Genomic DNA, 144,179 nt, shown 5'->3' on the forward strand with positions numbered 1-144,179 from the left:
ATGTCATCGTTCTTATTGCATTACTCCATTTTTCCATGAACTTAATACACTAGATGCATGCTGGATAGCGGTCGATGTGTGGAGTAATAGTAGTAGATGCAGGCAGGAGTCGGTCTACTAATCTTGGACGTGATGCCTATATAATGATCATTGCTTGGGTATCGTCATAGTTATTTGAAGTTCTATCAATTGCCCAACAGTAATTTGTTTACCCACCGTTTGCTATTTTTCTCGAGAGAAGCCACTAGTGAAACCTACGGCCCCCGGGTCTTCTTTCTCATATATTTGCCTTTGTGATCTACTTTTTCCTTGCATTTATTTTTAGATCTATTAAACCAAAAATACATACCTTGCTGCAATTTATTCTTATTTATTTTGTTTGGCGTTCGATCAATCTACTAATTTTCCTCACGTCCGTTTTGCCTATCTTGAGGCGCCGTACCTCAGAAGGGATTGACAACCCCTTTAACACGTCGGGTTGCGAGGATATGTTATCTGTGTGCAGGGGCTGTTTACGTTGTGTTGCTTGGTTCTCCTACTGATTCGATAACCTTGGTTTCATATCTGAGGGAAATACCTGCCGCCGCTGTGCTGCATCATCCCTTCCTCTTTGGGAAAATACCGACGTAGCTTCAAGCGACATCGCCCCCTCAAAAAAAACCTGGGTGCTTTGCGCGATTCATCGATACTACTAATAGTAATCCGGTAATCCCGACTAAAACGGTGCGGCAGGGCCTTTTCCCGCACGATATGCTGGGAGGTTAGCTTAGTTTGTTTTTTTAGGACGAGTAATGCTACACCTACGTAATCCCTGTTACGTAATTAACGTAATGTGAAACGTGTGAGCTGTTGGTTGTAGATTGGGGGGAGGGAGGGGCCCACCACCATGAAAATCAGGGAGGAGAGAGAGAGCCAATTTACGTTAACCCTTTCATAGGTTCCCGTAGAAGTAGAAAGATGTGAAATGCGTGAATGTGTAGTGGACGTACTATTGGAGTGCCTAAGATAAATTGTGTATGTAGACACTATGTGTTTATTTACTTCACATGTTGGCTTTGTCTCGGTTCAAACCTTCTAAGTTTATACAGACAAAAACGAATCATCATTCCATATCTATCTACTCTTATACTCTTATAAAAAGCAGAGTTGGTGATGATGGTGTGCCTGTAGTCCTGCAATATAGGCCATCCGATCTATATCTAACAGATAGGAAGGAAACTATGACAATTTACCCGCACTCCTCTCCACATTTGCAGATAAGGTCTTCCCTCGTTCATCCTTTTCTCCCACAAGATCTTGATGTTCCATGCAATGCACGGGCATCTTGCTAGTACTCCTACAATATACTATATTATTGTGAAAGTTCATATACACTGGCCGAGATTAATGCAAACACGGCAGATTTTCATTACATTTCAAACTTTTATAGGACAGAAAAATAAAAGAAACCTGACCCTACACCTATTCTACGGCGGCGACCGACATCCTCCATCTGCGATATCCATGTACGGGGGCAGGGTTCAAGAACCGTGAAGTGAAGGTGCGGTCTTCAGCGAGGAAGAGTAGAACACGGGAGACGGACCGGCCAGTTGGCACACCATGCCCTACCGCCTCCCATGCCCTACTCATTCTCGGAGGAGTCCCCGACCTCGGCGGTGCCGGACGTTGGACGACGGCAAGTAGGACGCGTGGCTAGCGGTGCTCCCATCATCGGCCGCCAGCGTGGCCACCGCTTGTACGGTCGTGTCCGCGTCCAGCTATGCCGCTATTGCGTCGCCAGCGGCGACTTGAGCGAGGGCGGTGACCTCGAGCTTCATCCCCGAAGACAAGCTCTCCGGCAGAGCGTTCACGCTCACGGTCATGGCGGAGGTGGTGCCAGGTAGCAGGACGATGCGCTATGGTGTGGAGGTTAGCTGGGCGTTGCCGCTTTAAGTAGCGCATTCCGGTGAGGCCATGTCAGGGAAACCGATCACCTATGGGGGCACAAGGATCCCTTCTATGTCCGTCAGGGGATTATTTGCACGAAGAGCAGGTCGAGCCATTAGGACACAGAGGATTTTTATCCAGGTTCGGGCCACAAAGATGCGTAATACCCTAATCCTGCTTTATCTGGTTATATGAGTGTTCATGAGTTTTTGAACTAGCTATGATGCGTGCCTTGCCCAAAAGTCCGAATTCCCTCTTTCTGCGCCTCGGGCCTCCTTTTATACACAAAGGGGTTGCCACAATGGCACACAGGAGGTGGCAAGCTACAGTGATATGAGCTTATCGCTCGATCAATGTAGGAGAAGCGCATTTAATGCGATGCCTATGTGTCTTCTCGCTTTATTGGGGACGGCAACAGAGGCCATCCCGTCCTTCGCCGCTCCCCCTTGTTTTGCCACACGTCTGGGCCGACGTGGCATGCAGCGCCATGCTGGCCAACCAGCTGCTGTGTTGGCAAAGTGGTAGGCTTCCACGAAGATCTGCATGCCGCCATGCAGGCGCCTCCTTGCTGGCATGCTTATCGCTGCGTCGGAGTGGTGGTGAAGTGGTGGAACCCTGCCGAGCGCGGGCCCGGCCGTGGCCCAGCGATCATCCCCGTCAAGGCTTGCCGGGGGATCCTGGAGTCGTCCCTGGCAAGGGTCTTGCCAGGGGTCTTCATCATTTGATCCCACGTGGACTCGTGGGTCATCGATTTTTGTGAGGAGCCGCATGCTACTAGGCATGTGCTCCTCAAATCTTGGTCTTTATCATTGTCGATGGTGTCAGAGCTCTCAACGCCAAGGGTGGTGGCCCTGCTGGTCCCTTCGCAAGCTGCCCCGGCAAGGGGCTTGCCGGGGGCCTTGCAGGTCGCCTCGGCATGGCTTGTTGCCGGGCGTGACCTTGCTTGCCTCTTGCTGCTTGCTACTCTAGGCAGCTGTCTTGATATTCTCTGTGCCTGTCTTGCCTTCTGCTATCTTCCTCTGCCTCGCTATGCCCTGCTGTAGGGGTGGCTGCGACCGTCCGTGCACAAGTAAGGGGTACAGAAGTACCCACACTTTTGTACACTGACAGGAGCCCCCGGGCCTGGGCCACACATAAGCGCAAGGCATAGTTGGGCCAGGCCCAAAGCAGTGCGCGACCGGTCATGGCAGAGGCAAACCGCCACGATCTTTCTGGAAGTTGCGCTTCCCCATATCCCGCGTCGAGTGCATGACGTGGGGGTCGCGCGTGGGGTGATCGCAGCGTGCTTGCGTCACTCATGGTGAATAGTAAAGAGGCAGCCCATTTCCGCCTCAAAAAAGTGGGGGAATCGTGGGGTCGCTGCTCATTTACTCTCCTTGCCTTCCTCAATCTTGGAGCCGCCGTTCCACGTTTCCTCCTATGCACGCCTTTTCCACCACGTACGCCGCATGCATGGCGCAGGGTAGGTGATGGACGCATGGGGTATGGGAAAGCGCACTATGGCCGATACCCATGCGCCTTTGATTGGTGCGGGGAGGGCGGTCGACGGCCTTGCTCGTTATCAGTGGCTTTAACGAGCAGGTTTTGAAAGGGTTTTTCTGAGGCACAAAGCCAACCTTCCGTCTCCTTGGTTTGGCTATAAAAAGGGGTCCAGGAGGAGGAGGGGAGGCATCTTCTCGCGTCTTCTCCTTTCCTCGTCCTCCATCCATCACCATGCCGAGAGGGCGCGACCGTGGTCGTCACTCCGCAGAGGCGACCAGATCTTCTTCCCGCCAGAAAGCCGTGGTGGTTAAGGAAGAGCCAGATGCTCAAGGCGAAGGCGTCGGACGAGGCCGCGGTCGGCGAGGTGGTCGAGGCAGAGATGGGCATGGAAGAGGGGCTCCGCGGCGCCACCTTCTCCGCCTCTGTCTCCTCGTGCTTTGTTGAGCGGCCATGTCGTAGACACGGTGCTGGAGTTTATCTTGCAACTACGCAAGCCACCGTGTAGCTGCCTCCGCCTCTCCGAGGCATTTGCAAGGGTGATGGAGATCAACCAGCCGCAAATGCTGAGGCTTCACATGAAGGGGTGCTGCAATGGCGAGATGGGGGCGAACACAAGGTTCCCCGTCCCTTATGTAATGCTCCTTCGCTAGGGTTGGAAAAACTTTGCGCGCGCCCACTGCTTGATGAAGGAGCACTTTCTCCACATCAAACTAGTGGAGAGCGACCTGCTCTCCGTCAAGGTCTTCGGGCGCTCGGGACACAGGTTAGGATGCTGTGCAGAGAGCTCGACTAACAACGAGAGCTCCTCCTCGAGCAACGGTGGCGAGGAGGACAGCGACAACGACGACGGGGGTAGCGGGCGGGAGGATGACGGGTCTGACTAGGTGCCGAGCACACCGTCCCTGGGCGACGCCGGCAGCACCATCATCTGCACTTGGCCTCCTCCCCGGCAGAGCAACTTGCCGGGGGGTAGTTCTTGGCGGTGGCTTCCCAAGCCAGCTCGTTGAACTTCTCGGGGTTGCCGCTTTTGGTGGCTGGCGCTGGAGGGCCGGAGAAGATGAAGAAGGCGGGTGGCGGGCCGTCAAGTCAGAGTATGATGGCATCGATGCCTTCGTCTCGTATTGGCGAACCGCTGCCTCATCTTCCAGCTTCTTCCCCGGCACAGTCATCACCAGCCCTCTTCTAGACGGCTGCCGGGAGGCTCTCTTGGTGCCTTCTACTGCTCCTACCTCACCTAGGCGCTCTTTTTTCCCTCCTGTCGTCCTGGTCTGCTTCATGAGGAGAGGGACAAGAAAGGGATTACGGGCACCTTATCTTTTTTTTTAATCTTAAGCCCGTGGGCACTTGTCGAATTTAGACTTTGCAATTCCTTGCTCATGTTCACGTCCCGTATGAATTGTACTTGTAAGCAACGTATTAATGAAGAAAAGGGTGTTTGTCAGGTTCTTTTGTGCGTGAGCGAGGCTCACACCAAGGGGAGAGTCCTCGTTATCTTAAGATAAACATCGTCACCTGACAACAGACCTTGCCGTCCTCCCGCTCCATAGCTTGCCTACACTCATGCCCTTGGTGGGAGTAGGAGCGGAGCAGGATTAGGCCCTTCGTTTATTTCATTCCCATCGCACTACAACCAAGTTTCGGCCCAAAGAAGGGTTTCTGGGCACGGAAAGAGGGGGCACGGTGGTATAGGAATGAATGAAGTTTCATACGTCCAAGTTTCATACGGAAGTACATAGCATGGGACAAAAAGATTTATCTAAGTCTGTAGCCATCGGCAACTTTGGCTCACTGTGGTTGGATGCTTGAAGTTGGAGCCCCCGGCAACCTTGGCTTGCCGGGGTCGGGATGCCGATCTATCTCCTCTCCTCCAAAGGGTTTGGCAGAAATGCCTGGGCAGCCTGCGAACCAAAAAGGACCGGAAGGGACAGAAAGATGCGCACTCGGCCTCTGTGATAGGGGTTAGTTGCTGTTAAGCACTATCGACCCTAACACAGAGGGAGAAAAACTTAACCTAGCATGCATGCTAAAACTTAGGGCGCCAGCGCTTCATTTATTTATCTGTTGCTCAGGGTCTGCGCCTGGCTTGTACAAAGGGTGACATGCCTTGCTGGCAAGGCTTGTACAAAAGGTGGTCTGCCGGGGGGCCCGGCAACCGCGCCTTATGGGTAAAACTTACGAAGATGTTTGTTGTTCCAGGAGTTGCTCACCGGAACACCATCTTTGGTCACCAGGCGGACAGTGCCGGGCCTGGTGACTCGTATTACCCGACAAGGGCCTTCCCACTTTGGCGTCAACTTTCTAGAATTCTTGGCTGACTGAACGCGCCGAAGAACAAGGTCGCCTTCCTCAAAGCTTCGGGCATGAACCTTGCGGCTGTAGTAGCGGCGCAAAGTTTGCTGGTAGCACGCAGCTCGCACAGCCGCCCGAAGATGATCTTCCTCAAGGAGCGCTGCATCATATTGCCGCAACCGCTCTTACTCAAGCTCGTCATAAGCGAGCACTCGAGGTGACCCGTATGTGTGTTTTGTGGGGAGAACTACCTCTGCCCCAGATAAGAGGGAGAGGGGTGTCTGGCCGGTAGCTCGATTTGGCGTCGTTCTGACCGAACAAAGAACCGCCGGCAACTCATCAATCCAGCGCCTTCCGCACTTGCGTAGCTTGTCCAAAGTTTTTGTCCTTGCCGCCAAGGTCTTGGACGTACTGCACGATGGTGCGACTTGAGAATTTCGTGCCGTTGTCAGTGGCGACCCTGTTTGGCACACCAAAACGGCAGACTAGCCCCTTTAAGAACTCGACGGCTGATAACCTCATAAAAAGGAAGGATTACTCAAGGTTTAGATAACTTAGCTTTTTATTGCTGTGAAGATCGTCGTTGCGGCTGTAGACGCTGCTGCTCGCCTGGTCCTCACCAGGATAGCGCGGACGGCCTCGACCAGGCTGGCCGCTACGGCCATCTTCCTCTTCGGCGTCGTGGCGACAAAGGGACTATGGTCCCAACCAACGGACCAGATTCTCACAACTAACCCCCCTACCTGGCGCACCAAAGATATCAGGGAAACCGATCACCTATGGGGTCACAAGGATCCTTTCTATGTTCGGCGTGGGATTAGTGGCACGAAGAGCAGATCGAGCCGTTAGGACACAGAGGATTTTTATCCAGGTTCGGGCCGCGAAGATGCGTAATACCCTAGTCCTGATTTATCCGGTTATATGAGTGTTCTTGAGCTTTTGAACTAGCTATGATGCGTGCCTTGTCCAAAAGTCCGAATCCCCTCTTTGTGCGCCTCGGGGCTCCTTTTATACACAAAGGGGTTGCCACAGTGGCACATAGGAGGTGGCAAGCTATAGTGATACGAGCTTATCGCTCGATCAACGTAGGACAAGCGCATTTAATGCGATGCCTACATGTCTTCTCCCTTTATTGGGTACGACAACATAGGCCATCCCGTCCTTCGCCGCTCCCCCTCGTCTTGCCACGTGTCTGGGCCAATGAGATATGCAGCGCCACGCTGGCCAACCAGCTGCTGTGTTGGCAAAGTGGTAGGCTTCCACGAAGATCCGCATGCCGCCATGCAGGCGCCTGCTTTGGTGGCATGCTTATCGCCGCATCGGAGTGGTGGTGAAGTGGTGGAACCCTGCCGAGCATGGGCCCGGCCGCAGCCCAACGATCATCCCTGGCAAGGCTTGCCGGGGGGCCTTGGAGTCGTCCTCGGCAAGTGTCTTGCCGGGGGTCTTCATCATTTGATCCCACATGGTCTCGTGGGTCGTCGATCTTTGTGAGGAGCCGCATGCTACCAGGCATGTGCTCGTCAAATCTTGGTCTTTATCATTGTCGATGGTGTCAGAGCTCTCAACCCCAAGGGTGATGGCCCTGCCGGTCCCTTCGCAAGCTGCCCCAGCAAGGGGCTTGCCGGGGGCCTCGCAGGTCTCCTCGGCAAAGCTTGTTGCCGGGCGTGACCCTGCTTGCCTCTTGCTGCTTGCTACTCTGGGCAGCTCTCTTGATATTCTCTGTGCCTGTCTTGCCTTCTGCTGTCTTCCTCTGCCTCGCTATGCCCTGCTGTAGGGGTGGCTGCGACTGTCCGTGCACAAGTAAGGGGTACAGAAGTACCCACACTTTTGTACACCGATAGGCCAAGCGTCCGAGTGCGTCATTAAGTCGCTTGAGTTGATTCCTCGAGCATCGAGCCTGTTAACGACGGCATACGGACAGGCGACATGAATGCGGGCAGCTGGCGCCGACTGGGAACGCACCGCGTGACGGTGCAAGGGACGAGGGTTTTTGGTGTGCCAGGGTAGTCAGCTGCGGTCATGGCAACGTTGGAGATGCCCTTTGCTCACATGCGATCCCCACATGTTACTGAAAAGCAAGACGACCTGGCATGGTCTCAGGTCCTGGGGATGCAGTTGGCCACGCTACACCACTCCACGGACGCGTCACGGCGCACGCGCACTTCAGCGCCCCGTGCATCCTCGATGAGACGGGTATTGATCTGCTGGTTGTGCCACAGCGCTAACGCCACCCTTGGTACACTGAAGCCGACCGTGTCGCTCACAGCAGTCGTCGTGTCTAGAGGCGGTGCTGGAGCTGCGCCACGTTGCTGGCCCCCACGACCCACATGAACGGTTGCCGGTGACGAGGAGGCCGTGGGCCGGCTCCTCCATTGGACTAGTCTGCACCACGTCGTCTCGACATGTGTGCCCCATATGTCGGTTTCCCTGTTTTCCTGTCGTGGGCCAGCTCCTCCATTGGACTAGTCTGCACCACGTCGTCTCGACAGGTGTGCCCCATATGTCGGTTTCCCTGTTTTCCTAGCAAAATTCGAGCGTCAGTGCTCCGCGTTGTGCACTATGCGCAGAACAGGTGGTTTTTGTGCCCTAGTTCAAATGTGGTACAATACCAAGTTGTTACCCTAGCCCCAAGTATGGTGGTTTTGGGTACGGTACCACCCTTTTCCTTTTCAAGTAGTGAAGCGTAACACTTGATTAAGTAGCCGGATGGTGTGCTAAATGTAGGTGTCCGACTGTTTGAAGGAATAATTGAGGTGTGCCCGGTCCGTGCCTGCATTTAGGGGTCCAACTTACCATGTTCCGGCAGTAGTAACTATACTAATCCCTGCATACTCCCTCTGTTTTTATTTACTCCGCATTTTAGCTTTGCTCAAAGTCAAATTTGTGAACTTTGACAAAGTTTATAGACAGAAATAATAACATATACAATAACAAATCAACACCATTAGATTCATTATTGAATATACTTTCACATAATATGGATTTGCTATTGTAAATGTTCATATTTCTAGTCTTACTAGCAAGATGCCCGCACCACTACAGGAATCAGACACTTTACCATCAGCCATGGCTGACAGCAAAGGCATGCCTGGCGGACGGCAAATGCCTTTGCCATCAGCCAGCAGACGGCAATAGGTCCGGCTGAATAAGCTACGGCAAAGGCCTCTTTACCGTCTGCTGGCGGAAGACAAAGATGAAATGGTCTTTGTCGTCCGCCAGCAGATGGCAAAGAGCCTGGACGGCACACGTGGCAGGTTAGGTCCGTTAGGGGGTTAACGACGTGCTTTGCCGTCTGCTGGCAGATGGCAAAGTCCTTTGCATCTTTGCCGTCTGCCAGCCGGCGGCAAAGTGCCCATATAGGCCAGCCCAAGTTGCTGCCACTTGGCATGCTATGCCGTCTGCTGGCTGATGGCAAAGATGCAAAGGTCTTTGCCGTCAGCCAGCACACGACAAATGAAAGCGCAAGTGCTCCCTAGGTGATTTTGGTAATTAATGTCAACATATCTCTTGTTGGACTAATACTTTTATCTAGTAAATTTCAGATGAGTTCAATAGTGGAGTGGCATGGACAAGAGGATGTGGAACCCCTTCAAGATGCTAAGGACGGAAGATTGGCAAATGCTCAAAAGTTCAAGACTCTACATTTTTATTTTAGTGATCCAAGATCACATTGAGTCCATAGGAAAGCCAATACTATTAAAAGGGGATGAGGTGTTGCTTAATGGCTTGCTTGCTCAAAGTGCTTAGTGATATGCTCCAAAGCCCTCAACCACTTTCTAATTCCACATATGTCCCAAAACTAAAGACAAACTTGGCCCACCGATTTGATCTATCCGGCGCCACCGAGTTCATCTGACATAGCCACTGCCAGAAAACCCTAATCAGTTCGGTCTCACCAATGGGATCTTGATCTCACCGAGACGGGCTTGCAAACTCTCTGTTGCCTGTTGCAATTATTTCGGTCCCACCGAGTTTGCCTAACCAACTCTCTGTTTTTCTTATTACCAAAATTGGTCCCACCGAGTTTGTGTAATCGGTCAAACTGAGTTGAGGTTTTACCCTAACCCTAGCACACCGGTCCCACCGAGTTGATCATATCGGTCCCACCGAAAAGCCTAACTTTCACATTTTGAACTAAATTGGTCCGACCGAGTTTCACGATTCGATCCCACCGAGTTTGGTAAATTGTGTGTAACGGTTAGATTTTGTGTGGTTGATATATATAGCCCTCCGCCCACTCTTGATTTGTGGAGAGAGCCATCAGAACGTGCCTACACTTCCAGCATACATTTTCTGAGAGAGAACCACCTACTCATGTGTTGAAACCAAGATATTCCAATCCAACCACACGAATCTTGATCTCTAGCCTTCCCCAAGTTGCTTTCCACCAAATCCAAATCTGTGAGAGAGAGTTGAGTGTTGGGGAGACTATCATTTGAAGCACAAGAGCAAGCAGTTCATCATCAACACACCATCTATTACCGTTTGGAGAGTGGTGTCTCCTAGATTGGTTAGGTGTCACTTGGGAGCCTCTGTCAAGATTGTGGAGTTGAACCAAGGAGTTTGTACGGGCAAGGAGATCGCCTACTTCGTGAAGATCTACCCTAGTGAGGCAAGTCCTTCGTGAAGGATGGCCATGGTGGGATAGACAAGGTTGCTTCTTCATGGACGCTTCGTGGGTGGAGCCCTCCGTGGACTCGCGCAGCTGTTACCCTTCGTGGGTTGAAGTCTCCACCAACGTGGATGTACGATAGCACCACCTATCGGAACCACGCCAAAAATCTCCGGGTCTCCAATTGCGTTTGCACACTCCAATCCCATCCCTTTACTTTCTTGCAATTTGCATGCTTTACTTTCCGCTACTCATATACTCTTGCCATGCTTGCTTGAAATGTATTGTGAATGTTTAAACTTGTGCTAAAACTCCACCTTAACTTGAAGAACTTAAAAAATTGCCACTTTTCCTTGTTGAGGGTCTAATCACCACCCCTCTAGACACCTCTCCTCGATCCTTTCAGCAAAGCAACCATATAGGCCAGCCCAGTGCCCCCAGGTTGCATAGGTAGCTGCGACGTGGCAGCTTTGCCGTCTGCTGGCTGATGGCAAAGCTCTTTGCCGTCTGCCAGCTGACGGCAAAGAGCCTGTATAGCTCCTGTTTTTTGTTTTTTCTTAAATTGAATCAATTTCATAGAATTTTACAGATATATATGTATATACATTTGAAGATATATATACACAAGAATACCAACACATATCCAACAACAATTTTGTAACAACACATATCCAACAACATATCCAACAACAAGTTTGCAACAACACATATCCAACAACAAGTTTCCTCCAACAAAGTTCATCATACAAAATCAAAACAAAAAGAAGCACAAGGAGAAGAGTAGAATGCATGAACGCAAGCTCCTCATCTAAAGAACATCTGTATATTGGGAAAGAAGAAAGTTAGAAGAAGAAGAAGAAGGCTAGCTAGAAGAAGAAGAAAAAAAAAGAAGAAGAAGAAAAAGAAGAAGAAGAATTTATCTTATCTTTCTTTTTCTCCTCCCCTCTTCTTTATCTTCTTCTTCTTCTAACTAAGGAAGAAGACTAGCTAGAAGAAAAAGAAGAAGAAAAAGAAGAAGAAGAATTTATCTTCTCTTTCTTTTTCTCCTCTCCTCTTCTTTATCTTCTTCTAACTAAGGAAGAAGACTATCTAGAAGAAAAAGAAGAAAAAGAGGAAGAAGAAGAATTTATCTTCTCTTCCTTAGTCTCCTCTCATCTTCTTTATCTTCTTCTTCTAACTAAGGTAGGAAAAAACGACATTTTTTAGCTAAGCTAGGTAAAAATGCTAAGTGTGTAGGTCATTTTAGAGCTAAGCTAGGTACATAGGTCATTTTGGAGCTAACCTAGGTAAAATGGATCATATTGGAGCTAACCTAGGTAAACTCGGTCATTTTGGAGCTAACCTAGCTAATTATGCCATTTTTGAGTTAACTAAGCATATTATGCCATTTTTGACATAAGTAAGCTAATTATAGGTCTTTATTGAGCTAACCCAGGTAACTAAGCATATTATAGCCAATTTAGCATTTTGGAGCTAACTTAGGTCATTTTCGAGCTAACTTAGGTAAAATTGATCATTTTGGAGCTAATTAGGCTTATTATGTCATTTTCGAGGAAAATAAGCTAACTATATGAAATATATGATGTTACCAAGATTGTTATGCCATTTCAAACCTAATTAAGCTAATTATGCCATCTTTTACATATGTAAGCTAAGTGTATGTAATTATTGAGAAAACCTAGGTAACTAAGCATATTAGAGATAACTTAGCATATTAGAGCTAAGTTAGGTCATTTCAGAGGAAACAAAGCTAAGTATAGATCATTTAGGAGCTAAGTCTAGGTCTTTATGCATTTGGTATGCAAAACACTAGAGAAAACTTACCCTCATCACGGAGGTGAAGGACCGGTCGGGTTTGCGCCAGTGCCAGATGGAGAAGGATCGGTCAGGGTTGGGGTTGCACCAGTGCGAGATGGAGAAGGATCGGTCGATGCTTGTCGGGAGGCATGCTGCACCAAAGATCATTTGCAATGTCTGATTAGCATGATGCAACTGAAATGTGAATACTAGTAACTAATGACCATTCAAATAAAACTCACCATGTCCGCTATAGCAATCTGGGCATCGGCGGAGGGGTCTGACTGTTTTTCTCGCACACGGACTACACATTTTGTTTTCACAAGTCAGTCATATTAGTTAGTAATGAAACGAATATTACGTGCATGATTTTGCTAATATGCAGGAGAAACTTACCACGAGGAGCTCGTATAGGGCCTGGTGAGATGCTTCGTTTAGGTTCCTCTCCGCCTCCAACAGACTAGCCGTCCTGTCCTCGAACTCCCTCTCCCTCTGCACCGCCTGCCTGTTTGCCTCCGCCAGAAGCTCCTGGGCCCTAGCCTCGATGGCGAGCTCCATTAGCCGTGGTCGAGGCCCTATCTCAGGAATAGACCTCGCCTGGCACTTCTTGATCTCCAAGAGACTTCTAGGACAACGTATCAGTCCATCCCCAATGGCTACCGAGCCATGTTTCCTCCCCTCACCAGATAGCATCACGTGCTCTGGATCAATAGGACTCCGGCTTGGGTTGAAGTCATCCCCTTCATCGCCTTCCAAATTCTCTATACCTCACGAGTTTGTTGTGGGAGGAGATGTTGGTGAAGCTCTCTGGATGATCGAGGTCATCCTCAAAGAATGCCTTGGCCTTCTTGAACGGGGCAGTATGGGCCATGGCATAGAGGTCGTACAGCGGTGACACGTCCTTCTTGTTGTGTTTCGCCTAAAAGAGAGGAACAACATATTAGTTAAGGGCTGAAGCTAGCATGAAGAATGAAATTGCATGAATCGTTAAGGTCTCAAACCACATACCGAGTGATCCCGTGCTCAAACAGGTTGGAGCTCCCTTGATGGTGTGGCACACCTCGCATTTGGGCACGCTTATCCCTGGCCTTGTTGTGTTCAGCTAGCCATTGGGGAGAGCACCACTCATCCACCAACGCCTCCCAACAGTCCATCTGATCCGCACACCATCTTGGGGGCACCTAAGTTTGCAAAGAGAAATTTTAGCGCTACGCCTACGAATGAAATCAAGGAAACTAAGTACAAGGCCTTAAGAATAGGTAATTACCTTCGTGTACTTCTCCTTACTCAGATACTTGCCGCGACACTTCTTCTTGGCCCTCCTAATGTTAGTCAAGGCGTAGTAGTCTTGAACAGCATGCACCCTAGCCTCGTGCCGTAAGTTCTGAAGTAGGCGCTTGTACTCAGCTTGAGAACCCTAGCCGCCTCCGCCTCGTGTTCCTCAGAACACCTGTAGAAGGTCTGCAATCGAACAAGACAACACTGATTAGTACAATCACTAGGTAATGTTGATTTTTAATTCTGTAAAGGAGAAATTACCCAAAACCGCCGCCTCACAATGTCGTCCACCGTCTCGCACAAGACACCATCGACCCTCTCCTCCGGCGGGGCCGGGGCAGCCGCGTACAACTCCCGGCTCAGTGCTAGCTGTGGAACCTGACCCTCACCGGGCAACGTGACCCACCCCGGAAGTGGTGCCGGCAAAGCACACCAAGGACCTGGTTGGGCCTTCGGACACCATCGGCGTGTATCCAACCCCTACAGTATGACAAGGCCAACACATTAGATATTAATTTGAAGAAACATGAAGGACAAGGGTTAAAAATAGTAAATGCACTTACTTCTCCCCGTTAGGCTCAATCAACCACCTCTGATCGCGGGTCGCCGGCATGGCCGGGAGCTTTGTACCGCCATGCTGGTAGACCTTCTTGCCCTGCTCAACCAGCTCGCCCTCGCTAAAACTATTGTTAGACTAGGTCTCCTCGCCATCAGCATGACCACTAGTCTCCGAAGTCACGTGGGACGAAGACTTCGGGACCGGAGTCTCGTGGGACAAAGACTTTGGGCCCGAGTCTCCTAGGATGAAGGCTCGGAGACCTGAGGCTCGTCGGCATGAGGCTCATGGACCAGAGTCCAAGACGGGTCCAAGTCTGACGGGTCCACCTGAGAGGGAGCACTCCGGTGGTCCGGAGAATCAGCTGGGGGTGGCGGCAAGGAAGGCGCAACAACCTTCCTACCTCTCCCGCCGCCACGTCCACCTCTAGCAGCCCTCTTGGGCTTCCCCCGACCTCTCCCGGCCGAAGAAGAAGCGCCCGCCGGTGTCGTCATGCTATCTACCAGCGCTCTCCGAAGGTGCTGGGGTGGAATAATAGCACCCCTCCCAGCACGCCCCAAGGAAGGAGGCTCGGAGTGCTCTCGACCCGCGCCCACCATCTGTCAACACCTGCAATGACAAAGAGTAAACGAAATTAGTACAACATAAACATAATAAAGAATTTGGTGGGTGAAAGCAACACCTAAAAAATTAACTAACTAACTAAGTAATTAACCTAAAAAATAACTAACTAACTAATTAAAGCCTTTTTCTTAAGGCCAGAAATGGCCTCTTTATTATTTTAAAATTTATTATCCTATTTTATTTAAAGGATTTTTCTTAAGGCCAGAAATGGTCTTTAATAGGTTAAAATTATTTTAGTGTTTCAATAATATTTGAGAAAATTTAGGGAAGCTCATTGGACATATATTGTCCATATATAAGAGTTCCAACACACGGTCATGTTCAAAATATTGGTCAAATCCATCAAAAACCCTTTTTTGATATTTCATGCTTTTGGAATATTTACGAAGGAAATATTCTCTATAAATTCCAAGAAAATTCTAGCATGTAAAAAATGCCATATTTCGTTATCTTGCCAAGTATCATCTCTTGGAGAACAAGATGACATCACCAAAACCCCTCAAAACCATTTATGTCTATTGCCAAATATGTCCAAATGGTCTCAAACTTGGCACACATGCTCAAATGGTCTGATTATTCATCTAGACAAAATGGCATTTTTGACCCAAAACCCTCTCTGTCCAGATCCAAGTTTGAACAACTTTACATTGCCAACTGTCTCCTTTTGATCTCATTTTTTCTGGAGATGCGAAAATACCCAAATGATGTCCCTACACCAAGTGGTGCATCAAGGAGAATAGATTTGCAGACTAAATCTTGGAAAACCCATTTTTGTTGATTTCTAGGGTTTGGCAAACTTGCATTGTCAACTTTCTTCAAATGAGCTCAAACTTGGTGGTAAACCTTAGATCTATCTACTATTTGATCCTGTTAAATCTCATGGCAAGGAGTTTTCATTTACTTGCCGGAAACATCATGAAACACCTTCTGTAATTTTACCAAAACCACTGTTTTTACCCTTTCCACTGTTTTCCATGAGCTCAAATTTTTACCACAGCTGACGCTGGTCATCTTCTACCTCCAGTAATTCTTGCAAGGTCATGGACCAATAATTGGTGGGTGAAAACCCCACTTTCTCTCTCTAGACAACACTGTTTTCTCTCTCTCTACCCCTCTCTCACTCCAGAGGTCTCCTAGAGCATCCAATACCATTTATCACTTGTTTATAATCCCCTAGAGCTTCTGGACACAAGTGGCCACGCTCATTGCACCCAGGCCATGCCATGGCATGCCAATGGCGCGCTCTGGAGCACGCTACAGTGCACCCATGCACTGCCTCCCGAGGTTGCCTCGACGTCCTCTACACACCCAGCTGTTGGGCCCTTCCTCCCTCGGCCTCCTCTGCCCCCTTTCGAGCTCACTCGAGCACCGCCCGAGCTCACCAGTTGCTGCACTCGCGCGGGACCTCCTCGAGCCCGCTCTGCTTCATGTCTCCCCTCCCTGAACCCTACTCCATCACCAGCAACGCCACAGAGGGAGCCAGGGCCCCTCCCCCGATCGCCATGGCAATTTTGGCAGCACACCTGAGCTCGGCTCACGGTGAAATCTCCTGTTTTGACTATGTACAGTAGGGTAAAACACCACCTACTAACTAACTAACTAACAAACTAACTAAGTAATTAACCTAAAAATAACTAACTAACTAATTAACCTAAAAAACAACAAGAAAAAAAGGAATAAAAAAGGGAAGAAACCTCACCTGCAGGGGGCGGAGATGCTGGGCGGCGGGGGGCGAAGCAGCGATGGGCGGTGGGGCGGCGGGCGGCCTGAGCGGCGGGGCGCCGGGGGCATCGGGGGCGGTGCTGGTCAGGGTCGATGGGGGGTCGGGGGCGTCGGGGGCGGTGGTGGTCGGGGGCGGCGGGGGCAGCGGGCACGGGGCCGGCGGACACTGGGGTAGCACGGGTGAGGTGAGGGAGAGAGAGAGGGGGGTGGGGCGCGGAGCCGACCGTTTTTAGTTAGGTTTAATTTCTTTGTCGTCTGCTAGCAGACGACAAAGAGCGTACCTAGTGGGGTGGGGCTGGGGGTAAAGGGCCGTTAGGTTGGGTATTCTCTTTGCCGTCAGCTAGCAGACGACAAAGAAGCTTTGCCGTCCGCTAGCTGACGGCAAAGAAAGTGGCCGTTAGGTGGTTCTCACTAGTGGGCCACCGTCCCTCTTTGCCGTTTGCTAGCAAACGACGTAGCTTCTATGTCGTCTGCTAGGAGACGGCAAAGAGCTGGCTGACGGCAAACACCCTCTTTGTCGTCCGCTCTTTCTTTGCCGTCAGCTTTCCGTATGCTGATGGCAAAGACCTCCTTTGCCGTTAGGTAGCAGACGGCGGCAAAGATCCTGATTCCAGTAGTATGCATTGTACGTACATCAAGATGCATTTGTATGACTAGTTTATCTTGTGAGAGAAAAGGATGAACGAGGGAAGGCCTTATTTGCAAATGTGGAGAGGTGTGTGGGTACCTTTTTGCAAAATTGCCATAGTTTCCTTCCCATCCGTCACATATAAATCGGACGACCTATATTGCAGGATGGTAGGCACACCATCATCACCAACTCTGTTTTTTAGGAGAGTGTAGATAAAAAGCGGAGTTGGTGATGATGGTGTGCCTGCCTCATTTGGAATTCATACTATGATAGCTCTGTCCCTCATTCTGCCAGCCTCTGTGGGTCCTTTTGGTGGCGTGATGTGTTTAAATTGGCACATAAATATTGTCAGCTGGCTTCTCCAAGGTTGGGGGATGGCAGGTCTATTCTCTTTTGGACTGATAATTGGGTGACTGAACTTAAGGGCTCCTCCATCAGTGAAACATTTCCCAAACTCTTTTCATTTGTTATTGATGGACAACTTTCTGTGTCTGATGTGCTTTCTCAGGAACTTCTGTCAGATATGCATCTACCTCTGTCTACACAGGATTTTGCTGAGCTGGAATGCCTGCAACAAATGTTAACTTCTTATGATTGCACTACTGATCATGACACATGGATATGGCCTTTTAATAAGGGGTGTTTCAGACCCAAATCCTTTTATGTGCATGAGCATCAACATATTGTGGTTGATCCTATTTTCCAATGGATTTGGAAATCTTCATGCACCCTGAAAATTAAAATGTTTGGATGGTTGCTGCTGAGGGATTGCTTAAACACCAGAGACATGTTGCAGAGGAGGCATTGGCATGTGTAGGATCACTCTTGTGTGCTATGCCCATATATCATTCATGAGGATGTTGCTCACTTGTTTTTCTCATGTAATTTCAGTGTGAGAGTTTGGGATTACTTGCAGATACATTGGGATCCTCAACCTGGGATGACCACCTATAACATGGCTGTAAAGGCTAGGAAGGATTTTGGGTATATTTTCTTCACTGAAGTGGTTTTTGCAGCTGCTTGGAATATTTGGATTCTAAGGAATGGCAAGGTTTTCAGGAATGAGAGGCCTTCTTTCAGAGCCCAGAGACACAACTTTATTCATGACATAACCTTGCTCTCTCATAGGATAAAATGTAAAAACAGGGATAGCTTTCTGACCTGGATCTCTAATCTTCCATAGTTAGTTACCCATTTTGGGTTGTAAGTATTTCTATTTTCCTTCTTTTCCTTTTGTATTTAACTTGTTCAGGACTTTGTTCTCCTCTTTATTTTGAATAAAGAGTTGTGACGCAGTTGCCTTGCAGTATATAGTCAAAAAAAATGGTGTGCCTGCCATCCTGCAATATAGGCCATCCGATCTATATCTAACGGATAGGAAGGAAACTATGACAATTTACCCACACTCCTCTCTACATTTGCAGATAAGGCCTTCGCTTGTTCATCCTTTTCTCCCACATGATCTTGATGTTCCATGCAACGCACGGGCATCTTGCAAGTTTTCTATAAATTTGGTCAAATTTTATGAAGTTTGACTTCAGTCTAACCTAACATGTAGAGTAAATAAAAACAGAGGGAGTAGCTTACTCCGTGACAAAGATGGAAGGGAAAACGAGACAACTTATTGTTTATTTGAGTCGTTATAGTATAATCATGTGGCGTTGCTTATTTCTCATTCCTCTCCAACCCTCTTCTCCATCGATCATGCCGCCCTCCGGTTGAGTCCATCCTCCCGCTTGCCTCATTTGAATATTCCGCCGAGTATCATTCACATGTGGGCCTAGACCATGCTTGTATTTCCAACGTTGTAATTTGTCCGACATGCATACAAACAAACAGTTCGTTTAAAGTTTCACTTTTCCTCCACTACATGTCGCATCCCGTATTAGTTTTGACATCCCATTCGGTTCATGTCCCGACACATCTTGACGATATCGATTGATGTTGAGAGATCAATTGTGTGTCGTGCAAGGCGACAAAGGTTGGTCTGTTTCTATGATAGAAATGACCCGTGCGGGGGGGGGGGGGGTCTGTGGGGATCAGAGGGAGTATATTGTACGTTCATAAGCGAAACGAACGTATTGTACCCACCCTAGTCCTCTTTCAATCGATCTCCAGACCCCGAGATAAAATCGAGAGAGAATGAGTGGGTGCATGTGTGATACCTAAGGCGGATTCAAAATTTTGAACCGGTGATCATAGCATCCACAAATCATATATAAAGGGTATTCAGTGTTCGTTTCACTTTTGAACGTACAATATACTCCCTCCGATCCTTTCTAGTTTACATATAAGTTTTATGTGTAGTCAAAGTATCTCTACTTTGATCAAACTTACAGAAAAAAGTATCAACATTCAACAAGGCCCAATCAATATCGTTAGATTCGTACATACTCCTAGATTTGTATTCAAACAGAGATGGTTTCCAATTTTTTTTCAACCACATGAATGTGCTTGTTCACGCACATGCTCTTCCTACTAGGATTTCGCCATGTATAGCTAGTCCAATAGTAACTTTTTTAAGCTCCCTGTCCAATAGTACTAGTGGAGTACTGACAACATCTGTAGTAGAGTATGCAGTGGTCATAGTACTCCCTCCTTCCATTTATATAGGGCCTAAAAGCAAGTCTAATAAGGCCTAGTCAGTAGGCTATAAGACTTGTCATGTCATTAAAATCCTACTTGGAGGAGTGAGAAGAGAGGAGAGAGAGAGAGTGAAGCGGGCTCTTATTCTACAGACTGGCTATAACACATAGATCAAGAAAAAATAGTATGCATGCAACTCTCTTCCAACCATATACCTTGCTCATTCAAATATTAAATGCTTAGAGCCAACCTAATAGCCATTCTAAGAGCCAACCTATTACTTTATGAGTATTTTTTATGATGGCTCTAAGTGAGGTGGCATCTCTTTATAGCCAACAGTCGGCTACATTATTAACCATGCTCTAATGCGTTTTTCAAAACCGCCTTTGACTATTGACAAGATTAATATTACATGAGATGTATAATGTGAAAATTATATCACTGGAAGCTCCTTTCACATACGAATTTGACCGTATGCTTTGTGTAAGTTGCATGTCATATATTACTACTCTAACATTTGGTCAAAGTTAGCTTCGAAAAACACATTAGGCCCTGTATAGATGGAAGGAGGGAGTAGTAGTGGAAGTGCATCCTCTGACGTAGGTATCCCTGCCTTACCCTCCCTTTTGGTCACTTACTGGCGGGCCCCATGCTTGCTAGGCCCCGCATGTCAGTTACTCAATGGGTCCGACCATGTTAGGGGATCCTCATCCATAGTATACTCCCTCTGTTTTTATTTACTCCGCATAAAACGGAGGAAGTAGTAGTATAAATGATGCGGGGGGGGGGGGGGGGGGGGGGAGGGACGTCGTTTGCTCTCAATTGCGGTCCCACAAGTGAGCGAAAACGCAAGATGAAGTGCGTTCCATTTGGTGAGCGGCGTGGAGGGTCCAGCGTGCCGGGTGCAACGCGAAGGCGACCAGAGCGATGTACAGTCAAAACCGATTGACCGGTCGTCACCAGAACCACTATTCACACCAGAACCTTCACTGCTCAGCCTACGCCAGCCACTGCCCCAAAACCACACCTCCTCTCCAGCCCATTCCCCCACCTTTCGATCCCCTAGACCGCATCAAGCATCCCCTAGTTCGCCAGAAAGCCATGGTGCGCCGCAAGATCATGTACTACAAGATGCTAAATGATACATATCCAACATATCTACCTTTTCTCACGCTTTTCCTCTTGTTTTGGACTCTAATTTGCATGATTTGAATGAAACTAACCCCAGACTGACGCTGTTTTCAGCAGAACTACCATGGTGTTGTTTTTGTGCAGAAATAAAAGTTCTCGGAATGGAACGAAACTTTGCGAGGATTTTTTATATCAATAATAAGAATTTCTGGAGCCAAGGCCTGCACGAGAGGGGCACCTGGGTGGGCATAACTCACCAGGGCGCACCCCCCTCTCCTGGCGCGCCCAGGTGGGTTGTCCCCACCTGGTGGCCTCGCAGACTTCCCCCTGATACTATAAAAAATAACATATTTCCAAAAAAATAGAGAGAAAGAATTATCACGATCCACGAAACGGAGCCGCCGCCATGCCCTGTTCTTCCTCGGGAGGGTAGATCTGGAGTCCGTTTGGGGCTTCGGAGACGGGGATCTTCGTTCTTCGTCAACACCAACCCATCTCCATCGCTAATTCCATGATGCTCCCCACCAGGAGTGAGTAATTCCTTCGTAGGCTCGCTGGTCGGTGAGGGGTTGGATGAGATTGATCATGTAATCGAGTTAGTTTTGTTAGGGCCCGATCCCTAGTATCCACTATGTTCTTAGATTGATGTTGCTATGACTTTGCTATGCTTAATGCTTGTCACTTTGGGCCTGGGTGCCATGAACTCAGATCTGAACCATTTAAGAATTCATCATTATATCCATGTTTTAGATATGATCTTGCAAGTTATAGTCACCTACTACGGTTATTATCCGACAACCCCGGAGTGAAAACAACCGGGCCCACTCTCGATGATGACCGTAGTTTGAGGAGTTCATGTATTCACTATGTGTTAATGCTTTGTTCCGGTTCTCTATTAAAAGGAGGCCTTAATATCACTTAGTTTCCAATATGGACCCCGCTGCCACCGGAGGGTAGGACAAAAGATGTCATGCAAGTTCTTTTAATAAAGCACATATGACTATTTACGGAATACATGCCTACATTATATCGATGAACTGGAGCTAGTGCCGTATCGCCCTAGGTTATAACTGTCACATGATGAATATCATCCAACAAGTCACCGATCCAGTGCCTATGAATTTATCCTATATTGTTCTTGCTAAGTTACTACTGTTGCTACTGCTATCATTACTGCTACAATATCACTGTTATCACTGTTACTGTTACCGTTGCTGCTGTCATTACTATCAAAACTATCAAACTACTTTGCTACTAATCACATTGTTGCAGATAATTAATCTCCAGGTGTGGTTGAATTGACAACTCTGCTGCTAATACCTTCAAATATTCTTCGGCTCCCCTTGTGTCGAATCTATAAATTTGGGTTGAATGCTCTACCGTCGAAAACTATTGCGATCCCCTATACTTGTGGGTTATCAAGACCTTTTTCTGGCGCCGTTGCCGGGGAGCATAGCTATATTTGTTGAGTCACTTGGGATTATTATCAATTTATCACTATGAACAATCTGAAGGATGCTAAGACTAAGATATTTCCCTCAAAGATGAGGGGAGGTAAGGAACTGCCATCCAGTTCTACTTTAGATTCACCTTCTGTTATGAGTAAACTTGCAACACCACCACATGCTATTAATTCTGATATGTCGCAAGTTATTGATGATGCTACTTCTACCATGAATCATTCTTATGATGATGCTAGTACCATGCTCGACAATGATGATGTGCCACTTGGTGAATTTCTTGATGAACAAATTGCTAGAGTAATACAACATGATGATGTTGAATCTGATGATGAGCTTGAAACTGAAACTCCTAAAAAACTTGCTAGAGCTAGCCCTCCTAGATATGAATTGCCTAAGGTACCGGAAGGCTATGTTATGAGTGAAGAGGCAACTAGAGATATTCTTGTTTGTAAGGATGGAGATGATCTCGAGAAATTATTACACAAGTATAAAGAAAAATCTCTGAATGCTAGAATGAAATGTGATCCTAAGTTTCCTACTTCACCTATTGCTATTGCTGATAAGGATTATGAATTCTCTGTTGACCCAGAGTTAATCACTTTGGTTGAATCTGATCCTTTCCATGGTTATGAAACTGAAACTGTTGTGGCACATCTCACAAAGTTGAATGATATAGCCACCCTTTTTACTCATGATGAGAAAACTCGATACTACTTTATTCTCAAATTATTTCCTTTCTCATTAAAGGGTGATGCTAAAGCTTGGTATAATACTCTTGCTCTTGGTTGTGTGCGTAGTCCCCAGGATATGATTTACTACTTCTCTGAAAAATATTTTCCTGCTCATAAGAAACAAGCTGCCTTACAGGAAATATTTAACTTTGTTCAAACTAAAGAAGAGAGTCTCCCACAAGCTTGGGGGAGGATTTGCTAGTTACTTAATGCTTTGCCTGATCATCCTCTTAAGAAAAATGAAATACTTGATATCTTCTATAATGGACTAACCGATGCTTCTAGGGACTTCCTAGATAGTTGTGCTGGTTGTGTTTTCAGGGAACGAAGTATTGCTCAAGCTGAAGAGTTATTGAATAACATATTGAAAAATTATGATGATTGGACTATTCCTGAACCACCGCCTAAACCCACTCCAAAGAAGAGGGATATGTTATATCTCAGTCCTGAAGATATGCAAGAGGCAAAGAAATCTATGAAGGAAAAAGGTGTTAAGGCCGAGGATGTTAAAAATTTACCACCTATCGAAGAAATACATGGGCTTGAAGCACCACCACCACCCAAGGTGGTAGAGGTAAAATCTTTAATGAAATTCAGTGATAGTGATGATCCTCATAATAAACATCCTAGTCAATGCCTTTATGAGTTTGACAATTACATTAGAAAGCAAGATCACTTCAATGCAAATGTTATGAAACAATTGAAATATAATTCTGATATGATTGGTCGCTTGAGTGACTTGTTATTTAGAATCTCAAATGATGTTAGAGGTGTTGAAAAACATGCTTCTATGGTTCAAACCCAGTTAGAACAATTTTCTAAATCACAAAGAGAATTACTTGATGAAATGAATCATAATATACATGACTTTGCTGTTAGAGTTGCAACTAGAGGAGGTAAAATGACTCAGGAACCACTTTATCCTGAGGGACACCCAAAAACAATTGAACAAGATTCGCAAAGAAATAACACTAATGCACCTAGTCCTTCTAAAAAGAAAAAGAAAATGAAAAATGATAGGACTTTGCATGCTTCTAGTGAACCTGAAATAAACAAACCTCATGATAATGAAAGTGAAACTTCTATCTCTGATGCTGAAACTCAATCTAGTAATGAACATCCACCTAGTGATAATGAAAAAGACAATGATGAGGTTCATGAAGACACTCAACCAAATAATGATAAAGAACCAGATAATTATGTTGAGATAGAACCACCTGTTGATCTTGATAACCCACAACCTAAGAATAAAAGATATTATAAAAGATACTTTGTTGCTAGAAAACACGATAAAGAAAGAGAACCGTGGGTTCAAAAACCTATGCCTTTTCCACCCAATTCAACTAAAAAGAAAGATGATGAAGAATTTGAACGCTTTGCTGAAATGCTGAGGCCAGTCTTTTTGCGTACTCGCTTGACTGACATCTTAAAAAAGGCTCCTTATGCAAACTATATGAAAGATATCATCACAAATAAGAGGAAAATACTGGAAGCAGAAATCTCCACTATGCTTACGAATTATACTTTCAAAGATGGAGTACCTAAAAAACTTGGAGATCCGGGTATACCAACTATACCTTGCTCTATCAAAAAGAATTATGTGAAAACTGCTTTGTGTGATTTAGGAGCTGGTGTTAGTGTTATGCATTTATCTTTATATAAAAGACTTGACTTGAATAAACTCACACCTACTGAAATATCTTTGCAAATGGCTGACAAATCAACTGCCATACCTATAGGTATCTGTGAGGATGTGCCCGTTGTTGTTGCTAATGTTACTATTTTGACTCACTTTGTTATACTTGAGATGCCCGATGACGACAACATGTCGATTATCCTTGGTAGACCCTTCTTGAATACTGCAGGGGCTGTTATTGATTGCAATAAAAGCAAGGTCACTTTTCATATTAATGGTAATGAGGATACGGTGCACTTTCCGAAGAAACAATTCCAAGTGAATGGTATTAATGTTATTGAAAAATCTCCGACAATCACTATTGGAAGTTTGCAAATACCTCTACCTACTTTCAAAAAGAAATATGAAATGCTTATTGTTGGGGAAATGCATATCCACATTGAGTTAACTTAGTGATCTACAAAAGTTCTTCGCTTTCATGCTAATCAAAAGTGGTTGTTAGTAAGACCTGATCAACCTTATTAATGAATCATTTTTGAACGGTATGAAGTTGATGAATTTAGTAAGCACTACCTTCTGTCCCTACCTTTTTGTTTTCTGTTTTACTAGTTAAATAAAATAAATTGCCTTGTTTTGTCTGCTTTTTGAATTTCCCGTGCAATAAAAAAATGACCCAAAAATAAAAGTTCTCAGAATGCTCTGAAAACCTGATACGTTTTTTTCTGAATATTTATGAATTTTTGATGCAAATAATACCAGAGGGAGGTGCACCAGGTGGGCACAACCCACCTGGGTGCGCCAGGACCCCCAGGCGCACCCTGGTGGGTTGTGGTCCCCACATGGGCCCCCTCACTTATCTCTTAAGCCCACATCATCACTTACCTTCAGGAAAAAAATCCCCACTGCTCTCTCTCCCGTGTTCTTGAGCTCAAACCCGCGGAATTCGATCTCTTAGCTTGAAGCTCCATTTCCGAAACTGTTTCGGGTGATTGTTGCTTGGTATGTGACTCCACCATTTGTCCATTTAGTTTTGTTAGTGGTTTATACTTTGAATAATTAGCTACTCTTGGTGCTACTGTAGATGAGCTTGCATGTTGAATTCTTCATGTTCTAAGTAGTTTGAATGCTTGCTATGGCCTCTATGTATCCCTAGGAGTAGTTGCTATCAATCTTCTGAAGCTTTGTTGACAATTTTTTGTCACCTCAAAATTTTTATTTTTAGAAAATTGTACGCGGACACGATGAACCTATTTGGTAGGAGCTCTTCGAGGAGACGATCCTCAAGGGCATCTTCTAGTGACAATTCCGCTCGCTGGTCTTATGTGCAACCAAGTGAAAGTTCCACGTGTGATGCCGCCACCAAAACATGCTTATGACCTTGTGATGAATACATGGTGCGTGTGGGCATTAAGGAGGAATTTGAGCAATATGTTCACAATGCTGGCCTCGGTCCCTACCTTTCAGATAAGTGTGAACAACGCCAACTTCTCACTGAGTCATTTGTCAAAATATTTACATTTTTCCCTCATGAGTCTAGGGTGTCTTTTATGCTTTATGATCATCTATTTACCATCTCAATGGAGAAGTTTGCTTACCATTGCAAACTGCCAAATTGGGGTTTGCTTGATGAACCACCGAGGGCTGAGTACGAGTCCTTCTTGACTAGCCTTTGTTAAGGTGAAAATAGGGGAGTGACACAAGGCAGAATAAAGAGCATCCACTTTCCCACAATTTACTATTTTGCATTATTTAACGGGAAATGCATAGTAGGCAAGCAAGACTGTAGCATACTTTGTGCGCCAGACTTGTGCCTCATTCACACCGCTCTCACTGGTGAATGGAACTATAACCTTGGAGCGATTGTTGCCCGTAGACTTCAGAATAATGCTAATGGTGGCTGGTTCTATGGGGGCATTTATGCCACATGTTTTGCACGAGAGCTGGGTGTTTCACCTTTACCCTTTGACCCTATCCTACCCACGCAGTATTTAGACTTCGAGGCTTTAAAAAGCCATAAGATCCACAAAGGAAAAATTCACGACTTCACTTATAATTTGTTGTTTAACCAAACCTCTGTTGTGCACACATATTTTTCTGCGCCTACTCTTTTTGATTATCACAGCAAGGGGAGATATTTTGTTCTTCAGAGCGAGCCCCGAGCTCATAACGGAGCAGTGGTGGTAGCACGGCGTGCCGAGGCATCCGCACCGAGAGCCTCTGTGAGCTCGCATGCAGACTTCTACCCTCCAGGCTACCGACCGATTACCAACTTAGGCCAAGACCCTAAGCTTGGGGGAGTATGTGTTTCTCACCGACATTATATTCATGTCTACTTATCATTCTATTTGTCGGTGTTCACACTTTTTCATTGTATTATCCATGCTTAGATATATTTTCCTGCATTCTTCTTGTGTGTTTGAAAAACTTTAGAAAAACCAAAAAAATTAGTTGTAGTAATTTACTTTCTATGCATGCTTAGTAGTGCTATTAAAAAGAAAATCCAAAAATATTTGCTTGTTCTTCTTTTGCTTGTTGGGAGCTTTCCCGTGTAAATAGTTTTTCTTGTTTTTGTTTTCCCCTTTTATTTGCCCGCTCTAGAAAACCAAAAACTCCAAAAATATTTCAATGTGTTTCTATGAGCTTCTTTTCTTTTTATTCGAGTCTTACCAAGGAAAATACCACGATGAAAATGTTGAGTGGCTCTCATATGAATAATTGTTGAACTAATAAGAGCACATTTTACCTTGGCTTCTCCTGTTGAATAAAATGTCTTGCAGATTCCAGCTTAGCCCATGGCACTCTTGCACTATTATTATTTTCATATCGTTCGGTCGTGCAAGTGAAAGGCAATAATGACGACATCCGATGAACTGGCTGTTGCAGGGAGAAACTGGTATGGACTCAACTTGTTCCGTAAATATGTTTAACCTAGTATCAATGATTCAGCCCATTATGATTAAACATGTTTGCAATGACAATTAGAGATTATAGTTTTTCATGCCATGCATAAGTAGCTGGGAGTTTATAATGATTTATCTTGGATATCAACATAGTGTTAAAATGATTGTGATGTAGTATGATGATATGGTATCCTCCTCTGAATGTTCGAGTGGCTTGACTTGGCACATGTTCATGCATGTAGTTGAATCAAAACCAACATAGCCTTTATGATATTTATGTTCATGGTGTTCATATCCTACTCATGCTAGTGTCCAATGTTACTTATGCATAATGCATGGTTATGATCGTTGTTGCTCTCTAGCTGGCCGCTTCTCAATCTTAATTGATGGCCTTCGCCTGTACTAAGTTGGAACTCTGCTTGTACATCAAAAACCTTGAACCCAAAGTTATTCCAGATGAGTCCACCATACCTACCTGTATGCGGTATTACCCTGCCGTCCTAAGTAAATTTGCATGTGCCACCTCTAAAAACTTCTAAAAATTATCCTTTTTGTGTGCCTGGATCGTTCATGGAACGACAGGAGGTGGTCGGTATCTTCCATGCTAAGTGGGTTATTCTCAGGTCGAGTGTTTATTCACTCGCCATCGCACGAGAAAAGGGCGGTAATAGGGATGCCCAATCCCAAACTTCAAACATGAAAAAGAGTTCATCTCTGAAATAATCAAACAAAAACTCCCAATGGAGTCAAAACCTTTACTTTTATCGCTTGGGAACCGCCACTAGCATGCTTAGCATGGAAGATATTGATAAATGATGGTCGTGAAGTGAATAAGAAGGGTGCATGTCTCAAAATATCATTTATCTCTGTTTTAAAAATTGAGATCTGGCACCTCTGCAAATCACTGCTTCCCTCTGCGAAGGGACTATCTATTTACTTTTATGTTGTGTCACCACCTTCTAAGACAAGCGCCAGAAACTGAGTAGAGCACAACTGTCATGATTTATGCATTATGTGCAGCTAATGTTGGGTGCATCATGACTGGATCTTTTCTACCATGAATTACAATGTTTAGTCGCTGCTTGAACTTTGGAGGTGCTCTGCATTTATGTTTTGTGGTCTCAGAAAGGGCTAGCAAGATACCACAATTCTCATATTATATCATGGTTGTTTTGACAACGTGTTGCTGTTTGAGATATTTTATTATTGCTCGCTAGCTGATTATGTCATTGATATGAGTCATTATAATCTTTAAATGTTATTGTTGACATGGTTAGTTATAATGTTGGCTGAAAACCTGGGTGCTATTTAAGCTTATTTATGCAAACAAGAGCAAAAGAGTTCATAAAAGTTTTTCTTTCTCACTTTCAGTTTATCAACTGAATTGATTGAGGACAAGCAAAGGTTTAAGCTTGGGGGAGTTGATACGTCTCCAACGTATCTACTTTTTCTCATGCTTTTCCTCTTGTTTTGGACTCTAATTTGCATGATTTGAATGAAACTAACCCCGGACTAACGTTGTTTTCAGCAGAACTACCATGGTGTTGTTTTTGTGCAGAAATAAAAGTTCTCAGAATGGAACGAAACTTTGCGGGGATTTTTATATCAATAATAAGAATTTCTGGAGCCAAGACCTGCAGGAGAGGGGCACCTGGGTGGGCACAACCCACTAGGGCGCGCCCCCCTCTCTTGGTGCGCCCAGGTGGGTTGTGCCTACCTGGTGGCCTCGCAGATGACCCGCTGAATACTATAAAATTACATATTTCAAGAAAAAAATCTGAGAGAAAGAATTATCGCGATCCACGAGACGGAGCCGCCGCCAAGCCCTGTTCTTCCCCGGGAGGGCAGATCTGGAGTCCGTTTGGGGCTCCGGAGAGGGGGATCTTCGTTGTTCGTCATCACCAACCCATCTCCATCGCCAATTCCATGATGCTCCCCACCGGGAGTGAGTAATTCCTTCGTAGGCTCGCTGGTCGGTGAGGAGTTGGATGAGATTCATCATGTAATTGAGTTAGTTTTGTTAGGGCCTGATCCCTAGTATCCACTATGTTCTTAGATTGATGTTGCTATGACTTTGCTATGCTTAGTGCTTGTCACTTTGGGCCCAGATGCCATGAAATCAGATCTGAACTGTTTATGAACTCATCATTATATCCATGTTTTAGATCCGATCTTGCAAGTTATAGTCACCTACTATGGTTATGATCCGACAACCCCGGAGTGACAACAACCGGGCCCACTCTCGGTGATGCCCGTTGTTTGAGGAGTTCATGTATTCACTATGTGTTAATGCTTTGTTCCGGTTCTCGATTAATAGGAGGCCTTAATATCCCTTAGTTTTCAATATGGACCCCGCTGCCACGAGAGGGTAGGACAAAAGATGTCATGCAAGTTCATTTAATAAAGCACGTATGGCTATTTATGGAATACATGCCTACAATATATCGATGAACTGGAGCTAGTGCCGTATCGCCCTAGGTTATAACTGTCACATGATGAATATCATCCAACAAGTCACCGATCCAATGCATACAAATTTATCCTATATTGTTCTTGCTAAGTTACTACTGTTTCTACTGCTATCGCTACTGCTACAATATCACTGCTATCACTGTTACTGTGACTGTTGCTGCTGTCACTACTATCAAAACTATCAAACTAGTTTGCTACTAATCACTTTGCTGCAGATAATTAATCTCCATGTGTGGTTGAATTGACAACTCAGCTGCTAATACCTTCAAATATTCTTTCGCTCCCCTTGTGTCGGATCTATAAATTTGGTTGAATACTCTACCCTCGAAAACTGTTGCGATCCCCTATACTTGTGGGTTATCACTAACGCCGGAGCGCCGCGCAAGAAATCGCGGCAGCGGTCGGCGCCACAGACTTCCATTCCCAAGCTCGCTTTGCGGCGGGCCAATCCCCGAGTTCTCTGGAGCCAAGCTACGAGGAGGAGGAAGCCGATCCAATGTTCATGGCGAAGGTCGCAGCGCAGAAGGCCCCCGATGCGTATGAGACGATGGACGTCGACTTCGTGCCGGCGTCCGGGTCCCCGATGGTGCAGGCGAACCAGCGGTTCAACCTAGCGATACTAAAGGAGGACCGGGAGGCAGAGGCTCAACTCGATGCGGAGCGCACGCATGCCGCTGCCATCGAGGCTCTCCTGCAGGCGGAACCGGATGTCGTGGATGTGAACTGGGCAGCGGAGGCTCAACTTGACGCAGAGCACGCGGATGCCGCTGTCATTGAGGCCTTCCTGCAGGCGGAACCGGACGTGCTGGACTTGAACCGGGCAGCGGAGGCTTAACTCGACGCGGAGCGCGCGGATGCCGCTGTCATCGAGGCCCTCCTGCAGGCGGAACCGGACATCCTGGACTTGAATCGGATGGCGTAGGCTCAACTCGACGCGGAGCGCGCAGATGCCGCTGCCATCGAGGCCCTCCTGCAGGCGGAACCGGACGTCCTGGACTTGAACCGGGCGGTGCTCTCGTCCTTGGAGAGCGCCCGCACGCTCCGCATGAACGAGTAGCTGGAGGCCGAGGAAAACCACGGTGCGGAGACACACGTCGGTAGCTACGGCTGTTTCACGCCGGCAGCCAAAGACGACGAGGCCATCTCGTTCCGCGAGTAGTGATAGTTTTTCTTTATGTTGTTGTTTTTAGGGATCTTTTGCTGTGTAAAAACATATATTTATGCAAGTCGCCTGACTTTCATCATTTGGGTCAGTCGACTATTTCAGGCGGTTGGATGAATATCCTACGTCTCCTAACCCTTCTTCCTCACGTCTTCTTCTTCCCCAACAGACCACCGCATGGGCCGTATGGATCTTCCCCAACATGCAGTTGGATAAACATAATGTATGAACGAAAACTATGTGTCAGCGGTAGGATGGCTGAGTTTGGGTTGATCACATGCGGTAGCATGTGTCAGTGAGGGTGCGTTCCCTTGGTTGGGTTTGCGGCGTGCATGAGTGACTATGTGAAGGTGCGATGCGACCGCGGCGTGCAGGAGCGACTGTGTGAGGGTGCGGTGCGCCCGCGACAGCCGTGCGCAAGTGTACCTCCTTTTCATTTTGTAAACTTTAGGCAAGCTTGGCAAAAATGTGTGGCGAAGTATGGCAATGCAAGGCCTAGACCCAAATAGGATACAAGTACGTACGTAGGAGTACTAGTGTTAAAAAAGAAAGGCGGGGTTTTTCTTCGCGGGATTAATCGATACAAATCCTCGTTTGACGTGTCAATTAATGCGTATTTTTTTCTCCAAAGCCCAAAGAGCTAACCATCTCACTCCTCATCGCTTGATTAATGCAGCGCCATGCGAACCAACCTTCTCACTTCCGCATGCATGCAAGGGTATATTAATGTCCTTGGTTGCTAGTACGAGGCAAACCCCATCAATTTTGCTCGATTAGTGTTAGTGGCCTTCTGCAAATTGTAATTTTGATATACTGGCCTTGTGTACAAAAAATGGAGGTAGTAACTATTTGACTTCCTTCCCCATTGCGGTGACGTCAATGATATCTCGAACATTGTGGTTTGGTGAAGTGCGTTCGACGGAGAACACATTGAGGGAGACCACGATAAGTCGTTCGCAAGTGCCACCTGCAAGCCGAGACAACAGCCTTATTTGCATCCAGGAAGTCCGTTGAACCAAAGGATGCGTAAATGTACTACTACTAGTACACAATAGCATCGTCCCATCTAGCTTAGTGCGGTGAGGTGGTTTCTCAAAGAAGACGATGGAGAAGCGGAGTCAGCGAAGAGTGAAATGATGGTTGCTTCGTCCGTGCTTTGTGCTTTGACACCTCACTGCTTTGTGATTTGTGATAGAAGGGACAGGGGAGTAGACTCTGTGCTCTATACTGTACATGCGTCCAAGCACGGGAGAAAGAGGAGAGACATTGCATTTTTCTATTCCTTCAGTCAATCAATCAGGGAGCTTCGGTTCCATCTTTTTGGCTTTGCCAGCACTGTCCACAATGGTTCCCATCCATGCCAAAAGCTATTTTCACATTTGGCTACACATTGTGGATGCCCTTAACCGTACCACTTTGTTTTGTTCTTGTGTGCTATCTATACAAATCTCAATTATATTGATCTAAAAAATTATAGAAAAAAGATTAGTAAAAAGGAGGTGATTTTGCCGCGTGGATGGCGGGGGAGGTTTCTTATTTTTAGCGGACGTTGGCCTGGCGGTATGCTAACATGCGGTCCCACATGTAAGTGCTTTACCAAGCAGATCCGCGTCCCACATGAGGCAGAACAACGGCAGAAGCAACACATGGTTAACTTGAAGAAGATGAGGGAGAAGCGGATTCAGCAACGAGTGAAATGATGGTTGCTTTGTCCCTCCAACTTCTTTTTTTAGCATTATTACTTCATCCCTCCAACTTAACTGCTAGAAAGGTGCAGCTTTGTGATTTGACGCCTCATTGCTCATTACTACGCCGGCGCCATGACCGGGGTGCTTCATCCCTGCTGCTCTACACTGTATTTCGGTATGGCACGTGGACCCGGTAGCTTGATGACTAGAACATTTATGAAAGCGAGCGCTCCACTCTTACGACGGAGGAGTACACGACACGGCGGCCTAGTGAACTGTTACTTGTACTGTAGTACTATAGTACTATAGTTTTGTTGTTTCGCACGATCCATCGATACAAACCCGATTAAACAGGAAAGGGCGGGATTTTCCCCGCACGGTAGATGATACTGGCCATACATTTCAAAGGCAATTTTAATGTACGCAAACTAAATAATTAAGTAACAATATGATATCTAGTAAAACTTAAAACACATATGATTTATTGTGTTAGAGTGTAGTAGTAGTGATGTATTGCATAGTTGTTAGATGTAACATGCGAGAACATGTAGAGATGTAGTTTTGGAGGGCCTACGGAGAGAAAAGCATAATACGGTCATCGGACTTCAGAATACGCTCATTACGGTCACTATATACGTTTTGCGGTGATTATACGCTTACTTGCTCAACGTTCAGCATCGGATTGCACTGTGTTGACCGGCCAAATAGTCTCCGTGGCACCATGTTGACTAGTTAAATTGACCATGTTCCTTGTGGGTCCCACCTGTCAGTTTGCATAGGAAAAAGGTCAGATAAACACATATTTACGCAGGCGCGACAAGACTCCAACCCGTGCGCGGGAACCACCTGGTTGTGTATGTGTCTGTCAGGGCTTGATGTGTGCGCATGCACGTGTAGGTTGAGCACTTGAGCATGGGAGTGTGTGTTGGTCATGTGGTGTGTGCATGCATGCGTGCGTGTGTGCCTGTGAGTGTTGCGTGCGTGCGTGGCTGCGTGTGTACGTTTGAGTGTAGCGTGCGTGCATGGCTGCATGTGTTCGTGTGAGTGTTGCGGGCATGCAGTTTGTGTGCATGCGTGCGTGTGTGTGTATAATCACCACACCAGCTCCTGTGTGTTAAAACAGACGGCTCAGCATACAAATACAAGGCCACCTTGTCAGCTGTGCCCACGGTCATGACTGCGAACCACCGTGCAATATTTTTTGTCGTTTGTTTTCATTCTTACTAGCAAGATGCCTGTGCGTTGCACATAACATCAAGATGCATTTGTATGACTAGTTTATCTTGTGAGAGAAAAAGGATGAACAAGGGAAGGCCTTATTTGCAAATGTGGAGAGGTGTGTGGGTACCTTTTTGCAAAATTGCCATAGTTTCCTTCCTATCCGTCAGATATAAATCGAATGGCCTATATTGCAGGATGGTGGGCACACCATCATCACAAACTCTGTTTTTTATAAGAGTGTAGAGTAGATACACACCGACAGGTGGGCCCAATGGTAGTGAGATAATGTGATGCAACACTAGTGGTGCCACGTGGAGCGTTTAACTGGTCAACTAGTCGTGTCTTGAGCAAATGCAGAGCTGTACGGTGAGCCCGTGACTGTATAATAACCACAAAGCGTAAATGGTGACCGTAATGAGTGGATTCTGAAGTCCAATGTATGTATCGTGCTTTCGCTTCAAATACAATGATCGTCACTGTATATATCACGGGGGAAAGATGAAACATGCGTGCATGTGCTGGGGGCGTACTTTTAGAGGACCTGGAGATAGTTTGTGTGCGTACGTGAAAGGGGCGTAGAGGGGGTGTATGCGATGGAGAGAGATATGCTCTTCGTTTCTCTTTATTATGACTAAGTTTATATATAGTATAAAATATAAAATTTCACAGTGCGGAATAAATATCATTGTGGGCACCATGCAATGCAAATTAACGTTCATACTCCTCCATATAACTTTGTAATGTTGTATACATGTAGAAATTCTAAAATAATTTTTTGGCCACACTTTATTCAAAAGGAATGTTGTATGTGAAATAAACGTGAAGAGAGGGCTTTTTAGATCAATGGGGTATGTGATGTAACATGTGTTAATGTGTAGTTGATGTATTTGGTAGGGCCTAGAGAGGTATGTGTGTGTATTACGTATTCGAGAGAGGCATGGATAGAGGGGCTGGTGTGGGGAGGGGGGACGTGGGATAGACAACACAAGAAATGAGAGAGGTCTAGTGAGAGAGAGACGAATGTGATGTCACGGCGAGAGAGGCCCTTGAGTGTGTATATGCAAGGGGGAGGGGATAGAGGCACGGGGAGAATTTTTTTGTGTGGTGTCTATGTTGGTATGTGTGGGTGTGAGAAGATAATGAGACCTGGGGGAAGAGGGTGTGTCACAGCGTGAGGTCTGGTGGGCCGAAGTGAGGCCCTTGGTTCAGTTCTGTCCCAAATTGGTCGGCCCGTGACGCATTTAGGGAGACCCATTGATGACTAGTCGTACAAGACAAAGATAGCAGAATCATGAAGGACTCTGTGTCCACTGAGAAAGCCAGCTAGGATTTGTAACCCTAGGTCCTCGGACTAAGGTAACCCCTTCTCTCTGAAATTATTGTTCATCCAACCTAACTTTAAGGGGCATCCTACAAAATGCTCAGCTAGAATCATACTCGTCGATTAGGAAGAGTGGCGTGAGACAATGCGTGAGAGACAGGCCTAAAGATAATGTGCATACGGGAGACACGTAGGCAGGTCTATGTATATAGAAAGGGCGATGGGGATTGTGCGTGTGTATGCTTGTGAGAGGAAGAGTGCTTGTGATAAAGGTTAGTGAAAATAGCCGTAAATGGTTACGAGAGGGAGGGGGTTATATCGATAGCATGTCTGCGAGAAAGATACCTCGGGAGAGAGTGTGTGCGCATGTGTGAGAGACCACCGATGGAGAGTGAAACTACACGTAAAAGACTGATGTACACATTGATTAAAAATATAAATTGTATCCAAATATTACGTTGGGATCATGATATTTGCAATTCGCGTAAGGAACGGTCATTGATCCATCAGACATCTAGATTCTATCGAATTTGAGCATGTCTATGTTATTATTCGACATAATTGATCCACATAGTTAGTATTTTGAACTCCAGACAATGCATCGCTTTAGCAATCGAATATAAACGTGAGTATAGTTCATGTTGTGTGCGTAAAGCACATTATACATACGGAAGTTACACAATGAACATTATAAATAGCTAGCTATGAACTAGCATACATTTGAATTCAACTTAAGGTGGTTTAAAAAATTCGAATTCAACACGAAGTCCATTCAATTATTTGAATTCGATATCATGGCATTTGTAAATCATACCTAAATTATGGGGCACCAATCTTTGCTCTGCTTTTGTACATAATAGCATATATAGTCGTGTACAAAATAGATTCAAATTTAGCTCCTCCATTCCAAAATAATTGTAGTTATAGGATTTTCAAGTGTCAAAATTTCAAAAAGAAGCAGATAAGTTAATGATGTTTTCAAACATACAAGGTCAAATTTAACGTTGTCTATTTAGGTCAATCCTCAAAGTTCAAGAGTAATCTAAACGTGAATGCTTCTGTTTCAAAATTTCGAACGAAGCGCCAAAAGAGCCTCTACTCGCCCGAAACCGCGTGAGACCAATGTTTGGTAGTAGAAGGAAATTACTTTTCTAACTCTGACCCGTGAAGCCTACCGGCCCGACGTCCAAAGGTCTAAACCAGGTAGGTTTGTAGCTTCATCTAGACACCACACAACCGCCTCCGAAATACATTCATACACAATGGCCGCCTAAGCACACATGCGCGCGGCCGAAATCGCTCTCGCCCATTATTTGGGACACCTGGGATTACCATCCTACCCCCGACCCGCAGTAGGTCCGAAATTTAAGAGGGGGGCAAAGTTTGTACTTTCCCCAAATTTCAAACAAGCGCGTCTTATCTGTTCAAAAAAGCCAAAACAAGCACGTCCCAGACCAAAACATGGTTCTCCCTTAGCTCCCCCCCCCCCCCCCGCCCCCCGTACGATTCCCCATTCCTACTCCATGGGCGCCAAAACTACCTCTCCACCAGCCGCGAAACCCCAGTGTCCTCCGTCCGCCACCCCATCCCACCCATCAACCGTCGCCCTCCTCCATCATGCCGGAGCCGATACCCTGATGTCGTTGTCCATCGCAACCTCGACCGCAATGCCCTCCACAGCTAGTAGCTGAAGCCGAGGCCGAGCTGTCTGTACCCGAGCCAGTTTAACCACGCTGTCCTGCGCCTCACCACCGCCGCTCCAACTTCGCCACCGTCCACCGCACCGGAGCTGTTCCTGCTACGCCATCCTTCGCCGCCTCGGATCTGCTTCCCCTCCGCCGACATACGACCATGGCAACACACTGAACAATTTGGCCATGGGTTCATACAAGGCTGCACCCTCCTCCAAAACATCGGTTCCCCAAGCAAAAAGAAGAAAATCGCTGCGACATATGGAGGACACAACACTGGCAACTAGAAATGGTACTCCTCTTCCCTTATTAGTGCAAATCTTATGTGTCTGCTTGCACGGTATTCATCCCACAGAAGACACTAGTTGACCGGTTCTTCTTGATACTAGACGTTCCTAGTAACTCGCGATGCACAAGGTTTCTCCTCATATACTATTTCACCTTAGCTAGAGGTCCATCGCCCCCCTAGATTTCAATTCCTTGTCAGTTGATTACCAATTAACGGAAGCATTCCCCGGCGTAACAGGCGCTAGTCCGCCTATTACGCCAGGGAAGCAGCACCTCTTAGGGGCGTGTGGGGCCTAGAGCTGCTGGCGCCCGATCTGGAGGTTGCCCAGGATTAAAGGGATGGCCGGGGGGCGCTGCCAAGCACGGCGGTGGTGTGAGGTCGAGGGGAGGGCGGGGCGGCGGAGGCAGGGGTCTGGGCCGGTGGTCGCTGGCGGTTCAAGAAAGATCATCAACAGTGACTGGCGGGAGGTAGAAGAAGGCCATCTACCCGTTCCTTATAGATCGGACGATTCATAAAAAAATCGACTGACCTATTTATTTTAAGTCGACTGTTATTTTGATAGGACCACATGTGGTGGTGGGTTGGAGGAGTACCTGCATTTCCCAGCCATCCCTGTGCTCATATATTACAAAATCATACGGAGTAGAATCTAATTTTGTTTGCCATGCAATGTTGTAGAGCTATCATATGTCTCCTGTCATTTATTTTTCAGCCACCCGCTATCTGCTACTTTTATAGTGCACTAGTTCTGCACACACTTCACCCATACTCTCACTACTGTGTTTTTATGCAAGGGTATTTCAGACTCTGCCTTGACAGAAGCAGAAAAGAAAAGAGAAAAGTCTCTTCAGCTTCATACGCGGCTAGGCCAGACACGTTTCAGCACTTTAAAGGGTGTAGTTTCAGCAGATGGAGACGGTAAAGTAGCTCTGGAGTTGATGATCTCGCTCGCAATGAACCACCATCCCAGGTGCCTGCTTTAACTTCGCGGTGTCATATGTGGTTGCAAATTGCATATGGTGTCTAGCTTGTATTCGAAAAGCCGATGTTGGTCTTTATTAAGATAAGGAAAGATATTTTTTACATGAACCACCATCCCGGGAGCACCAGAAGACAAATAGCTAGTCAGGGCACTGGTCGAGCCAGTGACAAGCCCAGCACAGACAGGCATCACCTGGAAGCCAACTAAAAATCCACGATGGTGGCGTAGCAGCCCGCCTCCCACCAGGCTGTCAGGTCCTCGATGATCATGCTCACCACTCCAGCCGGATGTCTAGCTTGTATTGCTTCCAATTTGGTTAAATTGCATCTGCTTAGCTTACACATTATACCTTTGAATATGACATGCCTTCTTGTTTTTGGTACATACTAGTACATTTGTCTATTAACCATGTTCTTACATCATACTAATGTTCTTGTGTATCCCTCATCAATCACTTATGATGAGATAGTCACCCCAGTGGGTTACTGTGAGAAAAGATCCTCTTTTAAAGAATGTAGTGTCAGCCTCCCCACATGATTATCAAGAAACAACATGGCCAGATGAAGATAGTAAACGTAGCTCTAGTTGATGACCGCATTTCCCCTACACCAGCATCGCAGGTGCTTTCTCTAACTTGGCAGCGTGATATGTGGTTGCATGTTGCATATGGTTTCTAGACTGTAATTCTTCCAATCTGGTTAAATTGCATGTGCTATTCTGCTTAGTTTATACAATATACCTGTTAATGTGACATGCCTTCTTGTTTTTAGTACATAATACATCTATCTATTAAGCATGTCCTTACGTAAAACTATTGTTTTTTGTATCCCGCATGAATCAATATGACGAGACACCTTTAGTATATGCAGTGTGATATTAGTTGCATCTTTCATATGATTTATAGCATGCGGGGCATCTAATTTGTTGAAACGCCATTTATGATGGGACGCTTTTAACTTGGCAGAGTCATATTGGTTGCATCTTTCATGTGGTGTCTAGCTTGCATTGCTTCTTATCTGTTGAAATGGCTTATGCTTAGTTTACACAAACAGTTGTGAATATGCCATGTTGTCCTTTTTTTGTACATATTACATCCTGGTATCATGTGTTTGCCTTACATCAAAGTAGTGATTGTCAGTACCATGCAGGAATGAGTTCTGAGGAGTGAATGTTATTGCTTTTTCTTATCGGTTTTACTTGACAATTCAAAATCAATAAAGCAGAAGGAAAGTAGCAAGGCAACGGATAAAGGTGCTCCTTCCAAACGGAGGGCCTCTGCAGATTCTACTCCGCCACCCCCCCCCCCCCCAAGAAGATTTGCAAGACAACACATGCATAGACACTCAACATAGCTGTGTTGATGATGAGCACGTCTCCCCTAGTGCACCATCACATGTGCTTCCTCTAACTTGGCACTATTATATGTGGTCGCATGTTATGTATGATGTCTAGCTTGTATTGCTTCTAATTTTGTTGAATTCCATCTGCTTACTTTACACATTATACTTGTGAATAAGACACATGTTCCTGTTTCTAGAACATACAATATCTGTCTATCACACCATGTTCTTACATCAAAGTACTACTGTTGTGTAACCTGCAACAATCACTTATAATAAGACACATTTGACTTGGGAGGTTGATATTGGTTACATCTCGCATTCTTTTCTAGCTTGTACTACTTCTAATTTGTTGAAATGGCACTTATGACGAGACAATTTTAACTTGGTAGAGTGATATTCGTTGCATCTTTCATATGGTGTCTAGCTTTCATTGCTTCTAATTTGTTGAAATGCCTTCTCCTTAGTTTACACATCATAAGCTGTGAATATGCAATGCTGTGAATATGCAATGGCACTAATGACGAGAGACCTTTAACTTGGTAGTGTGATGTTGTTTGCATCTTGCATATGATTTATTTCTTGTACTGCTTCACATTTGTTTAAACACCAGTTATGACGAGACACTGTTAACTTGGCAGAGCGATATTTGTAGCATCTTTCATATGGTGTCTACCTTCCATTGCATTGCTTCTAATTTAGTGAAATGTCTTCTGCTTAGTTCACACATCATAGTTCTGGTTATCTCATGCCGCCCTATTTTTCGTACATATTACATCCTCCTATCATGTGGTTGTCTAACATCAAAGTTCAGTTCATCTGTATCACACATCAATTTGTTCTTAAGAACTAAATTGTTATTTCTTTTTCTTGTCGGCTTGAATTAACATGGCACAAAGAAAGAGGAAGGAACACAGAATGACAGGGAAAGGGAAGCGGAAGAATCCTGCAGATTCTGCTGGTACTGATGGTGCAATAGAAGGTCAAAGTCCAGCGGAAAATTGTACAAACGGGGTATCCTGTGCTACACGAGCTGCAGAACAAGCCAATCAGAAACCAATAGCTGCCACCAAACAAGCAGAGACAACCCTAGTTGTTGCAACACCTTCCACGGTACCACCAGCTGCATGAGTTACTCGTTTGTCAACTCAGCTAGCAGCACATTCCCAAGCTCCCTTGCCACCTGACACTACTTCTGAAGCACTCTTGACACAAGACGAGTTGGCAAGATCAGATGAACTTTGTGAGCTTCAACAGCAAGAAGGTAGTTGCTGGAGTCAAGTTACAGTTGCATGCTTCTTTATATGTAGTCTCACAATTTGATGTACACTAACACTTCCGATGTTCTTTGTTGGACTAGCACCTAGACGCAAGAGGAAACAAACATCAGGGATAATGCTCGATAGATTAACTAAATCTAGAGGAGGAAGAATGGAGATCCATTTTGAGGCAGGTTTAAAAAGGCCACGTGATGCTACAGAGTCAGCCAAGTTAGTATCAGGGGCAGCGGTTGCCATTAGGTGTCATGTACGTATGCTCCCAACATGGATTCAGTACAGGAATGACAAGGACGAAACCCAGTTCAACACCTTCCTTGACCATTTATCTGTAAGTATTGTTATGTATGGAAACTAGTAATATCGTCTTGCTTTGTCCCATACTTTCTATGTTGCTGATATTGAGACTCACATAATTTTCAACAGATGAGGTTCAAGTTGGATAGCCAAGATGATGCAACAAGACAAGCTTGCACCCATGTTTTCAAGTCTGCTCTGCAAAAGTATCGGTATAACTTGAGGAAAACTCACTTTGAAGGCAAGGCTAACAGTGAACTTGCCCAAACATCTCCAGTGGAAAATATATTGGATGAGACTGGAGAGGCCTCATTAAACACTGGTCTGATCCAAAGTATCAGGTACATTATATATATGTGATCAGATCACATGTTGAAGTCCTATTTACGCATGTGCCTCACAAATCTATCTTCTTGTAGGTGAACTGTTCAAAGAACAAGGCCAACTGTACGAAAGTGAAATTCCAACAAACGACAGGATCTCGTAGCTATATTGCACACTGCGAGGCTCTTGTAATTAGCTGCTATTTCACTCTTTTTCGCTGTACCATATTATCAGATCTATATTGACTTGTTCCAAATGCATAGGAAAGCCCACAAGGACCAAAAAGTACATGAACCAAATGCTGTGGAAATCTTCAAGGACTATCACACCATCAAGACGAAGGGCATGACTACACCAGTCAAAGCCGCTGTTGTATGTCCTTAATCCTCATGCCTTTTAACTACTACTTACTCTGACTTGTGCATTGAACTACATGGTTTGCAGCAAATGTCTATTACTCTTTTCAATCTTATACACAATTGTCTTAGCGTATCATTGCACCTTACAAGGTTTAAAAGAGAGGAGTGATGTTCCTTTGATCTTGATCTGTAATCTAGTTCCGTGCTGGACTTGCCCACACAATGTTACAATTGCCTGTTTGTCTATTCTCAGTTGTTTTGTGATATGAATGATGTCATACTATGCTTTCTGTATTATAAACTTTGTCTCTTTATCCTTAACTGTCAATACAATGTGAAGAAATAGACAATACATTAGCCATGGTACATGGTCATATGTTTGGAACCTGGTTTTATTATGAACTTTGCAGTAAAATACAACTAATATTTTACATGGGCTCACCAGAATAAGTTCTGTATATAGACCAAAGCTATTTTGTTTGGTTTTGCTGCCTCCTTAATATCTTCTGTTCTGGTACTACTAATGTAAAAACTCAACTTTTCAGCAAGCTATGGAAAAAATGGTGGAACCGCCACCTTCTGATGGTGACGAGGCAACTATAACCGCAATGTTAGCTCTTGCTGCAGTGGGTCAGTACCTGTCCATTAACAGTGCCAAAAGCACGTTCCTGCGTAATACTGGGTTGGTTATTAAGGCAATCTCATCCAAACTGCCTCATGATCAAGATATGCAAGCTCAAAACAATGTTATATCTGCGCTCCAGACACAAGTCCGTTCCCTAATAGAGACCCTTTGTGAAACAAGGATAGACTTTGTTCGATGTCGTCAAGATATGCATGGTTTTGAAACCAGACTATCAGATATTTGCTATGTTGTTCAGGAGCCTAGGAGAAATGAAGGCGAAGGTTATGGTGCTCCATCGGACAATACAACATGAAAACGTAACAGTTAGGTCAAATGAACTGAGCTTCTGAACTTCTGGTGGTGCATTTATCTGCCAGACTGTTAACTTTTCTACCAACCTTCCTTTTGTTTTATGGTTGTAATTTGTTTTGTTGTGATACAAAATTTGTCCTAAAGAAAACAGCAAGCCATTTTTGTATAGTGTAGAGTGTTCCCTATATTTGCACTGGTGGCGATCTTTGATGCCGAGTGGATGTAATATGTGCAATCGCCTTAATAGCCTAGCATTAGTTTTGGGCTTATTTATTTCCTAGTCTTCTTTTTCCCTGGTTTGCTAGTGGCCGCAACAACCATGGGCCATATACGGACCTTGGTAACCTTGACCCTGCTACAGGCTGTAGGATCCATGGGCCTCCTACGGGCCGTCGGATAAATGGGCCTCCAACGGGCAGTAGAATTGGTGGGCCTCAGGCCGTCGGATAAATGGGTCTACATGGGCCGTAAACGGGCGTAATTGGTATTAGCCCAGCATGGTAACGGGCCGTTACCAGGTCAGAGGACAGTAAAGGCCTAACTCTGTCATAGGCATAACAGGTCGTTAATGGGCCAGAATATAGCACGGACTGGAAATGGCGCAACGGGTTAACAAGCCACAAACGGGCCGACTCTTGCCACGGGCCGAATTTGGCCCATTAGGGGAATAGGCCAGTAATGGGCCGGAAGTAATTGAGGGCCGGAAAAGAGCCCAAGAACGTACGAGCCGTCAGTAGGCCAAAAGCTAACACAGGCTGGAAATGGCCCATGTGAATCATGGGCCCTTAATGGGTACAAAGAAATTTACTGTTCATTATGGGCTAGAGTCACCGTGGGCCACTAAAGGGCCTAAAGATACAAAAGGCCTCATATGGGCAGAAAAACATCGTGGGCCATACATGGGCCGAAAGTGAAATGGGTTGGTATTATATTTGACGGCCCACATGACGTTGTTGGGCCGATTTCGGGTAGGCCCTAACAGGCCATGAGTTACTGGGCCGTAAAATGGGCTATTTGCGAAGAGACCGGCAACAGGCTTTTCATGGGCCAACCCGCTAACTTTTGACAAAGTCAAACGGGCCGGCCTTTGTAAGCTAAATGGGCCAGTGGTGGGCCGTCGCACATGTCGACATATCATAGGCGCCTATCTGACCCACTGACGAGCTGACATGTGTTTCCTCCGGCCAATGAGAATTTTATACGTGGAATATCCCCATTGGTCTAGGCTGTTAACCGGTTTTTGGATCCAAAACCGGACCCGATAGCTTAACGGCGACCCGTTATGGTGGATGCCACATGTCGGTTACCCTTGACGAAAGCACTTCCATGACGCGTCATTTATCGTCATGGAAGTGAACACTTCCATGATGATAATTTTGGTATTGTCATGGAACACTTCTACGACAGCACATGTATGACTATCTTGATTCTGTCATAAAATCGTCATGGATGTACATACATGACAGAAAAGGTGACCTGCTGTGACAAACACGTATCATCACGGAAGTGTATTTTTTTGTAGTGAGTAGTGCTAAATAAATACAATTGTATAGGCGAAATCGTTTCTGGTTGTAAGTACATCCCACACAGTTAGTGTCCGCTAAACATTTCCTTTCGTATATACATCCCACACAGTCGCTCAAGGAAAACGTTTCCATTCGCAGGTACATCACACACAATTTTCCCCATTAAATCGTTTGTGATAGCGTTGCCATTGCACACGATATTAACAATTTTATCGTTTGTGTTATTGAATGCATCACACACGGTGCATAGAAGAAACTGTGTGGCAAAGGCTGTCCATCACACACAGTTTTTATGTGGTAAATGTTTGCGCAAGGTGGCCTAACGCAAACAGTTTTCAAGAGGATGTCGTGTGTGATTGTTCATTGATCCAACACGGTTTATTCTTAGAAACTGTGTGCGTTGCGTGAGGTCATCGCCCACGGTATTTTCTCAATAACCATTGCAATAGAAAAACCCAATTAGCAGGCTAATTGCCCTATTTTTAATAATCCATTTATTAATCTAATTGACATTTCATATTAAGCACACAATATATTTCATTTCCATATTAAGGAAGCAAGATTTCGTAATTGAGATACATCAGAGTACAACATCATATAGCTTTAGCACTCAGCTACTCCATTACACAACTGCACCAGCACCAAGTTTCAATGCAACATCTAGAACCTTTCAAAATTAGCATCATAGACGGTACATAGACAGATGCATCTCATCTGGAAAACTGCTGAAGCGGAAGGCGAATACTGAGCCTTCATTGATGTTGAAGGTCTTTGCAACTTTAGGCCAGTGCGCGTGGATGATTGACCGTCCATCCTTCATCCTCTTCAGGAACACTTCAATACTGAACCGTGGGTGTTGCATGAAAATCTTCCTCGCCTCCTGACCATAGAGGTGGTTTGAGAATTAATCATCAGTGAACTGCTCTGGAAAGGCCTGAAAACAAGGATGTGCATAAATATCCCCTCTATATTGGAAATGGGGCAAAGGAATAAAAAAGGTAAGGTATAATAGTTTTTTTAGGAATGGTAAGGTATAATAGTTAGTACCATCTTGTAGTGAACTGATGTCTTCTTCATTGCGCAGACAAAGATCTTGTTTTTTGTCGCTAATTTCTTTATCCTAAAATTCTTTCTGAGTTTCTTGACTTGATTGATATTCGTGGACAACTCATTTCCCCATATGCAAAAAGGGTCGAACAGTGCGTAAAAACCTCTGACAGAAGGACCTACATGTGCAAGACCAAATTGTTAAAAACCTAAATATTAGAATGGTTCCTGCAATTACACAATAATGTGCTATTAGACAACAGACCATGCATGTGCTAACCTCGATTGTAAACCATAGTGCTTCCCATTGTTTCCCTGCAACACATATAAGGTAGTTAGTCATCAGATTAAGTGAGGGTTCACATCCTATCAGTAAAATATGTTGATGGAAAATAAGCACATTGCGGATTCAGCATACTAATTCAAGCCACATGGAAAGCCCATTTATCCAAACCAAGCATGATTAAGAACTAGGAAATATAGCACTTGTATATGTTTCACATGTATTAACCGCAGCCAAATTCAATTTATTCCTCACATGCACAAGAATACAAAATTCTACCCATGACAATTGGACATCGCATTGCAGAATTGAACCAAACAGTTAACTAAACACCACAACAAATGAACCAAACATTAACTGAGCACCACATTGCACAATATAACATACTCCTAATAGAAGATCAGACAGCTAAGCAAACCAAGCATGCTAAACAACTTGGAAATATAGCAATTGTATTTGTTTCTCATGTATTTAGTACAAAAAATTCAATTTATTCCTCACATGGTATACAATAACAGAATGCACCGACAACAATTGAACATCGCATTGCAGAATTGAACCAAACAGTTAAGTAAACACCACAACAAATTTAACTGAGCACCACATTGCGCACTATAACATACTCCTAATAGAAGATCAGACAGTTAACCAAACCAAGCATGCTTAACAACTTGGAAATATAGAAATTGTATTAGTTTCTCATGTATTTAGTACAAAAAAATTCGATTTACTTCTCACATGGTATACAATAATAGAATGCACCTACTATTGAACATCGCATTGTAGAATTGAACCAAACAGTTAACTAAACACCACAACAAATGAACCAAACGTTAACTGAGCACCACATTGCACAATGTATAACATACCAGAAGATGAGACAGTTAACAAAACCAGGCATGCTTGAAAACTTGGAAATATCGCAATTGTATTCGTTTCTCATGTATTTTGTAAAGATAAATTGGATTTATTTCTCACACATGGAAGACAATACAAAATTGCAGCCTGAAGAATTGAACATGTCATTTGCAGAATTGAACCAAATAGTTAACTAAAGACGACAACTAATTAACCAAACAGTTAATAAGTGAGAACCACATTCCACGACATATATAACATATACACTAGAGCAACATATTGCATGGTAAAATTAGATAGCACAATTTTGTCGGATTCAGGGTTCCGCAGACCCTTGAGAGATTCGAACTCTAGGGTGCGTACGAAGAACTCGTCCTCCCCAGTCTGCCTACTCGCTAATCTCACTGCCTAGCTCGATGAACTGGATGTAGAAGGGACACAACAGTTTATCCTGGTTCGGGCCACCTTGCGGTGTAATACCCTACTCCAGCTTTGTGGTGGATTGGCTCGTGGGGCTGAGGATGAACTAGTACAATGGTCGAACAGCCTTAGGAGGTGAGGTGTACTTGTGCTCGATGAGATGGTGGGTGAGAGGATGATCTCAATGATCCGTCCCCCGCTATGGTGGTGGCTAAGTCCTATTTATAGTGGCCTTGGTCCTCTTCCCAAATGTAAGGAGGGAAGGGATCCCACAATTTGAAGGTGGGCTCGACGATGACCTTCGCACTGCTGTCCTGGCGGTCTTGGTCTTGTTGCACCGGAATGGAAACCGTTGCTTGATTCCCTGGGACTCCGCGCCTGCGCTTGCCCCCTTAGCACCAAAGAGGAAACTGGTACATTGCGCCCGCTGGCGCCCGCCTGGACTTAGTCGTCATGGCTCACGTCATCCGAACCTCTCGAGGTGCACCTTGCATAGATATCTCTGCTCCTCGGGAGCCAGCCTGGGGAGGCTATCCCTCGAGGAGGTCTTTGTGTCGTCTGCCTCACGAGGTTTGGCCCCTCGTGAGGGTCTTGGGTTGTTGATCCTGAAGCTGGGCCATACCAGGCCATCTATGGAGCCACATCATGGGCCGCAGGTAGGCAGGTCTGGGCACCCTCGATCCCAGGACGCCGACAGTAGCCCTCGGGCCCAAGGCGCACTCGAACTTGGCTTCCAGGCGAAGCCAAGGGGCAAGTGCGGAGCGCCGCGGGCCTTAACCGCCTAAGGCCTCGGTTGACGTGTGGCGACTGATGAGACGTGGGCGTCTCCTATTCCCCACGCCGCCTCGGCAACTGTTTGACTTGACGAGACTCTGCTGCATGCAGAGGAAAACCATCATTGCGTGCGGTCGTGGAGGCCGGCGGTTGCTCTCCTTCTTGCTATAACTGGGGAGAGGCCGAAGCCCCCTTTGCTCATTTCCATCTTCTCGCCGCCTGCTCCTTCTTCTTCCTCTTTCGCTTTAGCACCCATGGCGCCGATGAGGAAGTTCTAAGCCGCCGAGAAGGGGAAGGCCCCCAAGGAGGGCCTCGGCTCGCCGCCACGAAAGAGAGGGCGAGGCCTCCCCCGTAAGTACACCGCGACCCCTGCGGTGGCTCCTCGGGGGCACGAGCGCACTCCCTCAGGGGCCGGCGTCGCCCTGGGCGGCCGTGGTGGTGCTTCTTCTCGTGGTGGGAGCCGCCAAGGGCGAGGCAGCCCATGCGATGAGGGAAGGCGCGCCATGGTTTCCCGGCCTCCTCGGCCGCACTTCCACTCGGTGGAGGCGCTCCCGAAGTTCATGGTTTGGACGGAGAGGCCGGCCGGCACCCGGCTCCTGCTCCCTCGCTTCTTCACGGATGAGCTGCCAGTCGCAGAGCTTGATGGCCTCTGGCTGCAGGCTGACGGCTGCTGCAGCAAGGCTTCATGGGTTGGAGTTGAAGTTACCGTCGCCGGGAGCGTGTCCCTGGCCCGCGGCTGGCAGGCGTTCGCCCGCGCACACGGCTTGCGCTGGAGGTGCACCCTACACTTCAAGTACGATGGCCTCGTGACCCTCTACGTGAGGGTGTTTGGGGAAGACGGCCGTCGTGCAGGGTGCTGCCCCGAAGACGGTAGCGGTGATGATGAGCTTGGCCTTGACGACAGCCGCGAAGACGCCGAGGGTGAGCTTGCCCTTGGCGACGGCCGCACTTCCTTCAGCAGTGGCAGCTCCTCCTCCGGCAAGAGCATGAGCAACGGTGGCTACGACCAGCTGCCATGTTGCCGGGCTCGCATCGGGGAAGGTGCCGGGTCGTCTCACCGCCACGCTCCAGTGAAGCGGGAGGAAGGCTCAGGCTGAGCCCAAGGGCCACCGGAGTCAGGCTCCGGGAGCTGCTGCGGTCATGCGGACCGCTTTTGTTTAACCTTTCCTTTCTCTTGCATTTTGAAAAAAGTAGAGGGCCTTGCCGGGGCATGTAATGAACCATGGTACTTATGCTACTATGCTATGTTTATTGTTCTGATGTTATGCTGTGATGTTCATGTTCCAAGTAGGTGCGCTAGGACAACTTAGCTTGATATACTCGCGGTAGCCTCCAACCTCGCGAGGGCGCGTCCTTCGACATCTAGCGAGGCCCCCTTGCTGCTGACTCAGGAGCAGTTGGCCTCAGGAGACATCATAAAGCTGCAGAATTGTTATGAAATTTGTTGGGTGTCCTGTTCTTCCTTGCGCGAGCCCTAGGGCATGGGCTAGTCGTGTCTTAGTGCATCGCGTCGCAGTACCTGGGGGGCACGGACTTTAGAGGGTGTGAGAATCACGAGCTCATTCAAGGGCGCCTCATGATGATTCAGGATGCTAACGCTCTGGGGTGACCGGGCTTTGGCGAGGTGCTTTCGCAGTGTGGGCGAGCTCAAAGCAAGCGCACACCTGCCCAGCCCCCGCGCGAGACGCACGAGGAAGAGCGACAGGCAACTGCCGCTCTCCCTGGTCCAAAACAAAAAGGCGAGCGGAGAAAAAGGAGAAAAACCCAACTTGGCAATCGAGAAACGCTAGGACTCCAAATTCCATTAAAAGGTTGAAACCAGCTATAGAGAGCAAGAAAATGAACAGCCGCGTCCGGCACCTAGTCTAGTCTTCGCACGAGCGCGGAGATAAGTGCTACCACTAGGACGTGGGAGGGAACCCCCGAGGCCCGAGGGCGGCACTCCGGAGACTCCGTGGCGTGTACAGCCCCACTCATTATTACGCGAGAGTGTCACGAGCGGAGACCTTCACATGCACTGGGCCTTGCTTCAGGGGTGGAACTTTCGGAGGTGCTGGATGTTCCAGGCGTTCTGGATGGGGATCCCGTCCTACGTCTCCAGGCGTGCTGTGCTAGGCCTGGAGACGCGGGCAATCCTAAATGGGCCCTCCCAGGGTGAGAGCTTATGCAGCCCCTCCCTGGAGAGCACCCGCCTCAGGACGAGATCACCCACCTCGAGCGTCCTGCAGCGAACGCTGCGGCAGTGGTACCACCGCAGTGCCTGCTGGTACCTTGCCGCCCGGAGCAAGGCTTGACGGAGGTGTTCCTCCCCCAGCACGAGGTCCATCCCCCGCATGGTGTCCTGACGTGCCTCGTCAAACGCCAAGACCCGCGCAGGGCGATGCCTGACCTCGTGAGGGAGAACCGCTTCGGCTCCGTAGAGGAGGAAGAACGGAGTCTCGCCCGTCGGCTTGGTGGCGGTGGTGTGGATGGACCATAGCACGGACTGGAGCTCATCGAGCCAGCCCCTGCCGCAGGCCTCGACCTTCTTCTTGAAGGTTCTTGTCTTGAGGCCTCTCAGGACCTCCGCGTTGGCGCGCTCAGCTTGGCCGTTGTTTCCGGGGTGTGCCACTGAGGTGTAGCATATATGCGTTTCAAAGTTAGCACAATATGTTTTGAAGAGGTTGCTAGTGAACTGTGAGCCGTTGTCTGTGATGATACGATTAGGGACCCCGAAGCGGCTCACAAGGCCCTTGATGAACTTGACTACCGAGCCGGTCGGGATGGTGCGGACAACTTCCACTTCCGCCCACTTGGTGAACTTGTCGATGGCGACGTAGAGGTAGCGGTAACCCCTGAGCGCCCGTGGGAACGGTCCCAAGATGTCCAGCCCCCAGACCGTGAACATCCATGTGAGCGGGATGGTCTGGAGGCCCTGTGCGGGTTGGTGGATCTGCTTGGCGTGGAACTAGTAGGCCTCGCAGGACTTGACCAGCTCGGCAGCATCGTTGAGCACCCTAAGCCAGTAGAACCCATTGTGAAATACCTTTCCCACGAGGGTGTGTGATGAAGAGTGGTGCCCGCAGTCCCCGCCATGTATGTCCGCCAGCAGGTCACGTCCCTGCTCCCTGGAAATGCATCGCAAGGACACGTTGTTTGTGCGCCTCCGATAGAGCTCACCATCCCGGACGCAGTATGCTGTTGCCTAACGTGCCACCCGCTCTGCGTCTTCCTCCTTCTCTGGTAGGGTGCCCCGCAGTAGGTACGCCTTGAACTCCTCAGTCCAACATGCCTCCTGAGGTTCCATCGCAAGAAGGAGGCGAGCTCCTGAGGTCGGGCAACAGGCCGGGGCGCCCGACGGAGGGGCTTGAGGGAGGTCCTCATGAGGTGGTGCTGGTTCTGCTGAGGGCGGAGCTGCAGACGGCTTGAAGAGCCGCTCTTCAAAGACACTGGGCTCTTGAGACAGGCGCCGTGACGCCCTCTTGGCGATGTCGTCTGCTTCCTTGTTTGTGCCGCGCGGCAAATGCTGCAGTTCCAGACCCAAGAATTGTTTTTCAATTTTGCGTACCTCCGCAAGATATGCCTCCATGTGCTCGTACTTCAACTTGTATACTTTGTTGGAGAAGTTGATGAGGAGATGAGAGTCGCCCTTGATGGTGAGGCGCTTCACTCCCAAGGCTGCCGCAGCCTTGAGACCGGCGATCAAGCCTTCGTACTCCACGATGTTGTTGGAGACCTTCTCGCCCTGCTGGAAGCAGAGATGCATGACGTAGTAGAGCTTGTCCTGGGTGGGCGAGACGAGCACAACTCCAGCCCCCGTGCCCTAACGCGCGAAGGCACCATCGAAGTACATGACCCAGCCGTCTGGCGCCTCGCTTCCTGGTGAGAGTGGGCGGTCCTCGCCTGCTTCGGGGCTGGGAACGTCGGTCCATTCTGCCATGAAATCGGCGAGCGCGGCTCCCTTGATGACTCTGGTGGTGCTGAACTCGAGCTGGAACGCCTGCAGCTCGATGTTCCATTCAGCGACTCTCCCCGCGGCATTGGGGCTCCAGAGCACTCTCTCCAGTGTGTAAGCCGAGACGACTTTGATGGGGTGGCCCTGGAAGTAGTGGCGCAGCTTGCGGGAGGCAGCAAGGAGAATGAGTAGGAGCTTTTGCGGCATGGGATAGCGTGCCCGTGTGTCACGCAATACCGTGCTAATGAAGTACACCGGGTGCTCGACGAGGGCAGGAGCGTTGATGGGGTCTTGTACCTCCTGAGTGTCGGAGTAAATGGCCACGAGTAGCCTAACCGACTCCCCCTGGCTCTTCGAAAAATTATCAGGCCATTCGAGCCTTCAAGCATAAAAAGCATAGGGCCGCCTTCCCCCGGCCGGCTATCCCCAGGGCCGACTCCCAGAAGGCGACCCAGTCTCAGCCCCAAGAAAGATACGAGATAGCCGACTCCAGGAAGCCGGCCCCAAGAGGACCGACTCCCAGAAGCCGGCCATGAAGAAAGCCGACTCCCAGAAGCCGGCCAAGACTGCACCCACAAAGACTGTACCCACATAATGGTGATAGGACGGGGCGTGGCCGCAGTACAGCCCACTACCCCCGAATCCCGGAACAGGCATGGCCACAGGGCGCCGGACGGGCCAGCCATCCCCCATCCGGCGCGGCACTGTAGCCATGTTGGCCCCAACGTCACCCACGACAGGTGCCAGAACGGCCCGCGGGCGGCGGGCCCCTTTGCCAGGGAGACATCTGGAGACGGCCCGGCCTCCTCTAGTCGGCCAGGGATGTGGCCGGCTCCCAACAACCGGCTACCTCCCTCCCTCGAAGCATGCGCCCTATTAAGGAGACAAGACAAGGTAAGGCTACAGTGAGATCTCGCAAGGCGGCGACACTGTAGTCATGCTTACCTCGACAAAGCCCTCGTCATCAGAGGCGAGGCAACAGTAACCAGCCGCCGACAAAGCCCCCATGCAGTGGGGCCGGCGTGCCGGCCAAGAAGCCGGCAGCCGGTGGGACCCACCAGTCGGCGGGCCCCAATGACCGGCGGAGAAGCCGGCAAGCATAGACACTGATGGCTGGGGCCCGCGCCCGGCCGGATTACCATTGTACCCCTGGGGGTAGGCCTATATAAACCCCCCGGGGCACCCATGCAAAGGGTTGGTCTCACCGAATTACACACACCACATAGAGAGAAAAGGAGAGCTAGCCTTGCCCTTCTTCTCCCTCTAACCCGACAGCTCAAGGAGCACTTGTAGCTACTTGTCTTGATCTAGTGATCATGCGGAGACCCCGCAGAGCAGGACTAGGGGTGTTATCTCCACGGAGAGCCCCGAACCTGGGTAAGATCCGCCGGCGTGCATGTCTTCGCCTCATCCCGTTTCCAGGCACTGGCGACGTCTTACTGGCTCCCACAATGATAAGCCACCCGTTGGCATATGTCGCACCTACCACCCGACATTTGGCGCCCACCGTGGGGCCAGGTGCACCGTCGTCCGGAGACCTATTCTGGACGGGACCCTTTTCCTCCCCCGCGAGCGCAGCCAGCCCGCTGCACCCGATGGCGCTTGCCCCGACGCGCTGCAAGGCGTTGACGACGTCTGCGTAGCGAGCTGCCTCGCCGATCTTCTTGGCGAGGCTCACATCTCTGACGAGCCCGCGTCCGACGAAGGCACGGACTACCCCGAGAGCCGCCCCGTCAGCCTCCTCGACCAACTTCACGTCTCCAGCGAGCTTGCTGTAGACTTGGAGTCTGTCGGCTCCACCGACCCGATGCTTATCGACTCCGACGCAGCATCGCTCGACGCCTACCCCTCCGACGTGGTAGTCTTCAACGACCCTCTCCCCCGAGCTGATAGCGGCCGCAGCGCTGTCACTGAGGTGCTGGTCATCAGCCATGTCGCCGACTCGGGCGAGAACGCCCACGACGCCCTGCAAGCGGCGATGCATGACTTGTCCGTCCCCATCCCGGCCGACGCCGATGCCGAGACCCTGGAGGCACGCCGCCTCGCCCTCATCGCGGAAGGCCAGAAGATAGCCTCCATGAGACGCCTCGCCGAGGCTCACCAGCGCGAAGTCGACCGCGCCGCCTTTGGCACGCCGCCTCATGGCGGGCCGAGCCGAGCCGGCCTCGTCAAGAAGCGCGGCGCGGCCATCGCCAGCATGCCGGGGGCAGACCGCCCCATCTACGCCACCCCGCTCGAGAATCTGCGAGCCGCTCAGGCGGCCGCTGAAGAGCTAAATGGGCTGGGGGCTGATGAGCTCCCCTACATGACAAGGCGAATCCAGCAGCTGATCGACGCGGCCGCAGAACGGCACGAAGCCGGCGCCCGCGCTGAGAGTCCTCCCCCACGCCGAGAGCATGCCACGACATCCCGGTCGCCGACTGCGAGCGGCGCCCGTGCTAGCAAAGACAAGGAGCCGGCTGCTAGCCGCAGCCGGACTCGGATCACCATCGAGCGCGACGCGGAAGGCCGCCCTCGAGCAGTGGAGCACCAAGGAAATCCACCTCCCCCCACCTCGAGGGGAGAGATATCCCACCCCACTGCCTGTCATGCATCCGACTCTTGTTGGCCGACTAGGCCACCGCGAAGGAGTCGGCGAGAACGACGCCCGCCACCGGATCGACCGCCTAGCTTGATCCTTGGCGCTAGAAGAAGAAGACGATGTCGGCCCGCCATGCTTCGGCCCCAGAATCCGCAACGAGCCCTTCCCCAAAGGGTTCTCATTCCCGAGAGACACGCCCAAGTACAACGGCTCTGTGAAGCCGGAAGATTGGCTCATCGACTACTCTACTGCTGTCAGCATAGCGAACGGCAACAGGCGCGTAGCCGTGAAGTACGTCCCTCTCATGCTGCAAGGCACGGCGCGCACCTGGCTCAACAGCCTCAAGCCCTATAGCGTCAACAGCTGGCTGGACTTCACGGAAGTCTTCGTCCGCAACTTCACCAGCACGTACAAGCGGCCTCCCAAGCCCCGCCAGCTCTCCCTATGCGTCCAAGGGCCCAACGAGTCGACCCGTGACTACCTCACGCGGTGGGCCGAGCTCCGCAACTCCTGCGAGGGGGTGCACGAGGTTCAGGCCATCGAATACTTCACCGAAGGGTGCCGAGAGGGCACCCTCCTCAAGCACCGACTCCTCTGCGACGAGCCGGCTACCCTCGACGAGCTGCTAATCATTGCGGACAAGTACGCCACGGCCGACTCCTCGATGAAGACCAAGCTCCGAGTGGACGCCTCTGGGAAGGTGCTCGCTCCGGCTCCCAAGACGCCGGCTGGCGACTCCAATCGGCACCCCTACCAGAACGACCACAAGCGCAAGGCCCCTATGCCGCCTTCCACCAGTCGGCAGGTGGCCACAGTCGAAAATGAGCAGCCCGAAGAACGGCCCGCTCCCAAGAAGAAGGGCGGCAGGCCGGCTTAGCAGCCGGCCTTCTCCTACGAGCAGACTCTCGATGCCCCCTGCAAGTTCCACAGCGGCGTGAAGCTGTCCAACCACATGACCGGAAAGTGCCACTAGCTCACACGGATCTCCAAGGGCGAGGGGCTGGTGCCGTCTCCGCCTCCCGGCCCGCCGCCTCCAGCCCCCCAGCAGCCGGCTGCTCGACCAGCAGTCGGAGCCATTCAAGATGAGTTCCCTGAAGAGCACGCTGCCTATGTCGTCTCCACGAGCCAGGTTGAAGACAAGCGCAGCCGGCGCCGACAGCACCAAGAGGTCAACGCAGTCGCCTCCAGCAACCCCGAGTTCATGCATTGGTCCGAGAAGCCTATCAACTGGAGCCGGGCCAATCACCCGGAGGTGATGCCATCCCCTGGCTCCTACGCATTAGTGTTGGATGTCACCCTCGCAACAGAGAGGCGAGCTGCCCAATTCTCCCGCGTTCTGATTGATGGTGGAAGCAGTATCAACATACTGTACCGCGATACCATGGAGAAGTTGAACCTCAAGGCAAAGCAACTCATGCCAAGCCGGACCGTGTTCCATGGCATCGTACCTGGCCTGTCCTGTTCCCCGATCGGCAAGATCAAGATGGATGCTCTCTTCGGAGACAAGGATCACTTTCGCCGAGAAGCAATCTGGTTCGAGGTAGTAGATTTGGAGAGCCCTTACCACGCCTTGCTTGGCCGACCTGCTCTGGCCAAGTTCATGGCTGTGCCCCACTACGCCTACCTGAAGATGAAGATGCCGAGCTCGAAGGGGATCATCACTGTAGCCGGCGACTACAAGAAGTCCATCAAGTGCGCTGCAGCCAGCAGTCGGCTGGCCGAGTCCCTCGTAGTGGCAGAAGAGAAGAAGATGCTGGAGCGAGTTATGGCCATGGCCGGCAAGCAGCCGGCCTTGTCTCCCAACCCCAAGGATTATGATGCGCAGGGCTCCTTCCAGCCGGCCAAGGAGACGAAGAAGATACCTCTGGATCCGGAGAATCCGGAAAGGTTTGCAGTCATTGGTGCAAACCTGGACAGTAAATAGGAAGGCGAGCTCGTCGACTTCCTCCGTGAGAATCGAGACATCTTTGCATGGTCCCCAAAGGACATGCCGGGTGTTTCGAAGGATTTCGCCGAGCACAAATTGCACGTCCGAGCCGACGCGGAGCCGGTCAAGCAGCCCCTCCGCAGACTGTCCGAAGAGAAGCGAAGAATTGTAGGAGAAGAGATAGCCTGGCTCCTCGCCGCCGGCTTTATTATGGAAGTGTTTTTCCAGAGTGGCTTGCCAACCCAGTCTTGGTGTTGAAGAAAAACAACAAGTGGCGTATGTGTATAGACTACACTAGCCTCAACAAGGCCTGCCCCAAAGATCCGTTTGCTTTGCCACGGATTGAAAGTGATAGACTCCACGGCCGGATGCGAGCTGTTGAGTTTTTTGGATGCCTACTCAGGATACCACCAGATCAAGTTGGACCCAGCAGACCGCCTGAAGACTGCCTTCATCACACCATTCAGAGCTTTCTCTTACCTGACTATGACATTCGGCTTGAGGAATCCCGGTGCCACTTTTCAGCGTTGCATGCAGAAATGCCTCCTCAAGCAACTCGGCAGAAATGCCCACGTCTACGTAGACGATATTGTGGTGAAGACAGAGAAACGCGGCACCCTGTTGGAGGACCTCAAAGAAACATTTGCCAACTTGCGCCGATTCCAGATCAAGCTCAACCCCGAGAAATGCGTGTTCGGAGTACCAGCCGGCCAGCTTCTAGGCTTCCTGGTCTCCGAACGCGGCATTGAGTGCAACCCTGTGAAGATAAAGGCCATTGAGAGAATGGAGATTCCCACCAAGTTGCGGGACGTGCAGAAGTTCACTGGGTGCCTAGCCTCCTTAAACCGCTTTATCAGCCGGCTAGGAGAGAAGGCTCTCCCCCTGTACCGACTCATGAAGAAATCCACTCATTTCGAGTGGAATGACCAAGCAGACCAAGCCTTCCATGAGTTGAAGAAGATGCTGACTACTCCACCTGTCCTGGCGGCGCCGACTGAGAAGGAGCCCATGCTCCTCTACATTGCCGCGACTAGCCGAGTGGTCAGTACAGTCGTCGTGGTCCAGCGCCCGAAGAAGGCCGAGCCCAGCTAGTCCAGAGGCCGGTATATTATCTAAGCGAAGTACTATCCAGCTCAAAGCAAAACTACCCGCACTACCAGAAGATGTGCTATGGAGTGTACTTCGCCGCCAAGAAGCTGAAGCCCTACTTTCAAGAGCATCCCATCACGGTCGTATGCACCGCCCCGCTTGCCGAGATCATAGGCAGTCGGGATGCATCCGGCCGGGTGGCTAAATGGGCCATTGCGCTGGCGCCTTACACAATCTTCTACTAGCCCCACACCGCCATCAAGTCTCAAGCATTGGCCGACTTCCTCGTCGACTGGGCCGAGACCCAGTACCTACCGCCGGCATCGTCCTCACCTCTCCCAAAGGTGACAAACTCAAATACACACTGCAAATTTACTTCGCCGCCTCCAACAACGTGGCCGAGTACGAGGCACTCATACACGGGCTCCGGCTAGCCAAAGAGCTCGGCATGCGCCGGATCCTGTGTTATGGCGACTCAGACTTGGTGGTCCAGCAGTCATCTGGCGACTGGGACGCCAAGGATGCAAACATGGCGAGCTATCGATTCCTCGTCCAGCAGATCAGTGGGTACTTCGAAGGGTGTGAGTTCCTTCACGTGCCACGGGCCGACAACGACCAAGCAGATGGCCTGGCGCGGATCGGCTCCACCCGACAGGCTATACCGACCGGTGTCTCTCTCCAGCGCCTCCTCAAACCATCCATCAAGCCGTCTCCAGAGTCGGACTCTATCTTCATACCGCCTGCCACCGATGCAGCCGGATCCGACTGGAGGAACCCACCAGGCGGCTCGGGGACTTCGACAACCGGCCCGGGGACTGCCGTAGTCGCACCCGGCTTGGGGACTTCAGAACCCGGCCCGGGGACTGCAGCAGTCGGCCCGGGGACTACAGCGACAAAAGAAGCGGTGGCCGACTCCAACTCCCCACCACCCAACCGCCCACCCGAGTCACAGTGGCCGTACTGACAGTAGAAGAAGTCACAGCTCCATCATGGGCCCAGCTCATCCTCAACTTCCTAGTCAACAGAGAGCTGCCGGCTGATGAGATCTCGGCAAGACTAGTGCAACGTCGAGCCGGAGCATATGCAATAATAAATAGAGAACTTGTCAAGCGCAGTGTCACTAGAGTCTTCTAGCGCTGCGTCAAGCTAGAGAAAGGTGTGGCAATCCTCAAGGATATCCATCAAGGCGAATGCGGCCACCACGCAGCCTCAAGATCACTTGTGGCCAAAGCTTTCCGCCACGGTTTCTTTTGGCCGACTTCTTTGGAAGATGCCAAAGAGATAGTCAAAAGCTGCAAAGGATGCCAAGTCTTTAGTTCCAAGCAACACCTGCCGGCTTCTGCACTCAAGACCATCCCCCTCACCTGGCCCTTTGCCGTCTGGGGGCTGGACATGGTGGGCCCATTCAAGACAGCCCGCGGCGGCTTGACACATCTGCTTGTCGCCGTGGACAAATTTACAAAGTGGATCGAAGCAAAGCCGATCAAGAAGCTGAACGGGCCGACTGCCGTGACGTTCATTGCCGACATCACTACTCGTTACGGCGTGCCGCACAGCATCATCACCGACAATGGCACAAACTTTGCCAAAGGAGCACTGGCATGTTTCTGCGCGACGCAGGGTATCCGACTGGACTTAGCGTCCGTTGCCCACCCGCAGTCAAACGGCCAGGTCGAGCGAGCAAATGGACTCATCCTCTCCGGCATCAAGCCCCGACTGGTCATACCACTGGAGCGATCGACCGGCTGCTGGATCGATGAGTTGCCGGCTGTCCTCTAGAGTCTGCGTACTACCCCTAACAAGTCAACCGGCTTCACTCTGTTCTTCCTTGTATATGGTGCCGAGGCTGTCATCCCAACCGACATCGAGTTCGACTTGCCTCGGGTCACCATGTACACGGAGGCGGAGGCCAAGGAAGCGCGATAAGACGGCATCGACCTGCTGGAAGAAGGCTGGCTGTTAGCACTCAGCCGGTCCGCCATCTACCAGCAGGGTTTGCGCCATTACCACAACCGCAAGGTCAAGCCAAGATCTTTCCAAGAGGGCGATCTTGTGCTTCGGCTGATCCAGCGAACAGCCGGCCAGCACAAGCTCTCGGCCCCTTGGGAAGGCCCTTTCGTCATCAGAAAGGCACTAGGCAACGACTCCTACTACCTGATCGACGCACAAAAACCAAGAGCACGCAAGAGGGATGATTCCGGCAAGGAGTCGGAGCGACCATGGAACGCGAACCTCCTGAGAAGATTTTACAGTTGAAAGCAGTATGTATCATGCTACCTTTTGTATTAAGTACGAAACAACGGGCCCCCCGAGGAGCACTCGGGGACTGCCCTCCTTTATCTATGAATGACGAGTGTCATATTCATGAATGTATTATTACATTTGATTTTCTGTCTGGCACTGGGTTCGACTAGTCGGCCCGGGGACTGGCTGCCTTAAGTTATATTAAAGTTCTACCTGAAGTCAGACAAGTAGCGTGCCGGCACCCGAGCCCTCTCTTGTTGAAAGTCGCAGCTCGAAGAACCGACTGTCCGACTGGCAAGAGCCAAAGGCAGAAAGGATGCCCACATGAAAAACGGCTAAGGACTAACGAACTTGTATAACGCAAAGACGGCCTCCAACCACGCTTGCCGGCTGTCAAAACAGCCGGCTGGCTGGCCTCCCAATCACTTCGCTATAATCCAACAATGCTAGAGTACATGCCCTCCCAACTGGCCAAGCACTTCTCCAGCCACAGATTGCAGAGCAACTGTCCGACTTGGGAGGCGGCAACCAAGGGAGGGCGGCAAAGGAAACAGCAGAAGGATGAAAAGCAAAGAACAAGGGAAAGCCAAACGCATGCATAATTATATTTACACATAAGGCCCCCAACAGGCCGGTAATCAATATAGTTCGAATACACCCCCAGTGGGTGGAATTGTGCAAACTTAACAAAATACTGTTCCAAGAGTGGTAAAACAGGAAAATAGAGGCAACAGACTAGACTAAGGGCGCAGTGTGGGAGCCGGGTTGGTCGGTGGAGACGGCGCCACCGGCTGGAGGAGTGGCCGGCTGGCAGGTCTCGGCTTGATCATCGCCGGCTGCAGGCGGTGCACCCGCGCGTGCCTTGTTGCTCGAGGCACGGTCAAGCTGAGGCTGACCGGCTGCTCCACCATCTGGCCCAGCGTCTTCACCCTCCTCCTCCTCCTCGCCCTCGTCGCTGGAGTCGATCTCCTCCGCCGAGTCCTCGCCGTCTGCCGGGTTCATCCCGAACCACTCCTCCGGCTGGGCAACACCGTTGTCGTCCACCTCAGGAGCGAAGGCGCTGGTGTCGGTGTAGTCGGCGATCGCCGAAGCCCGCTAGATGATAGCCGGCCGCGCTGGCTCCAGCTCTGTGTCGGCCTCCTGCCGCCAGGTGGCCAGCTGGTCTAGACTCAGCTCGGGATACCAGGCCTTGGCGAACTCCAGCGCCCGCCTGGCGCCGGACCGAGCCGCCGAAGCCTTCCAGGCCTCGAAGCGGCCGACCGCCACCTCCAGCCAGTCGGCAGTACGACTGGGGGTGCGGGGAATCACTTCACTAGGCCAGAGAGCGGCCAACACCTGCGCCCCAACACGCTGAAGCCGGCGGAGCAGGCGATGAGCCGGCTGGAGGCGGGCCTGGATCGCCAAGAGCTGCTCCTCCAGTGACCGGCGAGCGTTTGGTGTGATCTCGGCGCCAGCCTGCCTTTGTGCCTTGCGGTGGGCCTCGACGACCTGGTTGGCGGCGGTAGAGTAGCCAGGGAACTACTCTGCGCAAGGAAGAAAGAGAAAGAAGAGAAAAACACCAAGTCAGAAAACGAGCTAAAACGGCAAGCGGCAAGCAAGGACGAAGAGGAAGGCGGCCTACCGTCAACCAAGTCTTCGATCTGGCCATAGCCGTTGATCAGCGTCTGCTTCACTTCGGCCCAGTTGGCCGCCTCTATCTCATACTTGGCTTGGAGGGCGGCCTCGCTGTCCCGCACCGCCTTCAGGGCCGCCTTGTGGCTCTCCTCCTGGTCGGGCAACCTCTTGGCCAGGCGGTCACGCTCCTGTGCCAAGGCGGCAAACTCGGTCTCCTTAGCGTGGAGGGCGGCCTGACTCCCGCCCAGCTGGTCCCTTAGACTGGTGTTGGCCGCTGCAGGGATGGCAGAAAAGAAAGAAGCAATAAGGAAGAAGTCGTCAAGGAAGATCCGACCCGACTGCTCAGCAGTCGGCCCGAATCTCGGGGACTACACCCAGTGGGTGCGCTGACGCGCCCCCACGGAAGAAACCCAGATCAAAAAAGCAAAGACAAGAAGACTAACCCGAATGGCCGCCCGCGTCGCAAGGAACTCGTCATTATATTTCCTCAGCGCCGCAGCCTGGGCTTGAAGCCGGTGCCGGACGTCCTGCGTGGCCACGTTCACCACAGCCGTCCCTCCACCCGGCGTCCACCCTGAGCTGGCGCTGGCCGCCTCCATGTCCTGGGCCGACGAGCTGGAGCCCGCGGCCTTCTGCGGCTCCGATGCAGCCTTCCCCGCGCGCTGGCGCGACGGCGTCTGGACCACCAGATCAGTCCTCGCGGCCGGCTCGCCCCCGGCCGATTGCGCAGGCGGCAAGTTAGGCCGGCCGCCTTGGGTCACCTCACTCGGCGGGGCCGGTGCTGCCTCCCTCTCCAGGACGACGACGTCGTCCTCCCTCTCCAATCCCGGCTGGTCACCGCCGGCTTCTTCTAGCAGGGGCTCTGGGGCCTCAGGCGCCGCGACGCGCAGAGGGGTGACAAGCAAGGCCCCCTCCGCCATCGCCGCGGCCGCAGCCTCCGCTTGGGCCTTGGCCGCTGCATCGGCGCGCGCCTTCGCCGCCTCCTCCTCCTGCGCCGCCTTGGCGGCGGCCGCCCTCAACTCCTCCGCCTCCCGCTCCTCCCGCGCGTTTCGCTCCATCGTGGCCTGAAGCTCGGCACGGGGGTCCACGCGGCGAGTGGTGCTCCCGGATCCTCCGGGCGATCCAACGACGGAGGCGGCAACAACCCGCTCGAGCGACAGTGGAGCCCTGATTTTTTTAGGACAAGGATTCAGGAACTACCAGAGAAAAGAAGAAAGAATACACAAGGAGTATACACTTACGCCGACACTTTCTGCGGCTGCTTCACCGCCTTGCGGAAGCGGGCCGCCTTCGCGGCCGCCTCATCCCGCCTGGTCGCCGCTGCCCCACCCTTGGGCTTCTTTGGCCGACTGCTGAACAAGCCCGACGTGGCATGACGCTTCTGCCCGCCGCCCCGAGCAGGCGGCGCGGTGGAGGAACCTGCGCCGTGGCCAGACGCCGGCTGGCGGTGTGGGACGACATCCGCCTCGTCGTCATCCGGCCAGTCGTCGAAGCTGACTCCAAGCCCGGAGCCGCCTGCCTCGCCGCCGGCTTGGCCGCCACCCGCCTCGGTGTTGTCATCCATGGCGGTCGCCCCCAAGTCGGGGTCCTCCAGGTCGAGCTTCATCCGGTCGGGGGGGGGGGGGGGGGAATCGGCGCTCCGCCTCCGACCCGCCTGCAGGTCGAAGGAGAGGGCTCTGCCGAGACATGCCGACTGGTCAGAGTCGGCCAAAAGGAACTCGGCGACAAAACTAAGAGAAGAAAGGGAAAAAGAGAACATACCGTGGGCGGCGGATGTGCCCGGGAATATGGCTCCTTGCCAAACTGCCATTCTGCGGAGAGCTTGCAGTTCGCAAGGTAATTCACCATATGGGCCACCTCGTCGTGCGGCATGTCCTTGGTGCACATCCGACTCGGATCGAGCTGGCCGCTCATCTGACAGATCAGGTGAGGGCGGCTCTGAAGCGGAAGCACCCGGCGCGCGACGAAGGCGGCCAGCAAGTCGGACCCAGTCAGGCCCTCCGACTGGATCATCACGCGCAGTCAGGCGACGGCCGCGGCTGTAGCCGGCGTCAGCGTCACGGCCCGATAGGACCACTGGGGCCGCCTACCCACCGGTGGGCCGGCTACATAAGCCGGCAAATAGACGTAGTCGCCTTGCGGGGCGACGTTCTTCACGTAGAAGTATGACTTCTGCCAGAGCTTCACCGACTGGATTAGCGTGATGACGGGGAAGGGGTTGTCAGCTGCCACCCTCCGCATCGCGATGAAGGCGCCACTCTGGGCCGACACGCCCTGCATACGCGTGCCCAGCTTGGACTGGAAGAACTCCCCCCAGAGCTCGAGGGTGGGGAGAATGCCAAGATAGACTTCGCACAAGGTGACGAAGGCGGACAGCAGCACCACCGTGTTCGGGGTGAGGTGGTGCGGCTGGAGTTGATAGAATTTGAGGAAGGAATGGAAGAAAGCACTCGCTGGCAAGCCGATGCCGCGCAGGAAATGCGAGTGGAAGACCACCCGCTCGCCTTCCTCCGGCTCCGGCGTGATCTCCTTCTCAGGCGCAAGACGGACCCGCACCTTGTCCGCGCCGGGCAGCCACCGCGTCTTGCGGAGGAACTCGACGTGGTCCATATGGACGTTGGAGCCATCCCAGTCCCCGCCGTACTGCATGGCGGCGTGAGGCCGGCAAGAATGAGCGCGGCGGCGGGGAAAAGAATGATGGGACGGCGCGGCGGCGAGGCGCTGCTGTGAGGGAAAGCAGGAGGAAGAAGATGGCGGAGAGGAGAGGAGCGTGCGAGCGTCTGCCGCTTCCCCTCCTCCCCCTACTTATAGCCTCGTGCGGCAAAGCCGAGGAGGCGAGGCGTGGGGTGGGACGTGGGATTAACTGCACCCACTCCCCCACGTCCCGCGATTACTGCGCCCTAAAGACGTGCGGAAACTGCCGCCGGAAGACGTGCGGACGGCTTTGGGCCGCAAAGAATCCGCACCTGGGCCTAGGCGTAGGAGTGGTGGGCCCTTGGCCTGCAGCGGCGTCTTGTCACGCGCGTGGGTTGGCAGGCTCTCTTCAGCTAGGGGATGCCACGTGGTTCGCAGGCGGCGAGCGGCCGGCCCGCAGCCCGGCGCACGTGCCAACAAACTCCCTCCTTCCGACATTAAAAATTTCGCCAAGACGGCACGCCCAACTGGAGCCGGCTCCCAGCTGCTGGCTCGTCAAGATAAGAAGCTGCCCGAGCTTCTCGACCTCCACTCAACCTCGAAGCCCAATCAGCTTCGGGGACTACTGTCGGAGTAAATGGCCACAGGTAGCCTAACCGACTCCCCCTGGCTCTTCGAAAAATTATCAGGCCATTCGAGCCTTCAAGCATACAAAGCATAGGGCCGCCTTCCCCCGGCCGGCTATCCCCAGGGCCGACTCCCAGAAGGCGACCCAGTCTCAGAAAACCTCCCCCAAGAAAGATACGAGATAGCCGACTCCAGGAAGCCGGCCCCAAGAGGACCGACTCCCAGAAGCCGGCCATGAAGAAAGCCGACTCCCAGAAGCCGGCCAAGACTGCACCCACAAAGACTGTACCCACATAATGGTGATAGGACGGGGCGTGGCCGCAGTACAGCCCACTACCCCCGAATCCCGGAACAGGCATGGCCACAGGGCGCCGGACGGGCCAGCCATCCCCCATCCGGCGCGGCACTGTAGCCATGTTGGCCCCAACGTCACCCACGACAGGTGCCAGAACGGCCCGCGGGCGGCGGGCCCCTTTGCCAGGGAGACATCTGGAGATGGCCCGGCCTCCTCTAGTCGGCCAGGGATGTGGCCGGCTCCCAACAGCCGGCTACCTCCCTCCCTCGAAGCATGCGCCCTATTAAGGAGACAAGACAAGGTAAGGCTACAGTGAGATCTCGCAAGGCGGCGACACTGTAGCCATGCTTACCTCGACAAAGCCCTCGTCATCAGAGGCGAGGCAACAGTAACCAGCCGCCGACAAAGCCCCCATGCGGTGGGGCCGGCGTGCCGGCCAAGAAGCCGGCAGCCGGCGGGACACACCAGTCGGCGGGCCCCAATGACCGGCGGAGAAGCCGGCAAGCATAGACACTGATGGCTGGGACCCGTGCCCGGCCGGATTACCATTGTACCCCTGGGGGGTAGGCCTATATAAACCCCCCGGGGCACCCATGCAAAGGGTTGGTCTCACCGAATTACAGACACCACATAGAGAGAAAAGGAGAGCTAGCCTTGCCCTTCTTCTCCCTCTAACCCGACAGCTCAAGGAGCACTTGTAGCTACTTGTCTTGATCTAGTGATCATGCGGAGACCCCGCAGCGCAGGACTAGGGGCATTATCTCCACGGAGAGCCCCGAACCTGGGTAAGATCCGCCGACGTGCATGTCTTCGCCTCATCCCGTTTCCAGGCACTGGCGACGTCTTACCGGCTCCCACAATGATAAGCCACCCGTTGGCATATGTCGCACCTACCACCCGACACTGAGGTTGGGGGACCTCAAGAGCTTGGCTGCTCGCGGGGGTAGCCAGGGCCTCGGGAGCACCATCCCATGGGCCTGGTCATCCGTTGGTGCCACCGAGGCCTTAGGAGCACCATCCTGAAGCTGCATCGTCTTGTCCTATCAGAGGGCATTGCCCGGTGGGCCCCTGGCCTGGTGCTCCTCTCGGACCGCCACCAGCGCTGCGCTGGAGGGGTGTGGCATGGCGGCCAGGTAAAGCACCAGGGGCTCAAGAGGGTGTGGCGCCACCATCACTGGTGGGCTGGTGAGGTACCTCTTGAGGTCTTGAAATGCTACGTTAGCCTCCGGAGTCCACTCGAATTGCCCCTTCTTTTTCATCAGCTTGAAGAATGGGAGGGCGCGTTCTCCCACCTTGGAGATGAAGCGCCCCAATGAGGTCACACAACCTGCCAGCTTCTGCATCTCCTTGAGAGTCTACGGCGCGCTCATCCTTTCTATGGCCTTGACCTTCTCTGGGTTTGCCTCGATTCCCCTGTGTGAACCAGAAAACCTAGCAGCTTGCCGGAGGGAATGCCAAACACGCATTTCTCTGGGTTGAGCCGCAGATCCATTGCGTGCAGACTGGCAAATGATTCCTCTAGGTCCTCGATAAGGGTCCTTGCCTCCCGAGGCTTAACTACTATGTTGTCGACATATGCCTCAGCGTTCCTCCGGAGCTGCTGGCCCAGGGCGATGTGCATCAGACACTGCAAGGTTGCCCCGGTGTTGTGCAGGCCGAATGGCATGCAGGTGTAGCAGTACACCTCGTAGGGGGTCAGGAAGGCTGTCTTCTCAACATCTTGTACCGCCATCTTGATTTGATGATAGCCCGGGAAGGCTTCCAGGAAGCACAACAGGTCACACTCGGTGGTGGAGTCGACGATTTGATCGATGCATGGGAGCGGAAAGGGGTCTTGAGGGCAGGCTTATTGAGGTTGGTGAAGTCGACGCACATGCGCTCCTTCCCGCCTTTCTTGGGGATGACAACCGGGTTCGCTAACCATTCCGGGTACCGCACCTCCCGAATGACACCAGCGTCATGCATTTTGCGGATGGTGGGGTGCAGAGCATCGGGAGCACGCCTGCGCCCGCGGTGGTTGTTGGGTGGTCCCTTGAGTAGAAGGCGAGGTCAGCATTTGGCGCCGCCCACCCCGGAGGGGCTCCCTGCTGCACGCAGGCGGCGCCCATTTGGCGGAAGAACTGCTTGACGTGGCGGTCCAAGGGTGGCACCTGTGAGCCGCCGAGGAGAGTTGCGACGGCATGGGGCGCTCGTGCCGCGAAGCGCGCGACGAAGAGGCCGTGCATCTGCTCCCAGGAGGCCATGGAAGATCCCGGTAGGCTGATCAGGCAGGCGCGCGGCACGCCAGCGAGGGCCATGGGAAACCAGTTGACCATTACCTTGTCGTCGTCACCGGCCACCCAAACGGCCTCCTCGTACGCCTGAAGAAAGGCTGCCGGGTCCGCCGCATCGTCATAGCGGGGCAGCATCTCTGGCCTTTACTTGGGCGGCCACTTCACTTGTTGTAAGGCAGGGGTGAAGGGCCGGAGGCCCACGACGCATTCGTGCACGCCCGTCGATCCAGCCGGAGCAGCGGCGCCTGCCATGAGAGCCGAACGGAGGGACGATGCGGACGGAGAGGCAGAGCGGGTGGAGACGCAAAGGTTCGATGCACCCCTACCTAGCACGCCAAATGTCGGATTCAGGGTTCCGCAGACCCTTGAGAGGTTCGAACTATGGGGTGCGTGCGAAGAACTCGTCCTCCCCAGTCTGCCTACTCACTAATCTCACTGCCTAGCTCGATGAACTGGATGTAGAAGGGAAACAGCTGTTTATCCTGGTTTGGGCCACCTTGCGATGTAATACCCTACTCTAGCTTTGTGGTGGATTGCCTCGTGGGGCTGAGGATGAACTAGTACAATGGTCGAACAACCTCAGGAGGTGAGGTGTTCTTGTGCTCGATGAGCTGGTGGGTGAGAGGATGATCTGAATGATTCGTCCCCTGCTATGGTGGTGGCTAAGTCCTATTTATAGTGGCTTTGGTCCTCTTCCCAAATGTAAGGCGGGAAGGGATCCCACAAAGGCCAAATTTGAAGGGGGACAACTAGTACATGTTATCCTGACAAAAGTAGTCTTCGCCTGCCAAAAGCTTCTGGTCGTGACGCCGTGGTGGGCTCGACGATGACCTCTGCTCTGCCGTCTTGGAGGTCTTGGTCTTGTTGCACTGGAATGGAAACCTTTGCTTGATTCCTTGGGACTCTACACGTGCGCTTGCCCCATTAGCACCAAAGAGGAAACTGGTACACTGCGCCCGCTGGCGCCTGCCTGGCCTTAGTCATCATGGCTCACGTCATCCGAACCTCGCAAGGTGCACCTTGCATAGATATCTCCGCTCCTCAGGAGCCAGCCTGGGGAGGCCGTCCCTCGAGGAGGTCTTGGTGTCGTCCGCCTCGCGAGGCTTGGCCCCTCGCGAGGGTCTTGGGTTGTTGATCCTGAAGCTGTGCTGTACCAGGCCGTCGATGGAGCCACGTCATGGGCCGCAGGCAGGCAGGTCTGGGCACCCCCGGCCCCAGGACGGCGACAAATTCACTAGAATTTGTTAAGGAAAGGCAGGAGCAGCACACGCAACGGGTAAACCAAGCATGCTTAACCGGAATAGCTAGCAAGTGGCAAATTGCTCCTCGAAGATCTGCGGTCGGCACGAATGGCAGCCATCGCGACCTCATCCGCACGTGCAGCCGCGATTTGCTTCTCCGCTGCCAAATTCTCCTTGAGCTCCTAGCTATACTGCGTGCACCATGGCTTAGGGCAGAGCTTATTTGGTGGAGGGGTCGGTGATTTGGGTGGAAGGTGTTGCGCCGGCGGTCGGGGCATGTGGGATGTACAAGGAGGAGGAGGATGGGGGTCGGGTGTGGATTACCTGCCTAGATAGATGAGGTCGAGCAACGTGAAAAAGGGTCGCCGACGAGGAGGCGGTGCTGCAAGCAAGGAGTGAAGGTTTCAACTTGTAAAGGAAGGTGGAAACAGGAGAAATGTGGCTTTTGGTAAGGGGGAGGGGGCGGGGAGGTAGATATTTCCATGGAAGTCGAAAATTTTGAATCGGTTCAGCGAAAAAACTAGTGCGCAAAGTGTCATCAGAGACGGTCCCTTATTCAGAACTGTGTACAATATGTGAACATCACAAATGATTCAGATAGCTTAACCCCGGTGTGATGAGTTTGAACGTCAAAAATTTTGGTTCGAATTTCCCTGGTTACAGTGATCATCCACGTCATTACATAATTTGGGCACACAAAGGAGACTACAGCACACCCACACTTCTTAATCGAGCAAGTTCAACAATTAAACAGAGCTAGATGACCTAAACATTACTCTAACAAATTAAAGATCAACGGTCTTAATTAAACAAAACAAAGAGTACTACTATGGCTGGTGCTCGTCGATCTCCGCCGCCTCCTCCATGTCCAGCTCATGCCCAACGATCTCCTGGGGAAGGGGCTCCATGGCATCTGTCGGCGTTCTGGGAACGGGGGTCCCCAGACTTGCCTGCCTGCGGCGTGGCTCAGGTGGTGGCCCAGTACGGCCCGTCTTCATCAACCCAAGCCCAAGACCCTCGCGAGGGGCCAAGCCTCGCGGCGCGAACGACGCAAGGCTTCCTCAGGGATGGCCTCACCAGGCAGGCTCGCGAGGAGGCGGAGAGATCAAGGCAGGAGTACCTCGCGAGGTGCTCATGACGCAAGCCGTGACGATCGAGACCAGGCGGGCGCCAGGTGGGCGCCAGCCTGCGCAGTGTCCTCGTTTCCTCTTTGCTGCAAAGGGGGCAAGCGTAGGCGCGGAGTACCGAGGCATCAAGCGAAGGTTACCATTTCGGTGCAACGAGACCAAGACCACCAGAGCGGCAGGATGGAGGTCACCGTGGAGCCCAAGATGGCGTCATCGCCAGTGCCTTTGGCAGCCGAAGACCAACTTTAGTCAGGATAACTTGTACTAGATGTTCCCCTTCAAAATGCCCGCTGTTGGCTCCCTTCCAGCTCAATATTTTGGAAGAGGACCAGGGCCTCTATATATAGAGATAGCCACCACAGTAGGAGAGGGAGTTCTCATCAGATCTAGAGGCAATCGAACTCACCCAAGTAGTACACTGCACTAGCCTAAGAACACCTCTCGCGAGGCTGTTCTTCCTGTGTACTGTTCATCATCAGCCCCTGAGGCAATCCACCACGGTACACACTGGATTAGGGTATTACACCACAATGGTGGCCCGAACCAGTATAAACCTTGTGTCCCTTGTGTTGCTCATCGTGTAGCTTAGATTCATAGCGAGGCGTTGGGACGTGGATCAGTAGGGGGAAGATCTTCGCGCGCACCCCAGAGTTTGAACCTTAAGGGTTTTGCCGGCACCCGATATCCGACATTTGGCGTGCCAGGTAGGGGTGCGTCGGAATCTTTCTTCCGCCGTCCTGCATTCCACCGCTTCGTCGCATCCATGTCCGGCGACCCGACGGTCAACACCGACCGCTAGGCAGCATGGCCTGCACACGCCGCGCCGCCTGCCCAAGGTGACCTCAACCCCGCGCCTCAGGCAGCCCACGCACTGCAGAACGCTGCGTGGCGCGGGCGACGTGGTCAAGCGCCGCCTGCCCTCACCCCGCGGCAGGTACGATCAGTAGCAAGGGCCTCAAACCACGCCGCAGCCACAGCACCGCACACCCGACGGGAGAAGGCGAATATGAAGGCCGCGCTCACGGTGGCTCGAGAACTGCTACGATGCAGGCTACAAGAAAGCGGCCATGACGTGCTACTGGAGCGCGTCGCCGAGCTCCTGGATGCGCTGCTTCAGGGGCGCCCCCTTTCTGCGTCCAGCTTCCACACCAGGCCCCGGGCGGATCACACGGAGGGCCCATCCGCGCCCGCGCGCCCTCAGGAGTACCTCAAGGCTTCATCAACACCAGCTTGGCCATCAGCGTCGGGCGACAAGCTGTACCAGCACCGCCCCTGGTAAGCGAGGGCATGCGCATCGCTGCCTACAGCCCAGGCGGGCCGCTGCCCTACCACCCCCAAGATGGTGCTTCAAGCCAAGCCGCGTGGAGTGTGGGGCGCTACAGCGATGCCTTTCGGGCGGCGACCCCGGAGGCATACGTGCCCCACATGGTGGATCGGGAATATGCACTGGAAGAAGACCACGGCTCGTTCCTCGGGCCAGGCTGGGAGGAAGAGACGCTAGAAGCCGAGCCCTTTCAGGAGCCTCAAGAAAGCCTCGCCAACCGTGCCGGCGGCAGCAGCTATCGGGTACCGCTAATTCCTCACGAGCAAGCTTATGCTAACCATGGGTCGCAGGAAGTCCAGGTCGCCGCAACGGAAGGCTGCCCCAGTGCGGCAGCCTCACTCCCCTCAGGAGGAGGGCACTGGGGGCTGTAGGAGAGGGGCCGGGAGCCAGGCCCCTCCCCACGGCGCACGGAGCAAGGTGTTTCTCGGAGGTAGGCCCTCTGCTGGGAGGTGCCGCAAGGCCTGCCCCCGGCAGAGGACCCGTGGTCGTCGGGGGAACCGCTGGCGTCCCCTTTACCCCATTGGTGTCGTCCTTGGTTTCCGGTCGCCGTCAATGGTGGTCGAGGGTGGCACAAGGCAGGGCCCTCATCTGGCGATATGAAGCAAGGTCGGTACCTGTGAAGAAGGCCCAGTGCATGTGAAGCTCGCCGCCCGTGACACTCTCACGTAATAATGAGTTGGGGCTGTACACGCCCCGGAGTCTCCGGAGAGCCGCCCTCGGGCCTCGGGGGCTCCCTCCCACGCCCAATGGCAGCACTTAGCTCCGCGCTGGTAAGAAGACGTCGAAGACTAGACTAGGTGCCGGACGCGGCCTTTTGTTTTTGCTTCCTTTTGTGTGGTCGACCTTTTTCGCCTCGGATTTAAGTTGAAGTTGAATTTGAGTTTGCGTATGCGGGGAGGGGTGGCTTGTCTTGTTCGCGTGATTTCTCGTGTTCCGGTTTCTGCTCGAGTTGGAATTCTCACCAGCTGCCTCCCCCCTCGCGAGCTTCTCGTGGGCGGGGCAGGACTCTGCGCGCGCACGCATGCCGTCCTGCGGCCGGCACTCGCTCTCGCAAGGCTCTCGCCACATGGTCAGCAGGTCTCCCGAGGGACTCGCGGAAAGTCACCACAAGCCTACCCGAGGCTCACCCAGGATAAAGGTAAAATCAGAGTGACCCACTCATCGCAGGGCCCGTAACATCGTGCGGGCACCCATCCGGCGCCGTCCTTAACAACGCATGGACAATAGTCCTTTTTACATGAGGGGCTTCCCCTCCCAAAATGCTCTTACAACCTTAAGGGCCACGCCCGAGCTTTTTCCGCGCAGGGTAAACAGCAGGGGGGCGCAGGATCAATCAGACATGTTGCTCACCACATCCTCTTGGTCGCCTCCGAAAGCGTCGCTGGCTTCACCATTGCCGTCGTTGGCGCCGTCTTCGCCGTCGTTCACCACGTCACCTTCATCCGCAGCAACTACCACCCCATCATCATCAAAGGTGAAGGCTCGGACAAGTGCATCCACATTGTCCTCCACCCACCATGCCAGGTCGCCTCGGATGGCCTCGGGCACCGGGGCGATGGCAGCGTCGAAGTCAAAGTGGGGGTCGATGTTCTGAAGATGGCTGAAGACACGGGAGAACGCACGCGCGAGCAGGCCGATGCTCCTCTCCTCGACAAGCTGACGAGCCCTCTCAGATCGATTCCCCAGATGCGTCACCACGTCAGTGAAGAATTGGAGCTTACCGGCATAGTTGGTCACGTGAGGTTGCTCAGCGGCCGCGTCGCAAATATCGCCCAAGGCCGCGTTGGCCCTTTCCCTGAGTGTTTGGAGCATGGGGCCATGCATGTGCTCCAGCGTCTGCCGCTGGCGAATCTCATCTTCGTTCCACCGCGCAACGGACTCGGCGTCATCGACCCTCCGTTGGAGAAGGAGCAGCTCGGCGTGGGAGGAGGCCAACTCAGCCTGCGCCGCGCCTAGGGCGGCTGCGGTGGCCTCAGCACGCTGCGTCACTTCAGTCAGCTTGGTCCTAAGAGCGGCAGTCCTGCCCGCAGCCTCGACCTTGATCAGCTCCAACCTCTCGTCATACACGCGCTCAAGATCCGCGCGGGCTTCCGCCACGCGGCGGTCAATCTCTTCTTGGATTCGGACCTCCTGTGAGCAAACATCGTCCTCTGCCTGGGTAACCTGGCGCTCCCTCGTCTCCAACCGTTCAAGATCGAGGTTGCGCTCAGCAGTTTCCAGCGTCAGTGCTTCCTCACGCTTCCGGAGCTCATCCTCTTCGGCGGGCGTCCCCTTCACCGACGCAAGGGCAGCTTTGCGCAGCTCCACCTGCTGCTCCAGGGAACTGCACTAGGCTTGGAGCTCCCACGCTTGCTCCTCCACAATATCGCGTTGTCGGTCTGCCTCTTGAGCCTCCTCAATGGCTCGGGAGCAGGCCTTTCGCGAGGCCACAAGAGATGCTTCGGCCTTTGCGTTGTCAAGATCACGCTGGTGGCGCGCAAGACTGATGGCCACCTTCAGCTTGCGCTGCTCCTCGACCAGCCGCAGACCTTCAGCTTCAAGGACGCGTGTCTGCATCCGCGAGCTCTCCATCGAGCTGGCTCATCGCGTCCGTCGCCTTCCGGAGAAACTCTTGGCGGATGGCGCTACGCTCCCGCACACGCTTGAGCACGTCGTCAACATCGTCCTCCGCCGTCGACGTCGGCGGAAGGCCCTGAAGTGGTTCGCCCCCTCTCGGCAGGGGGCGGGGGGCTGGCGCCCCCATGATCGCCGGACAGGCCCCACGAGGGACCCAGCCCAGCGCTGATCCATCCCTAGAAGAGGAGCCGAAGATCGACTTCAACCACTCGCCGTCCATGATCAGGGGAGGAGCCCGGGGCAAGCTGGTTGTGCCCCAGGCAAGCTCACGAAGGAAGGACGGCGAGCGCACAGGCTCATGGAACCCCACGGGTCGGCCCACCTCTCCAGCCGAACTCACGTCAGGGGTGGCGCACAGGCTCGGGACTCTCCAGGTCAGAGATGGAGATGAAGCCTGAGGAGGTGGCTTCTCGGCCGGCTCCGCAGGCTCGACAGGAGGGATCCTGAAAGGCCACAGTCAGCGAAGGGAACAGCGAACAAGGAGTTACAAGAAGGAGGGACTTACTCGTCCATGGCGAAGTACTTCCTGTGCTTCAACGGGCGGCAGGGGCGATCACTGCCACCCGAAGCCTCCTTCCTCTTGCGGAGGGCGTCGAAGTCTATGCGGAACCGACCCAAGCTCTCGACGTGAGGGCCGGCGCATGGCATGGACGAAGAAGCACCAAGGCGACTTGCATCAGGGGCGTCAGACTGGAAGGAGCGATCAGGTAGCACCTCTTGCTGGCCTGCGGAGGCCTCGGGAGCCGCAAGTTGCATCCCCTCATCAACTACCGCCTTGGGACAGGTTTCGCAAGCTCCGAAGGGTGACACCACGGGAGCCCCGTGCGACATCAGCATCTCGACACCAGATCCCCCAGCCTCCGGCGATGCTTGCCTCCCTACACCATCCCCTGAGGCAAGATCGACGCGGGCAACGGGGGGAGGAGCCACGACAACTGGATTTTCGCGGGGCCCCACGAGGTCAGCTGGGCGCAACCCCCATTCATCGAAGCAGGGCATCTGTCTCGGGAACTCGGCCCTGCCCGAGCAAAGATACAGGAGGCCGCTCCCATGTCGTATGTCGCCCGGAGAGGGGTCACCTGTCAAGACCTTCAGCACCTTCCTCAGCGTTTCAGGCGCAAGATCCCTCTCCTGAAGCCTCATGCGGTCTTGATGCCCAGTCAGGATCCATATTGGTCGAGAGTGGTGCTGAAGAGGGGCGATGCGACACTGGAGGAACTCCTTCACCACCTTGGGCGTAGTCACGCCAAGCTTCCTCAGCCTCTCGAATCGGCGCCAAACGAAGGCAAGCTAGGGGCTCGCGAGCCTCTCGTGACCCCAGCCTGGATTGGGCATAGCAGACAATGTCGGATGCGCGAGCAGGGGGGTGGGCACCCCGACGTCCACGTACAGCCACCGCTCCCGGAACCCGCTCATAGAAGGTGGAAGACCAAAATCAATCCCCGAGGCGGCCGTCTCCGACACGGCCTGGAAGCTCACGCACCCCGAGCACTACGAAGGGTCGGACATGCGCAGAGAGAAGAAGTGGCGCAGGAAGTCAACGGAAGGGGCAATGCCCACCATGGCTTCGCAGACAAAGGCAAAGACAGCAAGAAGAGTAATAGATTGGGCTCAAGATGCATCATATGGATCTGGTAGTCGGAAAGCACCGCATTGAAGAAGGCAAAGAAGGGAGGAATTAGGCCAGCCCACAGGGCATTGGCAAAGAATCGAACCTCCATGACGATCCTGTCAAAGGAGGCATGGGACACAGGCCGAGCCGTCGTCCTTCCGCACTCGTTGAAGCTGGAGGCGAGGTCGGAGTGGACCTCGTCCGAGGCCTCCGGATTGAGTATCAGCGACCGGCCGACGGCGGGTGCGATTGTCGGAGGCGAGCTGACCGAAGGTGCGGGCTTCTTCCCTTTTTCCCTTTTTGTTGGCGCCCTGGCAATAGAAAGGGGCAGAGCTCAAGTCAGATTGGAGGCGGAAGCAAAGGTTCAAGGAACAAAGGGGAACAGGAAGCTCGCGGGCAGCAAGGAGGGAATAACTGTGTACAATCTCGTGGCCGCCTAGCTAGGCGCATATTGGGGCAGCGTGGGGAAGCGGAGACGCCCATGTCCAATCAACCGCCATGCGGCGACCAAGGCCGCAGGCTGTTGGGGCCCGCGGCGCTTCGCACTTGCCCTTTCGCTTCGCTGCTAAGCCAAGTCCAAGCGCGCCTTGGACCCGGGGGCTACTGTCGGCGTTCTGGGAACGGGGGTCCCCAGACTTGCCTGCCTGTGGCCTGCGGCGTGGCTCAGGGGGTGGCCCAGTACGGCCCGTCTTCAATAACCCAAGCCCAAGACCCTCGCGAGGGGCCAAGCCTCGCGGGGAGGACGACGCAAGGCTTCCTCAGGGATGGCCTCACCAGGCAGGCTTGTGAGGAGGCGGGGAGATGAAGGCAGGAGTACCTCGCGAGGTGCTCATGACGCAAGCCATGACGATCGACATCAGGCGGGCGCCAGCCTACGCAGTGTCCTCGTTTCCTCTTTGGTGCAAAGGGGGCAAGCGCAGGCGCGGAGTACCAAGGCATCAAGCGAAGGTTACCATTTCGGTGCAACGAGACCAAGACCAGCAGAGCGGCAGGACGGAGGTCACCGTGGAGCCCAAGACGGTGTCATCGCCATTGCCTTTGGCAGCCGAAGACCAACTTTAGTTAGGATAGCTTGTACTGGATGCTCCCCTTCAAAATGGCCGCTGTTGGCTCCCTTCCCGCTCAATATTTGGGAAGAGGACCAGGGCCTCTATATATAGAGATAGCCACCACAGTAGGAGAGGGAGTTCTCATCAGATCCAGAGGCGATCGAACTCACCCAAGTAGTACACCGCACCAGCCCAAGAACACCTCTCGCGAGGCTGTTCTTCCTCTGTACTGTTCATCATCAGCTCCTGAGGCAATCCACCACAGTACACACTGGATTAGGGTATTACACCACAACAGTGGCCCGAACAAGTATAAACCTTGTGTCCCTTGTGTTGCTCATCATGTAGCTTAGATTCACACTGAGCCGTTGGGACGTGGATCGGTAGGGGAAGATCTTCGCGCGCACCCCAGAGTTCAAACCTTAAGGGTTTTGCCGGAACCCGATATCCGACAGAATCCATCGCACCATACTCGGCAAGCATCTCGCCACATTCGCCATCTCTATGGAAAAGGCCGCCATGAGCTAGGCATGGGCGGCCGCGATCTGGACTTGGACGGGCTCCGTCGTGGCAAGGTATGTGGCGAAGGAATGGACGGCTGCTCAAACACTCTTGGGGATTGCCATCTCTTTGGTCGTGGGTTGCCCACCGTTGTCGGAGAAGCTTCATGCGATTTGTGCGGTGACCACCATGAGCTGGGCGTGGGCGGCCTCGACATGGTCGTGGGCGGCCTCCATCAGGGCTAAGGCTGCCGCTGCCGAACGGATAGCTGATGTGCCGCTCTCACCAGTTGCTATCCCCGAGGCAGATGTTGCTGCCGCCACCTGAGAAGCAACAACGGCCGTTTGGGCTACCTTGGCCACCCGGTCGTAGATTGCGGCCGCGCTCATGCACCTTGTTAGCATGCGCATGGCGGCTGCGGCCGCGCTCTCACCGGAGTGGGCCGCTGAAGTTGCACTCACGACACGGGTCCACGTCCCCATCTTTCACCCACGACAATTGAATAGTGAAATGATATTTGGGGAGGGAGCTAGTGTGCTTGACACGCCGGCTGTGGACTGTACCCAACACACCTTCTCGCGTAAGCCATAGGCGTACTATACACCGACGGTGCTCCAAGATATTTTGTACCGCATCTCACACGGTTGGTGATAATAAACTATGTGGGATCTCCTTGATTTTTCATCTTGATTTGAATTACATAATGGGGTCACAACGACAATGGAGGGTGTCTGAATTGCTAGAACTTTTATCTGCAGTGAACATGCAACTATATGTGTGTCGTAAAAAATTTGAATTATTCAGGGTTCGTTTGGACATTTTATAAATTAAATTGGTTTTCTAGCCATTTTAGGTGCACAATTCAAAATTAAACTACATGCACATGCTCTGGTGCACCAATATGGGTTGTAAAATCATATATGTGTCCATGGGTTTATGCTTATGTCCCTTGCAAGAAATGGGGATGAATTTCAAACACCACGGCACCGTGGCTCTCCGACAAACATTGAGGTACTTGCTTTTGTAATTCTAGTAAATCCAAAACACGTCTGAAATTCATGAACCTTGGCATGATATCATGGAATGGCATCAACATTCTGGGGTAAAAAATATTATCCCAATTGGGTAGGTTATAGGTACATTGTGCTGATGCGTCCACTGTCGCATGTCCTTATACCAACTTTTTGTTGTTGTTAATGTAAGGGCTCATGTAAAATGAAGCGATCACACTGTTACCTTAAGGACATGTCTAACCAGTGTTATTGTTAATCTAATGCCTCTAGTGGTATGATGCAATTAAACTGTGTTACAAATGGTACTCCTGCTATTTTCCCTAGTATGATAAGTAAGTTGCTTCTTTACACTGCTGAGTGTCCTAGTGCCCTCACGGTCCCATGCCCTTAAACCAACTGTTTAGTTGCTGTTGATTTACTGTATCTGGTAAACAAGCAATGCCACCATTAAAGTAATCCCATATTTGACGAATGTCATTGTTGATCATAATGCTTCCGGTAACATGAAGCATTGGTGACGTTTTAAAATTTATACTATCCTTGCATGATCTCCATGAACATAATTAAGATGCTTATTTTCATTTCGTGTATGTTTCGTATCTTCTTATTGACCAACAACTGTTTACTTTCTATCATTTTGTGCAGATAGGGATATCCATTTCACCTTGTTGGTATTGTGACCTTTTGGTGAACTGCACAAAACACTTTTTTTGGAATGAGTGTCTTGTGCAGTTCAACTAAAATGTCACGTGGGCAACATCTCTCAATTGTGGTTGAACTGCACCAAATGGTGATTGGAGTTTCCAAAATCTCCGTCTAATTCTGCTGGTAATCTCGTGCAACATTTTATTAGCCTTTGCAAGATGAGCCGTCACTGTCACCACAATGACACTTTATTTTAGTGGAACTGCACAAAAGGATAAGCAAATTATAGGTGCACCTTACATGAGCAGCACAACCAACCTTAATGTTGCTCAATTTTTGTGCAACTACTAAAGAAGAACCTGCCAGCTCATGAGAGCAAGTACTTCTTGCTAGCTGAATGATACAATCTTTGCTTCATTTCAGGTGAACTGCAGGAAAAGTGGCATGAATTGAATCATGGAGTGAAGCTGCAGGTTGACTTCCACTAGTGTCCAGTATTATAGTAATCATGCTCTTTATTATCTGTGTTGTGCAAACAAGAATACTCAACTGCAGATGTTGTGATGGTCAAGAGCATTCGCCAAGTTCTCGGGTTTTATGACATGGCTAGCCAAGATGGATTTAATCCCGATATTCACTTTATCAAAACGCTCTAATGGGTTGGTTCTGAATCTTGCAAGCTGCGAATCAATGAGATGTGTAGGCATCTTTGTTGTACTTGTTATTTGAATCTTATTTGTTGGTTCTGAATCTGGCAAGCTGGGAATCAAAGAGATGTGTAGGCATCTTTGTTGTACTTGTTATTTGAATCTTATTTGTTGGTTCTGAATCTTGCAAGATGGGAACCAATGAGATGTGTAGGCATCTTTGTTGAATCTTATTTGTTGGTTCTGAATCTTGCAAGCTGGGAAACACGGCATGATGATGCAGAGGACAGCAACCATAACAAACCTTTCAAACTTGGTAGTATTATTGTGTGAAAGTGCGACAAATGTCCTGATCGTGTGTGTCCTGAGAATAATAATTCTAATTGTTGTGCATGTTGATCCCGTGGAACTGACAGAATGAGCCAATGCATTGCTTGTTTTAAGAATAAATTTCTATTAAAGCTAATTAAATTTAAGTAAAATGACCACTAACACTTGTTATTACAGTACCAATACAGACCCGCTCGTGAACCGATGTGTGGCTGTAATAGGTTTCTTAATGGAGGCATTTGAATGCGCCGAGGCTGCATGTTCTTCCGGGCGTGCATCGGGCGTGGGAGGGGTAGTAACTGTTGTCGCTTGTACACACTCAGTTTACTGTTGAATCTAGTTCCCCAACCGCTAAAAAATGAACTGCTGCCGCCGCCTACCCACTCATTCACATGAAGAGACTCCAATGGCGATCTGAGGGGTGAGCCTGCTGGATATGGACTTCAGCAAGAAGTTGAATGTGATGTACACCAACGATCCAGACTCGACGAAGTTTGCCTCGCCGAGTTCAAGCATGACCTACAAGACGAGAAAGCACAAGGTCGCGGGACTAGACCTTGTCCCCATCCATTCGTCTCCTGACAGGGACCAGCGGATCGCCGTCGCCCAGGTATGTGTGCGGGATGAGGTTCTCGTCTACCACTTCTGTAGGGCAATCATAGGTTCTGGAGCATTCGCCCATTTCATCGGCAGTGCCGACTGCACCTTCGCTACGGTGGAGAGAAGGAAGAACATGACGATTCGGCCATCTGGTGCAACAAGCTTGTCGGCATCCAGAAGCAATACAAGATCATCGGCAACTGGCAGGAGAAGGACTCCGTGGTTGACCTCACCGAGACCATCATCGACCCCTGCTACGCAAATTTGAAAGAAGACGATGATACCAAGGACCTGAACACGTGGGAGGTACCTCTGAATCTAGCCTACATAACCTACGCGGCAACGGACGCATACGCATGCTACGACATGTACAGGCGGATCTTGGACATGAAGGCGTATCTGCTTCCCATAACCAACGAGTACACAGACAGCCGCATCATCATGATCAAGCATGCCAGGAAGGTATAGATGTTGTACTTTATCTGTTTAAGCACCTTTATCATCTAAGTGCTTCATGCATTAGCCTATGTGTCGTAATTATCTGTTTTGTCCAAAATATTTCTTCTAAGAACCCATTAACCTGTTTTCTTTTTTTAGTGGCTATTTGCTTATTTATATGTAACTAGTTCACTCGGCTGTCGTGCTTTGAATCTCCTTCCTCCCAACATATCCCCCTTCTCAGGTGGACCCAGCAGGTCTCGTACACAGACATGTGGGACCAATGACCTATCCATTTGTATTTCTTTATTTTGTTCAATCTTTCGTCCTCTTCCTATACAGCGGCTGGCCATCATAGCCTATGGCATTGGCCAGGCCATCCCTCTACTCCCACACATTATCCGGCTATGCCATCTCCACCGCTCCACCCTGCACCCGAACAAGTCAACCCTCGTACTCTCCTCCGCCCGTGTCTTCCCCCACTCCGGTTCGTTCGGTCTGAGGTGTCGATGGTGTCCTCGGCCTTGGTGCTCTCGCCGCGGCATCACCGTCTGTTGTTCCCAACATGGTTAGCAAAACAAGAGGAATCAGGAGACAACTGTTCGTCGAGAGGCTGATAGTCCCGGGCCAACTAGCTCCATGGCCTAGGTTTTGTTGTTTAACATGGGCAGCCCACGACATGTTTCAACTTTTTTTGGACACAGCAGGTATCAAGCGGCCTCTGGGCCTCCCAGCCTAGCTTGTCTATAACATCAGCAGCCCAAGTTATGTTTTTTTTCAAGATGACACACAACTCAGTTCTATTTTTCTACAAGAATGCAAAACTGAACCTATGTTTTCCCTTCTATAATCGTGTGTGTGTGTGTCTATATATATATATATATATATATATATATATATATATATCTTATTTTATTACATGTATATATAATAGAAACAACATAAGGCTCCGTTAAACCTGTCGTTCGTCCAACCATTTTATAGACCTTCCCACTTCCTTTACTTTTCGTTTTTCATTAATCTTATATTTGAATTTTCTCCCACTTTCTTTTTCCATGTAAACTGAGTTTTCTCCCAGTACTTTCCCTAGAACCAACTCAACTGTCCCACGTCTAGCCTAAAAATAATAATACCCCACGTCCTATTAACTCATCAAACTAAAATGATATTTTATTTCGTAAATCGAAAGTTCTTACAAAATAATAATAATAATTGTTTATATATAACTTGGCAAGTTAACTCCTAGTGATTGCGTACATAAGCTTGCAAAGATTTTACTGACCAATACAGTAATAGACGTGCAATCATGTGTTTATGTTTTTATAACATTTCTCCGTCCAGCCCAACATGATATTTTCACCCAGCCCAGCAAGTCTGCGGATTTCGAGAAATTTGCAAATGGGCTTTAAGTTCTACCATAATATATAAACGGGTTGCATTGATGCTACATCATTGTTTCAACCAGCCCACCAAATGGAGTAAAAAAACAAATGGCCTGGCTGACATGTGGGCCAGTAGGTCGAAACCTAAGCACTTTCACAAAAACAAATACAAAGGTCGAAGCATAAGCAAGGCGTTGGATTTACATCCAACGGCCGACATTCTTCTTCAATCTCTCGTCTTCTTCCCCCAGCGCTGCCGGGACCGCCAGCTCTAGCCTCCGGCGTCCATCGGCGTTGTTTTGCGCCCCTCACAGCGAAACGCTACCCCGCCGACGGCCAGGCCATCCCTCCACTCCTCTGCACCTGCTGTTGTTCTCTGCCGAGTGTAGGCCCACCCCGCACCCGAACCAGTCAACTTTCCCACTCCTCTCCGTCTGCGACTCCACTGCCGCATCTTCCCCATATCTGGGGCCTCGCCATTGTCCATCGGCTTGGTGCGGTGTGTGGTCAACGTGGTCAACAAAAGAGAGTCATCGGAAGATTACTATACATGGAGAACTTGACAGTGGGGACGCACCACGGCCATGGACGCATGCATGCAACTGCATCCTTTTTACACTAAAAATAATGTTTTCTCCCCCTGACAGTTGGGACCGACTAGCTACATCTTCGCATGCAAGGAAGTGCGTCCTTATTACGGGCAAAAAATGATTCTTGCCCCTGACAACTGGGACCCACCAGCTATATCTTTGCACGCAAGGAAGTGCCTCCTTATTACTCACAAAAAAATGAATACTCCCTCTGCTAGCTGGGACCCACTATAGTGGGAGGCTGACTTGTGGGCCTACTAAGTTGACGTGGACGGAGGGCTTTGTCAACTTAGTCAATATGAACGATTTTAGCTCATGTGACCGTACGATGTCCATCCAACGGCCGTAGTGCTTCTTCAACCTCTGGTCTTCTTGCTCCAGCTGCCCAAACCAGCGCCGGTCATGCCGCCTGCTCCTGCCTCCCGTGGCCGGCTGTGCTGCCGCGAAGGCCTCACCGCCCCTACTACTCCCACCGCTGGCCAGGCCATCCCTCTACTCACCCACACCCACTATTATTCTGCGGCGACGACAGCCTCACACCGAAGTCGAACCAGTGAACCCTCGTACTCCTCTCCGCGTGGGCATCCACTGCTGCGTCTTCCCCGGCTCCGCGTCGTCCCCTTCCTAGGCCTCGCCGTCGTCCACCGCCTTGGTGCTCTCGACGCGGCATGGTCAATGTGGTCAATGAACGACTTCCATCGAAAGAGTACTATACGTGGAGAGGCTGACAGCTGGGTCCACGGCCGCAGCAAGGAGGTGCCTCCATATTATGCGGAAAATAATGATTCCTCCACCTGACAGCAGGGACCACCGGACGGGCCACTGTATTTTGCGAAAAAAATAGTTTCCCCTCTAACTGGTGGGACCCACCACCTACATCTTCGCACGCAAGGAAGTGCGTCCATATTACGGGCAAAAAAGGATTCACCCCCTAACTGCTGGGACCCATCAGCTACATCTGCGCACGCAAGAAAGTGCCTCCTTATCCTCCCTGACAGTCAGGACCCACCTGGTCGAAGCGTACGTAGCGTTGTCATTCTGGTCGCGAACGTGTACGTACATACTGGTCGATCAGTCTGTCTGCAGGCTGCAGCGATGAACCATGGCCGAGTAAGTAGCGGCACATGTCATAGTAGAGCCCCCCACATAGCAGTTCAAGCTGTCTCGTCTAAACCGTGTACACGTACATACAGCGACACGCCAAAAAATATGGCCACGTACGTACATACGGGCGGGGTCTCAAACGCCTACTCGCGCATACGTACGGCCAGGGCTCGTGTACATGGCTAGGTCGGAGCGAAGAAACTGTGTCATCGTGTTCATCGGGAGCCAACCGGCTTGGACCGAACAGTCGATCGAAACGAGGCTTGGCGTACCGTGGAATGGAGGACACGGCCTTGTGTTCGACCGGCCACGGTCAAAACGGGATCCTGTTCATCGAGAGGGGTCTAGCGTACCGCAAAACGGAGGAAACGGACTTTTCTTGGACCTCCTATGGTCGAAATGGGGTCCTGTTGATCGGGAGGGGTGTGGCGTACCGCAAAACGGAGGAAATGGACTTGTGTTGGAGCGCTACGGTCGAGACGAGGGTCCTGTTCATCAGGAGGGGTGTGGTATACCGCAAAACGGGACTCCACGGGCTCCACGAGCTACTATTCATCCACCATCGACCTCCTCCAGCCTCCACCTGCGACTGTTCATCCAGCCTCCACCACTCCTCCACCGGCTACTGTTCAACCAGCCCTCTCCACGGGGTCATGTTCAACCACCCCTCCATGGGCTACTGTTCATCCAGCTGTCATATCCCTAGCTTCTGGTTCTGCCTGGTATTGCATCATGTTTAACTTTCATGGTTTTTCAATAAGTCCAAAGTGCCTTTAGAAATGTTCATGATTTTTGATAAAGGTGAAAACCTCTGCCATCTAATGGAAATGTTCATGATTTTTGATAAATGTTCATGTTTAACCCTAGCATCTAATGGAATTCAACTAGGACCAGAATTAAAATATTTTCAATAAGTCCAAAGTGCCTTTGGAAATGTTCATGATTTTTGATAAAGGTGAAAACCTCTGCCAAAAATGATCCAAATATTTTTGGGTCATCTCTGGACTGTTGAATTAAATCATAAAGTATTTGCATTTGGGAATTTAAATGCTAAATAATATTTTAAACGTCCAAATAATCATGAACTAAAATGTTTACTGTTGGAAATATTCCAAACAGTGGGATTGAGTAGTTTCATGATTTTTGGGTTAGTTTTAGTATTTTTAATAAAGCCCTAAAGCTATAGAAAAATAGAAAACTAAAAGTATTAGAACAGAAAATAAAAGGAAAAGCAACTTACCTGGCTTACCTGTCGCAGCCCAGCTGGCCAGCCCACCCGGCGGCCAAACCCACTGGCCTCCTCCTGTCGTCTTCCTCCTTGCCAGGAGGACGGGCGCGTGCCCAACGCGCGCGCACCGCCGTGCGGCCACCTCCTCCCTGCCCGGCTACCCCCTCGACCCCTGGAACTCCCTCGCGAAGCCACGCACCCCCCAGGCCCTCTCACTCTCTCCCCGAGCTCCTCTCTTCCTCTGGCTCTCTCGCACGCAACCACCGAGCAGAGCTCGTCGCCGCTGCTCATCGTTGTCGTGGCCAGAGCCACCACCCCGCCTCTCTGTGCTGTCTAGAGGCTCCGCCTCGACGCCACGGAGCTCCAAGACGAAGCATGCGCCCGCGGGACGCCTGAAGTGATGCCATCATCTTCATCTTCGTCGTCGGCCACCAAAGATCCCCCTCACTGCCCCGCTTTCTCAAGCCCCTCCCCGAGATCGATGAGGCCTCCGCCGCAACCGCTGTGAGCTGCTGGGTCGATCCCCCCTCTTCCCTGGCTCTCTTCCCTCCAGCTAATGCCGTTGCCGTCGAGCCTGAGAGCTTGGGTCCGCCGGCCATGTCGCCGCCGTGGCCACCGTCACCTAGAGCTGCAATCGAGCAATTACAACCGTGCTCAGTGCAACCCTAGGAGGTCGTAGCACCCCTCCGTGCCACCTGCCATGCTCCCTAATGCCGAATCCGAGCTCACCCAAACTCTGGCCGCCGCCTTAGAGCTCGCCGCCATCAACTCCGGCCATCCCAGGCCCAACCACTGCTACCAGTCGATGCGGACGAGTGCCTGCATCATGTAGATGCCCTCCGCCGGCCATTTGGTTGCCGGAGGAGGAATCCCGAGCCCTCCGCCGTCTCTGGCCTCGCCGGCGACGAGCCATGGGTCAACTCCGGCGAGTTGACCCGGGTTTGACCCCTGTTTGACCTCCCCAGGATCACTAACGTGTGGACCGCCCCTGTTAATTCTTGGTTAGGTCTAGTTTAGTGCTAATTAACCCTGACAATTAGTCTGGACACTGACATGTGGGCCCAGGCCCTACTTAACCAAGGTTAGTGCTTAATCTAACACTAACTAACTGTGTTAGTTAGTTGTGTCACTGACCAGTTGGCCGCACTGGTCAGGGTTGACCTGGACCGGGCCTGTTGACCTGCTGAGGTTAGCATGACTTAATGCTGACACAGTAAACATTTTCTGGGATTTAAAATAAATCAGAAATGATATATAAATTTCAGAAAATGTCCAAAACTTCTAAAATTCATAGTAATTCAACCATACCTCAGAATGAAATAAGTTATATATGAAAAATGATCAGAAAAATCCAATCTATCCATCTGTACCACTTTCATGCGTGTTAGAACAACTTAAGGATGTTGTTTAGGCCAAATCATATAAAGGGCATTTAAACCATCACATATGAAGTTTGGATTTGAATCTTTGATGCAAACCAACTTCATTTTATCTGGTTGCTAGTTGCATTAGCTCAAATCACATCATATTTTCATGTCATGATCATGCATCATATTGTGCATTGCATTGATTGTGTTCCTTCTCTGTTGCCGGTGGTTGTTCCCTCTCGATAGACGTGTCCTAACGATGAGTTTGATGACACCGATGAAGAACTATACTATCTCCAGAAGTGCCAGGCAAGCATAACCCCCTTGTTCATCCCGATACAAACCCACTCTCTTGCTCCTGCTCTCTTTTACTACATTAGGACAACAACGATTCATCTGTTACATGCTGCGGTAGCTGAACCCCTTTCCTTTGCATGACCTGTCATTGCCACAGTAAATAGATGAAACCCACTAGCATGAGTAGGAGTTATTTGACCCTGATGTGCCTACTCATTCATGCTTGTTTGTCATGCCTGCTACTGCTTAGAATTGACTGAGGTCTGATTCATCGGGGATGAATTGGAATGGTGATGATATGTCCTACTGTGTGTGAGCTAAGAGTGTGAACACGGTTTGGTAAAGGTAGCGGTGAGAGGCCATGTAGGAGTACATGGTGGGTTGTCTCATTGAAGCCGTCCTCAGGAACTGAGTTCTATGTTTCTGATCCATGAACAGCTACTACCACGTGTTGGGCCAGAAACCAATGGACCTCTCGACTTATTAACCGCCCCTGTCCTCTGTCCGAGAGTTGCAAGTAGTTTCTGGTGTTTGTAGTATGCTGGAGGCCGTGCGCGGCGCTGACCTGAGGGGTGGGTTGTGATGCGGTAGGCACGTGGCACGGTGTACCGGGCGCCCGCTTGGTGTCTCGGGTACCCTGCACACATCGTTTGGGGCCGTATGTGGAAACCTCGGCCAGACTCCCTACGGATGGAGCCTGAATAGGCGATAAACCTGGACTAGGGATTTGTGTGGTTAGTTAGGTCGTGGCCGACACCCTCGCTGGGGTTCCACTTGAAGGTTGCCGAGTACATGTCGTGTAAATGGCGATAAGTGGCTAGAGCGTGTGTGAAGAAGTACACCCCTGCAAGGTTAACATCATCTATTCGAATAGCCGCGTCCGCGATATAGGACCTCTAGGTTGCCTATACAGTTCATAGACAAGTGAAAGTGGATACTCTGAAATACGCAAGATAAGCATGAGTGCTATGGATGGCGTTCTCGTAGGGAGACGGGAGTGGATCCATAGTGGTGTATTGATATGGTGAATATGTGGACTCGTGTGCGCCACCTCAACTGAGCCAAAGCTGGCTTGCTGCAGTCAAACTCCACCCACCCCCTTGTTGATACTAATGCATATGTAGCTAGTTCTGATGTAAGTCTTGTTGGGTACATTTGTACTCACGTTTGCTTAATTTATGTTTTTGCAGAGAGACTTCAGTCTCGTTAGTAGTTCTGCCTGGACTTCGACATTTAGCTTGTTACCTCACCTACGATCTTGTGCCCTCGACAGGATCTGGTAGATAGTCAGGCTTCTCAGCCCTTTTCATTTGTAGATGTCTATACTCAGACATTTTAAGCTTCCACATGTGCTTTGACTTGTATGCTCTAAATGTTGGGTCATGATATCCATGTTTGTAATACTTGGCTCCTCGGAGCCTAATGAATAAACACTTGAGTTGTAGAGTCATGTTGTGATGCCATGTTGTGTTTGCACATATCGAGCATATTGTGTGTATGATTATTGAAATTCTTGGTATGTGTGGGATCCGACAACCTAGTTGTTTATTCTTGGTAGCCTCTCTTACCGAGAAATGTCTCCTAGTGCTTCCACTGAGCCATGGTAGCTTGCTACTTCTCCGGAACAGTTAGGCTGGCCGGCATGTGTCCTTCTTCGTTCCTATGTCTGTCCCTTCAGGGAAATGTCACACGTTGTTCCTTTAAGTCCCTGTAGCTTGCTACGACTTGGTTTTCATACGTTGTTGATCGACACGTTTGTTGCTGGGTCATGTATGCCTGTCCCTGTAAGTTAGCGCCACCTTGGGTTTACGACTAGTCATGTCGACCCGGGTTATTTGTCATATCGATGCTAGCGGCACTATCATATACGTGGGCCAAAAGGCTCAAACGGTCTCGGGCCAGGTAAGGTGGCACCCGTGGGGATATCGTGCGTGAGGCCGCAAAGTGATATGATGTGTTACATGCTAGATCGGTGTGCTTTAGGATTGGGGTTGACAGCTTTGGTATCAGAGCCTGATTGCGTGTAGGATTACCAAGCCAAACTGTTCGAAGTTGAGTCTAGAAATTCTTTAGTTATATAAGGGAATTGATTGTGGATGGGAATGTAAGGCTCTTTTTTACTTTTATACCTTATGCCCTTCTGATCTGAGTCATCCTACCTCTCCTACGGGGTTAAGGAACTAGGCTTTCTCTTCTTTCTATCAGGGTCACGTGTTACTAATCTGTAGACTTATAAGTTTGGTGGATTATAGCCTCAGTTCAGTTCCTACTACTTCCGTATGTTGACCGTTGATCTCAGAACCTTGATATTGCTTTCGTGAGTGGTTATGCCACCATTTTGTAGGATGTCTCAAATCTTTTGAGCATTTACAGCCGTTATGCTGTCCGAGTCATCCCATGTTTCTAAATAGTCTGATGCATTTGCAAATACCTTCCTACCGTTCTGAAGTTCCTTTGTGCCAGATCAACGACACTAACTAGTGTGTTGTGGTACTTCATTGCCTCGGTATATATGATGGAGTTATTATGACCCTAGCTGTTTTAGAGGATCACCTAGTAATCTAGCCATGTTTTGTGTTTCCAGTGTGATGATTCTGGCTGTCATTCTCGAAAGCATCCCGTGATGCCACTTAGTGGGCATTCTACTCCTGGGTTTTTGAACCCAAGATTCACCCTACCTACTTCATGTCGATAGTGTTTTCTCGTTCCTTTAGGGTATTAGTAACCTTTTCATTAGTCCTCGAGGTCCGTGGTATTTCCTTCTTCCAAATACTATGAACCGCTTATGGCAGAAGTTCTTTGAGCCAAAAGATCACAACAAGAGTGCTCTCAATGAGTACTCTTTTCTATGTTGTGACTCTACCAGTTCTACCCTTCTGCATGGGTTACCCGGAAGAAATATGTTGAACTCGTTCGACATGCTAATCCATGCATCCACAACTCAGAAAATCATATGTTCTTTTGAGTTGTCCCTCTTTAGTTGTCTTGTGACCTTCGTCAATCAATTGATAGTCAAGAGTATGCATGCATTCGTTCATCGATGACTTTTACTCTTGTGGTCCGTCAAGCCAATCTATTCCAGAATGACTAGGAGAAACGAACTCCAGTACCTTATCCATATCTAGGATTGGGTCAAAGCAGTCATACTCCGCAGACCAAAATACTAATCCAACTTTTGTTCTGTTCCACCTTGGAGTGTTACCCTCTTTACGTCGGGATTGTCATGAGAATTGCACCACCTCTTATGAATTCTTGACGCAGTGATACTCCTCACCATCATTATTCATTCCTCGCTTCCATGTTGTCGCAACCGGAATGCCGACAAGTGAATCATGATGTGTGAAATCTATACTCCTAGCAACGCCGTTTCTTGGTAGTTAAATGGACAATAATCTCATTCTTAGCGTGTTGATCATTGAATTATCATTCTAAGATTGATCGTGCTACCTAGTGCTTATTTCCGATGCACTTTTTGATTAATAAAGTTAGGATAGTGTCAATTCTTGCTTATTTGATCATATCGTCTTGCCGTGAAAAGTAAGATTGTTCCCGAGCTTAATAACATATTGGTGGTTCGTGATTTTCCGAATATCTTCTCGGAAGTATTACCAGGTTGTCACCGGACTGCTATGTCGAGTTCGTGAACATGTTAGTTTTCTTGTAAACCACCCTTTCTCCAAGAATCTGTGTCGGATACCTCGAGCTAGTTGGTTAAGCTAAACAACAACTTGGAGAGTTGGAAGATGAAGGCTTGTCCAATTTAGTTCATTTAAAGGGATATCTTGTATGTGTGCTGAAGAAATATGGTATTATCATCGATTGACCCTCGTGATCAGTTAATGGACCTATCATCTTATCCAACCTTCGATTTGAGTATGGGCCATCGTCAAATCATATCAGAACCAACGATGTTCTTAATGTTGTCTTGCTCGTGGTTGATCCCTCGAGCATACATCATTACATCTTTTGGGTCTAACCAATGCTATCACCTTGTTCACATAATTGAGGAATTCCACTTATATGGAAACCTGGATGAATTGTTATTGAGCCCATCAGCAACATTTTTATCTTCTCCATGATTCGTGTCAAACATTTAGCTACTATTGGAAACTTCTATAAGCATTATCTTCGTGTCCCGTTCATGAAGCATATGCTTGGATGAAAGAAGTGACTTCCTCCAATTCATGTGCATTTGATGCAAGTTGCCGCCGTGAATTCGAGAAAGCATGCTTCTACTTCCTCTGGAATCATCCCAAGTCAGTCATGCACATGCGCAGTATTCTATGGTCTGATAGACTGATCATCTTCATTCTATACGTATCCCTAGCACACCAAGCCACTGATTGATTTTCTCAAGGAGTAGAAGTTCCTTCTTAAGAGCATGCCTTATGCAAGGACTTTGGTATCCTCATTGGTGGTTCCCCACCTGAACTCGGTAGTGTTTTATTATAAGACTACTATGTGGTCATGCTTGTCTGGGACAACGTGTTCACATGTGTGTAGCAGAACCAGCTCATGTTTTGGAGCTTGCTATCGTAGTTCATTCCCTGAGAATCTCGCAACGCCATCTTGTTGATTTGTGTTGCAAACTTTCATTTTTCTTCCTAGACTCGATGAGTCTGGATTATCCTGACACCAACCATATCTGAATCTCAGGCAGATATGAGGGTTGGAACTTTCCCAAGAACTGTAATATTGGTCTATCTGTAACCTGGTAAAATGGATGCCGTGGCCAACACACCCAGCCGGAAGACCCATTATTGTAGTATCTTGATTGAGAAAGTTGGCCACCTCCCCATAAGGATTTTGTAGGATTTACTCCAATAATTGTTCCTTATGGATTCTTGTGTTTCCGAAGTCCGACCTATTACTTGATGTTCTAGATACCAAACCATATCTATAAATGGGTTACGCTAGCACGTCAATGAGAACATTAGAAGCGGAGTGCTAAATGTCTCTCGGTCGATCATCCGGATTTTGATTCCTTGGCCTCGCTAAGGTGAAATCTGAGAAGGTGTTATCTTCCTTTGCATCTACATCGTCCATCACTATTCATCATGGTAGTATGTTGTGTTGTCAGGATCCTTGACACGGATATTGGTAAACCTTGATGAATATGGAAATGCTCAAGTTCTTGAGAGCACGCACAAGCTCTAGGTTTTATCGTCGGCATTAATTGGGATTGCTCCTAGCTTTCTTCGGTTATGCTATAACCATTCCAATAGTGGAATCACTCTCTACTGTTGAGCTTCTCCCCAGTTACTAGAATCATTCACAGCATTTGCATTTTGTTCCCAGCTTGCACCACCAATGTGCCATCCTACTATGGACTACCCATCTTAGTAATTACTGAGCATGATCGTCCTCAAAGTGGTCCTACCACGGGTTCCATCCATTTCCGATGATAAGCAAAAATCATTCCTTGCGTTGTCTTCAACAAGGTAATCCACATGATCCATTCTAGCCTGGGTATGCCATTCCTTCACACCCTGCCAAACGATTGTTGGTAACTGCCTTAGGATGGTTTAGAGAGTTTCGATGATCCATGTATCAAAAGTAATTCTTTTTGCCACTTAAGGTAATAATTCTACGAGTCACCTTCCCTGAGGTGCCCCGTTATGGTATCATGGCAACTCAGCTCCTCGCTACATTGACAACCATTTCACCACCCTCTTAAGTGTGGAATTGTTACCAATCTAGTGAACCATCGTCATCTGTTTCACTCCATCCCTTTAGATGTATGCTTTGTGTCTCAGCTCGAGAGATTTTTCAATGTCTCACTCCGTGAGTTGATCCTGAGTTGTTGGAGCTATGAGAAGATCGATCCTTCTAGAGTTTTCCCTTTCCTCTCGTTGTCATGTCGATTGGAGTTTTCAGAGCAAGACATCGAGACAAAGATGGTGATCGAATCAACATTATTATGTAGTGCAATCTGGATCGTGAAGATTGTGTTAGTTTGCATTCCCCTTTCATCTTACCCTACGCTTGAATCTCGGGACGAGATTCTTGTTTATTGGGGGTGAGTTGTCACATCCCTAGATTCTAGTTCTGCCTGGTGTTGCATAATGCTTGCATCATGTTTAACTTTCATGGAACTTTGAAATGGGGATGTTCAAAACCCTAGCATCTAATGGAATTCAACTAGGACCAGAATTAAAATATTTTCAATAAGTCCAAAGTGCCTTTGGAAATGTTCATGATTTTTTATAAAGGTGAAAACCTCTGCCAAAAATGATGCAAATATTTTTTGGGTCATCTCTGGACTGTTGAATTAAATCATAAAGTATTTGCATCTGGGCATTTAAATGCTAAGTAATATTTTAAATGTCCAAATAATCATGAACTAAAATGTTTACTGTTGGAAATATTCCAAACAGTTGGCTTGAGTAGTTTCATGATTTTTGGGTTAGATTTAGTATTTTTAATAAAGCCCTAAAACTACAGAAAAATAGAAAACTAAAAGTATTAGAACAGAAAAGAAATGGAAAAGCAACTTACCTGGCTTAACTGTCGCAGCCCAGCTAGCCAGCCCACCTGGCGGCCCAGCCCACTGGCCTCCTCCTGTAGTCTTCCTCCTTGCCAGGAGGACGGGCGCGTGCCCGACGCGCGCGCACCACCGTGCGGCCACCGCCTCCCTGTGTGGCTGCCCCCTCGACCCCCTGGAACTCCCTCGCGACGCCACGCACCCCCAGGCCCTCTCACTCTCTCCCCGAGCTCCTCTCCTCCTCAAGTTCTCTTGCACGCAACCACTGAGCGGAGCTCGTCACCGCCGCTCATATTTGTCGTGGCCAGAGCCACCACCCCGCCTCTCCATGCTGTCTAGAGGCTCTGCCTCGACGCCACGGAGCTCCAAGACGAAGCACGTGCCCGCGGGACGCCTGAAGTGACGCCATCATCTTCATCTTCGCCGTCGGCCGCCAGAGATCCCCCTCGCCGCCCTGCTTGCTCCAGCCCCTCCCCGAGCTTGCTGAGGCCTCCGTCACAACCACTGTGAGCTGCTGCGTCGACCCCCCTCTTCCCTGGCTCTCTTCCCTCCCGCTAACGCCGTTGCCGTCGAGCCCGAGAGCTTGGATCCGCGGGCCATGTCGCCGCCGTGGCCTAGAGCTGCAACCGAGCACACAGTCATGCTCAGTGCACCCCTAGGAGGCCTTAGCACCCCTCCGTGCCACCTGCCATGCTCCCTAACGCCGAGCCCGAGCTCACCCGAACTCCGGCCGCCGCCTTAGAGCTCGCCGCCGTCAACTCCGGCCATCCCAGGCCCAACCACTGCTACCACTCGACGCGGACGAGTGCCCGCGTCATGTAGATGCCCTCCGCCGGCCATTTGGTCGCCGGAGGAGGAATCCCGAGCCCTCCGCCGTCTCTGGCCTCGCCGACGACGAGCCGCGGGTCAACTCCGGCGAGTTAACCCGGGTTTGACCCCTGTTTGACCTCCCCAGGGTCACTGACATGTGGGCCCGCCCCTGTTAATTCTTGGTTAGGTTTACTTTAGTGCTATTTAACCCTAACAGTTAGTCTGGACACTGACATGTGGGCCCAGGCTCTACTTAACCTATGTTAGTGCTTAATCTAACACTAATTAACTCTGTTAGTTTGTTGTGTCACCGATCAGTTGGCCCCACTGGTCAGGGTTGACCTGGACCGGGCCTGTTGACCTGCTGAGGTCAGCATGAATTAATGCTGACACAGTAAACATTTTCTGCGATTTAAAATAAATCAAAAATGATTTATAAATTTCAGAAAATGTCCAAAACTTCTAAAATTCATAGTAATTCAACCATACCTCAGAATGAAATAAGTTATATATGAAAAATGATCAGAAAATCCAATCTATCCATCTCTACCACTTTCATGCATGTTAGAACAACTTAAGTCTGATGTTTAGGCCAAATCATATAAAGGGCATTTAAACCTGTAAGTGCATCTAGTGCCACCCCTAGTTGGTTTTGGAGTATTGACGACAAACTTGGTTGAGGGACTAATGTGTTTGTGAGAATTGCAGGATAACACAGGTAGGAGTCCCATATTGATTTGATTTACCTACCAGAGATGACCCCTAAAAATGTGTGAAGACATTGAAGACAATGGTGGTCTGTGAAGACATTCACATTGAAGACTATGACAGGAGAAGACATCTCGTGAAGACTATGGAGTGCGAAGACATTGTTGTTTTGTAGTTTCCTTTTCTTCTTTGTTGAGTCATAGGAACCACCGTACTATTAAGTGGGGTCCATGTGAACAAAGTCAGAGTTACTGATGTGATGCTGAACCAAAATCCTATGTCTTCGAGCGAAGACAATGAGAGCAAATCTTATCTAGAGCTGGATGAGTCAGCTTTACTTGTGTCCCAAGTCAAGCTGTCGCGTGTGTTCGAAATCAGACTGTTGGACACATGTCAGTTCCTTAGTGACCCAGGGTCATTTTGGACAAATCAGGTCGGGTTGCCTCCTGGCTATAAATAGCCCACCCCCTACACCATAAATAGGTGGCTGCTCAGAGTCAGTGCACGGCTTTTGTCGTTTGAGAGCAACCCACCTCCAAACCCTTGGGAGAGAGAATCCTTGCGAGGACAAAGCCCAAAACACCCAGAGCCAAAGAGTGTTAGGCATCACTAAAGTCTTTCTGTCCGCGTGATCTGAAGACTTATTACACTTGAGGACTGTGAATCCTCCAGCCGGTTAGGCGTCGCGTTCTGAGCATCCAAGAGTCATTGTGGATTGCCGGTGAACGAAGTCTGTGAAGGTTTGGAAGTCTCCCTTGAAGACTTACCAGAGTGATTGGGCGAGGACTAAGTGTTCTTAGCTCAAGGGGAATAAGTGAAGACGCGGTCTTCTGAGTTGAATCTCAGCCTCCCTAACCAGACGTACAGTTGTCACAGCAACTGGAACTGGTCGAACAAATCCCTTGTCTTCTCCGAGCAACTGGTTCTATCCTACCTCTCTTGCCTTACTTACAGTTTGTCTTCGTGAAGTCTTTGCTACTTGCCTTATCTGTTTGACTTCACTGTGTGAAAAGTGTTGTCTGTTTGGCTTCATACTATCTTCCATCCTGATCCAATCTACCTAGCTGCTTGTAGTCTTTGTGCTTTCACTTTATTGCTTACATGATTATGACTTGTCTAGTGTAATCTACCTTCCGCTGCATATCAATAGGTTCACTTCTATCATATGTCTTCCAAACATCCATGTTTTGAAGACTTTCATAAAAATCGCCTATTCACCCCCCTCTAGTCGAATACTAGCACTTTCAATTGGTATCAGAGCCAAGGTGCTCCTGTAACACCTCGAATCCAATAAGCCAGGTGACCTCCAGTTATTCGCCGTCGTTGCCATGTCATTTCCTTGCGTGTTGCATTTTGCCATGTCATCATCTGCATTTCATCTACATGTTTTTCAAAACTTGCATCCGTTCGGGTTCCCCCGGTTCTCTTCGTTGTCCGTTCTGAGCCCAACCACACTCGCACGCGCCCGTCGCCCCTCCTAGTCCTTGTTTCCTGAGCCGCTGAAAAACGTTCTCGGAATGGGCTGAGATTTGCCGAGTGGCCTTGGTATATCACCGATAGACCGCCCGTCAAATTTCGTTCCATTTGGAGGTCGTTTGATGCCCCAACGGTTAACCGAGCTAACCGAGACCCCCTTCTTTTGTGCAGCCCAACACCCCTATAAAATAGCCCACTAACCCAGCTAAAACCCCTTCATGCTCTCCGTTGTTTGATCACGATCGTGTGGGCGAAAGCCGCACCTCATTTGGACACTCCTAGCTCCCTCTACCTATATATTTGCCTCCCCCTCCTCATTTTTTCACGGTACAAACCCTAGCCTAGGTCCCTCCACGCCGCCGGACACGTCCGGGCGCCACCGGACAGATCCCGCCGCCGCCCGCTGCCAACCAAGAGCCGCCACGTGGCGCTCCGCCGCCCACCGCCGCCGCGGCCCGCGGAACCCAAGGAGGGCCCGCGCGAGCCCGCGCCGCCGCCGCCGTCTGCCTCCTCGGCCCGCGCCCGTGCGCCCCCCGTGCTCGCCGCCTCCGCCCTTCGCCCGACCCCGCTGCCTCCTGCGGTCGCCGCCAGCGCCCGTAGCCGCCGCGGCCTCGCCTCCACCGGTCGCCGCCAGCGCCCGCAGCCGCCGCGGCCTCGCCTCCCCGTCGCCGCCTTGCCTCGCCCCGGGCCGGGCCGGATCCCGCGCCTCCCCGACGTCCTCAACCCCGCCGGCCGCCGTCGTCAACAACTCCGGCGAGGTCCATGGATCAGGATCAGATCCACCACCTCGCCCATCCAAACGCCCTCGTCCCCGTCCTGTACCTCGCCGTCCCGGATATCCTCGTCCCGTTGACTTTTCGGAGGATAAAATTCCACCGTCCCAGATCTGTTACTTTATGTGTGCTACTTTGCCATGCCATAACTTCATGCTTATAGCTCCGTTTTGCGTGCATAATATATCAAAATGTTCACTGTGAGATGCTCTTCATTTCATTCCATTGTGGAATGGTTGTTTGAGTTTATTTTGATGCCTATATCTTTGTTGCAAAACTGCTAAGTAATATAAACTGCTGGAATCTGCTGATTGTCAACATCATTTGTGCATCTTGTGAGTGCCACAACTTTGTCCCTGTTGATGCTATTATGATGATCTTGATATGCACATGTTCTGCTCTTCATGCTCTACATGTTGGGGTGCCTTGCATTCATGTTAGGGTGCATCTCAATATCTTAATCCCTGTTGCAAAAGTGCATATTACTGTTAACTACTGAAAACTGCTGTAACTTGCTGATTTGTCATTTTTTTTTACATTTTGTGTGTGCATCTTATGAGCATTATATCTACATGTTTTAGGAGCATTTTTATGCCATTTTTATAGGTGTGCAATACATGTATTTTTAAATGCTTTGTAGTGAGTGCATCAAGCTTGTGAAGTGGGCCACTTGCTGTTCACTTTCTGTCAATGCTGAAACTGCTATATCATGTTGCCATATTTGATTGATACTACCAATTAATCCATGCATAATCTGGAGATTCTTAGTTGCGATGTTTTGTTTTCTATGCTATGCTCTAGCATGCCATGACTCTTTATGCCTTATATATGTCTTGTAGCGTATGTTTTCCTTGCCATGAACATGCTTAGATAATGTTCCAGATTTCTGTTAACTTCATGATGCTATATTGTGAGCTTGTTATTGAGTGATCCATGCCTCTTCTGGAGATGCTCCAATTACATGTTTTGTAGTTTGCTATGAGTACTTTGTTCACATACCATGTTTTCTAATTTGGGAGATCATATGCCTCTGTTCCATGCTTGGAAACATGCCATCATAATGTTGCTGTCTTACACTTGCTGAAACTGTTACACCATTCAATCTTGTCATGTTGGTTCCTGCTAATCAATGAGCCATATGTTTAGGATGCCATGAGATTATTTGCTCCTTGTTATGTGTACTTTGATTCCATGCCCTTGGTTGCTATGTTTACTTGCTGTACCTTGTCTCTTTCTTGCTCTCAAGTTGCCCTCATATTAACTCTGCTCATGTATATGCTGCTGTGTTATAAAGTTGCATTTTGCATTGATCATATTGGTTTAATCTTAATGCCTATGAACCTGAACCTTTTATTATATTTGAAGTATGTTATCTGTACATGAAGTGCATGTCAATTTTGTGCTCATAAGATCCTGTAGCATGTTGTTTTGATGTTTGCAAAGTGCCTACTTGCTATTTTGGACAGATTGTGGCTATATCTTGTTTGGAGTGTATGTGTTGCACCGTTGCTCCGTTTTGAGCATGCTCTATATGAAACTTGCTTAGAATTGCATGCAGTTTCATCTTATCATGTTGCATCCATGTTTTGAGGGTGTTTGCTTGATGTTTGAAGTCATTTTGCACCAATGCCATGTTTGACTTGTTTTGCTCATATCTTCGAGGCCGTAGCTCCGAACTAAATGAACTTTATATGTAACTTGACTAGAATTTCGTGTAGATAATCTTGGTGCATTTTAACTTGCTATTTAACAACTTGAACATAAGGTTTATTCAGATCTGGATCAATTACAAAATTTGCATATGAGAACTTACCAGATTTGTTATATGTTGTTTCCGGCCTCATTTAAACTTGCTTTGATGTGTTGTTCTTGTATGCATCATATCTTGCCATGGGTAGCATCATATAGCCTTGTCATGCATCATACCAGGTTGAGCATCATGTCATGTTTATGTGTTGTGTGTTTACCGTGGTGTTTGCTTCTTTCCGGTTGTGCTTCTTCTCGATAGTTCCTGTTTCGTTGCGATCGTGAGGATTCGTTCAACTACGCTTGGTTCGGCTTCATCCGTTCGTCTTCTTCATGGACTCGTTCTTCTTCCTAGCGGGATTTCAGGCAAGATGACCGTTACCCTGGATCTCACTACTATCATTGCTATGCTAGTTGCTTCATTCTATCACTATGCTGCGCTACCTATCACTTGCTCTTCAAGCCTCCCAAATTGCCATGTCAGCCTCTAACCTTTTCACCCTTCCTAGCAAGCCATTGCTTGCCTATGTTACCACTTTGCTCAGCTCCTCTTATAGCGTTGTTAGTTGTAGGTGAAGTTGAAGATTGCTCCATGATGGACAGGATTATGTTGGGATATCACAATATCTCTTATTTAATTAATGCATCTATATACTTGGTAAAGGGTGGAAGGCTCGGCCTTATGCTTTGTGTTTTGTTCCACTCTTGCCGCCTTAGTTTCCGTCATACCGGTGTTATGTTCCTTGATTTTGCGTTCCTTACGCGGCCGGGTGTATGGGACCCCCTTGACAGTTTGCTTTGAATAAAACTCCTCCAGCAAGGCCCAACCTTGGTTTTAACATTTGCCACCTAAGCCTTTTTCCCTTGGGTTCTGCAAACTCAAGGGTCATCTTTATTTTTACCCCCCCCCCCGGGCCAGTGCTCGTCGTGAGTGTTGGTCCAACCTGTCAGCTGCCGGTGGCCACCAGGGGCAACTATGGGCTGGCCTACTGGAAGTTTGGACAATCCGGTGTGCCTTGAGAACGAGATATGTGCAGCTCCTATCGGGATTTGTCGGCACATTCGGGCGGCTTTGCTGGTCTTGTTTTACCATTGTCGAAATGTCTTGTAACCGGGATTCCGAGTCTGATCAGGTCTTCCTAGGAGAAGGAATATCCTTCGTTGGTCGTGAGAGCTTATAATGGGCTAAGTTGGGACACCCCTGCAGGGTATAAACTTTCGAGAGCCATGCCCGCGGTTATGTGGCAGATGGGAATTTGTTAATATCCGGTTGTAGAGAACTTGACACCAGATTCGAATTAAAACGCATCAACCGCGTGTGTAGCCGTGATGGTCTCTTTTCGGTGGAGTCCGGGAAGTGAACACGGTTTGTGTTATGTTTGAAACACAAGTAGTTTCAGGATCACCCCTTGATCACTTCTAGCTTCTCGACATTGCGTTGCTTCTCTTCTCGCTCTTATTTGCGTATGTTAGCCACCATATATGCTTAGTCGCTACTGCAACCTCACCACTTTACCCCTTCCTTACCCATTAAGCTTTGCTAGTCTTGATACCCATGGTAATGGGATTGTTGAGTCCTCGTGGCTCACAGATTACTACAACAACAGTTGCAGGTGCAGGTTATGCGATGATCATGACGCGAGAGTGATGTTTTCTTGTTTTGGAGTTCTTCTTCTGCTTATTCTTCGATCAGGGGATAGGTTCCAGGTCGGTAGCCTGGGATAGCAGGGTGGATGTCGTTTGAGTTTCTGTTTGTGTTTCATCCGTAGTCGGATGATGCTCTTGTGTATGATGTTGTTGTATTCCTCTTGTGTATGATGTTTGTGTTTCATCGGTAGCCTGGGATAGCAGGGTGTATGCCTCTTTTATGTATTCCCAACTATTATGTAATGGTACGATGTAATGATATCCACCTTGCAAAAGCATCTCCAATATGCGCTTCTATCCTTGGTGGGACCTTCGAGTTCCTTTAGGATAGGGTCGCATATTGGGCATAACAAGTTGGTATCAGAGCCTCGACCGACCATAGGAGCCCCCTTGTTTGATCGTAGTTGGCCGTTGTCGAGTCTAGAAGAAAACTGATTTCGGAGTCTAGTTATATCGGAGAGTAGGAATTCTTTTTACTCCTCAGCCCCTTCGTCGCTCTGGTGAGGAATCTTGATGTAGGTGTTTTGAATTACTCCTCTTCCCCTTCAAACTTTCTTTAAGATCATGCGGTTAGTTTTTTTGTTCGTTGGTTCTCAGCTCTTTTTATCCGGTGCATTTCTCGTCAAGTTGACTCGAGCCTCTTCATATTTGCCAAGTTCAATCCTCAGTTGTTTTGTTTTTCCCACCCGCCCACCCTTTTTTTTAACCGGTGTTTTCTCTTCCAGGTTCTCCCTTCCAGGTGCCTTTGTTTTCCCGCCCTCCCACCCTTTTTCTTCCCGGAGTCTTAGTCTCTTTCGTCCATCAATTTCAATCATGCGGAGCCTCTTCAGTCTTTCAACAATTGTTTCAACTGGTGAATTCTCGTTTTGTTCGATATTCTTCATCTCTTTTTCTTCTCCGGTGGACTCAATTCAAGTTTTTCGGTTGATCATATTCTTTTCCTTGGATCAAGTGTTTCCCCTGCTCGTTCGCCTCTCGCCAGTTTATCCTTCCGGAGTGCTCAAGACATCTCAGGAGATTCGTCTGTGTTTGAATTAATTCGAGGTTCTCACCTCATTCAAATATTTTAATTGTTCTAGTGCATCATCTATCTCTTAAAAAATACTTCCCAACGGTGTTTTCTTTTAGTGGGCCCTAACCCACAGGTCTTTTCCCAGGATCTTACCTGACTCTTCTAATTCTCCCGGAGTTATTCTCAAATTCTTTTCAAGTGTGATGTAAGAATGGATCCCATCAGTCACATGCCTTCTCCAAGATCTCTTTCAAATTATTTTCATAGCTGGCTCAACCTCTTCGCTTGTCATTCTCCCGGAGAATCTCAGTAATTTTGGTGGCGTTCCTCGTCGTCATTTCAAGATAGAAGAAGCGTTTTCCTCTAAATCTTGCCCGTTCTCTCGAAGATTCGTGGTTCTAGCTTCATATTATCCTCTCGAATTATTCCATTTGTCAGATATTCTTTTCTTAACCATCCGGAGTATGTCAGGAGTTGTTTTTCCATTTCTTTTCACCGGAGGCCATCACTCTAGCTATCATTATCCAATTATCCTGGCGCTTCATTCAAATGTTCTTTAATCAGCTCAAGTTCTTCCCGTTCTCTTGTATCTAAATCCCCTCTAGCATATTTGTTCTTCTAATTCTTCCCAGTGATTCATTCTCTTTCATCAGTCATTTTTGAATTCTTAAGGTGGTTCCTTCAGATTCCTTTTTCCTTTGTTATCATATTAATTCATTCGTTCTTTTCAATCCTACCGGTGGTTCATGAAGACCTTCTCAAGTTTGCGATATGTCACTTCTCAATCCTTTTCAAGAAGAATAAGTAGTATGCAAAATCCATTGCCTCTCATCAATTTAATTTGATGAAGGATAAGCATACAATAAATCTTATTCTTATTTCCTCAAAGTGACACTACTAGGAAACGGGCTATAGATGATATGGCCACTAATGGTGCACCAGACATGTGGTGCGCCACTACTATATAGCAGTGACGCACCATATGTTGGTGCGCCATTAGTGTGAAAGACACTAATGGCGCACCAGACCTAAGGTGTGCCACTAGTAACAATTTTTTTTCCAAAAATACTAATAGCGCACCAGGGCACAGGGCGCCATTACTAGTTTTAACTAGTAATGGCGCACCAGCCACAAAGTGCACCACTACTATATTTTTTTTTTGCAAAAATACTAATGGCGCACCGGTGCACAGTGCGCCATTACTAGTTTTAACTAGTAATGGCGCACCAGCCACACAGTGCGCCACTACTATATTTTTTTGCAAAACTACTAATGGCGCACCACCAGCTGGTGCGCCATTAGTAACCAGGGTTACTAATGGCGCATTTGTAGGTGGTGCGCCATTAGTAACCTGGGACCAGCTAGATATTTAGGACAGCCACACCTACCCACTCACTTTCCCCACTTCATTCTCTCCACCTCCTCCTCCAAGATTGTCTCGGCTGCCTCCTCCTCCTCACCTCATTTGCACCATAGATTCATCCAAATTAAGTGGCTAAATTACCTTTTTTTGATAGGTAAGTAAGGGGGAAGCTATCTTTATGTTGTAGATCTACTTTTTTTCTCCCTCCAACAACGTGCACATGCACTTTTTATGGCCTAGCTAGATCTATGTATGTTTGTCGTGTTGCATATGTTTGTGGTGTTGCATATATGTTTGTGTTTGCAGGTACCCGTATTTCAAATGCGATAATTGCCAATATTTTGCCGGAATATTGATTCATTTCCGTTTCGGCGAGAATTTTGGCACTATGCATTCTTTTTTGTCCTATTTTTAGGGAAAGTCATGCCACATTTTTTCTTGGTTCTAAAATATCGTTTTGCTCTACCCCGCAGGCGACCATGGTCCGCACGATGACCGAAGGCATCGTGAATAGGTTTTTGAGCTCCGCGAAGGCCGAGATGCTTCAAAAGAACGAGACGGAGATAAGATGTCCATGTCAAAGATGCAAGCTGAAGAGCCTTATTGCGGACCCGGATTCCGGGCAGGTGCGGGACCACCTGCTCTTGCGTGGTCTCATGGATGGCTATCGGTGGCAAGGTGATGAAGATTACTATGAAGTCGTCCATGGGGGTCGGGCAAGAAATGAGGGAGGGCAGCAAGACAACCACCGCGGCTCGGGCGGGCGAGAAGATGAAGAATCTCCAGGACATGATCACGACGGCGATGATGTACACGGTCATCATGTAGAAGATGCAGGACATGATGATGAGGAAGATGCCGGAGCAGACGAAGGGCATGATCATGAAGATGAAGATGCCGGAGCAGACGACGATGGACCATCGATGGGCTGGGTGCAGGACCCTCATATTCAAGAGCTGCTTCTCAAGCAGACGGATAACACAAGAGCTGCCGCCCGAGAGAAAGCCAAGCTGGATCAACTGGAGATAGACGCGGTTACTCCATTGTATGAAGGATGCAGGCCCGAGGATACCCGCTTGGAAGTAACGCTCATGGCTCTGGAGATGAAGGTAAAACACAAAATGACCGACGCATGCTTCGACGAGAACATGTCATTCTGGCACGAACGTCTTCCCAAGGGGAACAAGTGCCCGACCAGTTTCGAGGAGGCAAAGAAAATCATGTGTCCTCTGGATTTACGACACGTGAAATACCATGTGTGCATGAACAATTGCATCATTTATCGGGACGAGCACGCGGAGTCTACCATATGTCCGGTGTGCGGCGTCACTCGATACAAGAAGAGGAAGAAAGCTCCTCGAAAAGTGGTGTGGTACTTTCCGATCACTCCTCGTCTGCAGCGGTATTTCACGGCCCTAAGGTAGCAAAGCTCCTGCGTTGGCACGCGGATAGGGAGGAGAAGAAGCGAGAAGATGACGCAAATGATTCGGAGATAAATAGAAAGACAAGATGCTGAGTCACCCTAAGGATGGGAGCCAGTGGCAAGCGTTGAACTTCGAACACCCAGAATTTGGGAAGGATCCAAGGAACATCGTGCTGGGCGCGAGCACCGGTGGAGTCAATCCGCTTGGCAGCCAGAGAAGCACACATAGCACCTGGCCTGTGTTTGTGTGGATGTACAACCTTCCCCCCTAGTTGTGCATGAAGAGGAAGGACATTCACATGAGTATGCTAATTGAAGGGCCGAAACAACCAGGGAACGACATCAATCTGTATCTGGGGCTGCTGAAAGAGGAGCTAGACACGCTGTGGAAAATGCCAGCCAAGACGTGGGACGCCGCAGAGAAAGAATATTTCCCTATGAGAGCCGCACTGCTCATGATGGTGCATGACTATCTCGGTTACGGATATCTCGCGGGGCAGGTGGTCCACATATTTTCTGGATGCGTCAGGTGCATGGATGACACAACGTATCGCCAGCTAGATAGAGATCCCGGGTCTTTGAAAACCGTGTTCATGGGACATCGAAGGTGGCTTCGCGATGATGACCCATGGAGGAAACGCAAGGATCTGTTCGATGGTGAAACCGAACCCCGAAGACGCCTGCGTACGAGGAGCGGCGAGGAAATAGACGAGCTGTTGAAAAATTGGAAAGATTGCCACTGCCGGGAAAGAAGCAAAAGGCGCCACCGCCGGGAAAGAAGCGAAAGGCGCCAGAGCCGCTGCTGAAGGTATGGAAAACGAGGTCTGTTTTCTGGGACTTGTCGTACTGGAAGATCCACCATGTGCCTCACAGCCTTGATGTCATGCATATCACGAAGAACGTGTGCGAGAGTCTGCTTGGTACCCTGCTCAACATGCCAGAGAGGACCAAAGATGGGCCGAAAGCAAGGGCAGACTTGAAATCAATGGGCATCAGGGAGGAGCTTCACACTAATGATGATGATGATGAGGCGAAGCAAGACACGGAAAGTCATCGCAAAGGCAAAAAGGCCAAGAAGACCGGAAATGACTTCCCTCCTGCGTGCTTCACTCTAAGTCAGGAGGAGATCGATCAGTTTTTCACCTGCCTCGTAGGAGTAAAACTTCCTTACGGTTACGCGGGGAAGATAAGCAGATACCTAGACTCAGCGAAGCAGAAGTTCAGCGGGATGAAGTCTCACGACTGTCATGTGCTGATGACGCAGATACTTCCAGTTGCAATCCGTGGGATCATGGACGCGCACGTCCGTGAAATGCTATTTGGCCTATGCAACTTTTTCGACGTCATCTCTCGGAAGTCGGTTGGCGTGAGGCAACTCAGAAGGCTACAGGAAGAGATCATGGTGATACTATGCGAGCTTGAGATGTACTTCCCGCCCGCATTCTTCGACGTTATGGTGCATCTACTGGTCCATATCGTGGAGGATATCATCCAACTCGGGCCTACATTCCTGCACAGCATGATGCCGTTCGAAAGGATGAATGGTGTCATCAAAGGATACGTTCGCAACATGTCACGTCCAGAGGGAAGCATAGCCAGGGGCTTTCTGACCAAAGAGTGCATCTCCAACTGCACGAATTATCTAGGCTTCGAGAACCCGTTGGTCTGCCCGTCAACAGGCACCTCGGCAGGCTCGCTGGATGGGGTCACCGTGCGGGTCGCCGCGAAATGCATGTCGACTTTGAGGGTCGACTCGCCGACTTTGAAAGAGCAAACCTAGTCGCGCTACAACACATAGACGTGGTCGATCCTTGGGTGGTAGAGCACAAAACCTTTATTGAGAAGACGTACAATGACCGAGGCCAACAGAGGACGGACGGAGATATAATCAAAGAGCACAACTCATGTTTCACGCGTTGGTTCAAGCAGAAGCTTCTGTCGTACCCTTTACATGAGGATTCTTCCGCGGAAGAACAACTCATATTTGCCTTGTCACAGGGCGCCGAGCACAACCTGATGACGTATGAGGCGTACGATATCAACGGCTACACATTCTACACCGAGGGAAAGGACATGAAGAGCGATGGTTATCAGAACTCCGGGGTAACGATGGAATCCTACACTGGTAACGACAAGGACAGACACTACGGAAGGATCGAGGAGATCTGGGAGCTGAGCTACGCTAGAGAGAAGGTCCCGATGTTCCATGTCAGATGGGCCAAGAGCGTCATAAAAGAAGACCGGTATTTCACCACCATGGTTATACCCGAAGCCAAATCCAAGACCGCGGGTGCAAACGTCACCGCGAAAAATGAGCCATGTGTACTGGCTTCCCAAGTGGACCAATGCTTCTTCATTACCGACCTGTCAAAGCCCAGTCGTGTTGTCGTGAGGAGAGGCAAAAGGAAGATCATCGGAATGGATGGAGTCGCCAATGAGCAAGACTTCGACAAGTACGACGACCCGAAGATGGAACATGACGACGATGATGAAGTATCAGCATACACCATAAGAAGAAGCAGGACCACCCTACCTAAAGGACGTCCGTTCAAGAGAAGAACTCCATTTACGAAAAATAAGGGCAAGAAGATTGTGAACAGTTAGCTAGCTAAGATCGATTGTATTTAAATTGTAGCCTTCATTTCTCGATTGTATTTCATGGGCACTTTTTGAACTCATGAATATTTTTAAATTTCATGGGCACTTTTTGAATTCATGAATAATTTTTCAAATTTGATGATATTTTTTCATATTCAATATGAAAAAATATTGAATATTCATGAGGACACTCGATCTCGATCCCCCTCCATCTCGATCGCTATCCCACCTCGCCAGATCCCCCTCGCCGCCATGCACCCCCCGCACCCTCTCCCCCGCTCCACCGCCGCCGATGACCCCCCCGCACCCTCTTCCCGACTCCACCGCCGCCGACGACCCCCCGCACCCTCCCCCGCTCCACCGCCGCCGCCGACCCCCCGCACCCTCCCCCGCTCCACCGTCACAAATGAATGCAACTAAAAATCCAAAAAAACAAATTTGATTATATTTTCAAATAACAAATTTGATGATATTTTCAAATAACAAATTTGATGATATTTTAAAAAAAATTATTACTGTTTTTATAAAAAATTATTACTGTTTCATATTCATATTCATCTTCTAAAAAATTATTAGATGCAACAAAAAATAATAAATTACTTATGGCGCACCTCTGGCTGGTGCGCCATTACTATCTAAAAAAATATTACTAATGGCGCACCGCTCGGGGGTGCGCCATTGCTATCTAAAAAAACATACTAATGGCGCACCGCTAGGAGGTGCGCCATTGCTAAGCCTCCCCCCACACTAAAATCCCCAATCTCTCACATTTCTCTCTAATCCCTCCCCTGCCTCATCTCACCCGCGCCCGACCACCACCGACCACCACCGCCCCCGTGCTCGCCGTCCCCGGCCGTGCTCACTGCCCCCGCCCCACCCGACCACCACCGCCCCCAACGCCCCCTCCCCGAGCCGAGCGCCGCCTCCCTCGCCGTCCCCCTCCTCCCGCGCCCGCGCCCTCGACGTCCTCCCGCCCAAGCGCCCCCTCTCCCCGCGGCCCCGCCTGCGTCAACCTCGTGCTCGCCGTCCAACACCGCGCGGCCTGCCCAGGAGGACCGCCGCCGTCTTCCTCTTCGACTACGAGGACCCGGACGAGCTCGGACACCCTCGAGCCATCCCTTCGACGCCCGCCGATTTCCTCCGCCTCGGCCACCATCGCCACCGCTCGACGCCGAATTCGCGCCGCCTCGACTAGCTCCGGCTACCCCGAGTCGCCCTCGACCTCCCCAGTGAGCACCCGAGCCGCTTCCCCCTCTTCCCCCTCTTGATTTCCTTCTGATGTGTTCTAGGGTTGGGGGTTGGAGAATTTTGGACAAGGAAAGGGGGTTGGAGAATTAAGTAGCTAGGGTTGGGGGTTTGCAAGAGAAGAATCTCCAGGCTTACTCACTGTTCAATTTGTTGCTGTGAGTTTGAGTTTGCTGTTCTCAGTACAGTAGTTTACACTGGTTGTCAAGCTGTAGAGGAAATTCAGTCAGTGGATACGAAGGTAGAGAAATAATCTAGGACAAAGGTTGTACACTACTGCTAAATGATGAACATATTATAGTGAAAATTTAGTTAGATGCCATCAAATTCATTGAGTAATACTCTTGGCATTCTTGGAGATCTGCTAGTTTTTGGAAGTTTTTCTTGCTACAGTTAACTGAAAATGTTCAGTGTTCCAATATTGTAGAGTAACTATAGTGCCTGTTATTCAGTTATGACTCCTTCACTGAAACTGTAGTGTTAGCTAAAACTGAGATGTAAACTGTTTTCTGGAGTAGATCAAATTGCAACAGATTATTTGCAGTAGATCAAACTGCAGTAGATTACTCAATATTCTTGCCATTTGTTGATAGGTTATAAATATTGACCATAAATAAGAATGAATATTGACCATTTGTTGCTGCTAGCACATGTTGAAGTGTACCTGATGATGCTTCTGTAGAAAATTCAATCTTCCTCCTCAGGCATGTGTTGTGTGACCTGACAAAATATTAATGTGTTCTGTAGTAGCAACAACAACTATGGCTGAATGATGAACAGGTTATAGTGGTCAGATTAGTTCAGCAACAACAACTATTTTCAGTTTGTCGTATGGGTCATCTAAAAAAATTAGCTCAACAAGTTGCATCTGGCTTTTACAAAGTTGTTTTGGCTTAAGAGGATAAGTTGTTGTATATACTGTCATAAAGTTCAGCAAGAACAGGGCACAATAGTGCTACTCTAGTATCTAGTTGGGGAGGGACAAATGGACAAGGCATCACTGTAGCTGTACTGCACAACAAACTATTAGTCTTAGGATTAGCACTCCTCACTTGTTCTTATATGGGTGAAACTTCACTTGTTTTTAGGCTAGTGCAGGGTGTTGCTTTATTCTGTCATCATTTGTAACTATGTCACAAATAAATTGTTCCTTCTTATGTATTTGACAAGTAATGACTGTTGATAAGCTGAGGCATGGATTAAGCTGTTTCTTTGCTGTAACATATTGTATATCACTCCACAATGAAATACAGTACATATTGATGTGCTTTGTAAAACTTGTTCATGTACTAAACTACTAATGCCTTGTGATGCTCTGAATTACTTGTGATGCCTCTGAATTACTTGTGATCACATTGAGAAAGACTTGTAAAGATGATGATCATCTTTTACAGAAAACAATTTCTGTAAACACGTCAGTAACTTTGCTAGTTTGCTGGGTTTTGTCTCCGACCATCGTGTCGTGATGATTTTGCAGGTACCCCAAGAGGCCCTTGAGTTTGCTGGAATGTCGATTAACTTCCGTTCTGGCAAATTCGGGTACTCCATATGTCCTATTTTCAACAAAGGTCATGCTGAAATTTTCCATGAATTTTAGCATGACTTTGCTAAAAATAGGACATATGGGGTACTTGTGACTAATGCATGGGCCGGGGTCTTAGTACTTAATTAAGTAGGATCAACTGCCCCTTTATTCTTGCTGCATTAAACCATAGGTGGCAATAGAGCCAAGTGATTAGGCCCAACTTAGAATTCTCCTTCCCAGCTTAGCTTTTAGGGTGCCTCGGCGTCGACAAACCCTAAATTATAAAACCTTGGCTTTTAGGGTTCCTCGGTGTCGATAAAAACCTAAATGATGTACGCTTAGGCTTTTAGGGTGCCTCGGCGCCGACAAACCCTAAATGATAAAATCTTAGCTTTTAGGATGCCTCGGTGTCGACAAACCCTAAATGATGAGACCATGATCTTGTTCCTTGACAATAACCAACTTTTTGACCAAACTTTTTTCCTATTTAGAGCGAAACATGGCCCACAACGATGAGGCCGGCGGTTCGGGCGACAAGCAATCCTGGGAGCTGTCCCAGGAGATGGAGGAAGAACCTCACCGCTATGAGGACGCCGCGGAAGACAATTGATCCTGACTACACAACCCCTAGTGGCGTCGGGGATGACACCACTGATGGTGCCGCCGAGGATGCCACCACTGATGATGGCGGCGCACACACAGATGGCAGACAACCGAAGAGGCAACAGAAGGACCGGCGCCCGAATGTGCTCGGCACCGTCAAGGAGGAATTTACTGAATTGAACTCCGACGGGCAGCCAACAGCGCCCAAAGAATTAGTCAAGGGGTACTCGGTTCAGCTCGGGTGCATTCTCCGGAGCACCGTCTCGATCAACACCGAGAACCTAAGGCATAAGGACCGAGGGAATTTGTGCAACCACCTCTTCACGAAGCTGCACGAACGATACAAGTTCCCCGCTGACTTTGCAAACACACGCCTCTCAGGGAATAAAGTGAACAGTGCCGCCCTCACGAGGATGAGCACGGCCCTGTCTACTTGGAGAAGCATGGTGAAGCGAATGATTGACAAAGGTGATAGTTATGAGAAGATCAAGGCGAAAAATACTTCGATCAGCGAAGATGACTACAAGGAGGTCAAGATCAAGTGCGAGAGCAGCGCAAGCTCTGAATCAAGTCAGTGGGGGAAAGAAATGCGGCAGTTGAACTTAGGGGTCCACCAACTCGGTCCCGGCGGTTACAGAGTGGCGGAGCCTATATGGGACAAGGAGGACGCGGAGCGTGCCGAGCAAGGCCTACCGCCCCGCTTCGAGAAATACCGTGACAAGCAGACCAGGAACTTTGTCAGGGCCCGGTACAAGGAGGACCCGGTAACAAACGAGCTTACCACGGATCTGAAGACCAGGGCGCTTGAGCTTGTTCTGGTAAGGAATACACCCCCGCGTAAACAAATTAGCTCCATATGGTTGCATTCTAATTAATGAAGCCAAATTTCTAAATGGTTCACATTCCTTCTGCAGGAGACTGAAAGCAGTAGCGGGGTCGTCTCAGAGCAACCCTTGGGACAGCACTCTAAATAGGTTGTTGAACGTAATGAAAAACAAGGATAAGCTCACTAAGCCGTCGTCAGTTGGTCGTGTGGCCGGCAAAGGCTTGTCCACAAAATGGTCGTCATACTATACCGCTGGTGGGTGAAAGGAGAAAAAGACCAGCTCGGAAAGCCAGTCGCGCGAGGTTCAAGAACTCAAGGCACAAGTGGCACGGATTCCGGAGATTGTCCAAGAGCAAGTGCAACAACAAGTGGGAACGACGCTCACCGCCATGGTGCCTACCTTGATTCAGGGGCTGACGACGTGGATTGCGGGCGGCCAACAGGGGCCGCCCCCGGTTCCCAGCTTCACGGCCAGTAACTCGCACAACGCGTAGGCGGCGCCATTGGTGTCTCCGGCGGAGGCGGTATTCGTGTCTCCGGCGCCGGCACGGGCATTGGAGCTTAATGCACCCGGGTGTACGCCGGCCGGCACCTCGCCAGCAAGCGGCCCCTCCGTCAGTTGCATGCCCGCCGTTGGCGGTGCCTCAACATTAGCCGAGCTCGACGGCATCACGGCAACTAAGCCTGTCGACGGATGACTTCATCTCCTTGCCTTGGACTAGGCATCCCTGACGCCCTACATGTTTTCGCAGGGCGCCGCTGACGTTCCATGCACTCTCCTGCACTTTGTGGGCGGCGAGTTGATCAATGTCGCCAAGGGCAGAATCGTTCAACCGGGCAACCTCGTGTTCCACGGTAATCCGGTGCCACCCACCATGTATAGGGTTGAACTGGTTCGGGTGCTGCCATGCTGCGACGAGTTGTTACCTCTGATTCGACCCGCTGGGGCCGACGAAGATGATGTGATGACCCTCAGCGCCTGCGTAAGCTGGCCCCTGCTTTGGCTGAAGAGCCATATTCGTTTGGGGGCGGGGGACACCACCCTACAGACAAGACCGCCAGTCGTGCCGGCGCCAAGCCATGGCAAGACCGCCGCAACGCTACCGGACATGCTAGACATCCCTATGGCACAGGATCTGGACATGCATATGGCACAGGATCCGGACGACGACGACAACGATGACGGTACATTTACCAACATCGATAAGTACATTGCCGAACATGGGTATGGTGACGAATTCTGTGGGCCTCCTTCTCAAGAACCCAACCCTGAAAAAGACGACCGCGATCTAGCTGGTACCGCGGAGAAACCCAGTTGCAACAGGCGTCGTCTGGCGTTCAGTTCTCAGGAGACGCCTCCAGCTGCCGCCTTCACCGAGCCTCAGATAGCCGAGGTGCAAAATATTTTCAGCCCCAACACACTCAAGAAGGCGGTCTGTGAGTAGAACTCGATCCCATTACAGCAGATGAAGAAGAAGGGATGAAAACGAAAAAATAACAAGGGCGCTGGTGCGAGCCAGCCGGCACCGAGTAGGATCCGTGCTCAGGACGGGCCACCTTCACCTAAGGATATCTCGAGGAGGGTGCATGTGGCGGGTAGGGCGATGCTACTGACAAATCTGCTCAATGCTGCAACCGGTGCTATACAGAGTCTGCATGACAGTGTTCTTTCTTTGGAGAAGCGGCGTCTCTCCCAGAATGACGAGGCATACCCGTTTTTCGTGGCCAAGGTGCCAGAGGGCAAGGGCTTTGTGGATAGCTCCATCGGGGGTACGATCGTCCTGCGGTTTGATGAGATCTTCGCTATGTTTAACCTTCATCCGCTGCACTACACCTTCGTTCGGCTGTTTTCGCTGAGTATGGAGATGCGGATCATTAGAGACAAGACCCCGGTCATCGTGATAGTCGACCCCTTCTACATGCGTGCCAAGATCTTGGGCAGCGCTGGGGACCGGCAAGTCGCGAGTTCATACCTCGAAGGCGTCATTCTGGGAAACCCAGATAAGGATAACTTCCTCGTGCATTACTTTCCCGAGTAAGTCATCCCCTCACCGCCCCGTAACATATGATTTCTTAGATTTCGATCGTTCTTTTTTTTCTAACATTCCGTGTTTTGTGCAGTGACACACATTGCACACTCATCCTCTTAAGCCCGAAATATTCCATGGCCACGTATTTCGACCCGGACCGTGAGTCAAAGATAGACTACACAAATATCAAGAAAGTTCTTGATGATGCTCTCCCCGGCTACGCCAGATCTGGAGGCACCTTCAAGAGGCCAGTTCGTAGGTACGGCAAGCACGTGTTCACCCACAATACGACATGCCCCTGCGTCAAGCAGCCGCCTGGCGGTCAGAAGGATGCCTACTACGCCCTCCATCACATGCAGGCGATCGTACGGGACCATAATCACCTTCTGCTACCAAATAATCTCAAAGATTGGGCCACAAGCTTGTCGGCAATCCAGGACACGGACATCAGACAAGAATTCTTTCGCATCCAATCGGAGTTTGCGGAAATCATCCATCAAGATGTCCTTCGTACCTCGGGGCAGTTCTACCTCAGATCTCAACCGTCCAACAGTGAGATAGAAACAACGCTACAAATGTAGGCTGACAACGCCCGCGATTTCATGACCATCACGAAAGACGGCGGCTTCATCCACGCTCCGGTCCCTGAGCCGAGTCGAAAGTAGTGATGCTATGTAGTTCTGAAATGTCGATTGGCTCATGTTGTAATATTAAACTTTAATGAACTTGTATGTCTCTTTGGTTTGGACAGTCGTTCAACTTATATGTAATCAATGCTATTTATTAGTAGGACCATGAATCGTGCTATTAATGTGTTGCTTTTCTCTTTCGATCCTTTTGTTGCATACTTATATATTGCTTATGTATTGTCTGTGAATTGCTACTAACGTTTTGTTTGGCTAGTGCATATATAGAGATGCCGTCGTATGTCGTGTACAAGGGTAAGGTTCCCGGAGTCTACGACAACTGGGAGGAGTGTCGGAGACAGGTTCACCGTTTCAGCAGTAACAGTTACAAAGGGTACAACACTAGGGCGGAGGCGGAAGTTAGAGACGCGCGCCATCTAGCGGGAGAGAGGAGGGAGCGTTGGAGGAACCGGATGAAGACCAGTTTCATCGCGATTATGCTCATCGTGATGACCGCAACTCTCTTCTATGTGATGGTATAGTTTAGATGATCGATATCGACTTGTAATGTGAAGACAAACTCGCTACTCGCGGTTTCGAGACTTGTAATGTTATAACTTCGTTCGGTATTTGAAATTCGAAGACTAATATGATGAATTGTATTCGGAGACTAATCTTCTATTGTATTCGATAAATCTGCTATTTATATGTTGTGCTCTCTATATTATGTGCAGTAATATGTTTTGTAACCTGTGCAAATATCAAAAAAGAAAAAAAAATCCCTAATATTCATACTAATGGCGCACCACGCAGCACAGTAATGGCGCACTGCAGAAAGGACACTAATGGCGCATCACCCCCTAGTGCGCCATTAGTATGCCAAGGCACATGGGTAAATATGGCCCCCTGGGAGGCATACTAATGGCGCACGGTGGGCTATACTAATGGCGCACTGCGTGGTGCGCCATTAGTATACCAGATACTAATGGCGCACCAGGGGTGCGCCATTAGTATTTAATTCTAATGGCGTGGTGCTAGTGGCGCACCAGTAGTGCGCCATTAGTAGGCAAAACTGGTGCGCCACTAGCAGGCCTTTTCCTAGTAGTGTGATTAATCCCTTTCTTCGGAGTTTGTTCTTGATGAATAAATTCTAGTTCCAAGTGTTTTCATCTTTTCTTCTCCGGAGTTCAAAATTACTCGGCCATTTCGTCGGAACCTCCATCTAAATCACCACAAGCTTTAATCTTATTCTTTCATCCTTCATTCTATCTCATCATCTTTTTGTCACCGGAGTTCTTCACGGTGGTTCATGATTTAATTCTTTCTTCAAGAGTTCATCCAGAATTTTGTTGGAGGAATTCAAGTATCTTTTCTTCTCGCATCTCGAAGTGCAAATAATTCTCCGTGTTCTTTGAAGTGGAGTTTTGCATTTCTTCGTTCTTCTCAGATATTCAACTCCGTTCAATCCTTCCTTCTAAGTTCTTTTCATTCCATTCTTTCAATTCTTTCGGAGGCATTGCGTTGTTCATCTCATCAAGTGCCATCCCATCTTGTGAAGTTCATGTTCTATTCCTTCCATTTTCAGCCGGGGTGCTGCCTAAATTCTTCCATTCTTATTCCTTTCCTATCTTGTTCTAACTGGAGTGGTTTCAGAATCTATCTTTTCTTGAGCTTTTCATTCTCTTCATATTCGCCGTTCATCTTTTCTACCCAAGTGCTCTCAACTTTGTTCATCTTTTCTCTTGCGTTCTTACTTCACCTCTTCCTCTTTCACTTCCGTCTCGTTCCTAAGATCTCGGGATGATATCTCTTGTTAGTGGAGGAGAGTTGTAACACCCCGAATCCGATGCGCCAGGTGTCCTCCAGTTATTCGCCGCCGTTGCCATGTCATTTGCTTGCGTGTTGCATTTTGCCATGTCACCATCTGCATTTCATCTGCATGTTTTTCAAAACTTGCATCCGTTCAGGTTCCCCCGGTTCCCTTCGTTGTCTGTTCTGAGCCCAACCACACTCGCACGGGCCCGTCGCCCCTCCCAGTCCTTGTTTCCTGAGCCGCCGAAAAACGTTCTCGGAATGGGCCGAGATTTGCCGAGTGGCCTTGGTATATCACCGGTAGACCGCCCATCAAATTTTGTTCCATTTGGAGGTCGTTTGATGCCCCAACGGTTAACCGAGCTAACCGAGACCCCCTTCTTTTGTGCAGCCCAACACCCCTCCGAAACAGCCCACTAACCTAGCTAAAACCCCTTCATGCTCTCCGTCGTTCGATCATGATCGTGTGGGCGAAAGCCGCACCTCATTTGGACACTCCTAGCTCCCTTTACCTATATATTTGCCTCCCCCTCCTCATTTTTTCGCGATACAAACCCTAGCCTAGGTCCCTCCGCGCCGCCGGACACGTCCGAGCGCCACCGGACAGGTCCCGCCGCCGCCCACAACCAACCAAGAGCCGCCACGTGGCGCTCCGCCTCCCACCGCCGCCGCGGCCCGCGGAGCCCATCGAGAGTCCGCGCGAGCCCCCGCCCCCGCCGCCGTCTGCCTCCTCGGCCCGCGCCCGTGCGCCGCCGGCGCTCGCCGCCTCCGCCCTTTGCCCGACCCCGCCGCCTCCGCCGGTCGCCGCCAGCGCCCGCAGCCGCCGCAGCCTCGCCTCCGCCGGTCGCCGCCAGCGCCCGCAGCCGCCGCAGCCTCGCCTCCGCCGGTCGCCGCCAGCCCCCGCAGCCGCCGCGGCCTCGCCTCCCCGTCGCCGCCCTGCCTCGCCCCGGGCCGAATCCGGCGAGGTCCGGCCGGATCCCGCGCCTCCCCGGCGTCCTCAACCCCGCCGGCCGCCGCCGTCAACTACTCCGGCGAGGTCCATGGATCGGGATTAGATCCACCACCTCGCCCATCCAAACGCCCTCGTCCACGTCCTGTACCGCGCCGTCCCAGATATCCTCGTCCCGTTGACTTTTCGGAGGGTAAAATTCCACCATGTCCCAGATCTGTTACTTTATGTGTGCTACTTTGCCATGCCCTAACTTCATTTTTATAGCTCCGTTTTGCATGCAAAATATATCAAAATGTTCACTGTGAGATGCTCTGCATTTCATTCCATTGTGGCATGGTTGTTTGAGTTCATTTTGATGCCTAAATCTTTGTTGCAAAACTGCTAAGTAATATAAACTGCAGGAATCTGCTGATTGTCAACATCATTTATGCATCTTGTGAGTGCCACAACTTTGTCCCTGTTGATGATATGATGATGATCTTGATATGCACATGTTCTGCTCTTCACGCTCTACATGTTGGGGTGCATTGTATTCATGTTAGGGTGCACCTCGATGTCTTAATCCCTATTGTAAAAGTGCATGTTACTGTTAACTACTGAAAACTGCTGTAACTTCCTTATTTGTCATTTTTTTTGCATTTTGTGTGTGCATCTTATGAGCATGACGTCTACATGTTTTAGGAGAATTTGTATGCCATATTTACAGGTGTGCAATACATGTATTTTTATATGCTCTGTATTGAGTGCATCAAGCTTGTGAAGTGGGCCACTTGCTGTTAATTTCTGTCAATGCTGAAACTGCTATATCATGTTGCCATGTTTGATTGATGCTACCAATTAATCCATGCATAATCTGGAGATTCTTAGTTGCGATGTTTTGTTTTCTATGCTATGCTCTAGCATGCCATGCCTCTTGATGCCTTATATATGTCCTGTAGCATATGTTTTCATTGCCATGAACATGCTTATATAATGTTCCAGATTTCTGTTAACTTCATGATGCTATGTTGTGAGCTTGTTATTGAGTGATCCATGCCTCTTCTAGAGATGCTCCAATTACATGTTTTGTAGTTTGATATGAGCACTTTGTTTTCATACCATGTTTGCTAATTTGGGAGATCATATGCCTCTGTTCCATGCTTGGAAACATGCCATCATAATGTTGCTGTCTTACACTTGCTGAAACTGTTTCACCATTCAATCTTGTCATGTTGGTTCCCGCTAATCCATGAGCCATATGTTTAGGATGCCATGAGGTTATTTGCTCCTTGTTATGTGTACTTTGATTCCATGCCCTTGGTTGCTATGTTTACTTGCTGTAGCTTGTCTCTTTCTTGCTCTCAAGTTGCCATCATATTAACTCTGCTCATGTATATGCTGCTGTGTTATAAAGTTGCATTTTGCATTGATCATATTGGTTTCATCTTGATGCCTATGAACCTGAACCTTTAATGATATTTGAATTATGTTATCTGTACATGAAGTGCATGTCAATTTTGTGCTCATAAGATCCTGTAGCATGTTGTTTTGATGTTTGCAAAGTGCCTACTTGCTATTTTGTACAGATTGTGGCTATATCTTGTTTGGAGTGTATGTGTTGCACCGTTGCTCCGTTTTGAGCATGTTCTATATAAACTTGCTTAGAATTGCATGTAGTTTCATCTTATCATGTTGCATCCATGTATTGAGGGTGTTTGCTTGATGTTTGAATGCATTTTGCATCAATGCCATGTTTGACTTGTTTTGCTCATATCTTCTAGGCCGTAGCTCCGACTAAATAAACTTTATATGTAACTTGACTAGAATTTCGTGTAGATCATCTTGGTGCATTTTAACTTGTTGTTTAACAACTTGAACATAAGGTTTATTCAGATCTGGACCAATTACGAAATTTGCATATGAGGACTTACCGGATTTGTTATATGTTGTTTCCGGCCTCATTTAAACTTGCTTTGATGTGTTGTTCTTGTATGCATCATCTCTTGCCATGGGTAGCATCATATAGCCTTGTCATGCATCATACCTGGTTGAGCATCATGTCATGTTTATGTGTTGTGTGTTTACCGTGGTGTTTGCTTCTTTCCGGTTGTGCTTCTTCTCGATAGTTCCTGTTGCGTTGCGATCGTGAGGATTCGTTCAACTACGTTTGGTTCGGCTTCATCCGTTCGTCTTCTTCATGGACTCGTTCTTCTTCCTAGCAGGATTTCAGGCAAGATGACCGTTACCCTGGATCTCACTACTATCATTGATATGATAGTTGCTTCGTTCTATCGCTATGCTGCGTGACCTATCACTTGCTCTTCAAGCCTCCCAAATTGCCATGTCAGCCTCTAACCTTTTCACCCTTCCTAGAAACCATTGCTTGGCTATGTTACCTCTTTTCTCAGCCCCTCTTATAGCGTTGTTAGTTGCAGGTGAAGTTGAAGATTGCTCCATGATGGACAGGATTATGTTGGGATATCACAATATCTCTTATTTAATTAATGCATCTATATACTTGGTAAAGGATGGAAGGCTCGGCCTTATGCCTGGTGTTTTGTTCCACTCTTGCCGCCTTAGTTTTCGTCATACCGGTGTTATGTTCCTTGATTTTGCGTTCCTTACGCGGCCGGGTGTATGGGACCCCCTTGACAGTTCGCTTTGAATAAAACTCCTCCAGCAAGGCCCAACCTTGGTTTTAACATTTGCCACCTAAGCCTTTTTCCCTTGGGTTCTGCAGACTCAAGGGTCATCTTTATTTTTACCCCCCCGGGCCAGTGCTCGTCGTGAGTGTTGGTCCAACCTGTCAGCCGCCGGTGGCCACCAGGGGCAACTCTGGGCTGGCCTACCGGAAGTTTGGACAATCCGGTGTGCCCTGAGAACGAGATATGTGCAGCTCCTATCGGGATTTGTCGGTACATTCGGGCGGCTTTGCTGGTCTTGTGTTACCATTGTCGAAATGTCTTGTAACCGGGATTCCGAGTCTGATTGGGTCTTCCCGGGAGAAGGAATATCCTTCGTTGGTCGTGAGAGCTTATAATGGGCTAAGTTGGGACACCCTACAGGGTATAAACTTTTGAGAGCCGTGCCCGCGGTTATGTGGCAGATGGGAATTTGTTAATATCCGGTTGTAGAGAACTTGACACCAGATTCGAATTAAAACGCATCAACCGCGTGTGTAGCCGTGATGGTCTCTTTTCGGCGGAGTCCGGGAAGTGAACACGGTTTTGTGTTATGTTTGAAACGCGAGTAGTTTCAGGATCACCCCTTGATCACGTTTAGCTTCTCGACGTTGCGTTGCTTCTCTTCTTGCTCTTATTTGCGTATGTTAGCCACCATATATGCTTAGTCGCTACTGCAACCTCACCACTTTACCCCTTCCAGACCCATTAAGCTTTGCTAGTCTTGATACCCATGGTAATGGGATTGTTGAGTCCTCGTGGCTCACAGATTACTACAACAACGAGTGCAGGTGCAGGTTATGCGATGATCATGATGCGAGACCGATGTTTGCTTGTTTTGGAGTTCTTCTGCTTCTTCTTCGATTAGGGGATAGGTTCCAGGTCGGCAGCCTGGGCTAGCAGGGTGGATGTCGTTTGAGTTTCTGTTTGTGTTTCATCCGTAGTCGGATGATGCTCTTGTGTATGATGTTGTTGTATTCGTGTGGCATTGTATGGCTCTTGTATGTATTCCCAACTATTATGTAATGGTACGATGTAATGATATCCACCTTGCAAAAGCGTCTCCAATATGCGCTTCTATCCTTGGTGGGACCTTTGAGTTCCTTTAGGATAGGGTCGCATATTGGGCGTAACAGCTCCCTTGTTCTGTGTGATTCGGTTTAACCACCTGGAGCTTAGCTATGTCGACTGCAGGGATAATCAAAGTCTCCGTTGCGTGCCTTGTCTTTGATGGCACTGATTACCCCTACTGGAAGAATATGATGCGCATGCATCTTGAAGCCATTGATGTCAATCTCTGGTATGTCATCAAGAACGGCGTTCCCGACACTGGTGCAGGTGTCACTCCTGCTGATGTCAAGAAGTTCATGCAACTGGACACAACTGCCAAGAACATCAACTGTGGTCATCTGACCAAGGGGCAGTATGGTCGTGTGAGTGCTCTGGAAATGTCAAAGCTAGTCTGGGACTAGTTCTCCAAGGTCAATGAAGGCGTCTCAACACAGAGAGATTCAAGGATCAGTGTTCTTCGCAATCTCTTCAACCGCTTCAAGAGAAATGACAATGAGAATGTCCAGCTCACATTTGATCGCCTCACTGACATCACCAATGAGCTTCATGCACTCGGCGCCACTGAGATCACCAAGCATGAAATCGTCAAGACACTACTGAGATCTCTCAACAGCTCATTTGACACCCTGGCCCTAATGATTCAAGAGCGCCCTGACTTCAAGACTCTCGATCCGTCTGACATACTTGAGAGGCTCAACACACATGAGTTCCAGCTATATGAGAAAAGAGATATCTATGGTCCCAGCTATGGTCGTACTCGCGCTTTGAAGGCAAAGGCCGTCTCCTCGTCTGAAGAAGAATCTGACTGCAGTTCTGGTGATCCTGAAGACATTGGAAAGGAGCTTGCTATGCTCGTGAAGAAGTTCCAGAAGTTCACCAAGAAGAAAGACTTCAAAAAGTCTTCAAGATCCAGCTGAAGGAATGATGAAGCTTCCTGTCATGATCTAAAGAAGAGAACCTGTCACAAGTGCAGGAAACCTGGTCACTACATCTCTGAGTGTCCACAGTGGGACAACGAGACAAAGAAGAAGAAGAGCAAGGACTATGATTCTGATGACAAGAAGAAGAAGAAGAAGAAATCCTCAAAGTCTTCTTCCAAGTCTTCGTCGAAGTCTTCTTCACACAAGAAGAGCTCATCTGGCAAGGCTCGTGCTTTTGTTGGCAAGGAGATGGATTCAGAGGAGGAGTCTGCATCTGAGGAGGCAGAGGTGGAGTCCGAGGAGGAATCTGATTCTGGAGTGGCAAGCCTGGCTCTAGCTTCTGCATACGTCGCCAAGTCCATCTTCAACACTGAAGACAATGGCCTCGTCACCAACGCTGATGCCAAGGATGAGGATGACTCTGCCCCCACCTACTGCTTCATGGCACGTGGTGCCAAGGTAAACTCACGTGATGCTTACTTTCAAACATCAAGTGAAGATGACTCTGAATGTGAATCTAAACCTATCTACAAAACACTTGCTAAAATTGCAACTGAACAACAGAATGCCATGGAGCATATTCAAAAACTGTTAGACAAAAGCGATGACCTGTTGGATGCGGAAATGACCCTATCTCAGTCCTTAATTGAAGACATAAAAAATCTTCATGTTAAGTATGAGGAACTTGAAAGTCGTCATGAATCGCTCTCAACCTCTCATGAAAAGCTTTCCTATGATTATCTTCAAAGGAAGCAGGAACTTGAGAAATTGAGATCGGCTCATGAAGATCTTCAAAAGGAAAACGAGTCACTCCGCGCTCAATAGATCAGTTCCGCTCAGGAAGGATTTGAACCACCATGTCTAAAATGTATTGAGCGTGATAATACTATCTCTGTTGTTGAATGTTCAACTGCTACTACTGTTGCAATATCTTCAACTGCTGATGTGGTAACTAACCCCTCATCTGAGGATACCACTACTATTGCTGATGAGAATGCCAGGTTGAAGTCATTACTTGAGACAGGAATGTACAAAAGTCTCAAGGGGCATCAGACACTATGTGATGTCCTTAAAAAGCAGATTCTGAACCAAAACCCTAGGAAAGAGGGTGTTGGGTTCGAGAGGAAAATGAATGTGGATGGTTCTTACTGGATGCCTGAGCAGTACCCCAAAACCACATGGGTTGCTGCTAAGGGACCATCAGTAGATCCATCTACCTTATCTTGCTTCACCAGTGCTAACCCAATTATCATTGATGAATCCTTTGATGCAAACTATAAACTGTTCAGGAATCAGAATGGTGAAGTGTTTGCCAGGTATATTGGTACTAACTGCAGGAACGGACCACCTCTTAAGAAGATCTGGGTACCCAAAAGGTGTCTTGGAAGTCTTCCCGTGAATGTCGTTATGACACCACCTGGGAAGAAGACAAACCCCAGACCAAAGGCTTCATATGGTCCAAAGGCTTCATACAAACAGAGGACTCACCCGAGTCACCCTAACGCCAATGTTTTGCACGGAAATCATACTCAGACCTTTGAATATGAGCGCGTTTCATCAAACCGCTATGTTCATAAATCTAAGAAATTTTCTGCTTATTCCTATGAGTATTATTCTCCTCCTGCAAGGCTATTTGCTAGGGCTTCAAAGCCGAAGTTCTCAGATGCTGCACTAAGTGCTTCTAAGCCACCCCTGAAAATGTGGGTGGTTAAGAAAACTTAACTCTCTTTTGCAGGGAAAGGTCTCTAGCCGGGAAATCAAAGGCGTCCGATGCTTATGCTGGGGACCTTAAACATCTTGTGGGGCGCAAGATAAAATGCCCAAATGGACTTACTATGTATTTTGTCCCGGGATTCCTTGACACTCATCCTATCTATCCTAACCAAGATCTGAACTTCTATGTTCCACTTGTTCGTCAAATGTTTATGCTTCACAACTCGCTTGGTGAAGCCTATCCCCCAAACTGTACTATAGGCTATGACACCTCATGCTTCAGAATGGATTATGGATAGTGGCTGCACCAACCACATGACTGGTGATCGAAGTCTTCTGATGGATTCAACTCTTCGGCCATCTGATAAGAGTCATATCACATTTGCTGACACTGGTAAAAGTAAGGTATTGGGTCTTGGTAGAGTTGCAATCTCAAAGGATCAGCACATGGATAAAGTGATGCTTGTTTGAATCCCTTGGTTTCAACTTAATGTCTGTATCAATGCTGTGTGATTTGAATATGATTGTGATATTTGGAAAATATCGTTGTCTTGTCCTTATGGAATCTGACAAATCTCTAGTCTTTGAAGGGTATCCAAAAGATGATTTGTATATGGTAGATTTCTCAGCAGGACCACAGCTAGCCACATGTCTTCTAGCAAAAGCTTCAGAGTGTTGGCTCTGGCATCGGTGGCTAGGACATGCGGGCATGAGGAACTTGTACACTCTCTCTCGAAGAAGCATGTCATGGGCATCGAAGGCGTCAAGTTCAAGAAAGACCATCTGTGTGGTGCCTGTGAAGCTGGGAAGATGACAAGGGACAAGCATCCCTCGAAGACAATCATGACGACATCTCAACCCTTCGAGCTGCTTCACATGGACTTATTCGGCCCTACTCATTACTCTACTCTTACTACCACTGCTTGTCTCTATGGCTTCGTTATTGTTGATGATTACTCAAGATATACCTGGGTGCATATAATTCTCTATAAGAATGAAGTGCAGGATGTCTTCAGACGCTTCGCCAATCATGCCATGACGAACTACGGTGTCAAGATCAAGCACATCAGAAGTGATAACGGCACAGAATTCAAGAACACCAGCCTCGACACTTACCTTGATACGCTTGGCATCACTCATGAGTTTTCTGCTCCCTACACACCTCAACAGAATGGAATCGTGGAGCGCAAGAACAGAACCCTCATCGAGATGGCTCGGACGATGCTAGATGAGTACAAGACTCCAAGAAAGTTCTGTCCTGAAGCCATTGACACTTCATGCCACATCATCAACCGAGTTTATCTTCACAAGCTTCTGAAGAAAACATCATATGAGCTGCTAACTGGTAAGATGCCAAACGTCAGTTACTTTAGAGTATTTGGTGCTAGGTGCTGGATCAAGGATCCACATCACACTTCAAAATTTGCACCGAAAGCACATGAAGGTTTTATGCTTGGTTACGGAAAGGACTCGCACTCCTACAGAGTCTTCAACCTCTTTCACTATAAAGTGGTTGAAATTGTGGATGTGCGGTTCAATGAGACTAACGGCTCGCAAAGAGAGCACCTGCCAAATGTGCTAGATGAAGTTCCTCCTAGTGAATCTATCAAGCTCATGGGTACTGGAGAGATCATACCGTCCGAACCTCAGGCTGAAGATGAACTCATTATTGCACCAAGTCAACCTGACGACAATGCTCAATCTGAAGTCAATGCTGAAGCTGAAGACAATGATCTGCAAGGACAAAATCTTCGTCCAGTACATCCCCGTGTTGCAAATGAAGTACAGATTGAGAAGATCATTGACAGCATCAATGCACCTGGTCCACTTACTCGTTCAAGAGCAACACAACTGGCAAATTTCTGTGGGCACTTTGCATTTGTCTCAATATCTGAACCCAAAAAGGTTGATGAAGCCTTTCTGGAACCTGAATGGATTCAAGCCATGCAAGAAGAGCTTCATCAGTTCGAGCTGAACAATGTCTGGGAACTAGTCAAGCATCCTAATCCTCGCAAGCATAATATCATTGGCACCAAATGGATCTATCGCAACAAACAAGATGAACATGGTCAAGTTGTCAGAAACAAGGCTCGTCTGGTTGCTCAAGGCTACACTCAAGTTGAAGGGATTGACTTTGATGAAACATTTGCTCCTGTGGCAAGACTTGAAGCCATTCGCATACTTCTTGCATATGCCAACCATCACAATATTCTTCTGTATCAAATGGATGTGAAGAGTGCCTTTCTCAATGGCAAGATTGAAGAAGAAGTGTATGTTGCACAACCACCTGGCTTTGAAGATCCAAAACATCCTGATATGGTGTACAGGCTCAACAAGGCACTGTATGGCCTCAAACAAGCTCCTCGCGCTTGGTATGACACGCTCAAATACTTCTTGAAGAGCAAAGGCTTCAAACCTGGTTCACTAGATCCAACACTCTTCACGAAGTCATACGACAGTGAACTGTTTGTGTGCCAAATCTATGTGGATGACATTATCTTCGGCTGCACTGACAAAAGATACAGCGATGAGTTTGGGCACATGATGCAAGAGCAATATCAGAAGTCCATGATGGGTGAGCTGAAGTTCTTCCCTGGTCTTCAAATCCATCAGCAGAGAAACGACATCTTCATATCTCAAGAGAAATACCTCAAAGAAGGGCTGAAGAAGTTTGGAATGCAAGACTGCAAAGTTTACGCGACGCCAATGCCAACCAAAAGTCATCTGGGTCCTGACGACAATGGTAAAGAGTTCAATCAAAAGGTATACCGCTCCATGATTGGTTCCCTACTTTACTTATGTGCATCTAGGCCATATATAATGCTTAGAGTTTGCATGTGTGCCCGATTCCAAGTGGCACCAAAGGAGTCGCATCACCTTGCCGTGACGCGAATTATTCGATATTTGGCTTACACCCCAACGATAGGATCATGGTATCCAAAGGGCTCAACATTTGATCTGATTGGGTATTCTGATGCTGATTATGCTGGTGACAAAGTTGATCGCAAGTCCACCTCAGGAACATGTCACTTTCTCGGTCGATCACTTGTCTGTTGGTCTTCAAAGAAGCAGACCTGTGTGTCACTCTCCACTGCTGAATCTGAATACATTGCTGCTGGATCATGCTGTGCTTAGCTTCTATGGATGAAGCAAACTCTCAAGGACTATGGCATCAACACGAAGAATGTGCCACTCTTTTGTGACAATGAAAGCACCATCAAGCTTTACAAGAATCCAGTTCAGCACTCGAATACAAAGCACATTCAGATTCGTCATCACTTTCTCAGAGATCATGTCAACAAGGAAGACATTGATATCATTCACGTCAACACTGAAGAGCAATTGGCTGATATCTTCACTAAGCCCTTGGATGAGAAAATGTTTTGCAAGTTGCGGTGTGAGCTAAATATCTTAGAATCCTCGAATGTCCTGTGAATGGACACACATCCTAACGCTTATGCATGTTGGCGACTTAGATGTGCAACACACGAAGTAACGTATATCTTCAATTAATGAAGACTTACCCTCTGAGTATGAATACATTAATGTGGAATTTGACTTCGGAGCACCACGATAATTGTGCGCCGTGTCTGGGTCTAATACTTCCTATACGGTGGGTAATGCCACCACCAAAATACTTATTGAAGTGTTTCTCTTGGCGTTACAATTGCAAAGCCTTCACATTTGGATTGTCTTGAACTTTAATCTATCTTCATGATTTATCTTCACAATGTTGATTTGGTTCATATATATATATATATATATATATATATTTGTGTTCTGTCTACAGCATTCACTTGTAGCTATGACTTCACTCTTCAATATTTTGATCTAAGTGAATGTAATTGGACCCTAACCTGTTCTATGCTTCTACCTCAACTCTATCTGTCCAAATCATATGCATTCTATTGAAACCTGTCGTTTGTCTTCACTGAGTCCTTGTCAGGTGATGTAAATCTGACAAACATTTAATCTGTTTTTAATGCTGCATCCATATTGCCTGAAAACCGGAGAAGCCGGAACGACCACCCGACAATCCAGGCGTGCGTGGGAACATGGAACAACTTCCAATGTGTTGCATGTTTGCCACGTGTTCATCAGATGTGAACCGCTAGGGGCACCTGAGTAATTGTGTTGTGCTATCCCTTTCCTTATAAATACACATCACATCGCGATCAAAAATCTTTCTTCCACCTCAACGCCTCGCTCAAAACCCTAGCGCCACCGCTAGCTCTCGACGACACCTGCGATGAAGCGCTTAGCTGCCGCGACCTCACCGACGCCGTTCTCACGCCGGCCGCAAACCTCGTCTTCTCCGCCGCCGCCATAGGTGTCTTCCGTCGCCAAGTTAGGGCACGGGAGATTGAACTGCTCGGCCTCCAACTCTGTTCTTTCTAGCAGCTCTTCGTGTGTAACACCCACGATGCGGCTATATCTCCCACGTGTCGAGGCACGACTTAGAGGCATAACCGCATTGTGGTTTTGTCGCAAGAAGGGTCATCTTCACACGATCCCATGTAATGAACAAGAATGGGATAAAGAGTTGGCTTACAATCGCCACTTCACACAATACATAAATAAATCATACATCATACAGAGTACACACATAGGTCCGACTACGGAACCAAAGTAAAAGAAGACAACCCCAAATGCTAGATCCCTGATCGTCCCAACTGGGCTCCACTACTGATCAATAGAAAACGAAATATAGTAACGACCAAGGTCCTCGTCGAAGTCCCACTTGAGCTCGGTTGCGTCATCTGCACTGGTATCATCGGCACCTGCAACTGTTTTGGAAGTATCTATGAGTCACGAGGACTCAGCAATCTCACACCCGCGAGATCAAGACTATTTAAGCTTAAGGGTAGGAAAGGGGTAGTGAGGTGGAGCTGCAGCAAGCACTAAGCATATATGGTGGCTAACATACGCAAATAAGAGCGAGAAGAGGAGCAACGGAACGGTCGTCAACTAGTAATGATCAAGAAGTGATCATGAACTCCTACTTACGTCAAACATAACCCAAAGCCGTGTTCACTTCCCAGACTCCGCCGAAAAGAGACCATCACGGCTACACATGCGTTTGATGCATTTTAATTAAGTCAAGTGTCAAGTTCTCTACAACCGGACATTAACAAATTCCCATCTGCCTCATAACCGCGGGCACGGCTTTCGAAAGATAATACCCTGTAGGGGTGTCCCAACTTAGCCCATTATAAGCTCTCATGGTCAACGAAGGATATTCCTTCTCCCGGGAAGACCCGATCAGTCTCGGAATCCCGGTTTACAAGACATTTCGACAATGGTAAAACAAGACCAGCAAAGCCGCCCGAATGTGCTGACAAATCCCGATAGGAGCTGCACATATCTCGTTCCCAGGGCACACCGGATTGTCCAAGCTTCCGATAGGCGAGCCCAGAGTTGCCCCTGGTGGCCACCGGCGACTGACGGGTTGGACCAACACTCAGAGGAGCACTGGCCCGGGGGTTTAAAATAAAGATGACCCTTGAGTCTGCAGAACCCAAGGGAAAAAGGCTTAGGTAGGCAAATGGTAAAACCAAGGTTGGGCCTTGCTGGAGGAGTTTTATTCAAAGCGAACTGTCAAGGGGGTCCCATAAATCACCCAACCGCGTAAGGAACGCAAAATCAAGGAACATAACACCGGTATGACGGAAACTAGGGCGGCAAGAGTGGAACAAAACACCAGGCATAAGGCCGAGCCTTCCACCCTTTACCAAGTATATAGATGCATTAATTAAGATAAGAGATATTGTGATATCCGAACATAAACATAATCCAACATGGAGCAATCTTCATCTTCACCTGCAACTAGCAACGCTATAAGAGGGGCTGAGCAAAAGCGGTAACATAGCCAAACAATGGTTTGCTAGGAAGGTGGGTTAGAGGCTTGACATGGCAATATGGGAGGCATGATATAGCAAGTGGTAGGTAGCGCGGCATAGCAATAGAGCGAACAACTAGCAAGCAAATATAGAAGTGATTTCGAGGGTATGGTCATCTTGCCTGAAATCCCGCTAGGAAAAAGAATGAGTCCATGAAGAAGACAAACGGACATAGTCGAACGAATCCTCACAACTCCGGAACGAAAGCGAAGCTAGCGGGAGAAGCAACCCGGAAATAAACAAACAACATAGTAAACAACCACCACATACACATGGCATGATGCACAAACAAGTATGATACATGTCCGGTTTAATGAGGCATGGCATGACAAAATGCAACAAACAATACTACAAATTCAGTGGAGCTCAATATGCAACGAGTTGCATATTGACGAAACACCACATCAATTATTTAGTTCTCTCTCGTTTATGTACCCAACAATATTAAATGTTATTAAACATGGCAAAAGGGTGAAGCATAAGAAACCTACCTATTTAGGCAAGTTTAAATGAGGCCGGAACCACAAACAACAATTCCGGAAAATCCCCATGTGCATATTTTAGACTTGCTACTGTTCTGCCATAAACACAATTTTAATGTTGTTAAACAGCAAAATAAAGTGCACCATGTTAAACTAGGCATTTTTCCAAGCAAGTTACATATATAGTTTAGTTAAATCCGAGTTACGGTTAGTTAGTTATGAAATAAATCATTTTAACATGGCATTTATGCAAATTTAATCAAACAGCAAGTTTAAACATTTTAAACATGGATGAGAGTGACATATTGTGAAAGTAGATAAAATTCTAAGCATTTTACATATATAAATCATTTTAATCCGATGCACGGTTAATTAGTTATTACATGCATGAACAACAGGGGTTTTTCTGTAAAACAGCAACTTCTCAGTTAATTAGCAAATTCGTCCATAAAAAAATAGTGTCTCGGGCCGAATCTGGCAGGTTGGCCCAACAGGAGGAAAAACAGAGGAAGGCCGCTAGGGTGTGGCCTCACCCAGTGGGCCTTGGCCCGGTAGGTGGAGATGCTGGCGGGGCGCAGTCAACGCAGGCATGGGATCGAGCTGGACTTGGCGCTGGCCTCGTCCTTGATGCAGAGGAAGCAGGGCGCGGCGGCACTGGACAGGAAGGCAGCAGCGGGATCCGACGAGGCAGGGGGACTTGGGCGACACGGGAAGCAGAGGAGGCCGAGGCGCCATGGCAGTGGAACGGCAGCGGCGGCGGAACTTGGGGCGCCGGAGGTGGGGACGGGGCCCTGCTGGCAGGATCCAGCTGGGAACGGGCAAGGGTGGCGGAGGAGGAGCTCTGCTCCGGCGAGCTGGTTACGAGGTGGTCGGGGCGCTCTTCTCCTGGCGCCATGGATGGGAACTCCTACGGGACAGAGACAAAAGAGAGAGAAAAGTGAAGGGAGAGAGAGCTGGAGGAAGTAAGAGGAGCAGGGAAAGAGCGGCGACGGGGTTGGCCTGCAGGTGGCCGAAGGCTGGCTGGGGTGGCCTGGTTCGGCGAGGTCGCCGGCAGCGGCGCTAGGAGGTGGTGGCACACTCAGGCTCCAAGGCGACGGGGAGGAGGCTGCGGGATTGCTCTGGTTGGGCAGGTGGATCGGGAGGGATCCCGATGTGGAGTGGCGGCGGCCGAAAAGGGAATGATGGGACAAGCCCCTAGGATCTAGGGTTAGACTGATATTTATATCAGATGAATTTAGGTTAGGGGATACCTCATCCCTACGATCATAAACGAACGGCTGAGAAAAATAGGTAGGGAGTCCAAATAACAAAACGGAGATATTTAATAGATGTTAGGGGATGATCCGGACCCAACGGTAACGATAGTCCGGTTCGGGTTCGGGACAATTTTCGGACGCGCGCGAGGGGTGGTCTGAGAGGGGTCGACAAAGACAAAGTGTCTGACAAAAGGCCCCGGAGAGGACAAAAGAGAAAACGAGGAGCAACGTTGCAAGTGAGGTTGGTCTCGAAACGGTCAACGAAAGCAAGGGGGGACGTGGCAACTACTAGGGGATGCAAGTTTTAAAAACAATGACGACAACGAGTGCCGACGCAATGCGGATGATGCCATGATGAGATGCAACAAACAAATAAAAACACAACTGACTCGCAAAACAAGGAAGGCAACTGGAGCGTCGGTCTCGGGGCGTTACATCGTGTGGTAATTAAAACTTACTTTTTACTGCCTTTTTGATCCGATAGATTCATCCTTCTCTACCAAAAGTGGTTTCTCTGCTTACAAAGTTGAATCTATCCTGTTCTGCATCTCATATTATGCCTAGTATATTCACTTATGCTACGCTACAAGTTAGATTCCTCACTTGTACCTATTCTTGGATTCGTACAAATCTGGAACCAACTCGCAACAAATAAGTGAATGTCTTCGCGTTATGAGGTCAATGTCTTCAAACTGATTTATCTTCAAAATCTTCTGAGAATGCATATGACCTCTTCCCCTTCCCTCGCACCTCTAATTCTATCACAGGTACATGTCCGTGGGAGAATCCCTTGGTTCTCATAGTCTGCATTCATTTGTAGAATTCTTACAGAGTCACGTCAACTCTCCTGAAGCCAGTTCCTGTCTGACCAGCCATCGGAAGCCTTTGCTAGTTCTGAAGCCATTCGGTTTAAGCTTCATGGCAATAGAGAAGTCAGCTAGAATGGGCGGCAGACAGCGCCGTGGGAATACATCCAAAGATTTGGCACCACATCTGCATGAAATGTACAAGACAGACCCTGAAGAAACTTATGGTGAACGCAAAACTCGAATCCAATGGATTCGAAGATATTGGGCTGAAGAATGGTTTAAGTACATATTTGTCATGGCTGAGTATGCTGAGAAGAATGCCATCAAGCAGCCCTGGGGAGACATATTATACAAAAAATTTCAACCCCAGTCCTTGTCTGAAGCTATTGATCAAGGCTTCTACCCGTGCATGGTTCACGGACCACAGCCAGAGAATGCTGACCCATCTTCTCTGCTATGGTGTCGTGAAGACAATCTGTTCAAGCGCAACTTCAAGTTTGCCAAGGATTCTGCTGTGAAAAACAAGAAGGCATTTGGACTCGACTTCAACCCCGGTCCATCTGCTCCTCGGGATGATGGCACCCGTGAAGCCAATGAAAACAGAATCGGCCCCTTCTATAACCTCGATGGCCTCATCACTCACATTGCAGTCCAAGGTGCTAATGTGGATCACTCAGCTGATGATGCAGATTCTGATGAAGCGCCAGCTCCTCCTAAGCCACAGAAGCAGAAGAAAACTAAAGCTTCAAAACCATCTGCTGCACCAAAAGCTTCACGTGTGAAGCCATTGGCAACTGCCCCTCCTGCATCAAGTGTGCAATCTGAAGTCCTCTCTCACGTCTCCAAGAAGACCAAGAAGTCTATGCAAAAGAAGAAGCCCATTCTGAGTACTGGTCAAGCACTGACCCCAGCTGCCGTTCTGAGGAACGAGAATGAAGCCATTGATCTGTCTAGTGACGATGATCTTGGTGAAGATGCTCTTGAGCTGCTGATAACGAGCAAACAAGAGGCAGAAATCTTCAACGATTTGCCCCTCTTTGATGTGGACATCCTCAACAACTTCATTGATGAGTGGTTTGCCAATCCGGATCTCAGCATTGATGATCTTCAACTTCCCATTGGCATCAGTGTCGCTTTCCACAGTGCCATTGCAAATGAGCTCGCTCTGGCTCAGAAGATAGTTGAGCTCAAGAACAAGATTGACTATGAAAAAGCTCAATTCAAGAAGCACATGGCCAAGCTCAATGTCACTGATGTTCAGAACTTCAAGAAGTTGCGGCATGATCTCAAGGAAGCGTTTCACAAGAAATGTGAAGAGGCAAAAGGTTCAAGAGAGCGAATGAAATACCTTGCTGCCAAGTGTGTTCAGGCTCACAATGAAGCTGAAAAGCGCAAGGCTCTTGGGCGTCCAGGCATCGACCCCAAGATGGCTGCCAAAAAGAAGAAGCCCACTGTGACCCAAGCTGAAGCATCAAGACAGGAAGCAACTCGGATTGTCCTCCCTGTCAGCATGACAGGCACGAAGCCTAAGGTCCCCACAGTGGCTTCAGAACTGAAGAAGACAAGGGCAGCCGAGGCCGAAGCCAGAAAACGCAGGAACAAGAATGCTTCTGATGATGCTCCACTGTCCAAGAAGCGGAAGACAAAGTCTTTGAAGAAGATTCGGGCTACTCCTTCAGAGCCCCTTCTTGTCGAGCCCCTCTCAGTTGCTCGTCCAGCATCCCCCCACCAAGAGCGTCAGCTAGTACTTCACAAGCCTGCTTTCACAGAGGCTCCTGAAGCTAAAGAAGATCCAGCTGTTGACCCCACCGCAGCTAAAGACATTGGTCCCCAAGACAATGTAGAAGATGATGTACTTCTTCCTTAGATTGAGCACCAAAAGGTATCATCGCCTGTTCTCACGAACAGCGAAATCATCAGCATTGGTCGCCCCTTGACGCCAATTGCTCAGGATGCATCGTGGGCTGATCGCCCCCAACCAGAAACTCCAAGTCGAAGCTCTCCAAGTACTCCCCCACCTCAAGTCACCAGTCCGGTGCTTGATGATGACGACTATGTGGTCCATCCAAGTCCCACTCCAAGAGTGACGCCTGCATTCCGTAGGCTTCGCAAAGGACCAAGGCCACAAGTTGCGATGTCGAGCGTTCCAGCAGGAGAAGTGCAACACAACTCAGTAGCACGACAAGTGTTTCCTGAAGCCACTCCTACTGTGAATGTCTCTGAGTCTGAAGCCAAGGCTGCTGAAGACATACCGGCTGCATCAGCCGATGAAAATCAAGAACCCCGTGAAAAAGAAGAGCGTGTTGCCACACCCCCCACCAATCAAGAAACTGTTCTCGAGGAGAACGTGTCTGTGCCCGACCCTCCAGCTACTCAAGTGGAGGTTGAAAATACTGAGGCAGCCACCAACAACGCTACTGAAGCAAATGACATAGTCATGGCTGAAGCTAATGTGGCGCCTACAATGAACACAGTGTCTGAAGCCAATGATGCTCCTACCACAAATGTGCAGCCTGAAGCCCTTGTAAATGTCATTGCTCCTGTACCGCCTCCAAGGCCTCACACCATTGAGCAAGCATTTTATCAAGGCGAGCTTGTCACTGTTAGATGGCCTATTCTAGTTCCTCCACCTGCTCCCGGACCTCAATTTGATTATCATGTGGAGCACAGGCCTCAGGTTCAGAAGCCAAAACCAAGGCTGCCAAGGTTTCCAGGTACAACATCTGCGCCAGGATCGTTCAATGCAAATGGCTTAATTGAACACAATACCTTCTTTCATAGTGCCAAGAACCGATATTCAAGGCCAAGAATTTCATCTGATCGGTTCTGGAGCTATCAGCAGTGCAGTTACTATTCCTGTGTCTTATACAATCAAGGGCACATTTTTCCTCATATGCGTCTAGACTGTGAAGCCATTGCTGGACTGCCCTGCTTGGAAGAAGCCCTAGACTGCTTCAGAGATGCTGGCCTTCTGCAGTTTGTGACCGACAAGGAAAATTGGAATGAAGAGCTTCTGCTACAATTCTATGCTACACTTCACATTCGCGGCTACAATAGGGATACCAAAACTTGGGTCCTTGAGTGGATGACAGGCAATGTCCATCATGAAGCCAAAGCTCTTGATCTCATTGAGCTTACAGGCCCGCCCGCACCAGGTGAACTTTATGAACCTGGTTGTCAGCTTCACCGAAATGCCTTAGAAAGCATATTCCAGAAGCCTGAGCCCAACATGAGCCAAATGCTGAGTATGATGAAGCCTCTGCCACAAGATGCTGAATATCCTAAGGAATTATTCATTCAAGACCTAGAGTATCTGCCCCGCACCATCTATCACATTATCAGGCGAACTCTATGGCCCAACAAAGGACATTCTTCTTCCGCAACGCTTGGAGGTTTAGTGAAGACATTGGTCTTCTATATTCTCAATGGCATCAGCTTCAATGCTCAGGATTTCTTCATTCGCCAACTTGCTGCATCTGGCTCAGATATATTTGGTCTGAAGTTCTATGCTCCATGGGTAATGTGCCTTATCAAACTTCACTCTGCTGTTAACTATCAGCCCTCTGCGCGCAACCATCTCATATTCTTGCCAGAGGTTGATATGTCTGTTGAAGCCATATACCCAGAGCCTGCCAAGGAGCCAATTTATCTTCACAATGTCGATCATCAAAGTTTCTCTCAACATGTTGAAGGAGTTCATGCTGCCACTTGTGTTTATCCTTTGGCTAGAAATACACGTGCACCTCATCGTGCCCATACTGAAGCCACTGAAAGCACTATTGCTCAAAGGCCTCGAAAGAGATCTCGTGTGCTCAATGACCGAGAGCTTCTCGTGGCTTTGCATCAGAAACACGATAAGCATCATTACTGGCTCAAGCGTCAAATGCAGAGTCTCTTGATGGATGTTAATCGCATTCGCAATCTCGCCACCAAGAATGCATTTGTCACTCATGAAACATGTCGGCGTTCGTGGAACAGTCTGACACTACTTAGTTCTGAAGATGATCTTTAGCAAGATGGCTTCATAGAGCAATTCAAGTTTGATTCCACTCCTCCCAGGAATGTTGTCTTACATCGGACTCCTTCACTCGAAGACTCTGAGTACTCCTCTTTGGCAACAACGTAAATGTCAGAGTCATAGATGATGAAGATGATGCTACATCACCAACAACCACTTCGGCGCGTATCGACACTGCACCAGGCCCCTCTGCACCACCAAACTCCAACATCGACCCTGCTCCTTCTGGGAACGAGTAGACGCTCTATGTCTTCAAACCTTTTTGGTCATACAGCCAAAAGGGGGAGAAGTATATGAGTTGATAGTCTTCAAGCGGGTCCTTATGGGTGGTTGCATTACTCTTGCCAAGTCTTACAACTCTCGCTTTTGATACATTTGGTTCTCTGAGTTGTAACACTTAAACTTGATGGTCGTCTGCTACTTTATTTGCTATTCTGTGATGCGATGATAAATCCCGCATGAAGTCATACTACAGACGTCCATTTATCATTATGCATATCATTACCTTTGTTACTTCTTATATGCATAATGCATTGTCTTCACACTTTGATGACGGCCTCCACAAAGCAAAACCTGCCATGTGCATTTGAATTCAAACACAAATCATTTATATGCACATCTTCAGGGGGAGCCTCGTCTTGTGCATGAAGACAATATTCACAACACTAAACTTTCACATACTTTTATCCCCGTTGAAAACTTCAACCAGTTTGTCATCAATCACCAAAAAGGGGGAGATTGTAAGTGCATCTAATGCCACCCCTAGTTGGTTTTGGAGTATTGACGACAAACTTGGTTGAGGGACTAATGTGTTTGTGAGAATTGAAGGATAACATAGGTAGTAGTCCCATATTGATTCGGTTTACCTACCAGAGATGACCCCTAAAATGTGTGAAGACATTGAAGACAATGGTGGTCTGTGAAGACATTCACATTGAAGACTATGACAGGAGAAGACATCGTGTGAAGACTATGGAGTGCGAAGACATAGTTGTTTCGTAGTTTCCTTTTCTTCTTTATTGAGTCATAGGAACCACCGTACTGTTAAGTGGGGTCCAAGTGAACAAAGTCAGAGTGACTGATGTGATGCTCAACCAAAATCCTATGTCTTCGAGCGAAGACAATGAGAGCAAATCTTATCCAGAGCTGGATGAGTCAGCTTTACTTGTAGCCCAAGTCAAGCTGTCGTGTGTGTTCAAAATCTGACCGGTTGACACGTGTCAGTTCCTTAGTGACCCAGGGTCATTTTGGACAAATCAGGTCGGGTTGCCTCTTGGCTATAAATAGCCCACCCCCTACACCATAAATTGGCGGCTGCTCAGAGTCAGTGCATGGCTTTTGTCGTTTGAGAGCAACCCACCTCCGAACCCTTTAGAGAGAGAATCCTTGCGAGGACAAAGCCCAAAACACCCAGAGCCAAAGAGTGTTAGGCATCACTAAAGTCTTTCTGTCTGCGTGATCTGAAGACTTATTACACTTGAGGACTGTGAATCCTCCAGCCGATTAGGCGTCGCGTTCTGAGCATCCAAGAGTCATTGTGGATTGCCGGTGAACGAAGTCTGTGAAGGTTTGGAAGTCTCCCTTGAAGACTTACCAGAGTGATTGGGCGAGGACTAAGTGTTCTTAGCTCAAGGGGAATAAGGTGAAGACGCGGTCTTCTGAGTTGAATCTCAGCCTCCCTAACCAGACGTACAGTTGTCACAGCAACTGGAACTGGTCGAACAAATCCCTTGTCCTCTCCGAGCAACAGTTTCTATCCTACATCTCTTGCCTTACTTACGGTTTGTCTTCGTGAAGTCTTTGCTACTTGCCTTATCTGTTTGACTTCACTGTGTGAAGACTGTTGTCTATTTGGCTTCATACTATCTTCCATCCTGATCCAATCTACCTAGCTGCTTATAGTCTTCGTGCTTTCACTTCATTGCTTACATGACTATGACTTGTCTAGTGTAATCTACCTTCCGCTGCATATAATAGGTTCACTTCTATCGTTTGTCTTCAAAACATCCATGTTTTGAAGACTTTCATAAAAATCGCCTATTCACCCCCCTCTCTAGTCGAACACTAGCACTTTGAAAACCATCACATATGAAGTTTGGATTTAAATCTTTGATTCAAACCAACTTCATTTAATTTGGTTGCTAGTTGCATTAGCTCAAATCACATCATATTGTCATGTCATGATCATGCAATATATTGTGCATTGCATTGATTGTGTTCCATCTCTATTGCCGGTGGTTGTTCCCTCTTGATAGACGTGTCCCGACGATGAGTTCGATGACACCGATGAAGAACTATACTATCCTCAGAAGTGCTAGGTAAGCAAAAAACCCTTGTTCATTCCGATATAATCCTACTCTCTCGCTCCTGCTCTCTTTTACTGCATTAGGACAACAACGATTCATCGGTTACATGCTGCGGTAGGTGAACCCCTTTCCTTTGCATGACCTGTCATTGCCACAGTAAATAGATGAAACCCACTAGCATGAGTAGGAGTTATTTGAGCCCTTATGTGCCTACTCATTCATGCTTGTTTGTCATGCCTGCTACTGCTTAGAATTGACTCAGGTCTGATTCATCGGGGATGAATTGGAATGGTGATGACATGTCCTACTGTGTGTGAGCTAAGTGTGTGAACACGATTTGGTAAAGGTAGCGGTGAGAGGCCATGTAGGAGTACATGGTGGGTTGTCTCATTGAAACCGTCCTCAGGAACTGAGTTCTGTGTTTGTGATCCATGAACAGCTACTACCACGCGTTGGGCCCGAAACCAATGGACCCTCTCGACTTATTAACCGCTCCTGTCCTCTGTCCGGGAGTTGCAAGTAGTTTCTGGTGTTTGTAGTATGCTGGAGGCCGTGCGCAGCGCTGACCCGAGGGGTGGGTTGTGATGCGGTAGGCACGTGGCACGGTGTACCGGGCGCCCGTTTGGTGTCTCGGGAACCCTGCACACATCGTTCGGGGCCGTATGTGGAAACCTCGGCCGGACTCCCTTGGATGGAACCTGAATAGGCGATAAACCCGCACTAGGGATTTGTGTGGTTAGTCAGGTCGTGGCCGACACCCTCGCTGGGGTTCTGCTTGAAGGTTGCCAAGTACATGTCTGTAAACGGCGATAAGTGGTGAGAGCGTGTGTGAACAAGTACACCCCTGCAGGGTTAACATCATCTATTCGAATATCCGCGTCCACGGTAAAGGACCTCTGGGTTGCCTATACAGTTCATAGATAAGTGAAAGTGGATGCTCTGAAATACGCAAGATAAGCGTGAGTGCTATGCATGGCGTTCTCGTAGGGAGAAGGGAGTGGATCCATAGTGGTGTATTGATATGGTGAATATGTGACTCGTGTGCGCCACCTCAAAAGAGTTACTTACAGTCGTAGTTCAGGATAGCCACTGAGTCAAAGCTGGCTTGCTGTAGTCAAACTCCACCCCCCACCCTTGTTGATACTGATGCATATGTAGCTAGTTCTGATGTAAGTCTTGCTGGGTACATTTGTACTCACGTGTTCTTCATTTATGTTTTTGCAGAGAGACTTCAGTCTCGCTAGTAGTTCCGCGTGGACTTCGACATTTAGCTTGTTACCTCAGCTACGATCATGTACCCTCGGCAGGATCTGGTAGATAGTCAGGCTTCTCGGCCCTTTTCATTTGTAGATGTCTGTACTCAGACATGTTAAGCTTCTGCATGTGCTTTGACTTGTATGCTCTGAATGTTGGGTTATGATACCCATGTTTCTAATACTTGGCTCCTCGGAGCCTAATGAATAAATACTTGAGTTGTAGAGTCATGTTGTGATGCGATGTTGTGTTTGCACATATCGAGCATATTGTGTGTATGATTATTGAAATGCTTGGTATGTGTGGGATCCGACAACCTAGTTGTTTATTCTTGGTAGCCTCTCTTACCGGGAAATGTCTCCTAGTGCTTCCACTGAGCCATGGTAGCTTGTTACTTCTCCTGAACACTTAGGCTAGCCGGCATGTGTCCTTCTTCGTTCCTGTATCTGTCCCTTCAGGGAAATCTCACGTGTTGTTCCTTTAAGTCCCTGTAGCTTGCTACGACTTGGGTTCATACGTTGTTGATCGACACGTTCGTTGCTGGGTCATGTATGCCTGTCCCTGTAAGTTAGCGCCACCTTGGGTTTACGACTAGTCATGTCGGCCCGGGTTCTTTGTCATATGGATGCTAGCGGCACTATCATATACGTGAGCCAAAAGGCGCAAACGGTCCCGGGCCAGGTAAGTGGCACTCGTGGGGATATCGTGCATGAGGCCGCAAAGTGATATGATGTGTTACATACTAGATCAGTGTGCCTTAGGATCGGGGTCCTGACACCAGCCCTCCACCGGCTACTGTTCAACCAGCCTCCACGGGGTCCTGTTCATCCACCCCCAACCAGCTCGATCGGGGTCCTGTTCATCCAGCGGCAACGGCCTCTACTACCACGGGGTCCTGTTCATCCATCCCCCACCGGGAACTGTTCATCCAACCGCCCAACAAAGCTCACTGTTCATCAAGAGGCAGCAGGTTCAATCGGCTTCAGTTAGCAGCAGTGGCGAAGGAATCACTCGATCAGGTTCAGTTAATAGCCAGATCGATCGATCGCTCGGGTTCAGTAACGCGTAGCCTGCAGTGCAATCGCTCGGGTTCAGTAGGCTAACGCCTCGCTCGGGTTCGGTTAGAGCCCAATGCCTCGCCCCCACGCACGTATGTGTATGAGAGAAACACGCATCGCTCAGCCCCCGACCACCCACCATAACCGCGAACTCCTCGATATTTTCCTCGCCCATGCTTCTACCATGGTTTTTTCCGTCATGGATGGCCCAAAGAATGTCATGCGACTGCGTCTCTGGCCCGCCCAGGAGGAAAAGCCCATTTTCTGTCATGATTTTTTGTCATAGAAGTAGGAGCCCACCACATCTATGATGATACAGGGTGTCGGGGAAACCGATCACCTATGGGGTCACAAGGATCCCTTCCATATTCGGCGGGGGGTTAGTTGCGCGAAGAGTAGGTTGAGTCGTTAGGACACAGAGGATTTTTATCCAGGTTCGGGCCACGAGGATGCGTAATACCCTAGTCTTGCTTTATCTAGTTATATGAGTGTTCCTGAGCTTATGAACTAGCTATGATGCATGCTTTGTCCAAAAGTCTGAATCCTCTCTTCGTGTGCCTTGGGCCTCCTTTTGTACACAAAGGGATTGCCATAGTGGCACACAGGAGGTGGCAAGCTACAGTGACATGAGCTTATCACTCGATCAACATAGGACAAGCGCATTTAATGCGATGCCTACATGTCCTCTCGCTTTATTGGGGACGGCAACAGAGGCCATCCCGTCCTTCGCCGCTTCCCCTCGTCTTGCCACGCGTCTGGGCCGACGAGGCAGCGCCATGCTGGCCAACTAGCTGCAGTGTTGGCAAAGTGGCAGGCTTCCACGAAGATCTGCATGCCGTCACGCAGGAGCCTACTTTGCTGGCATGCTTATCGTCGTGTTGGAGTGGTGGTGAGGTGGTGGAACCCTGCCGAGCGCGGGCCTGGCTGCGGCCCGATGATCGTCCCCTGCAAGGCTTGCCGGGGGCCTTGGAGCCCTTGCCGGGGGTCTTCATCATTTGGCCCCACGTGGACTCGTGGGTTGTCGATCTTCGTGAGGAGCCGCATGCTACCAGGCATGTGCTCTTCAAGTCTTGATCTTGAACATTGTCGAGGGTGTCAGAGTTCTCAAGCCCAAGGATTGTGGCCTTGCTGGCCTCTTCGCAAACTGCCACGGCAAGGGGCTTGCTGGAAGGGGGCGCGTAGGTCGCCTCGGCAAGGCTTGTTGCCGGGCGTGGTCCTGCTTGTCCCTTGCTATTTGCTTCTCTGGGCAGCTGTCTTGATGTTCTTTGTACCTGTATTGCCTTCTGCTGTCCTCCTTTGCCTCGCCAGGCCCTGCTGTGGGGGTGGCTGCGACCGTCTATGCACAAGTAAGGGGTACAGAAGCACCCATACTTTTGTACACCGACAAGAGCCCCCGGGCCTGGGCCACACATAGGCGCAGGGCGTAGTTGGGCCAGGCCCAAAGCAGTGCGCGGGCGGCCGTGGCAGAGGCGAACCGCCACAATCTTTCTGGCAGTTGCGTTTCCCCACATCCTGCGTCGAGTGCGTGACGTGGGGATCGCGCGTGGGGGTGATCGCAGCATGCTTGCGTCACCCTATAGTGAATAGTAAAGAGGCGGCCCGTTTTCACCTCAAAAAGTGGGGGAAATCATGGGGTCGCTGCTCATTTACTCTCCTTGCCTTCCTCAATCTTGGGGCCGCCGTTCCACGTTTCCTCCTATGCTTGCTTTTTCCGCCACGTACGCCGCATGCATGGCACGGGGTAGGTGATGAACGCATGGGGTATGGGAAAGCACGCTACGGCTGATACCCATGCGCCTTCGATTGGCGCGAGGAGGGCGGTCGACGGCCCTACTCATTATCAGTGGTTTTAACGAGCAAGATTTGAAAGGGTTTTTCAGAGGCGCAAAGCCAGCCCCCCGTCTCCTTGGTATGGCTATAAAAAGGGGTCCAGGATGAGGAGGGGAGGCATCTTCTCGCGTCGTCTCCTTTCCTCGTCCTCCATCCATCACCATGCCGAGAGGGCAAGGCCGTGGTCGTCACTCCATGGAGGCGACCAGATCTTCTTCCCGCCAGAAGGCCGTGACGGTCAAGGAAGATTCAGATGCTCAAGGCGAAGGCGTCAGACGCGGCCGCGGTCGGCGAGGTATTCATGGCAGAGGTGGGCGTGGAAGAGGGCATCCGTGGCGCCACCTTCTCCGCCTCCATCTCCTCCTGCTTCGTCGAGCGGCCATGTTGGAGACGCGGCGTTGGAGTTCATCCTGCAGTTGCGCGAGTCGCTGCGTAGCCGCCTCCGCCTCCCTGAGGCGTTCGCAAGGGTGCTGGAGTTCGACCGGCCAATGAAGCTGAGGCTTCACATGGAGGGGTGTTGCAATGGCGACATGTGGGCGAACACAAAGTTCCCCGTCCCCCATGTAATGCTCCTTCGCCGGGGTTGGAAAACCTTCGCACACGCCCACTGCTTGATGAAGGGGCACGTTCTCTACTTCAAACTAGTAGAGAGTGACCTACTTTCCATCAAGGTCTTCGGGCGCTCGGGACAAAGGCTAGAGTGCTATGCGGAGATCTCGACCGACGACGAGAGCTCCTCCTCGGGCGACGGCGGCCAGGAGAACGGCGGCACCGACGATGGGAGTAGCGGGAAGGAGGATGACGGGTCTGAATGGGTGTCGGACACACCGTCCCTGGGCGACGCCGGCAGCACCATCATCTGCACCTGGCCTCCTTCCCGGCAGGGCTATTTTCCGGGGGGTTATTCTTGGCGGTGGCTTCCCAAGCCAGCTCCTTGAACTTCTAGGGGTTGCCGCTCTGGTGGCTGGCACTGGAGGGCCAGAGAAGACGAAGAAGGCGGGTGGCTGGCCGTCAAGACAGAGTACGATGGCACCGACGCCTTCGTCTCATATTGGCGAACCACTGCCTCATCTTCCAGCTTCTTCCCCGGCAACTCATCACCAGCCCTCTCCTGGACGGCCGCCGGGAGGCTCTCTTGGTGTCTTCTGCTGCTCGTACCTTGCCTAGGCGCTCTTTTTGCCCTCCCGCTGTCCTAGTCCGCTTCCTAACGAGAGGGACAAGAAAGGGATTACGGGCAGCTTATCTTTTTTTTTCTTAAGCCCGCGGGCACTTGTCGAATTTAGACTTTGTGATTCCTTGCTCATGTTCACATCCCGTATGAATTGTACTTGTAAACAACGTATTAATGAAGAAAAGGGTGCTTGCCGGGTTCTTTTGTGCGCGAGCGAGGCTCACACCAAGGGGCGAGTCCTCGTTATCTTAAAATAAACATCGTCACCCGGCAATAGACCTTGCCGTCCTCCCGCCCCGTAGCTCGTCTACACTCATGCCCTTGGCGGGAATAGGAGCGGAGCAGGATCAGGCCCTTCATTTATTCTATTCCCATCACACCACAACCAAGTTCCGGCCTAAAGAAGGGTTTCTGGGCGCGGAAAGAGGGGCACGGTGGTATAGGAATGAACGAAGTTTCGTACGTCCAAGTTTCATACAGAAGTACATAGCATGGGATAAAAGGACTTATCTAAGTCTGTAGCCCCCGGCAACTTTGTCTTGCCGCGGTTGGATACTTGAGGTTGTAGCCCCCGGCAACCTTGGCTTGCCGGGGTCAGGCCGTCGATCCATCCCCTCCCCTCCAAGGGGTTTGGCATAAATGCCCGTGCATCCTACAAACCAAAAAGGACCGGAGGGAACAGAAAGACGCGCATTCGACCTCTGTGCTAGGGGTTAGTCACTGTTAAGCACAATCGACCCTAACATAGAGAGAGAAAAACTTGACCTAGCATGCATGCTAAAACATAGGGCGCCAGCGCTTCATTTATTTATCTGTTGCTCAGGGTCTGCGCCTAGCTTGTACAAAGGGTGACATGCCTTGCCGGCAAGGCTTGTACAAAAGGTGGTCTGCCGGGGGGCCCGGCAACCACGCCTTATGGGTAAAACTTCCGAAGATGTTTTGCTGTTCCAGGAGTTGCTCACCGGAACACCATCTTCAGTCCCCAGGCGGACAGCGCCGGGCCTGGTGACTCGTATTATCCGACAAGGGCCTTCCCACTTCGGCATCGACTTGCTAGAAATTTTGGCCGACTGAACGCACCGAAGAACAAGGTCGCCTTCCTCAAAGCTTCGGGCATGAACCTTGCGGCTATGGTAGCGGCGCAAAGTTTGCTGGTAGCACGCAGCTCGCACAGCTGCCTGAAGACGATCTTCCTCAAGGAGCGCCACGTCATCTTGCCGGAACCTCTCTTGCTCAAGCTCGTCACAAGCGAGCACTCGAGGTGACCCGTATGTGAGTTTTGTGGGGAGTACTACCTCTGCCCCGGATGAGAGGGAGACGGGTGTCTGGCCGGTGGCTCGATTTGGCGTCGTTCCGACCGACCAAAGAACCGCCGGCAACTCATCAATCCAGCGCCTTCCACACTTGTGTAGCTTGTCCAAAGTTTTTATCCTTGCCGTCGAGGTCTCGGACGTACTACACGATGGTGCAACTTGAGAATTGTGTGTCGTCGTCAGTGGCGACCCTGTTCGACACACCAACATGGCAGACTAGCCCGTTTAAGAACTCGACGGCTGATAACCTCATAAGAAGGAAGGATTACTCAAGGTTGAGATAACTTAGCTTTTTATTGATGTGCAGATCATCATTGCGGCCATGGGCGCCGTGCTCGCCTTTCTTCTTCGGAGCCATGGCGACGAAGGCGCCACTGCCCTAACCAACGGACCAGATTCTCACAACTAACGCCCCCTACCTGGCGCGCCAAAGGTGTCGGGGAAACTGGTCACCTATGGGGTCACAAGGATCCCTTTTACGTTCGGCGGGGGGTTAGTTGCACGAAGAGCAGGTCGAGCCGTTAGGACACAGAGGATTTTTATCCAGGTTCCGGCCGCGAGGATGCGTAATACCCTAGTCCTACTTTATTTGGTTATATGAGTGTTCTTGAGCTTATGAACTAGCTATGATGCGTGCTTCGTCCAAAAGTCTGAATCCTCTCTCCGTGTGCCTTGGGCCTCCTTTTATACACAAAGGGGTTGCCACAGTGGCACATAGGAGGTGGCAAGCTATAGTGACATGAGCTTATCGCTCGATCAACGTAGGACAAGCGCATTTAATGCGATGCCTACATGTCC

This window comes from Aegilops tauschii, chromosome 1 (genome assembly GCF_002575655.3).
Source record: "Aegilops tauschii subsp. strangulata cultivar AL8/78 chromosome 1, Aet v6.0, whole genome shotgun sequence".
In the NCBI taxonomy this organism is placed as follows: domain Eukaryota; kingdom Viridiplantae; phylum Streptophyta; class Magnoliopsida; order Poales; family Poaceae; genus Aegilops; species Aegilops tauschii.